Consider the following 144,179-nt stretch of genomic DNA (forward strand, 5'->3'; position numbering starts at 1 on the left):
AAACAAAACCTAAAACTGCTACCTGTCTCCAGGATGGCATGTAAATATCTGCCCGTCTGTCTGTCCTCTCTCACACAGAGATTATGTGTTTGGATTTGTGTGTGCAAGTGTCTATATGTCTGTCCGTGTGTGTGTCTTTGTGTGTGAATCACTTGCACCTGAAATACTGTAATTAAATTTCAATTAACTTTTGACATTACTCAATAATTTATTTTGATGACGATGAGGATGTCTGTCGGAGAAAGGAAAAGTGATTAGAGAGAGGCGAATGGAATGCAATTCTCTCAAGAGAGTTGTTAATGAGAGAGGGTAGCGGAGATAGAAGGCCAAAAGAAGTCAACTTGACAAAAGGAAAACATTTCAATTACATGGCAGTATTTGTCATAGATAAATTATCTACATTATCTCAAAATAAAAGATAATTTATCTACACTTTCCAAATGTCATAGATAATGTATCTATATACCAAAAATGTTTTAATTGGCATATCTAGATGCCCTTAATATCATAGATAATATTTCTACAAACTACAAATATTATAGATAATTTATCTACATCAATTAAATGCTATAGATAATTTATCTACATTATCTAAATGTTATAGATAATGTATCTACATCACCTAAATGCTATAGATAATGTATCTAGATTCTCTAAATGCTATAGATAATGTATCTACATCATGTAAATGATATACATAATGTATCTACATTATCTAAATGCTATAGATAATTTATCTACATCAATTAAATGCTATAGATAATGAATCTACATTATCTAAATGTTATAGATAATGTATCCACATTATCTAAATGCTATAGATAATGTCTCCACATTATCTAAATGTCATAGATAATGTATCTACATTATCTAAAGTTCATACATAAAAATATATACATTATCTAAATGCTATAGATAATGTATCTACATTATCTAAATGCTATAGATAATGCATCTACATTATCTAAATGCTATGGATAATGTATCTACATTATCTAAATGCAATAGATAATGTCTCAGTTGCACAGATAATGTATCTAGATTATAAAAATGACATAAACAAAGTATCTACATTATCTAAACACATAGATAATCCTTCAGATAATGTATCTATGGTACCCGAACGAATCATATAATGTATCTACGATACCCGAATGAGTCAGATACTTTATCTGCGGTATCCAAATCACTCGAATAATATATCTATGGCACCCGAACGAATCAGATAATGTATCTACATTATTCGAATGGCCCAGATCATGTATCTACGATTTAGATTATGTATCTACAATAACCGAATGACTCAAATAATGTATCTGCATTATCTCAATGGCTCAGACAATGTATCTACATTATCCGAATGGCTCAGATAATGTATCTAAATTATTCAAATGGCTCAGATAATGTATCTGCGCCACAGATAATATATCTACATTACCGAAGTGGCTTAGGCAATGTATCTACTACTCAGATAATGTACTCAAATGACTCAAATGTGATATCTGCATTACCCAAATGTGTCAAATAATGTAACTACGACTCAGATAATGTATCTACATTACCCCCAATGACTCAAAAAATTTATCTACATAACCCAAGTGATTCAGGCAATGTATCAATATTATTTAAATAACTCAGATAATGTATCTACATTACCCAAATGTCTCAGATAATGTATCTACGACTCAGATTATCTAGCTACATTACCCAAATGACTTAGATGATGTATCTGCACTACCCAAATGCCTCAAATAATGTATCTACGACTCAGGTAATGTATCTACATTATCCAATTGACTCAGATAATGTATCTAAATGACGCAAATAATGTATCTACGACTCAAATAATGTATCTCCATTACCCAAATGACTCAGATGATGTATCTACATTACCGAAACGACTCAGAAAATTTATCTACAACTCAAATAATGTATCTACATTATCCAAATGACACGGATAACGTACCAACGACTCAGATAATGTATCTACAAGACCGAAGTGACTCAGACAATGTATCTACGACTCAGATAATGTATCTATATTATTTCAATAACTCAGATAATGTATCTTTATTGCCCAAATAACTGAGAAAATGTATCTACGACTCAGATAATGTATCTACAGTACCCCAATGACTCAAAAAATGTATCTACATTACCCAAATGACTCAGAAAATGTATCTACATTATCCAAATGACACGGATAGTGTAGCTACGACTCAGATAATGTATCTACATTACCCAAATTACTCAGACAATGTATCTACGACTCAGATAATGTATTTATATTATTTTAATAACTCAGATAAAGTATCTATATTACCGAAATGACTCAGGCAATATACCTACGACTCAGATTATGTAGCTACATTACCCAAATGACTTAGATGATGTATCTTCACTACCCAAATGTTTCAAATGATGTATCTACGACTCATGTAATGTATCTACATTACTTGAATGATTCAGATGATGTATCTACGACTCAGATAATGTATTTACATTATTTGAACAACTCAGATAATGTATCTACATTACCCAAATGACTCAAATAATTTATCTACGACTCAGATAATGTATCTACATTACTTGAATAACTCAGATGATGTATCTACGACTCAGATAATGTATTTATATTATTTGAATAACTCAGATAATGTATCTACATTACCCAAAAGCCTCAAATAATGTATCTATGAGTCAGATAATCTATCTACATTACCCAATTGACTCAAATAATGTATCTACGACTCAGATAAAAATGTATTTACGACTCTGATAACGTATCTTCATTACTCAGATAAATTATCTTATTACTCAAATGACTTCTGGAATGTATCTATATTATGCAAAATGACTCAGATAATGTATCTACATTATCCAAATGACGCAAATAATGTATCTATGACTGAGATAATGTATCTACATTACTCGAATAACTCAGATAATGTATCTACAGTACTCAAATGGCTCAAATAATGTATCTGCATGTATCTACACTATATAAATGTCTCAGATAAATTATCTACATTTCCCAAATAGCTTAGATAATGTATCTACATTATCCAAATGACTCAAATAATGTATCTACGACTCAGATAATGTATCTGTAGTAATCAAATGACTCAGATAATTCGTACAAGTTCCAGAAATGTCCCTGATAAGTCATATAAATTAGTTAAATTGTATAGATAAACTATCTATATGAACTTCAAGGACATATATCATAATTTTTCAAGCTAATTTCTTTATTCTTTCAATAAACCTTGATGACCATCCAATAATTATGAAATAACGACAAGTACATTTCAATACATTTTCTCACTAATTCCATAGTTGTTTGACGGCCCATTTAAGCCGCATTAAAAATTCTTTGGAAATAATAAATTTCAAAAAAAAAATTTTGCTCTTCGCCCTCATCATCCAATTTATGAGATGTGTTATTTTATGACTCTCTCTCTAACAGCCTGGCTGCCTACCTATCGGCGGTGGGTTAAGAGGTCTATTCACCGAATACGTGTTAAAGGTGATTTCCACGAAAATTATAATGTATTAATATTTTTCGGGTAGTTGTTGTTGTTGCGGGTTGGCTAGGTCGTTCAAGAGAGTGTTATAATTTGTTGTGGTGTTGTTCATTTTTTGTTCTAATAAAATAACACCGCATCTTGTCTTTGTTCTTTGTTGATGATGTTATTGTTTTTGTTGTATATTTATTATCTTTTGTTGTTTAGCCAGTTAATAAGAAAATGATTAGTGCTGAGATAAATGACCTTGTAATTTAGAAAGGGCATTTTGTGGGTGATATCTTCCAGTGGCTAGCTAAACTGCAACCGAACAACAACCAACCATCATCAAAATGTGACAAGTGATAATTTTCATGGGTAAAAACGAATATTATGGGGGTGAAGAGAGAGAAAGGGAGGGAGGATGTGAGGGAATATGAGTATAGTGGTTGTAGTGATAACTGATGAAAGTTATTGGGAATTTTAGGGGATTTTTGATGATTGGGTGATAAAAAAAAATAAAATTATTAATAATTTAAAAAAATTTTATTTTTCAACAAAAAAATTCCCAGAAAAAAATAAATTTTAAATCCCTCTGTTTTGGCTTCATAATAATCTCTTTATGTCAAAATCTCTCTTTAAAACTCCCTGTGTATCTCATCATTAAATCCTGGCTAACTTTGTTGACTACTTTTTCTATTTTCGATTTGAGGATTTATTTCATAATTCACAATTTAACATGCTCTCAGAGACAATGGCAGGCCGATTAACGGGAGTCAAGTGTTTTAATCTGGCCCAAAAACAAACAAAAAATCGTTAACACCACCATGTGTCGCATAATTTTCTATTGTGGGGAAAATGAAATGAAATTTTGTCAGGTAGTACGGCGACAAGTTGGAAATCCTTGCTTGGGAAGGACGTATGTGTGTGCGTGTACCTGTAGAAGATTAAAGTAATTTGTTTCACCAGGATCGGAGAATTTTAAAGTTCACCCGAAGAGGAGGGTTCGTTTTTCTTAAAAAAAATTCGAAGTGAAGTCCGTTGAAATTTAAAAATCTCCGGTTAGAGGTCTTCTAGTTTGAGGAAAATTAAAAAAACAACGCTTGCGGGATATTTTATTCCTTCAAAAAATGTTGGAAACCATCCAAGCTTAGATGTCCTTGGATCCTTCAAAATAAAAATTTTAAATTCGTTTCTTTGGTCCTTTGAAAAAAAAATTAAAAAAAAAATCACTCTTTAAGGTCTTTGATTCCTTGGAAAAAAATTAAAAAAATATCCTGGCTTAGATGTCCTTAAGACATCAAAAAAATCATCTTTTGGACCATACTTAAAAAATCCGTCCTTAAAGCCATTCGAAAACAATTTAAAAATTTCCTGGATTTTATTTCCTTTTAAAAATCTCTCTTCAAAGGTCTTCGAGTCCTTGGAAAAAAATCCTGGCTTAGATGTCCTTAAGTCGTCAAAAAATCATGTTTTGAACCATACTTAAAAAATCTATCCTTAAGGCCCTTCCAAATTAAAAACTTCCTGGATTTTATTTACTTTGATCCTGCAATAATCTGTTGGTCCTTGGGAAAAATACTTTAAAAAATTCAGGTGTCCTCGGGTCCTTCAAATCTACAGAAGTCTTTAAATAGTCCTTCATTTGGTCCTTCGAAAAAAAACTTTAAAAAATCACTCTTGGAAATCTTTGAGTCCTTCGAAAAAAATTAAAAAAAAATATCTTGGCTTAGCTGTCCTTATGTCGTCAAAAAAACCCTTAAAAATACCTTTTTTTGGTCCTTTGAAAAAAAATTCTTCGAAAATCCATCCTTTGAGCCCTTCATAAAAAATTCAAAAAATATCCTGACTTAGATGTCCTTGGGCCCTCAGACATTTGTGAAAAACACTTTTAAAATCTGTTCGTCCTTTAAAAAATTTAAAAAAAAAACCTTTTTTTGGGGTATTTTTTTCCTTTTGTGTGTCCTTCGAAAGAATTTAAATATCATTCATGAAGTCCTTTTTTGTCCATAAAAAATAAAAAAAAATCATTCTTGGAGTTCTTTGGCATTTCTTATGAAAATTATCGATGTAGGCCTCTTAAAAAAAACTTAAAAAAATGACACTCTAGTTCTTTAGGACCTTCGAACAAATTCTTTAAAAAAAATCCCCTCTTGGAGACTTTTTGATCCTTCGAAAAAAATCACTCATTTGCGTTTTTTGGTCCTTGGAAAAAAAATCCTTGAAAAAAATTGAAGCCTTCGAAAAAATCTTGAAAAAAATCCAAGTCCTTCTATGAAAAAAAAATACTTCAAAAAAGTCTTTAAAAATTCCACTCTGAGAGACTTTTGGTCCTTCGACCACTATTTCGAGTAAATTATTTAAAAAAAATATTTTTTTGAATGCTTTTTGATAATTCGATTAAATTCGATAAATGTCAACCATTGTAGAAATTATGGTCCTTTGAAATTTTTCTAAAAGAAATCCTTCGAAAAAAAAAATCCGAAAAAAACTTAAAAACTGATCGGAGGTTTTCGGGAAAATCTTGAATAAAAATCTTAGTCCTTCGATGGAAAAAAATACTTCAAAAAAGTCTTTAAAAATTCCACTCTGAGAGACTTTTGGTCCTTCGACCACTACTTCGAGTAAATTATTTAAAAAAAATATTATTTTTGAACGGTTTTTGATTCTTCGATTAAATTCGATAAATGTCCACCATTGTAGAAATTATGGTCCTTTGAAATTTTTCTAAAAGAAATCCTTCGAAAAAAAAAACATTTAAAAAATCTTTCAAAACATCGAAAAAAATCTATTAAAATCCCAGTTAAGAGATTTTTTATCCTGCGAGTTCTTTTGGTCCTTCGGAAAATTCAATAAAAATGTATGAAAATTTAAAAAAAATCTCATAATTTTTTTGACCTCAAAAATTTTTATTTTACTCTTGGAGTTATTTTGGGTCCTTCGGAAAATTCAATAAAAAAGTAGGAAATTAAAAAAAATCTCATATTTTTTTTTTCTTTGATTATTTTCAACCTCAAAACATTGATCCTTCGAAATTTTCCGCTCTTCAAAATAAAAATATTTTTTTTAATAATTCCATTTTTCAAAATTGCATTCCATTATTTAGCGATTTTTTGTTATTGTTGTTTTATTTTCTTTACCTTTATTCTCTTTGCCACAGCCATCAATTTGTCGGCGCCACACCTTCTTCGCATATTTTAAGGAAATTATGTTTGTGGCCCGAACCTCTCATAGCTTCTTCTGACTGCTTGGCTCGATGGCTGTCTGTCTATCCGCCTGCCATTCTTTGCCAAGCAAAATGACAGATTATCATTTGACACCCTTTTATGCATATTAAGGAGACAACATTGTAGTACAAAAAATTACAACAATCATTTTGCAAAATAACATAACGACACAATTATGCATAGAAGTTACGAAGATATGGAGGATGAAATGATGCAAGGCAGAAATTTGCAAAAAAAAAAAGTGGAAAATTTTGGAGATGATGGTGGGCGATGACAAAAATTATTTCCTGACTGCATTTTTTTTTTTTTTTTTTTTGTGTTGACCAAATTATGTTCTTGGGTGTGGGAAGGCATTTTTTTATTTGTTTATTTATTTATTTTTTTTGTGGATGAAAAGGAGTACCACAAATTGTGTCGCTTAAAAATCTCAAAAAAATCATTATTTTTATTCTTTACCTCTTTATTCTATTTAAACTCATCAAACTAAATCCTCAGATCTTTTTCTCATGCGACCCACTGTCCTATTTTAATTTAATGATTGTTGTTGTTTTTGGTTTAATTTTTTGTTTTGGCATTTTGCGAAAACATTTAACTTCGACATCGAAAACCTACGAGAAGTCTGCTGATTATTTCCTTTGTCATCATATTTTTTCTTTGGTTGGTTGTTGTTGTTTTTGTGTTTGTTTTTCTAGTTACGGGGATGTTATTTCTTAAAGACAACGACGATGACAAACAGATGCATGCATGCAATTATGTTGACAACAGTCAAACACACAGACTTGCACGCACACACACACACAACAGCTACATGAATGCATGCATTTGACTCGCATCTCCCATAGCAAAACGGCAAGCAAGCATCTCATCTCATCTTGCAAGACAATTTTTGCTCACCTTCTTTTGTAACAACAACAAACAACAGCTAAATGCAAGCATGCATTTGACTCCATCTCCCATAGCAAAAAGGCAAGCATCTCATCTTGCAAGACAATTTTTGCTCACCTTCTTTTGTAACAACAACAAAGATAAACAGTACTGTTTCTTTTCTTCGTCTTACCACTATCGGTGTGACTCAGAGAAACAACGACAACAACAGCAACTCTGAGAAATAGTAATTGAATACTCCACTCCCTCGTTGTTGTTTGCACAACTATCGTGGCTGCTTGGCTTGTGTGTGTGTGTGCATGAGTGTGTACTTGCTTGGCTGCCATCACTCGGTAAAACTCGGTTAGTACCGTGTGTGTTTGTTCGTGTATCACAGGTTGTATTGTTTACCTGTTGTTTTTTTTTGTTGTTGTTGACTGTTCTTCTTGTTGTTGTTCTTGCTGTTTCTTTCTTAGTATCCAGCAACACAATATGGTTGACAACGGTTCAGGCTGTCTTCTCCTCTATGCTCTCTCCGTTGATGTTTTCATTGTTTTCTTCGTAATGATGTCGTTGTTTTGTTGTGTGTGAAATCCATACCCCAGTGGAGTAAAAAGACTAGAACCTTTTTCACTTAAACCAGGCTCGGGCAGAGAATAACCAATTTGCGTTGTGTTGTCGATGTGTGTGTGTGTGTGTCAATGGGTTTTCAGTTGTTTCAATTGAATGTGCATGAGAGTATGCTTTTATTTACTTTGGCGAGAGAGCAAGCGTGCGGGGTTTTGCCTGATGTGGACTTAAACATCTCAGGGGAATAGGAAGTTTGAAGAAAAAATGGATGAAATAATAAGAAAAGTAAAAAACATTTATTGTTGTTGTTAGTTTGTTTGTTCTTTATTTTTTAATTTATAATAGTTTGTGTGAAGAGAGGCAGAGAGTAATGTAAAGATGATGGAGCTTATGTTTTGGATGTACAAGACAGACCTATAAAACAATGTTTTTTTTTTTTGTTTTGATTCAACCATATCCATAACATGGAAATGTAATGGGTAAGAATAAAGGGTTTTGTTGAGTGAAAGAGGGGGAGAAGACATGATGAATCTTAGCAAGAAAATTATGAAATGCAATAATATAAACATTAATAATAGAATAGAACAAAACAAAAAAGAGCAAAGCTAAACAAAATAATAGATGTTGGGGAGTTTTAAATTACCTGGGCTGTTTTGTTCGTCATACGTCATGATGATAAAAGCACAATGGCACAGTGGTGTGAAAAGGCGAAAAATGGGATTTTAAATAAATTAAAAAAGAAAATTAAATTAAAAAAATAATACAATAAAAAAATTAAATATACAAAAAAATTATTTTAAAATATTTGGTCATAAAAATTAAAAATTTGGTCATAAAAATTAAAAAAGGTGGAAAAAAGGGATTTTAAAAATTTTTTAGTAAAAATTAAAAAAAAATACAATAAAAATATGACATATACAAAAAAATTATTTTGAAATATTTTGTCATAAAAATTAAAAATTATTAAAAAATAAAATAAAAAATAATAAAAATATTAAAAATAAAATAAAAAATACCAATTCGTACTATAAAAAAAAACTTTGTTGGCACAATGGTATGAACAAAGAAAAAAATGGAAATTTTATTATTTTTTTTTGTATACAAATAATATATAATATTTGTATATATAAAATATATATATATATAAAGATGAATTTGAAAAATAATATTAAGAAAATGTAGGGTTATAAAAAATATGAATTGATTTTTTTAATAAATCAATAATAATTAAAAAAAAAAATTATAGCATTTTTTAAGCAAAATAAATATTTTTTTAATAAATTAATAATTTAATAAAAAAATCAAAATTTTTATATCAAAATTTATTTTTAATGAATTGCTAATTATGAGGTAAAGCTCCCATGTCAAGGTACCCTCCGAATTTTCGGTATTTTGAAGATATTGATCACGTTTTTCAACCTAATTGGCTGTAAATTGATATTTTGGATTGTCATGGAGCAGCAAATCTTCCTATGAAAAAATCATCAATATCGATTCACTTTTAGGTACAGCTCCCATAGAAGGGTACCCTCCGAGTTTCGGTTTTTTTGAATTTTTTTTCGCAAGTTCCCCCACCTACCATTAATTAGCAATATCGGTCCATGTTTAGGTATTGCTCCCTTATAAAGGTACCCAACGATTTTCGTTATTTTGAGGATTTTGATTACGCTTTTCATCCTAATTGGTTGGAAATTGATATTTTGGATTGTCATGGAGCAGCAAATCTTCCTACCAAAAAATCATCAATATCGATTCACTTTTAGGTATAGCAGAGTACCCTCCGAGTTTCGGCATTTTGAGGATTTTTTCGTTTCGTTTTTTGTTTGCCATAAATTATGTTTTTTATTTTTAATTTTATATATTTAGCTTTTTAATATTTTTTTTTTATATTTTTAAATTTTATTTATTTTTTAATATTTTATCTTTAATTTTTTTTTTAAATTTTTTTCCTTCAGTTTTATTTATTTTTATATATTCTAATTCTAATTTTTTTATCAAAATGTATTTTTCATAAAATATTGTTGTTTGGAAATTGTTTGCCAAAAAATATTTTTTATATTTTTAATTTTATCTATTTTTTAATCTTTTTTTAATTTTTTTTCAAATTTTATTGATTTTTATATTTTTTATTTTTTTTTTAATAATTTCTTCTTTTAATATTTACTAATTTTTAATTATAATATTAGTTTAGTTTTCTTAAAATTTTGTTTGTAATAAATTATGTTTTTTTATTTTTAATTTGATCTATTTAGTTTTTTAATTTTTTTTACATTTTATTTATTTTTATATTTTTTTTTAATATTTTTTTCTTTCATTTTTGTTTTTATTTGTTTTTTCTTTTTTGATATTTTTTCTTTCAATTTTTTTTTATATTTTTTCCTTTATTTTTTTATTTTTATATATTTTTTAAATTTTTTTTTTTTTTTTTTAATTTATAAAATATTTTTCCCATTCAACCCACTGTGCCTCTTATATCAAAAGAAATAGTTCTAAGTTTAAGCACAACACAACACAACCCAGCAACAGGCAGGCATGCACGCAAGCAAACAAACACACACCTACACCAAAGGTAAACAGAGAGAGCGGCACACACTCACACACCCATTGAGAAGAGACCCCAAGTAGAAAAAGAAAACAACAACTGAAATGTATACACCTGGGGGCCAAACTTCAGTTTGTATCGTATCAAAGCATGCTCCCAAACACAATCATACACACACACACTAACACTCACGGAGTCTACAACTTCTCGTAACAAAACCTCGGGATTGATTGCCATGAAATCTCTCTCACACACACGAAACCTTTTTCTTTGAGTCATCTCTGATCCCCCAAAGAATAAAATAAAGAACCAAAAATAACAAGGAATTCATGTCTTATTGATGACGAGGATCGAGGTGGTGTCGGTTATCCTCTTCTATTTCTTTTTTTTTCTTTGTGATGCCAGATTTTGATGTGAAGAGATAAATCGTTTGAATGATTTTCATATTCATATAATATGAGGGAGTGTGATTGTTGTTTTGTTGTGGTTGCTTAGTCAGTCGGCCAGCCGAATTTTTGTAGTTGTTTTTTTTTCTTCTTTTGTTTCCATATCCTTTTTCATTCGACTATCCCCCAACAATTCTGTATGAATCAACCACATTGTTAACTCCAACGGTTTTTTTTTTCTTCGGGTACATGAGAGAGAGAGGGAGCGGGAGTGTGTGTCTGTGCATGATTGTTCGTATGAGTACTCGTATGTGTGTTTCCTTTGTTGCCTACAAGGTTTGCTTGTTCGGTTGCTTGTTTGTTTTTATTAATAACCAAATTATGCCTTTTGGCCAAAAAAAAGAACTCGACCAAAAAATAACGACGACATTCTTCTTACAGCTGCTGGGATTGTTGTTAATTGTTGCTGTAGCCGTTGTTGTTGATGTTTTAGTTGATGGTGAGGCCAACTTAACCTTTTGTTGTGTTGGACTTTCTTCTTGGTTTGTTATTATTTAATAACCAAGGGCCTTGGTTGAGGCTTTTTTTTAGAAATTTTAATACGGAGATTTTTCTTTGGGTGTAAGTAAGGAAAAGGGTAGGAAATTAAAAATAAAAAAATTTTAATAAATATTAATAAAAATTAATTAAAAATATTTTTCAATTCATTTTATATCAATTTAAAAAAATAATATTCAAAGCAAAAAAAAAAAAATATTTTTTTATGTATTTTTTTGTTTTGAAAAAAATTGGGTTATATAAATCGCAAATTAGAAAATTTTGCCGCCATTTTTTTTTAATATTTTTAAATAAAATTTTCGTCATTTTATATTTAAAAATGTATTTATTTTATATAAATTAAAAAAAAATATATTCAAAGCAAAAACATATTTTTTATGTATTTTTTGTTTTGAAAAAATTTGGGTTATATAAATCGAAATTAGAAAATTTTGCCTCCATTATTTATTTATTTATTTTTTTTTTGAATATTTTTAAATAAAATTTTCGTTATTTTATGTTTAATATAAATCGCAAAATAGAAAAATTTTCTAATTTTTTTAAATAAAATTTTCGGCAAATTTTAATTCCTTTTAATATTTTTTATCTTTTTTATACACGATTTATTTTCTTTTATATTATCTTCAAGCATTTAATATTTTTAAATTTAATTTTTAATTAATTAATTTTTATTTTTTTTTTTGATTTTTTTATTAAAATGTTTGGCAATTTAAAACATTTTGGTTTTTTTTAATTTTTTGTTTTATCTTTTTTATCCACAATTTATTTTCTTTATTATTATTTTTTATTTAATTTAAAATCCATAATTTCCCCCTTAAACTATTAAATATTTCCTTCCTAAATCTCTTTAGGATTTGCCCAACAAATATCCTTGGCTGTAAGCCTTGTGGCAAAAAAATCGCAAAATAGAAATTTTTAACTTTAAATTTTTATTTATTTTTTTTTAATTTTTTCCCAAATTTTTTTTCCATTTTTTTTATTAATACAATTTTCGGCAATTTTTAAGATTTTTGTTTTTTTCCACAATTTATTTTCTTTCATATTGTCTTCAAAAATTATTTTTTTTTTTAAAAATTTTTTTTTTAATAAAATTTTCGGCAATTTAAAAAATTTTTTTATTATTTTAATTTTTTTCTTTTTTATTATTTTATTTTCTTTATTATTATTTTTTAAATTTAAAATCCATTATTTTCCCCATAAAAATATTAAATATTCCCTTCCCAAAATCACTTTATAATTTACCCAAACATTTTTCCTTGGCTGTAAAGCCTTGTGGCAAAAAAAGCAAAACAAAACAGAAAATCCAACAGGTAAAACTCTGCTCGCAATCATAACAAATCCACAAACTATGAGAGGCTTATATTTATAATAATGGGGGGAGAATTGAGCAATGAGAGCAAACACATTGTTGCCTTTATGCTTGAATGGCTCCCTTGCCTATAATACACAGCCTCCCCACACACACACACACACACACATAGCCACACAGCCCCATGCATGTCCACTAGCCATGCATATAAACAACAACAAAACAAATGCTGGCTTCTTCATGCATGCAAGTGCATACACGACATACACTGGGATTCACGTACTCAGTGAGATAGGGAGTTAGTCATAGAGGGAGAGCGAGAGTGTGTGTGTGTGAGTTTGTGTTACATTGTTTACCAACAACAACTACCTGTTCACCTGAAGGGAAATAACGTGCGATGATGGGCATCTCATCTCTCAACGAAACAGAACAACAGAAAATACGAACAACCAACTACTCGTTGCTGTTAGCCGTCGTCGTCGTCACCGGCGATGACGTTGTTGTTGCTGTTATGTGTTATTGTGCTAGGCCGACAACGACCACTGATTGTGTGTGGTGTGTGTGTGTGTATGTATGTTAGTTAGCCAGTAAACCAAAAACAAAATACAATGTTGTTTTGTTACTGCTATTGTTGTTGTTGCTTTTCTGTGAGTTGTTGTTGTTAATAATGATGGTTAACGACTGATATACACGATGGATTCGTATAGATGTGTTTTGTGTGTGTTGTCGGACAGACAAAGCCAGTCATGCAGCCAGGCAAAACAATTGTTTATGCCTAGCTAGGTAGCCTAAAACCAACCGTTCGACCGACCAGGCTAAAAATCCTCTGCTGCTGCGCTCTAAACATGGACTTGTAAAGTAAAGCCTGCATGCCAACGACATCAGTATGTACATGACCGTGCAACAAACGTGACTGAGTTTCGTTCGAGTTAGTGATGGCGCGCAGACATTAAACCAGAAACAAACAAAAAATAACAACAAAACAAGAAAAAACTTGCTGCAACAGAGCCAGCAAACATACGGTTAAACACAAATGGTTGGTGTGGAGTTATTTGTGAATGAAAAATTGAAAAGAATTTGTGAAGAAAAAAAGAAAAAATCGAAACAAAAAAATTCAAAATTTTAACGGTTTTTTGTGGAATAAAAAAAAATAAATAAAAATTAATAAAGAAACAAAAAATCTATGAAATAAAAAGCGGAATAAAATTCCCCAAACCAAACCCTTGATTGTGCATCTGACCAACTGTGGTGCTGCTTACTCTCCGGTGTCATTGATCCATTGTGTTCAAGCTCTGAAAAAGGAAAACAAAAAAATGGAAGAAAAATAATGAAAAATAAAACTAAAAAAACAAAAGTGTTGTAAACTTGTTTGAAAACCTTTTTATGGCTTTATTTGAAATTTCTACATTTTTTGCATTCCCCAAACACCAGACCTGGCTGGCATGGCATGGCTGACCACCATAACAAATAATGTGGCCATAAAGAAATAAAAACGAAAAAAATGGCTTAAATGAAAACAGAGGAAAAAAATTGTCTTAGACCATTTTGGGTGAATTTGAAAATATTTTTTTTTTATTTTCATAACAAAAATATTTTTCTGTTTTCGTTTAAGTTTTTTTTTTGGGGTTTGAAAAAAATGCAATGCTATAAAAATTAATTGAGGCTTAACAAAATGAAAACATTTCAGCTGCAACAAGCAAGCGTAACGGTTTGAGAGGAATTAAAAAAAAATAAATAAAACTAAAATTTCAAATATTTTTAAAATTAAAAAAAACTTATACAAATAATAATCGAATAAAAAAATAATTTTCCAATTAAAAATAAAAAAAAATTAAATTAAAAAAATAAAAAAAATATTTTTTAATTAAAAAAAATAAAAAAAATTTTTTAAATTAAAAAAAAAAAAATTTTTAAATTAAAAATAAATATAAAAAAAATTTAAATTAAAAATAAATATAAAAAATTTAAATTAAAAATAAAAATAAATAAAAAAATATTTTTAAAATAAAAAAATAAATATAAACAATTTTTGAAATAAAAAATATTTTTAAATAAAAAATAAATAAAAAAATATTTTTAAAATAAAAATAAATAAAAAATATTTTTTAAAATAAAAATAAATAAAAAAAATTTTTAAAATAAAAATAAATAAAAAAATATTTTTAAATTAAAAATAAATCAAAAAAAATTTTAAATTAAAAAAATTAAAAAAATTTAATTAAAAATAAAAATAAAAAAAATATTTTTAAAATAAAAAAATAAATATAAACAATTTTTTAAATAAAAATAAATAAAAAATATTTTTAAATAAAAAATAAACAAAACATTTTTTTTAAATAAAAATAAATAAAAAATATTTTTTTAAAATAAAAATAAATAAAAAAACATATTTTTAAATTAAAAATAAATCAAAAATAATTTTAAATTAAAAAAATTAAATTTAATTTTCAATTAAAAAATTAATAAAAAAATAATTTTAAATTAATAAAAAATATTTTTAAATTGAAAATAAATAAAAAATATTTTTTAAATTAAAAATAAATAAAAAATTTATTAAATTAAAAATAAAAAAAAAATATTTTTTCGAACCACTGAAAATCAATATTTCTAAAAAATCCCCCTCCCTCTTTTTAATTTTTTCCCCCTTTAGAATTCAGTTAAGATTTTCAAAACAAAAAAAACCATGGTTTAACTGTAAGACAAACTGTAATATTCTACAACAAGTGCTAAAATAAAAAACCACAACAACAACAACATGTGATAGTTTTCTAAGAAACAACAACAACAAAAAATCTAAAAACACAATTAAAAAAAGAAGAAAAAATTGAAAAAAAAAAACAGAAAATTTATAACGGCACACGAGAAAAAAAACTCAATTAAACTTGGATCGGTAATTGGATTACGAAAGCGCCCGTTTGGTAGCGCAAAACCGCAACAACAGCAACAAAAATGCGTATTCTAAAGCATTGGTAAGTGTCTGGAATAACAAACAAACAACAACAACAAAACAATAAAAAACAACAATAATAGCAATAACATTAACTAACAGTTTAAATAGACCACAAACAATAATAGAAAAAGGGGGGAAAATAACGGAAAAGTCTGATCACTTTGACGTTGGGCGCCACTCTGCGAACTCTTAAAAAAATAACATAAAATATTGGATTTAAATTTTATTTGGATTTTATAAATGAATAAATTGAAGCCAAAAATATTAAATTGATTTTTTAGGCCACAATGGGACAGGAGATAAACCAAAAAAGAAAAATATTTTTTTTACGTTGGGCGCCACTTTTCAAGAACCTTGAAAAAATGCAATAAAATTCTGGGTTAAAGCTGAAATTTGCACTTTATGGAGGAATAAACTAAATTTGGGCGAAATTTTTCCAAAATCAAACTTTAACTGTGGATTTTATTAAGAAAATAAAAATGGAACCTTACGTTGGGCGCCACTTTTTCAAATCACCAACAAAATGCAGATGTTGACAACATAATTAGCCTCGCTTGATTGTCATGTTTTGCAATCGAAGTAAATTTTTCAGGTTTTCTTATAAAAAAATTTTTTTCACACGTTGGGCGCCAATTTTTTAAAGCTAAGCTAAAAAGAAAATTTATTCGGAAAAATTTCCACAAATTATTATATAGATCCCAAAAAACAAATAGGGAACAAAAAATACATAAACTAATATTGGCAAATGCCCCCATTTACGTTGGGCGCCACTTTTGGGGAAGTCTAAAAATTCCATAAAATTGTGAAACAAGACAACAAGGAGATGTTGAGTATGAAATTACCCACGTTGAATGTCATGTTTTGAAATCAAAAAATTTTTTTGATTTTTCATTAAAAAAATTGTCCCCACGTTGGGCGCCAATTTTTTAAAACAAAGCTAAAATGAAAATTTATACCGAAAATACCCCCAATTAGTTAATAGACCACAAACAATAAAAATGAGACAACAAATAAACAAAAATAATTGGAAAAATAAGCCATTTACGTTGGGCGCCACTTTTTGGGGAACTCAAAAAATTCCATAAAATTGTGAAACAAGGTTTAAATTTGCATAGTATCAATAAATGCACTCATTATTTTAAATTTTAAAAATTTGATATTAAATCGTAATTTTTGTGTGAAAAATTGACCCACATTGGGCACCACTTTTTAATAAATTATGCAAAAATCCAAATTTTGAGAACATAGTGAGCCACATTGGGCCATTTCTTGTTTAACTCAAAGCAACATTTTCAGATTTCTCATTAAAAAAAAATGTTCGCACGTTGGGCGCCAATTTTTCAAAACAAAGCTAAAACGAAATTTTATCCTGAAAAATGTCCCTAATTATTTAATAGACCACAAAAAAAAAACAATAGGAGACAAGAAATAGCCAAAATCATTGAAAAATTAACTCATTTACGTTGGGCGCCACTTTTTGGAAACTCAAAAAATTCCATAAAATTTTGAAACAAGGCCTCAATTTTCATAGTATGAATAAATCCTATCATCATAGCTGTCAAATTTTAAAAATTTAATGAAAAATCGTAATTTTTTGTGGGAAAGCGACGCACATTGGGCGCCACTTTTTTCTAAATTATGAAAAAATGAAAATTTTGAAAGCCATTTGAGTCAGGTTGTAGGCCATGTTTTGAAATCAAAATAAACACTTGCACTCCACTCTTCTTTTTAGTAAAAAAAGTACCCCATGTTGGGCGCCACTTCTTTAATTAAAGCCAAAAATGAAAAATTTAAGAAGAAAATGTCTCAGTTTTAACAGCAAACTTCTAAATAATGGTAAAATTTGAGGTTTTTTAAATTTAGAGAAATTCCTAACGTTGGGCGCCACTTCTTTAATGGAAGCCAAAAAATGAAAATTGTGAGAACAAATGTCTCAATTTTAACTTCAAACTTTTAAATAATGGTTAAATTTGAGATAATTTTTATGAAGAGAAATTTCCCACGTTGGGCGCCACTTCTCAAAAGGAAGCCAAAAATGAAAATTGTGAGAAAAAATGTCTCAATTTTAATTCCAAACTTCTAAATAATGGTAAAATTTGAGATTATTTTTATTACGAGAAATTTCCCACGTTGGGCGCCATTTCTTTTCAATAAAATGTTGGCCCCAAAATGGTGACCACAATTTTTGGACCCAAATTTTATTTAGTAAAATTTCAGATTTTTTAGAAAAAGGTCCTAAGAAATTTATAAACATGAATTTTTAGAAAAAATTACCCCAAGTTGGGCGCTATATTTTTTCCTCAAATTGTAATTCGAATTTTTTATAGTTAAAAAATATTTTATAATTGTGTATTAGAATTTCATATCTTCCGAAAAAATGTCCAAAAAAATTTTTCAAAGAAAAAAATTGAAATTTTTGGAAAAAAAATTGCTCCAGGTTGGGCGCCATATATTTTCCTCAAATTAAAATAATATTTTTCGTAGATAAAATAATTTTTTATAATTGTGTATAAAACCCTGTAAATTTCTTTATTTTTAAATTTCTTTAAATTTTTGTTATAATTATTTTTCCCATCTCTGGTATATACACCCACAGAAAAATCTCAGTTAAGCAATATTTTATTTTATTACTAATACGAGGACTTATTTTTATGAAATATTTTCATTACCTGACAGTCTCTCATTCTCCCCCTCTCTCCCTGTCTCTCTCTCTTTGTGCCTTATTTATTTTGAGCCTCCTTAAAAATAGCCTTACAAATTGCAAAGCGCTCATAAATATGGGCCAGACATTAACACCTTTATGACATGGCCATAAACCATTAACAAAAATTTTATGACACACACACACAAATTTTGTAACACACACAGACAGGCAGATCCGCCACCCGGTCATACAATAAAATTATGACCATCTTATATTACAATCCGAAGAAGAAGAAGAAAAAAAACAGTGAAGTGATTTACGAAATATTCTCTGTCTGCGATTTGTTGTTACCTGAAATTCAATGGAAATGACAACTGTGTCCCAAAATCCCGTCTTGCGAAAGATGGAATTTATTTTCAGCGTTTACTTCTGGGAGAGGAGGTCATAAATAAAATATTTATTTTTTTCATGTTTCATATTCTTTGAAATTGGTGTGCAGAAGTAGGGTGATATATGTAGATTGAGAAGGGAGGTCAGTGAAATTATGAGAAAAAAGAATAAATATTGAAAATTCATAATTTTTTTATAATGGGAGTCAATGATTTTTTTTCATTAAAATGTATATAAATTTTTTAATGAAAAAAAATAAGAATTTTTAAAATGAATTAATAATTTCCATCTCTGGGCTAATACTTTTTTGAACTATAAAATATATTTTTTATAATTTTTTTTTAAGTTACAATAATTTATTATTATTTTTTAATTTTAAAAATTTATTAATTTTAAATGTTATTATTTTTTAAGTTATAATAATTTTTTTTAAATTAAATTAACTTATTTTTTTTTTAAATTGTAATAATTTATTATTTTTTAAATTATAATATTTTTTATAATTTTTTAAATCATAATAATTTATTTTAATTTTTTAAATTATAATAACTAATTTTTTTCTTATAATTTTTTGTTTTTTATTTTATTAATTTATTTTTTATTACAATATTTTTTATTATAATTTTTATTTATTTTTTATTATACTAATTTTTTTTATTTAAATATTTTTATTTATTTTTTAATATTTTATTATATTTTTCCCATAATTCCTTTATTTTTTGTAATAATTCCCTATTCCCATCTCTGCAAATTAAATTAAACCAGTGAATCTCTACCTCTTTCTCTCTCTCTCTCGCGCCCGCCATTACTCATTCATGCATGCTGAACAAAGCTTTGCATGCATGCTTGCATGCAAAAACAAATCATGTTACTATTTTTGGTAACTACTGCAATGCACTTCTTCACACATGCAATAACAAATACAACAACAACCATAGCACCAACGACAGCATTACCCGAGGCATAGTACTCTCGTTCATCGTTATATAGAACGAAAGTCACACTCACTATCCCTTTCATTGTGTTGTGTGTGTGTGTGTGATGATGGCTGCCCTTCTCGGGTTATATCATGGTTCTTGTTGTTGTTGTTTTTTTGTTGCTTTGCTCTAGGAGATGAAGTAAATAGAAGAAGAAAAAACAAATTTGCCCATTGAGGTGAACCTTGTTTGGTTAATAATAATAATAATAAAAATACCCCAGGACCACTTAACCAGTGTAGTGTAAGTCAAGGACTCTGTTTTATTAATTGGGATGATAAAGAGAGGTAGCCGGTGAGTGGCAAGGAGGGACAGAGAGTGCTGGGAGTGAGGGAGAGAATGGTTTATAGACAATTAAACTTAAAATAAAGTCATGTTTGCACATGGGGGAATTTTCAAAGTCATTAGCAGGGAAATATTTTTAAAGAGGGCCGTTTGTTAAAGGGGGCGATGGGGGAAAAATTAACATAAAATTTGGGTTTTCAATTTTCTTTCAAAATTCTCACATTTTCCAACGGAAATATCCAAATAAATTATTTACACCTCAAATTTATCCCACCAGGCTTTGATTTTTCATTAAAACCCGTGTGTTGTTTATAAGGCCTCTCTCCCTCCCCTTCTCGCCTCTTGCTCTCTCTCTCTCCCTTTTTTATCTCATGAGAATGCAACCATATAAATAACCAGCTTATCTAATGTTTTCCGGTTGGTACTTATCATTGTCATTGTCTGTTTGTTTGTTTATCAACATGTCATTAAAAATTCATAACACACACACAGTGACAAATGTGGGAGTATCATACCCATATAGCGAGAGAGAGAGAGAGTGTGTGTGATGGGGAAGTGAGCATGAATGCAAACAAATGTTAATCACAAAGGTATGCAACAGTTGACGATTTTTGAATTGTTAATTGAATTTTGAAGAAGAAGAAGAAAAACAACAACAACAAAACAATTGAATTCCATATAAAGGACAAGAATAGAATTTCAAAAAATAGACAACAATAAAAATAATAAAAAAATGTCACTAATGGCATGCTTAGACAGGCGACGCATGCCTGCCTTGCCCAACTGATTATGTCTGACACTGACGCCAGGGTGTATGCAATTAATGCAATAGGGATAAAAAATTTAAATGATTTTGCTATTGTAAGCAGAGGAGGAGAAGGATATTGGTATAAAATTTAGCAGCAGGGATGGGAGGTGGTAATTGTTAATTAATTTTTTTTTTGAGAATATTAAGGTATTTTAAATGGAACACATTTTTGAAGGCTTTTATTGTTGTGTTTAGAAGGGGCCGAGGGACATTTTTGTTTCAAAAAATTAGCATCAGTGATGGGAGTTGTTAATTGACAAATTTAAAAAATATTTTCTTGAGTGTTTTAAGGCCTTTAAAGGGGACATATTTTTAAAGGGCCCCTGCATTTTTGTATTCTAAGGAATAGACTGATAAAAATTAGCACCAGGGATGGGAGGTATTCATTGGTAATTTTAAAAATTGTTTTAAAAATTGTAAAAAAAATCAATGGGCTTTATTTTTAGGTGTTTTTATTTATTGTCAAAAAATATTTTTCTAATAAAAAATTAGCATCAGGGATGGAAGGTCTTAATTACAGAATAAAATATTTTGGTTTTTTAAATTGAATGCATTTCAATGGGAAATATTTTTTGGTACAAAAGATTGTTTTTGTGATAAAAATAAGCACCAGGGCTGGATGTTGTGAATTGATAATATTTAATTTTTTGAGAATTTGAAGGTGTTTTTTTAAATAAAAAATGTCATTTATTGTAAAAATAAATATCAGGGATGGAACTTGTTAATTGATATACAGTGAATTTCCAGGAAAATAAATTTGTAAACCCCAAAATGTTTGCCCAAAATATTGTTCTGATCAAAATTTTTTTTTAATTTATTTATTTATTTTTTTTTGAGAAAAAATCTTTGATTTTTTTATTTTTTTTTTTTCTGAATGAAATTCACTATAAAAATAATTTCGGATTATTAACTAATAATGTTTGTGATTTTTTTTACCAAGATGGGAGGTGTTAATTATTATTTTTTTTATTTATTTTTTTTTTTCGAGAAAAAATCTTTGATTTTTTTATTTCTATTTTTTTTTTTTTTTTTTTGAATTAAAATCAATTTAAAATTAATTTCGGAATATTTCGTCAATGTGTTTTTATTTCTTTTTTTTTTCAAAATTGTTTAGTGATTTTCCGCCCATTTCTTTTGAATTTTTTGTAATATTTTCTTTTTAATTTTCAATAATCAATTATTCCATCAATCACTGGCGACACCCATTGTTCTATTTTTGTATCCCCTTGAATACAACAATTTTCCATTTAGATAAAAAATACAACTTTCTCTTCGATACATTTTTTTTTTTTTTTTTGACAGAACTATTCTTAATGGCCAAAATGTATTTAAAAATTCAATTTTTTTTAAATTAATCCCCTGGTAATTTATTTTTGATATTTTAAACCCCGCTTTTTCGGTTGCCTAATTATTCAGAAAAAACAACAATCCCCACCACGGACATTGAACTTGAAAATGCTAGACAAAATTGGCGGCTTCTTTTCGGGGCCGGCACCATGACTCAAAGGTTGCATTCCACACTAACTTCATTCCACCTCTTCCTCCTCCTCCTCTTCATTCGCCTCTATCATTATTTTTTTCATTTTTTTTCAAAATTAAGTCATTATCATGTAACCTCGGTCATGGCCCGGCAACGTGACGTCTCGTCCCTATCCCCAAAAGAAAAACCATTAGGGAGTGATAGACAGAAAAAAAATTGAAAAATAAGAAGAAGAAAATTAGAAAAAAAAAATAAACCGAAATCCCACCAACAACCAGAGGCGGAAGTTTGATGATTTAAAAAAAACCAAAGTAATTTGCCGAAGACAAGAAAAGCAAAAACAACAACAACCACCATGCCAACTAAAAAAAATATTTGTGGCCAGCCTTTTTTAAGTGGGTGTTTTGAAAAATTAGTTTTTAATGCCTTCATAATTTTTTTTTTGGGCGAGATTTTGTTTTCTTTGGATTTTTTAGACAAGAAGAAAAATAACAACAAAAAGAAAACAACGAAGAAAATAAATTAATTTTTGTGGCTGTAATGCAAGAAAGAAATGTAGAAAAGGGGTTAATGAACTTTTGACGGGAGGTTTCAGAAATAAAAAATTTAATAAATTAATTAAAAATTTAAAATTTGGAGGGAAAATTTGAAGAAAAATCAATTTAAAAAATTTTCCGATTTTTTCAAAGAGATTTATTATAGCTAACGATTTTTTGTGGTCGGTGACCCTTAGTGGAATTTTATAGAGAATAATTTTCCTTTTTACTTCACCCCGCTAAAATGAGGTTTGGAGGTAGAAATGGGTTTCGGTTCGAAGACACCCAAAAAAATATCAAGAAAAAAATTAATTTCGAATATTTACAAATTTTTCAAGGAGAATTTTTATACTTATCGATTTCTTGTGGCCGGTGACCCTTAGTGGAATTTGATGGTGATTATTTTTTTCTTTTACTTCACCCCCCAAAAGTGGACATTTCGGGGTGAAAATCGGCGCTAATTATAATACTCCCAAAAAATATGAGAAAAAATAAAATTCTAAATATTTCCCAATTTTTTAGGGAGATCTATTTTAGCTAACGATTTCTTGTGGTCGCTGACCCATAGTGGAATTTTATGGAGAATATATTTTCCTTTTACTCCATCCATCTAAAATGATATTTGACGGATACAAACGAGCTCCACTTCGAGAGCTTAGAAAAAATATCAAGATAAAATAAATTTCAAATATTTCATGATTTTTCATGAAGATATATTTGAGCTACCGATATCGTGTGGTCGATGACCCATAGTGGAATTCGTTGGAGAATATTTTACACCTTCACTTCACCCCCCAAAAATTCCATTTTGGGGTACAAATAGGCTCTAGTTCGAGGGATCAGAAAATATAAAGAAAAAATAATAAATTCCAAATATTTGCCGCTTTTTCATGGAGATCTATTATAGCTATCGATTTCTGGTGGTCGGTGACCCATAGTGAAATTTTATGGGGAATATTTTTCCCTTTTTTTTCACTCCGCTAAAATGACTTTTGGGGGGTACAAATGGGCTTCAGATCAAAGACTCACCAAAAATATAAAGAAACAAATAAATTCTAAATATTTCCTGATTTTTCAAGGTGATTGTTTATAGTTACCGATTTCTTTTGGCTGGGGACGCATAGTGAAATTTTATGGGGAATATTTTTCCCTTTTACTTCACTCCGCTAAAATGGCATTTGGGGGGTACAAATGGGCTATATATCAAAGACTCACCAAAAATATAAAGAAACGAATAAATTCTGAATATTTCCTGAGTTTTCATGCAGATCTATTTTAGCTACCGATTTCTGGTGGTCGGTGACCTATAGTGAAATTTGATGGAGAATATTTTCCCCCTTTATTCCACCACCGAAAATTTCCATTTTCGGCCCACAAATAGGATCTAATTCGAGGGATCAGAAAATATATAGAAAAAATAATAAATTCCGAATATTTCCGGATTTTTCAAGGAGATATATTATAGTTACCGATTTCTTGTGGTTGGTGACCCATAGTGAAATTTTATGGAGAATATTTCTCTCATTCACTTCACCCCTCTTCTATAACGTTTTGGGGTGCATTTGGGCGCCATTTCAAAAATACACACAAAATATCAGCTAAATTGCATATTTCCAGATAACCGATTTTTTGGCAATATTTCGTGCACATATATTATAGCTACCGATTTCTTGTGGTCGGTGACCTATAGTGGAATTCGATGGAGAATAATTTTTCTCTTTACCACCCACCCTCTAAAACTATGTTTAGTGGTTTAAAGAGACTTCAGCTCGAAGGCTCCAAAAAAACAATATCAAGAACAACTAAAGACCAAATGTTTCCCGATTTTTCAAGAAGAAATATTATAGCTATCGATTTCTTGTGGTCGGTGACCCCTAATGGAATTTGATGAGGAATATTTTCCTCCTCTACTTCACCCTTGTACAGTGACGTCCATTGCTTCTAATGGATGCCAATTCGAAACCACCATTGAAAAACAAAAATTGTCCATAACCTCAAATCTTTACACATATTTCCGTGATATATATTACAGCTACCGATTTCTTGTGGTCGGTGACCCATAGTAGAATTTTATGTAGAATGTTTCTCCCCTTCAATTCACCCCACTACAATGGTATATATGGCTTCTTATTGAGGTCAATTCAAAAATACCATTGAAAAACAAAAAATTTTCTATAACCTCAAAATTTTACCCATAATTTTTGGAGATCTGTTATAGCAATCGATTTCTTGTGTTCGGTGACCCATAGTGGAATTTGATGGAGAATATTTCTCCCCTTCACTTCATCCCTCCACAGTAATGTCTATTGCTACTAATTGAGGTCATTTCAATGTCACTATTGAAAACCAACGATTTTTTTATAACCTCAAAATTTTAACCATATTTCTTAGAGTTATGTTACAGCTACCGATTTCTTGTGGTCGGTGACCCATAGTGAAATTTTATGGAGAATATTTCTCCCCTTCACTTTACCCCTCTACAATGACATCTATGGCCTCTAATTGAGGTAATTTCAAAGTCACCATTGAAAACCAACAATTTTTTTATAACCTCAAAATTGTACCCATATTTCTTGGAGATCTATTATAGCTACCGATTTCTTGTGTTTGGTGACCCATAGTGGAATTTCATGCGGAATATTTTTCCCCTTCACTCCACCCCCGAAAATTCCATTTTGGGGTACAAATAGGCTCTAGTTCGAAGGTTCAGAAAATACAAAGAAAAAAATGATAAATTCCGAATATTTCCTAATTTTTCATGGAGATCTGTTGCAGCTACCCATTTCTTGTGGTCGGTGACCCATAGTGGAATTTTATGGGGATTATTTTTCACCTTTACAGCATCCCGCAAAAATGGTACTGGATCTAAGATTTGGGCGCCTTTTAAAATGATTATATCAAGAAATGGATATTTTCTAAGTAGCAAAGTGTTTAACCTCTATTTTCTTGATATCGATTATATATACCGATATTTCGTGGTCCGTGATCCATGGTAGAATTTTATGGAGAATATTTTTTTCTTTCGGAGTTTTCTTGTAAAATAATATCAGGTGGGTGATAATGGCCTCCGAAAAAAATGTTTCAGATTTATGTTTCCACACCCGGATTTTTTTTTCTTACGAAGAGGTATTCGATTTTTTTTCTTTTTTTTTGCAAAATTAACGCTTTATTTCATTTTTGGTTTCAAAAAAAAATCAAAACTTTCTTCTGCATACGTTGGAGGTTGCGGAAAGGGTATGCCCTCCTTCATAAATCTCACTGATTAATAAGAAGAGTTTTCATTTCAATGGTTTTTCTCTAAATTTCTTTTGAACATTGAAGAACAAAAACAACAACAACAAGAAAAACAAAATACATATTTAATTACACGCCAACACATGGCAAAGAAGAAATTGAAAGAAAAGAAACCTCCCAAGAAACAACACACATTCACCGCGTGCAGTTGCACGTCATTCAGCCGCAACCAACCAACCGACCAACCAACCATCCAACCCGCCAATCTAAACCATTCGCATGCAACCTGTGCAGGTAATTCAATACTTTTTTCTACCACTTCATGCTGGAAATTGATATGATGGGTAAAATGGAAGTAGGGGAGGGAGAGGAAGTTACGATGAAGATGGTGTTAGAAAAGCATGAAGAGATTTTTTCTTCTTCTTATTTTTTACCATAGAAAGTAAACACAACAATCAGCAAATCACATAAAAGTAGACCCGACTCTGGTGGTGGTGGTGATTGGCAGAATGGAAACCTGTCTGCCGGTCGGTCGGTTGATCGGTCTGTCATTTGAATTAACAACAACAAAAAACGGATGTTTAAACAATTCAAATATTGGTCATTGTTGTTTGAGAAGAAGAAGAAGAGGAAGATCGGAATAGCAAAGCAAACAATAACATTAGGGTAGGTCTACTTTCAAAAGGAGATGGACAGGTGACGGGGATGGACAAAGATAATTAAAAGAAAGGAAATGGTTTTGATTTTCCTACAAATTGATTTTAAGAAATAAAAGAGTAGAAATAATAAAAACAACAACAACAAAAAAATCAATTACAGGTAGTTTTCTTAGAAGCAAACAAAACCAAAAATCAACTCAATATCCTGCCAAAGAAATTAATTTCCAAAAAAGGGAACAATAAAATAAAAAAAAAAAATATTTTCACATGCCTAGAGAAAATTAAGGACAATGTGGGAAAATCAGAAAATGACAACAACAAACGTCTAGAGACAATTAAAAGTGACAAAAAAGCAACAAACACAATGGTATATGGCTTTCCAAATTGATTTAAAAAAGAGGCAATTTGAACCATTAGTCTCCGCTTTAGAGATTTACAGTAAAAGAGAAAAATATTCTCCACTGAATTCTATTAGGGGTCACCGACCACAAGAAATTGCTAGCTATAACATGGACCTGTGAAATATCACCAAAATGTGGTGGATATCAAAATCAAGCCATTTTAAAGGGAATTTTTGGGGTGTTTTTGAATCAATGCCAATTTTTACCACTAAACGTCTTTGTAGAGCGTTGAAGTAAAAGAGAAAAATATTCTCCACTAAATTCTATTAGGGGTCGTCGACCACAAGAAATCGCTAGCTATAACATGGATCTACGAAATATCTCCGATATGTGGGGGATATCAAAATTAAGCCTTTTTAATGGGAATTTTTAAGAAGGTTTTAAATCGATGCCAATTTTTACCACTAAACGTCATTGTAGAGGGTTGAATTAAAGGGGGGAAATATTCTCCATTAAATTCCACTAGGGGTTATCGACCACAAGAAATCCGTAGCTATTACATGGAGCTATAAAATATGACCGGAAACTTAGGAATGTAAAAATCCGGCCGTTTTAAGGGAATTTTCGGGGTATTTTCAACTGAGGCTCATTTGTACCACTAAATGTCATTTTAGGGGGTAAAAGTAAAAGGGAAAAATGTTCCGCACTAAATTCCACTAGGGGTCGCCGACCACAAGAAATCGCTAGCTATAACATGGGTCTATGAAATATCGACCAAAAATTGGGAAATATAAAAATCACCCCATTTTAATGGGAATTTTTAAAGTGTTTTCAATTGAGGCTCATTTTTACCAACAAAATATTATTTTAGAGGACTGAAGTGAAAGGGAAAAATATTCTCCATTAAATTTCACTATGGGTCACAGAACACAAGAAATCGGTAGCTATGACACAGATCCAGGAAATCCGGCTAAATTTGTTTGGTATTACAAACAAACGATTTTTTGTCCTATTTTCAAATTAACCTCAATTTAAGGCATTGGTTATTATTTTAGAGGGGTGGTAAAAGGGGAAATTTATTCCCCATGAAATTTCACTAGGGGTCACCGTTCACGAGAAATTGGTAGTTATAATATATAGCAACGAAATCGGATCAAAATTCGTTGGAATTATAAAAACAACCGATTTTTTCGTCCTATTTTCAAATTAACCTCAATTTAAGGCAAGGGATTTTATTTAGAGGAGCGTTTTAAAGGGGAAATTTATTCCCCATAAAATTTCACTATGGGTCACCGTTCACAAGAAATCGGTAGCTATAATATATATCAACGAAATTGGATGAAAATGTTTTGGTAAAAGAAACATAAGTTTTTCGATGATATTTTCGAATTAACCTCAATTTAAGCCATCGGATATCATTTTAGAGGGATGGTATGAACGGGAATTTTCTTCCCCATAACATTTCACTAGGTGTCATCGTTCACGATAAATCGCTAGCTATAGTATATATCAACGAAATCGGGTGAAAATTCGTTGGTATTAAAAACAAACGATTTTTTTCGTGCTATTTTCAAATTAACCTCAATTTAAGGCAATGAATATCATTTTAGAGGGTTAATATAAAGGGGTAATTTATTCCCCATAAAATTTCACTAGGGGTCACCGTTCACGAGAAATCGCTATAGCAATGAAATCTGCTTAAAAGTTTTTGTTATTTTAGAAACATACGATTTTCTGGGGATATTTTCGAATTAACAGTGAATAAGTACCTAATTGGAGCCAGTTACTAGTAGAAATACTACTACATATAAAATATATGTTGATTATTATTGTTGTAAAAATTTTAAAAAATATTTTTTTGTTTTTTTTTTTTTTTTAATTTTTTGTTACATTTTAGTTCCATTAATACATTATTAGTTCCCTTATCCAGTTGGCCACTCTAGTCACCAAAATTGATATTTTCCTTTACAATGCAACAACACAACAGGAAGAGGCAGCAGCCATAGCATTTAACCTCAACACATATGTGTGCTTAGCACTCTTCAGCATAAATTCCCTTACACTCCCTCATTCCCTATGAGATACCCTGAGTGAGAGAGAGGGAGTGTGGAAGTAGGGGGGAGACTTCAAACCACCTGAAATGATAAGGGCAATATATTGTAAACAATAATTGTTTCGTAGTTATGCCATTGTTGTTGTGTTCCAGTTCTATGAGATCTTCTAAAAAACAACAACAATAACAACATCTACTGCAACAAGTGGCCGATGAATGAACGAGTGCACCAACAAACGAACGAAGCGTGTTTGCGTTCGTGTGTAGTACCACATTTGATTATTTCTCCTCGTTAATGTTTGTTATTATTTGTTCTTGATTAAGTATGCATGACACCAAGTGGTGGGTGGGGTGAGAGTGGGTGTGTATGTGTCTCTCTCTCTCTGTTTTACATATTATGCTTGCAGGCATGCATGCATGAATGATAACAAACAAAACAAATGGTCAAACCTTATATGTATGAAAAATGCATGATTGCTTATGTTTACTAGGGCTTTGGTTTACACTAGGGAAGCAGGGAATATAAAGCTTTCGGAAATCTCTCCCTCGTTTTTTTTTTTTTTTTGTTGGAAAAAGGTTCTATGTGCGGCCAGGCATAATAAAAACATTATAAGGGTTCTTTTGTATGCAAAGGTGATTTGGAGATTCTCTCCCCTCTCTCCTATAAAAAATTAATTTTTTCTCTGTAGCTATGTTAGTGTAATAGGGAAAAGGTAGAGCATGCATGTCTGAATTTCCGTTTTAAACAAAAAAATTCGGTTTAATAACCCAACAGCGGTTTCGGGTCTTTGCTTCGATTGCAATGGCCATTTCAACCGGCTGTTGTTGTTGTTTTTGTTGTTGTAGCTCTAAAAAAGTACAGGGGTCAACAATCAAACAACTGTTGATTGTTGTTTTGCTCGACTTCCTCATTGCCGGCAAAGGAAAATTGCAACAATGACAAAGAGGGGAGGATAAAACACCTGTTGTGCATTTAATTTATACAAGGTTTACATAGGGGGAAATGTAATCTTTTGAATGACTTCTCTAAAGAAGGAATTTGTGAATTGCAAAGGGAGAAAGAGGTGGAAACTGATAAAGATCCTTTAGAAAAATACATGAAGCTACTTCCGGAATTTTGCTGAAAAAAAATTAGGGAGCAAAATTCGACTAAAATATTGACCGAAAAATACCAAAATAGTTTTAAATAAAATAATAAATAATTTTATAGTAAATATATAATAATATTATTTTTATAAAAACAACAAACTAAATATATACTATTTTGCAAAAAGAAAAAAAAAAAAATAAATTCCACTAAATAAAATTGGAGGAAATTTTCGACCAAAAATAATGACCCAATTTGTTATCATATAAAAAAACACCAAAATGATTTTTTCGAAATTTATTTGTATGGTTATTCTTTAATTGAAAAAATTCCCCTGATAAAAATTTTTTGGAGTAAAAATTCGACCAAAAAATTTAACCAATTTTTTACCAAAAAAAAAAAGTGAATTTGATTTGAAGACATTATCTCCAAGTTAACTTCATTTTAGAGGGTTGTTGTAAAAGGAAAATATATTCTCCATTAAATTTCACTATAGGTCACCGACCACAAGAAATCGATAGCTATAATATATGGCATCGAAATATGACCAAAATTGTTGGTAATTGAAAAAATCGCGATTTCTTCATGTAGTTTTCAAAATGAGGTATATTTGATACACTAAATGTCGTTTTGGAGGTTTGCTATCAAGGGAAAATTTATTCAGCATAAAATTCCACTATAGGTCATCGAACACAATAAATCGCTAGCTATAATATATATCGGAGAAAAAATCCATATAATTTTTGAGAAATGAAATTATTTATTTTTAAGGGTATTTTTTTGGGATTTTTTGATTTGGTGCCATTTTAAGCCATTCAGTGTTATTTTAGAGGGGTGCAGTAAAGGGGAAAAATATTCTCCATAAAATTCTACTATAGGTCACTGAACACAAGAAATGAGTAGTTATAGTATATGGCATCGAAATATGGTAAAAATTTTTGGTAATTGAAAAAATCGTGATTTGTTCATGTTGTTTTCAAACTGAGGTCCATTTGATGTACTAATTGTCTTTGTAGAGCTTTGGTATTAAGGCAAAATTTATTCAGCATAAAATTCTACTATAGGTCATCGAACACAATAAATCGCTAGCTATAATATATATCGGAGAAAAATCCATATTATTTTTGGTATATAAAATCAAGTATTTTTAAAGAGTATTTTTCGGGATTTTTCGAATTGAAGGCATTTTTCCCCACCAAACTTTACTTTAGAGGATCGGTATCAAAGAAAAATTTATTCAGCATAAAATTCTACTATATGTCACCAAACACTAGAAATCGGTAGCTATAAAATAAACCCGTGAAATATCAACAGAAATATTGGGCATATTAAAAACATAACTTTTTTTGTGGGTATTTTTTGTGTTTATTCGATATGGCGACCATTTGTACCACTAAACGTTATTTTAGAGGGGTGGAATGAAGGGGAAAAAGATTCTCTATCAAATTTCCCTATGGGTCACGGAACACAAGAAATCGGAATATATAATACATAGCAAGGAAATATGGGTATAAATTTAATTATTAAAAAAATTATGGTATTTTAATAGAGGCTTCAAATTTGCGTCTATTTCTTCGAATAAATGTCATTTTAGCAGGATGATGTAAAGGCAGAAAATATTCTCCACAAAATTCTACTATGGGTCACCGAATAGAAGAAATCGATGTCTATAATATATATCCAAGAAATTTAATAAAAATTTGTAGTGTACGAAAAAAATCAATTTTTTTTATCGATTTTCTTTGTATTTTTGAATCGAGGCCCATTTCTACCACCAAATGTCGCGTTGGAGTTAGTATGTTAAAGAGAAAATTATTCTCCATCGAATTTCACTATGGGCACCGACAATCAAGAATCTGTAGCTATTATATATATCATGGAATTGATCACACAATATTGGTCCTTAAAAATATATTTCCATTTTTTGTAACAAATTTCGGTTATTTCCAATGTGAGGCCAATTTCTTCCACAAATTTTCATTTTATCGAGTTCCTTGCAAAGTATAAAATATTCTCCATCAAATTTCACTGTGGGTCACCGAACATAAATAATCGGTATATATAGTTTATATTCCCGAAGTATCGGTTTTAATTTTGATTACCCAAAAATTACTTTTTTGTAGGTTATTTGATAGTCTCCCAATTGCTGGCCTATTTGTTATGGCAAATGTCATTATTGGTGAAAACTCTCAAAGAGAAAAATATTCTCCATCAAATTTCACTAGGGGTCTCCGGCCACAAGAAATCGGTATATATAGTTTATATTCGCGAAATATCGGTTTTAATTTTGGGTTACAAAAAATAATATTTTTTCAGATTTTTAATATTTCCTTAACTGCTCACCCATTTATCATGCTAAATGTCATTTTAGGCGACAACTGTCAAAGAGAAAAATATTCTCCATCAAATTTCCCTAGGGATCTCCGGCCACAAGAAATCGGTATATATAGTATATATTTCCGAAATGTCGGTTTTAATTTTGATTATCCAAAAAAATTACCTTTTTTAGATTATTTGATGTTCTCCCAATTTGCTGATCCATTTGTCATGGCAAATGTCATTTTAAATGGAAACTGTCAAAGAGAAAAATATTCTGAATCGAATTTTACTAGGGGTTTCCGGCCACAAGAAATTGGTATATATAGTTTATATTCCCGAAGTATCGGGTTTAATTTTGGGTTACAAAAAAAAATATTTTTTTAGATTTTTAATATTTCCTTAATTGCTCACCCATTTGTCATGGTAAATGTCATTTTAGGTGACATCTGTCAAAGAGAAAAATATTCTCCATCGAATTTCACTATAGGTCACCGACCACAAGAAATCACTATATATAGTATATATTCCCGAAATATCGGTTTTTGTTCTGAGTTTGGAAAATTTTACCATTTTTTAGATTATTTGATGTTCTCTCAATTGCTGGGCCATTTGTCATTTCAAATGTCATTTTAGGTGGAAACTGTCAAAGAGAAAAATATTCTCCATCGAATTTCACTATAGGTCACCGACCACAAGAAATCGCTATATATAGTATATATTCCCGAAATATCGGTTTTTATTTTGAGTTTGAAAAAAAACCTTTTTTCGGATTATTTGATATTATCCCATTGCTGAGCCATTTCTCATACCAAATGCCATTTTAGGTGGAAACTCTCAAAGAGAAAAATATTCTCCATCAAATTTCACTATGGGTCACTGAGCATCTCAAATTTCTATGAATGATATATATGTTGGTTATCGCATATCCTTTCTGAGCCATTCATATAAATTGCAAGCAATTGTCGTTGCTGGTTGAGAAGAGATTATTTTTTTAGTTGTCATGAAAACTTATCGGGTGTTTTTCTTTTTTGGAAATAGTTAACAAGAAACTTCTGCTCCGGATAGTGTGTAAATCCTGCTGAAGTACTTGTTATACTTTACTGCAAGTGTCAGCAGCAGCATTGGCATCTGATGGCATGACATTTTCCCAAAGACTTGTTAAAGTCCTTAAAGAATGTGATATGCTGTTTGCTTGGCTATCTAATGGAATTTTAAAGAGAATTTGTAGCACTCAAACCCTCTTCTCTCTCTCTCTCTCTCTCTCTCTCTTCTCATTCTCCCCTCTCTATCTCTTCATTTTATTGCTTAAATATCCTTAAAAACTTTCCGAACTTTTGGCAAAACTAAAAATTTTGCTCTCCTATAATCTGTCATGTGTTAATAAAAGTTACATTGTGTATGTGTGTGTGTGTGTGCTTTTGACCTTAATACCCCCTACCAAAAAATAGGTGGCAACCCTATTATCAATTTATTTGGCCTTTGAGGAATTTTCTTTTTCTTCAAGGAAATATTTTTTGTTCTCAAAGCAGGATTAGCAAATGGCCATTGAAACTGGTGCACATACCCTCTCTCTCCCTCTCTCTAGGTTGTACACACACATTTTCCTTAGTTGTTGTTGGTATGACAGCCATCTTTAAGACACGTCCAAACACATGTTTTTCCTGGCCATAGTTTATGGCCGAAGGCTTAGCCGCTTGCTTAGCCTTACCTTTCTTTTGGTTTCTTATTTCTATTCTTTTTGCAATTTTCAAGGGATCTTTTGCCGACATTTGACAAGTGACAGCTGCATTTATTTTATTGTTTTTTACTACCAGCCAGCCAGCCTGCCCAATCATGTAATGTGTGTTTTGCACAAAAATTTATGGCTAATTTCAAAAAAGTGACAAAAGAGATGAATTTGAAATGCTTAGTTTATGGCGGGACAGGTAGTAGCTAACAGGAGATAACTAGGGGAAATTTTCCAAGAAAATTATGCGACAGAAAAATTTATAAATATGACAAGTGAAAATGTCATATTAAATGGGGAAAGAAACGGAATGATTGGTGGAAAAATATATGCAAGTCATCAAACAAAAACTGGGGAATAAATTTCAAATCATTATTTTTATTGATAAATACTCATTGGACAAACTTCCTTTGCTCCGTGACCCTTAGTGAAATTTGATGGAGAATATTTTTCTCTTTGACAGTTTCCAGCTAAAATGACATTTACCATGACAAATGGTCGGGAAATTGGGAAATAATGACAAAAATCTTAAAAAGTATTTTTTTTGTTACCCAAAATTAAAACCGATATTTCGGGGATATATACTATATATACCGATTTCTTGTGGTCGGTGACTCATAGTGAAATTTGATGGAGAATATTTTTCTCTTTGACAGTTTCCACCTAAAATGACATTTGTCATGACAAATGGTCGGGAAATTGGGAAATAATGACAAAAAACTTAGAAAGTATTATTTTTTTTTGTAACCCAAAATTAAACCCGATATTTCTGGAATATAAACTGTATATACCGATTTCTTGTCACCGGTTACCCTTAGTAAAATTTGATGGAGAATATATTTACCCTTGACATCATCCCGCTAGAGGTGAAGTTTTAGGGAGATTTTGGCCGCGAATTAAAATTATCACAAAAATACCATAATTTCAATTCCATATTTTGAGACCCGTTTTGTTAGCCCTTTTTCTTGGATATATAGTTGATATACAGGATTTCTTGTGTTCGGTGACCCTTTGTGAAATTTGATGTAGAATATTTTTTTTCTTGAGGTCATCCTGCTAGAGTGGATGTTTTGCGGAGATATTGGCTCCAGATCAAAATTATCCAAAATTAACAATAAATTACATTTATTTTTTGAGACCCATTTTTTAATGTACTTTTTCATGGTTCTATAGTTATTATACCGATTTTTTGTGTTCGGTAACATATAGTGAAATTTTCCGACGAGCATTTTTGTCTTTAGTTCCGCTACCCTAAAATTAATTCTTCCGGAAGATTTTGGGCCTGGAACTAAAAAACTATGAATTTACAATAAAAAAATTCTTATTTTTAGGTTCATTTTGATAGCCCCATTTCTTGGATCTTTAGTTATTATACCGATTTCTTGTCTTCGGTAACATATAGTGAAATTTGCTGACGAACATTTTTCTCTTTAGTTCCGCTCCCTAAAATCAATTCTTAGGGAAGATTTTGGGTCTGGAAGTAAAAAACTATAAATTTACCATAAATCAGCATGCTTATTTTTAGGACCATTTTCATCGACCAATTTCTGGGGCATACAGCTGTTATACGGATTTCTTGTGTTCGGTAACATATGGTGAAATTTGCTGACGAACATTTTTCACTTTAGTTCCGCTACCCTAAAATCAATTCTTAGGGCAGATTTTGGGCCTGGAACTAAATAACTATAAATTTACCATAAATCAACATGCTTATTTTTAGGACCATTTTCATCGACCCATTTCTGATGTATATAGTTGTTATACGGATTTCTTATGTTCAGTGACTTATAGTAAAATTTCCTGAGGAACATTTTTCCCTTTAGTTCCGCCACCCAAAAATGAAGTGTTATGGTAGATTTTGATCGTAACTCAACAGAACTATGAAAAAAGCCTGAATTAAAAATTCTTATTTTGAGACCCGTTTTTGATACCCCCATTTCTTGGGTATATAGTAATTATACCGATTTTTTGTGTTCGGTGATTTATAGTGAAATATGCTGAGGAGCATTTTTCTCTTTAGTTCCGCCACCGTAAAATGAAGACCTCTGGCAGATTTTGGGCTTCACTCGAAAAAAACCAATTATAAAGCCTGAATTCAAAATTAATTTTAAAAGGCCCTTATTGATCTCCATATTTTTTGGATATATTGTAGATATACCGATTTCTTATGTTCGGTGACTTATAGTAAAATTTCCTGAGGAACATTTTTCCCTTTAGTTCTGCCACCCAAAAATGAAGTGTTATGGTAGATTTTGATCGTAACTCAAAAGAACTATGAAAAAGCCTAAATTAAAAATTCTTATTTTGAGATCCGTTTTTGATACCCCCATTTCTTGGGTATATAGTAATTATACCGATTTTTTGTGTTCGGTGACTTATAGTGAAATTAGCTGAGGAACATTTTTATCTTTAGTTCCGCTATCCTAAAATGAAGACTTAGGGGACATTATGGGTCTGGAACTAAAAAACTATAAATTTACCATAAATTAAACATTTTATTAATAAGCTAATTCTGATAGCCCCATTTCTTGGGTATATAGTGGTTATACCGATTTCTTGTGTTCGCTGACCTATAGTGAAATTTCCTGAGGAACTTTTTTTCCTTTAGTTCCCTTACCCTAAAATGAATTCCTTTGGCAGATTTGGCTCCTACCACAAAATACCTCAAAACAAATTGAATAATAAGGTCTATTTTTAAGAGTCCGATATTTGCAACCTCATATCGGGGTTATATGGACTATATAACGATTTCTTGTGTTCGATGACCTATAGTGAAATTTAGTGCAGAATATTTTTTCCCTCTACACTATCCCTCTAACGTGAAGTTTTGTGGGAGATATATGTAAATTTTCAAATAATAATTTTTCTTTGTTTTTTTGTTTCTTTCCAGGCCCCGGCGTCGTTCCGGTTCCAGTATTGTCGTCTTGGACAGTGAAGACCTCAAACCCTGTCTGCCCGATGTGTATAACAATTTGCCGCACATACGACAGCCAAACGAAGATACCCAGGAAATTGATCAGGAAATGTATACAACCATGTTGAAGTCCATCAATCAGGATAATGGTGAGATTTTGGAATTAATTTTTTTTTTTGAATTTTTTTAAATAAATTTTTTTGTTTTTTTTTCGCCAGGACCTCATCGCGAGATGGCTGTAGATTGTCCAGATAATTTTATAGCACGCAATAAGACACCACCACGTTATCCGCCACCCCGTCCACCACAGGTAACTTTGGTTAAAGGCAGTGTTAGCAAACACAAGCACAAGAACAAAAAATCCACCTCACCCACCACAACACACAAAAAATCATTTACACTACCCCACCGTCCATTGGAACAGCAACAGCCTTACACCACCCTATCCCATTGTAGTTATATAACCACACTAACCCAAAGTCCCCATCATCCTCAGAATTTGAATTCCACCACCATCATCACCACACACACCACCATTACCACACTAACAACCACCACAAGTGGGGCCCATACCCCCCGCCACTCCCCCTCATCTTCATCCTCATCATTGCACAAGCCATTATGTTTTGAAAATCCTGGTTTTGGGGATAACGAATCCTATCAAAATTCACCCTTGCTAGCGACTAAGTTCCATTCGAATAATACCCTGCCCAAATGTAGCGCCAAGCTAATCCAAAACAATGCCAAATTAATTTTAAATAATTATTCCCAAAAACAACAACAACAACAAAAATCATCGAAATCATCATCATCTTCGCAACAACAACCCTGCCATGACCATCTCTACACCACCTCATCGCTGGGTGAATTGAATGACACCACTGCGGAACTGCATCGGCAAAATGCCTACAATGCCCAACAACAACTGAAATTGGATCAAATCGAAAATTATGAAAATTGCCTGGAACTCCATGGAATGGAACAACAGAAGCTCAACAATGCCCTGGTTATGGGTTCGAAGGGAAAAATGTCCGTGGCCCATAATCCCAATGGGGGAACTCTGTCCTCTCCCGAAGATTTGGATTTGATGATGGTCGGTGCCCTCTATCGCAAAGGGTCCTCTTCACACTCCTCCTCCACCTCCACCTATGAGAGTGAGGTGTTGAGTAAAAAATCCTCCGAATCCTTTGATTCCATATCCTATCGCCAATTGCAGAACAACAATAACAATAACAACAATGATGCCAAACGCAATGCCTCCAACTCCAATTCCCAATCCTCCTCAAGCAACTCCTCCACCAGCTCCTCGGCGGCAAATAAACCCCCCCTAAATGGTGGAGCCTCCTCCATTCTCAACAATGCCGCCATGCTCATTAATGGCACCGACTGTCTACCCAGCATTACCAGTTCCGGATCCACACCTCCACCCGAATATGAACTCAAAGATCTTAGCTCAAAAGCCAAACATCGTGAACTGCCGGTAGATGTTCCCGACAGCTTCATAGAAATGGTTAAGACCACACCCCGCTATCCACCACCTGCCCATCTCTCATCGCTGAGCTCACAAATTTCCTCCTGTAGTTCGGCATCGACAGCAAATACCACCCTGACAAGAATAAATTCCGTAAATAATTCCAACACGGAATCGATGCAACATCACAATATGAGTCTCTCACCACAATCGTTAAAGGATATGATGATGCGGCAGCAGCAGGAGACTTCGTTAATATCCACCATGTCCTTAAATGGGTCCTTTGAAGATTTTCAGCAGCAGCAGCAGTATGGCACGCCACAAATGGCCCAGGCCCAAGTGAAAACCAGAAATGATGAGGTTTGTGTTCTAGCTACAAAAACAACAACAACAACTTCTACAAAAAATTACTTTGGGTGGAAAAACTGTGGCCTCTTTACTTCTTCTTCACCTTCTAAACTCTATACTTGCCGGGTGGAATGTTCCGTCCTCCCCAACAACAACAATCTTGTAGTTTTGTATAATTTTCCGATTTTCCAAAGTAGCGTTAACACCAATCCACTTCTTCTTCTTCTTTTTAGTAGTAAAAATTGTAGAAAGTAGAAATTTTCAGAAAAAAAAAATCCGAAGGGAATTTTTCAAAAAAAAAAAAAAAAAAAAATATTTTTTTTTTTAAAATTTTTCCGAAACAAAAAATTGTTTGCTTCTCTAGAGGTTCCCTAAGCTTCTAAATGCCAAAAAGTACCATTTAAAAAATCTAACGGAAAATTTCCCAAAAAATTCCCTTAAAGGGAAATTTTTAGATTTCCGATTTTTTCCAAATTATTGCATCTCAAGTGTCTCGAAGGGGTTTCTTAAGCTTCTAAATGCCAAAAAAGTACCATTAAACAATTCATAATCCAAATTTCCTAAAATTTCCCCTCGAAGGGAAATTTTAAAAATTTCCGATTTTTTTCAAATTTTTGCATACCAAAGCAAATTTTTGGCTTCTCAAGAGGTTCTCTTGGCTTCTAAAAGCCACAAAGTACCATTAAACCATTCAAAATCCAAGTTTCCCAAAAATTTTCCTTGAAGGGAATTTTTAAAAATTTCCGATTTTTTTCAGATTTTTGCATCCCAAACCAAATTTTTGGCTTCCTAAGAGGTTTTCTAGGCTACTAAATGCCAAAAAGTTATATTTAACCATTCAAAATCCAAAATTTGCCCTAAAGGGAAATTTTAAAAATTTCCGAGTTTTTCAGATTTTTGCATCCGAAACCAAATTTTCGGGTTCCTAAGAGGTTCTCTAAGCTTCTAAATGCCAAAAAGTACCTTTAAAAGTGCAACCATAAAATTTCCCAAAAATTTTCCTTGAAGGGAAATTTTAAAAATTTCCAAATTTTTTCAGATTATTGCATCCCAAACCAAATTTTTGGGTTCCTAAGAGGTTATCTAAGCTTCTAAATGCCAAAAAGTACCTTTAAAAGTGCAACCATAAAATTTCCCAAAAATTTCCCTTGAAGGGAAATTTGAAAAATTTCCGATTTTTTCAGATTTTTGCATCCCAAACCAAATTTTTGGCTTCCTAAGAGGTTCTCTAAGCTTCTAAATCCTAAAAAGTACCATTTAACTATTCAAAATCCAAATTTGCCCTAAAGGGAAATTTTAAAAATTTCAGATTTTTTCAGATTTTTGCATCCCAAACCAAATTTTTGGCTTCCTAAGAGGTTCTCTAAGCTTCTAAATGCCAAAAAGTACCTTTAAAAGTGCAACCATAAAATTTCCCAAAAAATTCCCTTGAAGGGAAATTTTAAAAATTTCCGATTTTTTTCAGATTTTTGCATCTTAAGCCAAATTTTTTGCTTCTCTAGAGGTTCCCTAAGCTTCTAAATGCCAGAAAGTACCATTAAAACATTCAAAATCCAAATTTCCCAAATTTTTCCTCAAAGGGAAATTTTAAAAATTTTCCGATTTTTTCAGATTTTTGCATCTCAAGGCAAATGTTTGCTTCTCAAGAGCTTCTCTAAGCATCTAAACTCCAGAAAATAATATTAAATAATTCCAAATCGGAATTTCCCCAAATTTCCCTTAAAGGGAAATTTTAAAAATGTGCGGGGTTTTCCATATTTTTGCTTTCCAAGTGTCTTCAAGAGGTTATCTTAGCTTCTAAATGTCACAAAGTACCATTAAACCATTCAAAATCTAAATTTCCCAAAAATTTTCCTCAAAGGGACATTTTAAAAATTTTTCAGATTATTTTTCCCAGGTGTCTTCAAGAGGTTACGTTAGCGTCTAAATACTTAAATTGGCCATTAAAATATTAAAAAATAATTTTCCCAAAAATTTTCCCTCGAAGGGAAATTTTAAATTTTTTTTTCAATTTTTGCTTCCCAAGTGCCTCGATGAGGTTCTCTAAGCTTCTCAATGCTTAAATGAGCCATTGAAATATTTAAATCAAAACATTTCCCTTAAATAATAATTTCCCAAAAATTCCGCTTCGAGGGAAATTTTTACAATTTCCAATTTTTTTTTAATACTTTTATCTCCAAATCACCTTTAAATGATTCCTGTGGCTCAAAAATGTTGAAATTTAACATTTTTTTGTTCATAATAGAAATTTCCCAAAAATATCCCTCGAAGGGAATTTTTTTACAATTTCCGATTTTTTCACATTTTCATCCCCGAAAGACCTCTGATGGCTTCCTGTAGTTCCACAATGCTGAAATTTCACTTAAAAACCTGAAAATGAAAATTTCCCAAAAAATTCCGCTTTGAGGGAAATTTTTACAATTTCCAATTTTTTAATTCTTTTATCTCCAAATCGCCTCTAAATGATTCCTGTGGCTCAAAAATGTTGAAAATGAACCTTTTTTTGTTCATAATAAAAATTTCCCACAAATTTCGCCTTGAAGGGAAATTTTTACAATTTCCGATTTTTTCACATTTTTTTATCTCCGAAAGACCTCTGAAGGCTGCCCGTAGCTCCACGATGCTAAAATTTTACTTAAAAGGTGAAAATTAAAAATTTCCCAAAAATATCCCACGAAGGGAAATGTTTAATATTCGAAATTATCCTATAATTTTTATATTTTTTATCCACAAAGGACCTCTGAAGGTTTCCTGTGTAGCTCCACGATGCTAAAATTTTGTTGAAAATGTGAAAAGAAAATTTACCCAAAAATATCCCTCGAAGGGATTTTTTAATTTTCAGATTTTTTTCATAGTGTTTCATACCCAAAATACCTCCAAATCATTCCTATAGCTCCAAAATGTTAAATTTTTTACTTAAAAAGCTGAAAATGAAAATTTCCCAAAAATATCCCTTGAAGGGAAATTTTTACAATTTTCCAATTTTTTTATATTTTTTCATCCTAGGAAGACCTCTGATGGCTTCCTGTAGCTCCACAATGTTGAAATTTTTGCTTAAAAATGAAAATTTCCCAAAAATATCCCTTGAAGGGAAATTTTTACAATTTTCCAATTTTTTATATTTTTCATCCCCGAAAGGCCTCTGAAGGCTTCCTGTAGCTCCAAAATGTTGAAATTTTACTTAAAAAGCTGAAAATAAAAAATTTCCCAAAAATATCCCTCGATGGGAAATTGTTATAATTTCCGATTTTTTTCACATTTTTTTACCTCGTGGAACCTTTAGAGGTATTTAAAGGTTCCACGATGCTAAAATTTTACTGAAAATGTGAAAAGAAAAATTTCCCCAAAAATATCCCTCAAAAGGGAAATTCTCAAATTTCCGATTTTTTCATTACCTTTTCAATGTAAAGTCCTTTAAGTGATTCTGGTGGCTTTAAAATTCTCAAATACCCAAATTTCCTATTAAATGTTCAAAATAAAAAATTTAGAAATTTTTGAAAAAAAAATCCCTTTAAATTTTTTTATGTTCCTTCAGGAAATTTTTTCAAAAAATTCCCTTAATTTTTTTTTTTTTTGGATTTTTTTCCGGCTCCAAATTGATATTTTCCTACATTTTCCCCTTGACATAAAAAAAATTAATTTAATTTTTTTTGTCATCTACAAAAATTATTCCTCTATCAAATCTCATTCCTGCATGTTTGTTCATGCAGCGATGACTTGGCAAAACACACATTTTTCACAAATTTTAATTAAATGCAGCAATATTCCAGCTAATTAACGTAAAGAGAGCATTCCCCATACTAACGCCGCACACACAAGCCATGAGAGCATGCATGCAGCATGCATGACTATCAGTCTTGTGTGTGTGTATATGTGTGAGTGTGTTTGAGCTTGGGTTGCAACATCGTCATCATAATCATATTTGCATAAAATGTTATCAAACATTTTTTGACACTTGGCAAAATTTATTAAATGTGTGTGACACACACTCAATATTGTCACACACATACACACAAAAGTTCCTCCTCATCTTATGTGTGTGTGTGGATGAGGGGAGGGGCAAAAATTTCTCAGCTCACTGATTCCCCAGGAAGGAAATAGGAAAAATATTGTTAATGCACTTGAGTGACAATTTTTGGAAATTGAATGGAAGAGGATCGAATGAGGGAAGATGTTGAGGAAGACTAAGTGAAAGGCCAGGGATGGAAATTTGTAATTGAAGGAAAAAAAGAGGGAATTTTTTTCTTTTCAAAATTTTTAATTTTTTCAGTTTTTTTTGTAAATGAAAAAAAAATATGTAAGGCAGGGATGGACATGTAACATTGCATTCAAAAAATTTCCAGGGATGGAAATTTTTCATTAACAAAAAAAAATATTTTTCATCAAAAGAAAGTTTTTTTTTGGATTTTTTTCTTAATTGAATTCAAAAAAATAAATAAAAAATATTTCCCTCGTATATCGGTCTCCTATTTGGTAAATCCCTTACCCAGTAACATTCGAAATTTATAGTTTTTGGGTACTATTTTTCAACCGAATCGGCTGTAATTTGGTATTTGGGGTTCTCTTGGGGTAGCAAATCCTTCTACCAAAAATTATTAATACCGGTCAACTTTTTAGGATAGCCCCCATATAACTGTACCTCGATTATTCGGGGTCTTGAGTACGTTTTTCAAACAAACTCGTTGAAAATTGGTATTTTAGGTTCTCATAGGGTAAAAAATCTCCCCTCCAAAAATTATTAATATTGTCCCAATTTTGGGTATAGCTCCCATGTAACCGATTCCTTATTATTCGGGGTCTTGGGCACGTTTCTGAACCAAATTGGCTGTAATTTGGTATTTGGGGTTCTTATGGAGTAACAAATCTCCCTACCAAAAATTATCAATATTGACCCAAGTTTAAGGGTAGTCCCCATATAACCGCACCTCTATTATTCGGGATCTTGAGCATGTTTTTCAATCAAACTCGCTGTAATTTGGTATTTGGGATTCTCATGGGGTAGCAAATCTTTCTACGAAAAATTTTTAATATTGGCTCAAGTTTGGGTATAGCCCCCATATAGCGGTACCTCTATTATTAGAGATCTTGAGCATGTTTTTCAATCAAACTCGCTGTAATTTGGTATTTGGGATTCTCATGGGGTAGCAAATCTTCCTACGAAAAATTTTCAATATTGGCTCAAGTTTGGGTATAGCCCCCATATAACGGTATCTCTATTATTCGGGGTCTTGGGTACGTTTCTCAACCAAATTTGCTGTAACTTGGTATTTGGGGTTCTCATGGGATAGGAAACCTTCCAACCAAAAATGATCAATATTGATCAACTTTTTAGGGTAGTCCCCATATAACCGAACCGCTATTATTAGGGATCTTGAGGATGTTTTTCAACCAATTTGGCTGTAATTTGGTATTTGGGGTTCTCATGGGATAAGAAATCTCCCTACCAAAAATTATCAATATTCACCCAAGTTTAAGGGTAGTCTCCATATAACCGCACCTGTATTATTCGGGATCTTGAGCATGATTTCTAACCAAATTTGCTATAATTTGGCATTTGGGGTTCTCATGGGGTAGCAAATCTCTCAACAAAAAATTATCAATATTGGTTTACTTTTTAAGGTAGCCCCCATATAACGGTACCTCTATTATTCGGGGTCTTGAGGATGTTATTCAACCTAATTGACTGTAATTTGGTATTTGGGGTTCTCATGGGATAGGAAACCTTCCAACAAAAATTTTCATTATTGGTCCAACTTTGGGTATAGCCCCCATATATCGGTACCTTTATTATTCGGGATCTTGAGCATGTTTTTCAACAAAATTCGCTGTAATTTGGTATTTGGGGTTTTATGGAGTAACAAATCTTCCTACCAAAAATTATAAATATTGGCCCATGTTTGGGTATAGCCCCCATATAGCGGTAGCTCTATTATTCGGGATCTAGAGCATGTTTCTCAACCAAATTGGTTGTAATGTGGTATTTGGGCTTCTCATGAGGTAGAAAATATTCCTACAAAAAATTATCAATATTGGCCCATGTTTGGGTATAGCCTCCATATAGCGGTACCTCTATTATTAGGGATCTTGAGCACGTTTTTCAATCAAATTGGCTGTACTTTGGTATTTCGCGTTCTTATAGGGTAGCAAATCATTCTACTAAAAATTTACAATATTGGTCAATTTTTTAGGGTAGTCCCCATATAACCGCACCTCTATTATTCGGGATCTTGAGCATGTTTTCCAACCAAATTGGTTGTAATTTGGTATTTAGGGTTCTCATGGGATATGAAATCTTCCTACCAAAAATTATCAATATTGACCCAAGTTTAAGGGTAGCTCCCATATAACGGTACTTCGAATATTCGGGATCTTGGGCACGTTTCTCAACCAAATTGGCTGGAATTTGGTATTTGGGGTTCTCACGGGATAGCAAATCTTCCTACCAAAAATTATCAATATTGATCAATTTTTTAGGGTAGTCCCCATATAACGGTACTTCGAAATATGCGGAATTTCGGGGGATTTGAGCAAATTCTTCAACCGAATTGGCCGTAATTTAGTATTTTGCATTCCCTACCGAAAATTCATTATTTTTTTTAATTTTTTGTAAATTTTTTTTTTAATTTTTTGAAAAAAAATTTTTTTTAAATAATTTTTAGGAAAAAATATAATTTTTGGGAATGGAAATTCATCATTGTTACATTTTTTTTTTAATTTTTTTTTCATTTCGAAGAAAAATTATGCCAGGGTTGGAATTTTTTTCCTTCAAAAAAATCTCAATTTTATAAATTCCTTTTTTTTCTTTGTGAATTTTAAAAGTGCCTCCCTCCTCCTTTAATTTTGTTATAAAAAGAAAATTCAAACACCAAGTTAAATAAAATATCTTCCGAACTTTTTAATTACTCTCAAGTGTAGTTAAATGGTTCTCAAAAAAAAAAAAAAAAACGAAAATCGTAAACTTGGCCAAAACAACACTCTGTTTTGGCCAGACACAGAATACTATTGCCAAAAGCAAACCGAAACTAAAGTAAATATTTGAAAAGTTTGGAAGACAACCGACCTAACTCAATAAGAAACAGGGATGGGAGAGTGAATAAAAAAATTAATTGAAAGTGGAGGAAAATCAACAATTATAATAAAAAATAACGACATGTGTAATGAAAGAGAAAAAAATTAAATAAAAAAAATTGTTTCTTTATTTTTTTATTTTAAAAAAATTTTTAATTTTTTTTAAGATTTTTTTTTTCAATTTTTATTCTTGAAAAAAAAAATAATTTTTTTTAATGTTTTCCTTTGAAAAAAATTTAAAATTGTTTTTGATATTTTTATTTATATTATTTTTTCAATTTTTTTTCATTTGAAAAAAAAATTTAATTTTTTTTTTAATTTTTTTTTTATTTTTTTTCAATTTTTTTTTTCATTTGAAGAAAATTTTAGCATTTTTCCACTATGGAAAAAAATTTTATACTTGTTAAGATTTTTTTTACAATTTTTCTTTTGAAAAAAATTGTAACGTTTAAAAAAATTTGAATTTTTTTTACGATTTTGTTTTAATTTTTTTGAAAAAAAAAAACTTAAAAAAAATTTTTTAATGTTGTCCTTTGATAAAAAATTTTAACAAATTTTTTAATATTTTTATTTATTTTTCATTGAAACAAATTTTAACATTTTTTTAACTTTTTTACTTTAGAAAAAATTTTATACTTTTAAATTTTTTCTTTAATTTTTTTCATTTGAAAAAATTAATTAATTAATTTTTTTATGAATGTTTTCTTAATTTTTTCCTTTAAAAAAATTTAAATTTTTCCATTTTTTTCTTTAATCTTTTTTTCCATTTTTTTCCTCTAAATTTTTTTTTTCATTTTTTTCCTTAATTTTTTTTACATTTTTTCCCTTTAAAAATTTATTTTTCCATTTTTTTCCTTTAAAAATTTTGTTAATTAGTTTTTTCCTTTAAATTTTTTTTTTATAAATTTTTTTACATATTTTTTAAATAATAATATTTTTAAATAATTCCAAACAAACCAAAAATCGCTACCCCGAAAACTCCCCCCTTGCTATTCTCCTGCTCACACTTCACTACACTTTCATTAATTTTCATTACGTTTTTCATTTTCCAAAAAATAAAATACTAAACCAAAAACAAACAACAACTCATGACATTCTACACTCTATTCTCTGCTCAACATCAACACCTCATTTTTATTACATTTAAAAAATAATAATTATTTTTTCTAAAATTTCCCCCCCACCCCCACAGTTAAACGGCAGCATCAAGCCCGTACACCCACCACGTGACGCGGTGCCGCCACCGCCAAAAGATGGTGGCCGCATGCGCAGCTCACCGCTGCCACCACAGCTACCCGATCGCAGAGGTATGCCCGGCAGTCAACAGCAGCCACAACAACAAATTGCCCAGATCGTTGAGCCGACAATGGAACAGTTGGATAGTATTAAAAAATATCAGGTAAGTCGAAATTTTTTCTTTTCAAAATTACTTTTTTAAATTTTTTTGTTTATTAAATAAAATATTTATTAAATAAAAACATCAAAACATTAGCTGAAATGAATGCAATGCCTAAAAGGAGGCTTTAAATTAGTGTATTGGCTTCTCTGAAAGAGAATGGGAGAAGAACAGAGTAACTATGGCGTAAAAGGGCGTTATTACATTATAAGGCAAAACAATGAGTTGCTTTGATAAGGTTGTCATTATATGTCATTTTTTCTTGTGTTTTTTTTAAATTAATTTTTGTTTAAATTTTTTGCTTAAATTTTGAATTTCCTGTCAATGGAATTTTTTTCTCTTATTTTTGGAATTTTTTTTTATTTGGTTTTTTTTAATTTTTTTTTATTTTTTAAATTTTTTTTAAATTTTTTATAATTTTTTAATAGTATTTTATTTTTTAATTATTTATTTAATTTTTTTTAATTATTTATTTAATTTATTTTTTTAATTATTGATTTAATTTTTTTAAATTATTTATTTAATTTTTTAAATTATTTATTTAATTTTTTAAATTATTTATTTAATTTTTTAAATTATTTATTTAATTTTTTAAATTATATATTTAATTTTTTTAAATTATTTATTTATTTTTTTAATTATTTATTTAATTTTTTTAATTATTTATTTAATTTTTAATTATTTTTTAAATTTTATTTATATATATTTTTTTTTTTTTAATTTTTTTCCATTTTCCTTCATATCTTCCCTTTAAATGACAACCTTACCCCAATGGTCTATTTCATTTGCCTGAAAGTATGCTTTAAATTTGTTGAATATATGCATTCAGTGTAAATAAGACTTCATTGTGCCGTTCTTACATCGCTGATGTAAAAACGTAACCGTTAATGTGATTTAATGCCGTTTTGCCTGAAAGTATGCTTTAAATTTGTTAAATACATACATTCTGTGTAATCAAGCCGTTAGCGTGCCGTTTTTACATCGTTGATGTAATAACGTAACCGTTATTGGTGATTTAATGCCGTTTTGCCTGAAAGTATGCTACAGATTTTGTGTTTATAGCCTAAAGGGCGTGTTTATAAAGGGAAATCGTTATGTTTTCGATTGAAAGTGGCATTTTAATCAAATTTCAAAGGATTTTCTGCAACAAAAAATATTTTTGTAATGAAAATATCATTTAAATATTATTAAATAAATTCCTATATAATTTTTTAAACCAAACATCATAAGAAAATTTAATGATTTGTAAAATATATACCACAAAAATCATGATATCTTGATTTCGATTGTTGTTGTTCTCAAATTAAATTTATAAATAGTTTTTTGCCATTGTGATTTTGGGGTTTTTGTTGCAGAGAAAGACAGAAATGATATTTTTGGCCATTTTTGCCCTTAACATGGCTGTTGATGTCTTTAGCATGTGGGCTAAACCACACAAAATTCTTGGAAATTGTTGCATATTTAAATGATTATACCATGCATTGAAATTATTCTATATATAGAACATTTCAATGTTGAAAGGAATTTGTTGTTTTTTTTTCTTCCTCTTTCTCTCACATTATTGCAAGGCATTTCGAAAAGGCATTTGAATGACTTTCTGGCCCTGGTAAAAATTTTTTGCTGTTGTTGTTGTTGTTTATCACAATCAAATACTTTTAGTCGGAATTTTTCTTTCTACACTCCACTTCAATACTCCTGGTCCACTATTTTTTTCATTCATCGCAAGGCTTTTGTGTGTTGAAAAAAAAAAAAGTTTTTTTTTTCTTCTCCATAATCCTGAAAGCTTTCACCATCACTCTTCCAGCTCTTTTGTAGTGAAGTGAGCAGAAGATATGCTTTGGTCATCATCATCCTTCTGCATAGTTCGTTTGTTAGTTGGACAAAAATGTTTGAATGACATGGTCATATTGAATATATATTTTTTTTTCAAATGGCAAATTGCATTGCTGGTCATTGTTGTTGTTGTCATTGCCATTATGTGAATAAAATATGACTTGACAAGTTCAGTTCATTTTAGTTTAGGGGAAGGTGTGGTGTGGGATTTCGAATAGTTGCTGTGGCCGTTGGCTAGAAATGTCAAGTGAACATTTGTCATGAAAAGGAGTTGAGGGGGAATTTTTATTTTAAAATTCAATTTGAAATAAATTCAATAATTCCAAACGATTTGTAAATGTTTAATGGAGTACGTATTTAATGGGAAAATAAATTATTGAAATTAAAAAATAAAATAATTTTATTTTTTTCATAAAAAAATATTTTTTTTTTATTAAAAAAATTATTTTTTTTTATTAAAAAAAAAATATTTTTTTATTAAAAAAATATTTTTTCTACTAAATTTTTTTTTATTAAAAAATTATTTTTTATTGAAAAAATTATTTTTTTATTAGAAAAATTATTTTTTATTAAAAAATTAAATTTTATTGTAAAAAAAATTAATTATTTTTTTATTACTAATTTTTTTTATTAATTTAATAAAAAATATTATTAAAAATTTTAATTTTTTTTCAAAAATTTTTAAAAAAATAATTTTTTAAATAATTTTTTAAATAATTTTTTTAATTAAAAATTTTAATTTTTTAATAAAAAATATGATTTTTTATTAAAAAATATTTTTTTATAAAAAATATTTAATTGGTTAAAAATAAAAATTTAATTTTTTTTAAATTTATTCTTTATTAACAAAATTTAATTATAAAAAAAATCTAATAATTTCATTTTTTTATTAAAAAATATTTTTTTATAAAAAAATTTAAAAAATTTAATTTTATTTTTTTTTATTTACAAATTTTAATTATTTTTTAATATTTTTTTCCCAAATTTAATAAAAAAATATTATTAAAAAATTTAAATTTTTAAACTTAAAAATGGCTTTTTTGTTTATTTTTTTTTAATTTAAAATATAAATTTCCTTAAAAGTTATTTTTTATTTAAATTTTTTAAAAAAATAATTTTATCTTTTTAATATTAGTATTGTTTTTATTTTTTAATTAAAAAAAGCAATTTTTTAATAATTTTTTTAACTACAAAATTGTCACTTTTTAATAAAAAAAATATGATTTTTTATTATTTTTTTTAATATTTTTTTTTATTATTTTATCTATATAAAAAATTAATTTTTTTTAAATTTATTCTTTATTAGCAAAATTTAATTTTTTTATAAAAAATATTTTTTTTACTAAATTATTTTTATTTTAATTTTTTTAATAAAATATTTAATTTTTTTTAATGAAATAAACTTTTTTATTTAATTTTCCTTCAAAGTTATTTTTTATTTTTTTATTAAAAATTTAATGTTTCCTATTGTTTCCTATTTTTTAATAAAAATAATTTTATTTATTTAATAATAGTATTGTTTTTATTTTTTAATTAAAAAAAAAATAATATTTTTTTTAATTACACTTTTATCACTTTTTAATGAAAAAATAAGATTTTTTTTATTAAAAAAAATATAAAAAAAATATTTTTTATAAATAACAATTTAATTTTTTTAATTTATTCTTTATTAACAAAATTTAATTTTTTTATAAGAAAATATTTTTCACTAAATTATTTTCATTTAATTTTTTTAATAAAATATTTAATTTTTTTTAATAAAATATTTATTTTTTAATTAAATAATTTATTTTTTTAATTATAAAATTATTTTTTTTTTATTAAAAAATTTTTCATTTAGTACAAATTTTTTTCTTTTAATTTTCTCACGCCACCGAGCCACGTACCTTACAAAAAAAATAATAAAACAAAATAAATTGCCACAGAAAATGTTTTCGATTTTTATATGTATGTTAATTTCTTTTTTTTCTCTCTCTTGCTAACAACAACAACAACAATAGTGGCATTAATTTTCTGTTTATATGAAGCCGTTTAACAGGTTTATCAGACATTTGATTTTATTTCATCTGCTGTTTGTTGTTTTTGTTGTTAAAACTAATTAACATTTTCGCTCTTTATTTTGTTGTTGTTTTAATTAGTTTAGTACAAAAACAACAATACTAAACGACAAAAAATAGAAAATAGTGAAAACCATCAAAACGATGTTGTCGTTGGTTGGTTGTTCGGCGATAAGAAGAAAACCTACAAATTTTTATTATGTGACCTGATTGACTCAAAAAAAAAAAAAAAAACATGCCGGTCCCCCAGCGAACAATGCATTTGCAACCTCAGAATACTAGGAAATAAGTATGTGTGCGCTTAAGTATTACAGGTCAAGGTTTAATTAGTAAACAGAATGTAAACATTTTTTGTCTATGCATGCAAGTGTGTCTGTGTGCGTGTGAGCGTTAAGAATTTGCATAATAAAAAAATTAAAATACCTAATGGCCTATTAGAGAGCGACGACATTATGCAAAACCAAAACCCTTTGGAAGATAATGGTTGGATAATAGGCGGGTTCGTTGAATATTAACAAATATTTTTTTTAATATAATTAAGAAAAATAATTTATTTTATTTTTTTATTTTTTTTTAATTTAATTATTTTTTAATTTTATTATTTTTCCTTTGTAAATAATTTCATTTTTTTCTTAACAAATTCCCTTAAAAATCCCTGTCAACATAACCCATCTATTTCTCCGCATTATTACATTTACATTATCGCCCCCTACTTTGTTGAAACACACACACATGCACATACACTAATAAAATGCATACAATTTTAAGGGATTTGTTTTTGTAAGCAAGCAACCAACCAACCAACCAACGAAACAAAACAAAACCAAACAAAGCTCTTAGCAAATTTACATACATTGTTATTCCTAATGCCATGTACAGACGAGCGTTGTTCGCTCTCTCATTCGTTGTTCGACCCTTAATTACGAAGTAATTACTTAGTTCCCCATACAAAATCGTCTGAGCGAACACCGACTTTTGTACGTTGTTCAATTCGAATCACTCTCTGAATAACCAATAAATTTGTCCCATCCCTAACAATTGAGAGTATTTATCGAAAATAAATTAATTTTGACAGTTTGTAAATATTTATGAAATTTTCAAACTTTTTCAGTAAAATTGAAAATCATGAATGAAAAGTAATAAATTGTATAGTTTTTATATATGCAACAGGATGTAAATTTTGTTTTCTACATAATGCAATATGCATTTCTTTTCCCTTGGTTCTAATTAGCGTACAAAACAAGAAACAAATGTGGGGCAACTCAAACAAAAAATTCTCCAAATTTGTATATGTGACAGTATGTGACATTTGAATTGAGAAAATATAAAAATGTATTAAAAACAACATTTTCAGAAAAAATGGAAAACATGAATGAAAAGTAAATAGATATGGGTTCATACTATAGTCAGGAGAAAGAGAATTATTTTTTCTATTTAGATCCCTATGTAATTCACTAAAATATGTTAAATTTTTGGTGTAAAACAAGAAACAAAAAGTTTGAAATAAAAAACTCTGATGATATGAATTATGAATAGTGTTGTATGAACGGGTTAATTCATGTACGTAATTCTGAGAGCGAACTACGTTGTTCGGATGACCGTCAGAACATGGCATAAAACAAAAGCACAGAGGAAGAAAACAGCAGCAGCAACAACAACACGAAAACAAATCTAAATATCACCGAAAAAAAATTAGCAACACTCACAAACAACAACAACAACGGAAAAATATCATGTCACACAGTTTGTGCAATGAAAGTGTATGCGTGCGTGTGTGTGTGTGATTGACTCCACCTGTGTGCATTAATTAGCATAACAACATACGAATGCAAGTAAGCGAACAGTATTAGCACATTCGGCAAATAGGAGAGAGTAATCGTACACTGCACTACACTACACTGTACTAAGAGAGCATGAGAGGCAATGATAGTAAGGCAGGGTTAGAGCAGGCTCGTTGCGTCGATGTGTGTGTGTGTCAATGCGGTTTCACAGTGATTTCAATTGAATGTGCATGAGGGTATGCTTTTATTTACTTTGGCGAGAGAGCAAGCGTGAGGGGTTTTGCCTGATGTGTGCGGTTAGAGACTTACTGAGTAAGGCAACGGTATTATTGTTGTTTTTGTTGTTGTTTGGAGAACTGTGTGCATGCATGCTTTGTGTGTGTGTTTTTTTGGGTTTTTTTTAATAGACCATTCAAATGACAGGTTATGATAAACTCCTCATGAAAAATGTCACTCTTCTCTAAGTGTTGTTATTTGCATCTGTTTAAATGTTTTTTTTTTTTGTTTTTCGTGTGGAGATAATTAGAAAGAGTAGAGTTAAATACTTCTCCCATCTCAGTTAGTATCACTAGAAGAGGAAGAAGAAGAAAATGAATTTGATATGCATTTGAACGTGAGTGCATGTCGAAAACAAAACAGTATTTGCATTAATAATGTTTTGTTGTTGTTCTTGGGAATAAATGCAGCAACAACAACAACAAAATGTAAATAAAGCACGTTTTGGGTAAATTTAGAGCAAAATTAATATAAAAACGAGCAGATTTTTTTTTTTTTTTGAGGGAAAATAAATTAAATTAAAAAATAAATAAAAGAAATTATTAATTCCACAAAAAATAGAATTAAAGATGAATTTAAATTCCAACCAAAATAAAAATGTATTTTGGCAGATTTTTTAAACAAAAATAATTAAAAAAACACAAAAATGAAAATAATTAAAAAAATTTCTAAATTCAGTCAAAATTAAAAATTTTTTATTAACTCAATACCAGTATTTAAATTTTTTCAAAAAAAAAAAAAAAAAAAATTGAAAAAAATAAATTATAATTTCAAATAAACCTGTAGTCAGATTCAAATCTTCTTCTAGGTAGACCAACAACAAAAAATAACCTGAAAAATGTAAATAGTATATGTGGTCCAGCCAGCAAAAAAACCCTTTGGCTTTGAAATGCATATTTTTTCGAAAGCAGTTTATTTTGTTTACTTTATTATAAAAACAACAACAACAAAATGGAATAACAAAAAACCTGCATTTGTTTTGTCACAACCTGATATTTGTTCATATGGTTTGTTTTTTTGGGATATTTCAAAACCATAAGGTTTGAATAATGCAAACAATATGTGAGACAGCAGAAGCGTCAGTCAGCAGCACCTGTCATGCACCACCCTCAACCCACCCTCTACAAGGTTAGGAAAAAACAGCTTTTTTTAAACATATTTATGTGGAATGAATTTCAAAACGAGGGTGATTGGGAAAAAATTATTTTGAAAATATTAAACATTTTTTTTTATAAAAAAAATTAAATTAATTAAAAAAATTATTGAAAAAAAAAATAAATTAAATATTAAAAATTATTATATCTTCCATACCCACCCTCGTCATAGCACTGGGTTTGACTGTCAATTTGTTTTGTGAACTGCACTTCATTTTCTTGGTATTTTTGTTTCCATATTTTTTGGTCCTCTCTTCATAATATCATTTTTGTTTATTTAAATTTTTGACCAGCAACAAACATAACAACAACAAAAGACCATTCTTTATTGCCATTAGTGGTAACACCACTGCCCTGGTCTATGGTTTATATGGTAACCAAGTGTTAATTACTTTTTAGAACTTGTTAAAAGTTTTCAGTGTTGTGTTTTTTTTCTCTGCGGATTTTGAGAGAAATTATTCCAAAAGAATATTTATGGGAAATAATTTTTTTTTGTAGTTGGACATTATTTTGAGTGGCCAAAGAGGATTTTTTGTTATTTGTCAAAGAAATTAGGAGGACAAATGGATGGGGCGTGGGAATTTTTCTATAAAAATATTCATTCAAAATTCAAAAATATTTCTTCATTTTACGAGGCCTTATTTAAGGTATAAATACTATATCTAGCGATTTCTTTTCGATGGGAACCTATACTGAATTTCGATGCAGAACATAATTTTCCTTAACACCATACCACTAAAAGGGTGTTTTAAGGGAGAATTTGGCAAATTTTTGAGAAAGGTGCTAAAAAGAAATTCAAATAAAAAATCTACTTTAAAGCCCCCATTTTGCCACCCATATTTTTGGGTTATATATTGCAAATATCGATTTCTTGTGTTCCGAGACCTATAGTGAAATTGGATGTAGAATATTTTTCTTCTTGGCTTTAGCCCCTTAAAATGGACCCTTCGTATGGAAATCGGCACTTATTTGAAGATGGTGTAAAGCTATCACAATTTTATTAATATCGAAAATTACAAACCAATAACTGCCGATTTCCATATGAAGGGTACATTGTAGGGGGCTGAAGTAAAGGAGAAAATTATTCTCCATCAAACTCCACTAAATTTTATGAGGGGTCGCCGACCCCAAGAAATAGGTTTAAATTATATTTAACATTAAAAAATTCAATACAAATGAGGGTATAAAAAAATAAGTCATATTTTGGTGTAATTTAATACCTTTTTCAACTTTGGGCTATTTTTACACTCAAAATGCCTATTTAGGGTCTTGACCCTAATGGAAAAAATATTTCTCATAAAATTTCACTATGGGTCACCGATCACAAGAAATAGGTATATATAATATTCCGTCTTAAAAAATTCTATACAATTGTGGGTATATAAAATAAGTCATATTTGCTAGTAATTTAATACCTGTTTCAACTTTGGGCAATTTTTACACCCAAAATGCCACTTTAGGGTCTTGACCCTAATGGAAAAAATATTCTCCACTAAATTTTACTATATAGGTCACCGACCACAAGAAATCGGTAAATATAATATTTAACATTCAAAAATTTAGTAAAAATGTGGGTGTAGAAAATAAGTCAATTTTAATAGGCAGATTAATACCTTTTTCAAATAAATGCAATTTTCTCCCCCATATGGTCACTATAGGGCCTTAGTCGTAATGAAGGAAATATTCTCCATCAAATTTCACTATGGGTCCTCGACCACAAGAAATCGGTATATATAATATTTAACCTTCAAAAATTCAGTACAAATGTGGGTATAGAAAATTAGTCAATTTTAAGGGGTAAATTAATACCTTTTCCAATTAACCACGATTTTCACCTTCAAATTGCAAGTTCAGGGTTTTTGTTCTAATGAAAAAAATATTCTCCATCAAATTTCACTATGGGCCACCGACCACAAGAAATCTCTAGCTATTATATATCCCTCAAAAACCTCTATAAAAATGTGGTGGTTATTAAAACATCGTTTTTGATTTTTTTCCAATATTTCTCTCTCTTAATTTCCGCCTCTCTTACCACTTACCATTCGGCCAACTCTTCCATTTCCCCATCAAGCCATTTGGGCTAAATCACCTGCAGCTATGCATAACATGTTAATGGCCATAACAACCCGGCTAAGGCTGACGTCAGAGTGCAAGCGAGAAGCGATGCGATACTACATGCTATAATAGTTCATGCTACTTCAATGCTATAGTATGTCAGAGTGAGTGCTATAGAGAGCAAAGCGTGTTCTTGGTTTACATCGCATTTTCTGTTGTAAACTGGTGTTTATTGACTCAAGAAGAATTCAGACGAAGAATTTTTCATATCGCAAAATATTTTCAAAGTAATTTTTAAATAAAAATTCATCAAATTAACAAATATTTCTGCATCGATTTCCCGTATTTTTTCCAAATTATTTTATTATTATTTATTTAAATTTGGGCATGAGTTCACAAAAAAATAAAATTCGATAAGATGCAAAAGAACGATGCCAAAAACCGATCAATAACGGTAAATAAAAATAATAAACAAAGAAACTCAAACAGAGCCAACGCGAGCTCTTGCTATAAACCATTGCACAACACGCTTTATCGCTTGCACTAGCTTTGTCTCGCTTGTAGCGTAGCATCCACTCTGACAGCTTTTGCGCTATGCCATAAGAAAACACACGCAGAGGTTTATAGCGTCGCCTAGCGGCATATCATAGCATCGCTTCTCGCGCGCACTCTGACGTCAGCCTAAAAAATCAAAAACAAAAAAAAAAGAGGCAGTCTATAACGAACGTGTTATCTGTACGCGTGCTCTTCTCCCTCATTAGTGGCTCTGGCTCTCTCATAACCTCCATCTCTTTTCATTCAGTTGTAGAAAATCATGCGCTCTCCGACTGATTACCGTTCTACCGTTCTTCTGGCTAAGTTTTTGTGTGGTCTCCTCTCTCTCTCTCTCTCTCTAGACCTAACTGACTGTCAATGCACAACCATATTTCCGAACGTTTTAGTTTCAAATCAGTTAACATTTGTTGTTTTGGCCAGGCGAACACCAAAAAATAAAAACACGGTTCGAAGCACGGGTTGAAATGCGCGCGGCTTTCCACCTACCACCAGCCAGCCATCCATCGATCCGTTGTCGTATCTAATGACTGTGTGGAGGAGCTTGAAATTTTGAACGCTTAACAAAGTGTATTGAAATGGAAAATTTTGAAAAAAAACAAATTGTCTAGAATTTTTTTTTCAATTATTTTTGCCATAAGTGATTTTTGAGAGTACGTATGTAAGGGTGTGTGTGTGTGTTAGTGCGTTCGAAGTTGCAGCTCAAATATGTGGGTACAATTTTCAGTCGAGTGAATGAACTGAAAATGTACAACAAGAAAAAAACCAAACCAAAACCCAAATTGAAATACAATTTTGTTTAATACCATAATCAAATAAAAATTTAGGCCATATGACCATATTTGAAATTTGGCCAAAACAAGCAATAATAACAACAACAATAATGGCAGCAGTGGAATTACCATAAACAACAACAAAAAAAGAAATTGTGAAATGAAAAGAATTAAATATTGAATTTATCTAGATAGAGCACAGGAAATATAAAATAACAACAACAAAAAATTTGAAAAATAAAACACCAACATAGAGTAATAATAAATAATGATGGATAAATAAGTAATTAACGACTTTCACTCAAAAAATCAAATAAACAAAAATAGAAAAAAATGGAATTTTGGAATAAATTTAAAAAAAAAAATGATAACAGACATAAAAAATAAATAAAAATAAAAATTTTGAATTGAATTAAAAAAATAAAAAATATTGAAAAAATCGCAAAATTTTCAACCAAATGTGAGGCATATTTCAGGCTGGCTTAAAATAAAAATTAATTAAAAAATAATTTAAATAAAATTAAAAAAAATCCATTAATAACTGCATTTGAAATTAAAAAAAATTAACTTAATTAAAAATTAAAACAAAAAATTTTAGAAAATTACGAATAAAACTAATGTAAATAAAATTAAAAATAATTAATTAATAATCGCATTTGAAATTAAAAATTAATAAAAATTATAATTTAATTTAAAATTCAAACAAAAAATTCCACAACCTTAAAAGATCTTTTCATGGTTTACCTAAATACCCTTAGATTCCAACATTTTAGACATATGATGTCTTTGGCAATTTTGCTTAGAACCCTATGGAGAATAATTTTCATGGATCTATTAACCCTCTTACGACCCCTTAGTATTCAAAAAATTCAATACAAAAGTGTTTGCAAACAATAAATGATTTTTTGATGATAATTTAAAGCCTTTTTCAACTTACCGCAATTTTCTCCGTCAAAATGTCACTTTAGGGGTTTAATGTTAATGGAAAAAATATTCCTCATCAAATTTCACTATGGGTCTACAAACACAAGAAATCGGTATATATAATATTTATCATTCGAAATGTTAATATAAATGAGGCTATTAAAAATATAAGGCATATTACGTGATTTTTTAATACCTTTTCCAACAAACCGCAATTTTCTCCACCAAAATGTCACTTTAGGGTCTTGGTCCTAATGGAAAAAATACTCTCCATCAAATTTCATTATGGGTCACCGACCACAAGAAAGCTACACCTCCTATATATACCATACAAAATTTCGATACAAATCGGATTTTATAAAAATACGGTTTTTGAGAGGGGTATTTTCATATAACATTTATTTTATACTAAAAATTCTCCGTCAAATTTCAATACACAAGGAGGCGATTTAAATAGGGTTTTATAAAAAAACAAAGGGACATAGCTTTGGTGGTAATTTTACGGTCTTGGTCCTAATGGAAATAATATTCTCCATAAAATTCTACGGTGGGTCACCGACAACAAGAAATCTCTAGCTATAATATATACCATACAAAATTTCAAAGAGATAGACTTGTATAGAAAATACTATTTTTGAGGGATAAAATCTCACTTTAGGGTCTTGGTCCTAATGGAAAAAATATTCTCCATCAAATTTCACTATGGGTCACCGAACATTAGAAATCTGTAGCTCCAATATACACCACACAAAATTTCAATAGAAATACGGTTTTATAAAAAATGCTGCTTTTGCGAGATTATTTCATACTTAATGTGTGTTTTTGGGAATTTAAACCCTTAGACTTCATTTTACAGCCTTGGCCCTAATGGAAATAATATTCTCCATAAAATTTCACTTAGGGTTACCGAATACAAGAAATCTATAGCTCCAATATATACCATACAAAATTTCAATAGAAATCGGGTTTTATAAAAATACAGCTTTTGAGAGATTATTTTATACTTTATGTGAGTTTTTCGGGATTTAACCCCCAAGACTTCACTTTACGGTCCTGACCCTAATGGAAATAATGTTCTCCACCAAATTTCACGATGGGTCACCGAACACAAAAAATCCGTAGATATGATATATACCATACAAAATTTCTATAGAAATGTGATTTTATGAAAATACAATTTTTGAGAGATTATTTCAGACTTTATGTGAGTTTTTTTGGAATTTGACCCCTAATACATCATTTTTGGGGGTTGGAGCCAATGGGAAATATATTCCCCATCAAATTTCATTATGGGTCCCTGACCACAAGAAATCTCTAGCTATGCTATATACCATTCAAAATTTAATTACAAATGTGTCGGAATAATAAATAGTGGTTTTAAAGGATTATTTCATATTCCGTTTAATTTCTGCTCTATTTCTCTCCTAAAACTTAGATTCTGCAGGATGAAGTCAAGGGGAAAGTTGTTCTCCATAAAATTTCACTATGGGTCACCGACCACAAGAAATTTGTATATATAATATTTAGCATTCAAAATTTGAATATAAATGTGGTTATTAAAAAAAAAGGGTTTTTTTTGGGAGGATTTTTAAAAACTCTTTTGGGTTTTCGGTATTTTCTCAACCAAAACTCCATTGTGGGGGTTCGGAGTCAATGGAGAAATTATTCTCCATCGAATTTCACTGGGGGTCGCTGAGCACAAGAAATTTGTATATATAATATTTAGCATTCAACATTTAAATATAAATGTCGTTATTAAAAAATACCTTTTTTGAGAGAGATTTTCATATCTATTTGGGGTTTTTTGATATTTTCTCCACCAAAACTCCATTGTGGGGGGATGGAGTCAATGAAGAAATTATTCTCCATAAAATTTCACTAAGGGTTCCCGACCACAAGAAATTTGTATATATAATATTTAATATTAAAAATGTAAATATAAATGTGTTTATTAAAAAAATAAATTTTTTCGGAGGAATTTCAAATCTCTTTTGGGTTTTTGGGTATTTTCTCCCCCAGAACTCCATTGTGGGGGATTGGAGTCAATGGAGAAATTATTCTCCATCAAATTTCACTATGGGTCACCGACCACAAGAAATTTTTATATATAATATTTAGCATTCAAAATTTGAATAGAAATGTCGATATTAAAAATACACATTTTTTGGGAGGAAAAATACGAAAACCCCATTGTTTTGGAGAAATTATTTTCCATCAAATTTCACTAGGGATCGCCGACCATAAGTAATTTGTATATATAATATTTAGCATTCAAAATTTAAATACAAATGTGGTTATAAAAAAATACCCTTTTTGAGAGGAATTTCAAATCTCTTTTGGGTTTTTGGGTATTTTCTCCCCCAAAACTCCATTGTGGGGGGTTGGAACCAATGGAAAAATTATTCTCCATCAAATTTCACAAGGGGTCTTCAACCGTAAGAAATCTCTAGCTTTACTATATAGCCCAAAAAATTGGAATGGAAATTTTGGGTTGGAAAAAATTAACTTTCCTTTTATTTATTTTTTTATTATATAATATAAAAAAAAATAAAATAAAAATGTAATATAAAAATTATATATAAAATTTTATATTAAATTAATTTGCTACAAATGTTTTTAATTTCCGTTACAATTTGTTTTTAATTATGGCCCCACAAAATACGAAAAAATAAAATCAGAACGTACGTGCCTCTTCTTCATGACTATAACATGACCCCTCTCTCTCTCTCTCTCTCTCCAGTAAATTCCCCCCATCTTCATGTGGTATAACAAGTATTTGTACTTTTTTATTACAATTTTTTTTTTAAATAAACAACTACTACAACAACAACAAAAACCGTCCAACAACCACATAGCAAACAATTAACAACCCAGGCGATAACAAATTGTTTAAATAAATAATAAATTTCACAAAAAACAAAACGAATTGTAAATGAGAGTGTGTGTGTAACATTTGTTACCAGTTTTTTCGAGATTTGTTATTTTTTTTTTTATTTTAATTTTTTCAAGACGTGCTTGAGAGTTGAAATATAAAATTTAAATATTGTAATGTTACACAGACAGGCAGACACTGGATATGGGGATTTTAGTTAGTGGAGAATTAAATGAAAATTAAGTATTTCTTTTTATAAAAAAAATTCATTACATATATAAATATATATAAAAATATTTAAAATTAAAAAAAAAAAATAAAAAAAATGTTTCTTTAATTTAATTTTTTTTAATTAAATTTTTTTATATTAAAAAAAAAAATATTTTTTTTTTTTTATATTAAATTTTTTTATTAAAAAAAATATTTTTTATTAAAAAAAATTTTGTAAAAAAAAATTAAAAAAATATTTTTTATAATTTGTTTTAAATTTTTTTTTTATTAAAAATATTTTAATATTTAAAAAAAATATATTTTATTATTTACCTATTATTCGACTTACTTGCCAATAAAAAACTTCAATATGCAAATCAGATTTTTAAGCCAGCTGAAAGCAATGACTCACATATTGTTGGTGACGGGGTTTTTCTGTATACCTCAATTATTGTTTTGAACAAATACCAAAAAAAAAAAAAATGCGTAGACTCCAATCCACAAAATTGAAAAAAAAACCAAAACATTTTTTTGCCAATCCTCCTCGCTCACGCCAACGAATAGTGACAATTAAAATCCCAAAGACATACAAAAAATATCCATTAAATACAATATTGTGCGACGTTTTGTATTACAAAAAAAATCCAACAACAACAACAAAAAATAACACAACAAATTTTTTAAAACAAAAATATTATTGACAACTTAATGCCAAACACGTACGTCGCGGAACAATGACACATAAGCCGTGGCTGATGGCCTGGCACAGGAAAAGGGCTTTAATGAAAGTTCACAAAAAAAAAAGGCCCACAACAATGTGTGGAGGAAGTGTAAAAAAAAACAACAACAACAATTTAACTGTTCTTTGTTAGAAAAGTGTGAAAAATAATAACAAAAACAAATAACAACAACAAAACATTTAAAGGCTTGTTTCAAAAAAATTACTTTTTTTACTTAAAAATCACACAGAGTTTTAAATTTGAGCTCAGTATTCCCCAAACCCTAGATTTTAGAGAGGTGCAACCAATGGTCGAAATATTCTTCATCGAATTCTATTAGGGGTCTCCAAACAAAAGAAATCGCTAGATATGATATATACCCCTAAAATATAGTTAGGAAGTTCGATACAAAAAACCACAATTTTTTGAGACAATTTTGTGTATGTTCGGTTTACGCCAAAATCTCACATAAAACTTCGTTGTAGGGGGTTGAGCTAAAGGAGGGAAATATTCTGCAGGAAATTTCATTAAGGGTCTCCAAACAAAGGAATGATGGGACAATAATAGATATCTAGAAAAAATCGATTGAAAATAAAAATTTCATATAAAAAGTGAATTTTTTGGCCCCACTTTGTGCACTTTGAAAATAGGGTCATAACTACCATTAAACTAAATTATATAGCATCTTTACCAAGGAGAGTTATGTTCTACACAAAATTTCACTATAAGTCACTGAATAAAAAAATTCGCTTCAGCGGACAGATACAACAAAAATATGAGTATCAAAATTGCCAAAAAATCGAATTTTTGGTTAAATTTTGCGTAATTCCCTTTTGATCCGAAATCTCCGACAATAAATCATTTTAGAGGGTTGGTCCAAAGGCAAAATATATTCTATATAAAATTTCACTATAGGTTCCCTAATAAATCAAATCGGTAGTATTAATATAAATCGGATTAATAGGTTTAACAAATTGGAAATTGTTAGAAAAAATGTGTTACTCTGTGCATTTTTGCGTATGTTTGAAATGTGGCCATATTTCTATCCAAACGTGATTTTAGGGCAAATGTTATAAAGTAAAAAATTTTCTACATAAAATTCTACTATGGGTCACCCAACATCTCCAATCGATATCTTCAATATATGTCCCTTGAATTTGCCCTATAAAAATATACACAAAAATCAGATTTTTTGCATTAACTTTGCGTTTCTCCATTATGTGGCCATATCGTTAAGAAAACTTGATTTTGAGTATCTGATGCTAAGGGAAAAATTATTCTACACAAAATTTCACTACAGATTTTCATATAAAGCAAGTCTATATATTTAATACATATCTGAGAAAAATCGGTTACAATTTGAAAATTCTTATCAAAAACTTCGTTTCCTTTGAATTTTGCGTATCTTCAAAATGTTGCCATATCTACGAATAAACTTTACTTTAGAGGATTCCTATGAAGGACAAAAATATTCTACACAAAATTCTACTATGGATCTGCAAATAAATTAAACCGGTTACTTGACTATATGTTCTCAGAATATGCCTAATAAAAATATGGGAAAAATAGCAATTTTTGGTCACTTTTGGGTATTTCCAAAATGTTGCCATATCTTTTTCCAAACTATATTATAGCCGTTTGCTACTAAAGGGAAATTTATTCTATACTAAATTTCACTATAGGTTTTCAAATATAGCAAGTCCATATATATAGTATGTATCGAAGAAAAATCGGTTACAAATTGAAAATTGTTATAAAAAATTAGTTTTCTTCAGAATTTGGGTATTTCCAAAATGTGGCCATATTTCGCATTGAACTTTATTTTAGTGACTTGATATCAAGGAAAAAAATATTCTCCATAAAATTCTACAGGGGATCTCAGAACAAATCAAAGCTATAGCTTGAATAGATGTTCTTAGAATATGCCTAATAAAAATGTAGGAAAAAATAGGACGTTTTTGGGTCAATTTTGCGTAATTGCAAAATGTGGCCATATCTTGGTTTAAACATTAATATTTAGGTTTGGTACTAAAGGAAAATGCATTCTACACAAAATTTCACTATAGGTGTCCGAATAAAGTAAGTCGGTATATATAATATATACCGGAGAGAAATCGGTTACAAATTGAAAATTGTTAGAAAAAATTTTGTTTTGTTTGAAATTTTGTGTATCTCCAAAAGGTGGCCACATCTTGCCCTAAAGTTCTTGTTAGTGGCTTGATATTAAGGAAGAAAATATTCTCCATAAAATTCTACTGGGCGTCTTCAAACAAATCGAACTTGTAGCTCGAATATATGATATTTTAATATGCCGAATAAAAATGTAGAAAAAAATAGGTATTTTTGGGGCATTTTTTCGTATTTCCAAAATGTGGCCATAACTTCCCTTAAACTGTATTATAGGTGTTAGGTACTAAAGGAAAATGTATTCTACACAAAATTTCACTATAGGCATCCACATAAAGCAAATCGGTATATATACTATATATCGGAGAAAAATCGGTTAAAATTTGGAAATTGTTAGAAAAAAAATTGTTTTGTTTGTATTTTGCGTATTCCCAAAAAGTGGCCATATTTCGAACTAAACTTTATTTTAGTGGTTTGGTATCAAGGAGGGAAATATTCTCCATCAAATTCTACTAGGGGTCTCCGAACAAATTTAAACTACAGCTCGAATATATGATATTAGAATATGCCGAATAAAAATGTAGAAAAAATAGGTATTTTTGGGTCAATTTTGCGTATTTGCAAAATGTGGCCATATCTGCTATAACCTCTAATTTAGAGGTTTGGAACTAAAAGAAAATGTATTCTACACAAAATTTCACTATAGTCGTCCAAATAAATCAAATCTGTATATATAATATATATCGGAGAAAAAATCGGTTACAATTTGAAAATTGTTAGAAAAAATGTAGTTTTGTTTGAATTTTGCGTATTTTCAAAAAGTGGCCACATCGTGCCCTAAAGTTCATGTTAGTGGCTTGATATTAAGGAAGAAAATATTCTCCATAAAATTCTACTAGGGGTCTCCGAACAAATCGAACCTGCAGCTCGAATATATGTTATTAGAACTTGCCTAATAAAAATGTAGAAAAAATATGACGTTTTTGGGTCAATTTTGTGTATTTGCAAAATGTGGCCACATCATGCTTTAAACTCTATTATAGGTGTGTGGTATTAAAGGAAAATAAGTTCTCTACAAAATTTCACTATTGTCTTCCACATAACGTCAGTCCGTATATATACAATATATCGGAGAAAAATCGGTTACAAATTGAAAATTGTTAGAAAAAATTTTGTTTTGTTTGAAATTTGCGTATTTCCAAAAGGTGGCCACATCTTGCCCTAAAGTTCATGTTAGTGGCTTGATATTAAGGAAGAAAATATTCTCCATAAAATTCTACTAAGGGTCGTCGAACAAATCGGAACTGTAGCTTGAACATAGGCTATTGGAATATGGGTTTAAATTAGGGAAATAGGAAAAATATGATTTTAGATAATTTCTTTTTTCAGTCCAATTTATAGTGGAATTTTTAAGGGGGGTTTTGGGGGATATGTAGTAATAATCTTTCCAATTATAAATAAGAAGATCCTGGAGTTTATAAATATGTAATTTTGTGGGATTTCCTTAAGTAAAAAATTAAATTTTTTTTGAAACAAGTGAAAAAATAAAATTATTTTTTTTCTTCAAAATAAAGGCTTTGGAAAAAATTCTAAAAAAATAATTAAATGAAAAATAAAAATCCGAACACTAATTAAATAAAAATGGTTGTATCCACACTGAACATAACCCTTGACACCTCATCGCCAACGTTGCATGGTGCTGGTCGTCCTCCAACTAATACACAATACTTGGTCCAACATGATGGGGCTCCATTGCGTGCACCATTACAGGATAATTTCAGTGTTTTAAATACGAATAATAATAATAATAACAATAATACCAAACAACAAATAAAGGATGTCATTTGTGTTGATGATGATGGTGGTGGTGATGCCAATGTCAACAAGGCTAATTGTAATGTGTCATTTGTTATGACCAAAATGGCTCCAGTGGCTTCTGGTCGGGTTATATGCAATGAAAATCTGTTCACAACAAATGACAATAATAAAAATCAGCAAGATTTTTTATTGAACAACAACAACAATAATAGCAACAACAACAACAAAAGTGCCAACAACATCTTAGACGAGTCATTAGTTATAAATCATAGTTTAGAACAACGACAGCAACAACAACAAGATTCACCTCATCTGCAATTTTCAACACCACCACCACCACCGCAACAATCGAGCTGTGATAGGAGCAGTAATGCCGGCGATACCAACAGCATTGCTAGCAGCAATGCCAGCTTTGCCACAGTTGCCCCCATGGAAAAGGGTTCCATGGAAATGCAACCATTGACTGGCTCCATGGCAGTAGCTGCTGCTGCCCCGTCATCTCCCGCCACAATTGGCGAAAATCCAGTTATGACCACCAACACGACGGCATTTGTGCGTCGCAACTCTTCGACCGCCTTAAAACGAGGTGTGCCCATAACACGTTCCCAGTATTTGCAACAGCAACAGGCAAGTTTCATCAGAAACAACAACAACTACAAAAAAAAAATAAATAAATAAAATCCCAGTCAATTGTTTATAACAAATGGAAAAAATGCATGGCATTTGAAGTGACACCTTCACAAAATTAACAAAATATGCATTCGCTGCAAGGTCTCATTGGCAGTGAAAATTTTTGTGCTGATTTGCCATGAATTTTGTGCTTTTTGATGATCTCATCGAATTGTGTTAAATTTGTTTTTTTTTTTAAATATTTGTTTTATTTATTTACGTATGTTGGTTATTTCTCTCCCTCCCTCTCTCTCTCTCTCCCTTTCAAGTATTGGTGTGAAGTAATTAAATTTAATTCTGTGTGGAATTTGTATTTTTTTCTGAGCCGTTCAATTGACTTGAATTGTCAATGCATATTCAATGAAAATAATTTGGTTTTATAACTGGTTTTAAATTCTTTATAAGAGGTATAGAAGATCGCCCTATAATGGCCAAGGAGAATAAGGAATTTTTCATATAAGATTTCAGGATCTTCGATGATGACGAAAATTGGAAAATTTGTTAGCATTTTTGTTTTAACTTTGCGCATATCCGAAAAGGGGCCATATCTCCCACTAAACCTCATTTTAGCAGGCTGATGTCAATGGAAATTATATTCTCCATCGAATTTTACTATAGGTTCCCACGAAACTCAAATCGTTATCTAAAATATTTATAGGCGAAATATCGCTAACAATTTGAAATTCATAGAAAAAATATGGTTTTTTGTTCAATTTTGCGTACTTCTAAAAAAAGGTCATATCTCCCACAAAACCTTATTTTAGCAGGTTCGAGTCAATGGAAATTATATTCTACGTCGAATTTCACTATAAGTATCCCTTAAAGACAAAAATATATTTCAAATATATATCTGAGAAATATCGCTTACAATTTGGAAATTCTTTGAAAAAAAGGTTGCATTTTTCGAATTTTGGGTATTTCCAAAAAGAGGCAATATTTCCCATTAAAACTCATTTTAGCAGGTTCGAGTCAAAGGAAATTATATTCTACATCGAATTTCACTATAGGTTCTCCTTAAAGTCAAAAATTTATCTTCAATATATGTCGGAGAAATATCCCGTTACAATTTGAGAATGCAAATGAAAAATATGTGTAATTTTTCGAATTTTGTGTATTTTCAAAAAGTGGCAATATCTCCCACTATTCCACATTTTAGCAGGTTCGAGTCAAAGAAAATTATATTCTATGTCGAATTTCACTAATAGTATCCCTTATATTCTAATCTTTTTATATAATATATAACGGCGAAATGTCGGTTACAATTTAAAAATTGGTAGGAAAAAATCTTTTTTTTTATTTTGCGTATTTCCAAAAAGTGACAATATCTCCCACAAAACCTCATTTTAGCAGGTTCGAGTCAAAGGAAATTATATTCTACATCGAATTTCACTATAAGCATTCCTTAAAGACAAAAATATATCTCTAATATATATCGGAGAAATATCGGATACAATTAATAAATGCATATAAAAATATTTGATTTTTTGCAATTTTGCGTATTTCGAAAATGTGGCAATATTTCCCACTGAACATCATTTTTGCACGTTGGGGTCAATGGAAATTGTGTTCTGCATCGAATTTCACTATAGGTTCCCCTTAAGGTCATATCGTTATCTATATAAAATATCGGAGAAATATCGCTTACAATTTGCAAATTCATAGAAAAAATTTAGTAATTTGATCAATTTTGCGTACTTTCAAAATTAGACCATATCTCCCACAAAACCTCATTTTTGCACGGTGGTGTCAATAAAAATTATATTCTACATCGAATTTCACTATAAGTATCCCTTATAGTCAAAAATATATATCTAATATATATCGAAGAAATATCGATTAAAATTTATAAATGCATATACAAAATTTTTGTAATTTTTCGAATTTTGTGTATTTCCAAAATGTGGCAATATCTCTCACTAAAACTCATTGTGTCAAGGGAAATTGTGTTCTGCATCGAATTTCACTATAGGTTCCCCTTAAAGACAAGTCGTTATATATAATATATGTCTGAACAAATTTTGTTATAATTTCGAAAATCCATTGAAAAAAATGTGTATTTTTCATCTTTTGCGTATTTCCACAGTGTTGCCATATCTCGCACTAAATTTCATTCTACAGGTTTGGTATCAAGGAAGAAAATATTCTCCATAAAATTCTACTAGGGGTCTCTGAACAAATCGAATCGATAACTGTAATATATGTACCAAGAAAATGTGCAATAAAAATTTGCTGAAAATAAGGATTTTTCAATACAACTTTGCGTATTATCACAATGTGGCCATATCTTCCACTACGCTTCATTTTAGCAGGTTGGTGTCAATGGAAATTTTATTCTACACAAAATTTCATTACAGGTTTCCATTATAGTCAAGTCGTTATCTATAATATATGTCTGAAAAATTTTTGTTGTAATTTAAAAATCCATTTAAAAAAATTGTATTTTTTGAATTTTGCGTATTTCCACAGTGTTGCCATATCTCACACTAAATGTCGTTCTAGAGGTTTGGTATCAGGGAAGAAATTACTCTCCATAAAATTCTACTAGGGATCTCTGAACAAACCGAATCGATAACTGTAATATATGTACCAAGAAAATAAAAATAAAAATTTGCTGAAAATAAGGATTTTTCAATACAACTTTGCGTATTATCACAATATGGCCATATCTTCCACTACGCTTCATTTTAGCAGTTTGGTGTCAATGAAAATTTTAATCTACGTAAAATTTCACTCTAGGTTCCCCTTATAGACAAATCGTTATAAAAAATTATATCGACAAAATATCAGTTACAATTGAAAAATTCCTTTTGAAAAATTTGTATTTTTCGAATTTCGGGTATTTTCAAAATGTGGTCATATCTCGTACTAAACTTTGTTTCAGTGGTTCGTTATTGAGGAAGAAAATAATCTCCATAAAATTCTACTAGGGGTCTCCACACAAATTTAACCGATAGCTTCAATATATGTACTGGAATCGGGGGCTATATTGAGGATAAGGAAAAGTACTGGTTCAATTTGGCGCATTATAACAATTCGGCCATATCTCCCATTAAACTTAATTTTAGCCGTTTGGTGACAATGAAAAATGTATTCTACATCGAATTTCAGTACAGGTTCCCACACAAGTCGATTCGTTATATATAATATATATCAGGGAAATATCGGGTGAATTTGAAAATCCATATAAAAAATTGGCATTTCTTCTAGTATTAAACTTTGAGTCACATTCTTGAATGCCATAACTATTAGCTTTTTTTGCTCTCATAGTTATGACGTCTTTTTCCTTACCCTAGCATTCTTGCTATTTTTTTCAATTTTCTTTATCAGCATTTTTTGTCTTTGGTTTTACTTAACGAATTCTTCGCATATCTTATCATGGGAAAATATTGATATTGCCTTTTGGTTTCTTGGCTTTCATTTTTTTTATCAGAGTTATTTTTTTTTTCTTTAAATGGTGATATAGCAAAATTGTAATATAATCAGTATTCAATTTTTTTTTGAATATTGCACAATATCAGCAAGGTGGTGTTGGGAAATACCTCTTTGGAGGAAATGAACTTGGAAACAAAAATTATGAGAAGTTTGTTGGATTTTTTGTGATATGGATTTTCAGTACAATTTATATTGGAGATTTTCTCTATTAAGTTTTTAATTTTTTTCAGTCCAATTTATATTGAAATTTTCAGTTTTTTGGAATTTTTTAATTATTTCTTTTCCTTCCTCTTCTTCCTTGGTATTTTTTTCAAATACTATAAACAACAAAATCAGCATACATATATAATAACATGGCTTAGTCAGGAGATTCTTGCCGCTAAATATCGCCGAGGTTGTGATACTTGTGTGCCCCCAAAAGAGACACCCACCCAGTCAACACCTTTTGGCTTTTTGTACTGATTGACCGTTTTTTCGTGTCGCTTGTTGTTTTTTCTGCGCCTTTTCTTCTTCTTCTCCGATCCCTAACTTATGCAAGTTGTTGATTTTAATAACACTTGACAGGTTTCTAAATTGTCAACACACAAAGCATTAGCATTTACAATAAGACCAGGCGAATAACAATGCTTTCATTCCTACACACAAAAAATATGTGGAAGCAACAAAATTCTTATGGACTGAAAATAAAAAAAAAATCCGCACTACCTTCCCAAACCAAGCCACCACCTAGGCGGTTGTGTGTTCTGGTTTTTCACAAAATGCCATTTAGGCATTAAGACGACACTATTTAACTCTCAGAGCCATTTGCCAATTTTTTACCCGCCACCTACTAACACCACCCGTCCACCTCGATTACCTCCCACCTTTAATAAGCTCCAGGTTTCCTGCACTTTCATGGCATAGCGCTGCGGCAAGAGAGGTTTGTGGTAATGTCGGTGTAATAAATGGCGAAAAAAAGTGGCCTGCACTGTTGAACCACTTATAACCTTAGGCAAGTTTTCTGTTCCCATTAAGTGTGGCGCTTAAAACCGACAGCATGAAGAAGAAGAACAAGAAAATGCGAAAACGCATTATTTTTTTTAGAATTCTGAACGAAAAGTTTTGATGCATAATTTTGAACACAAAATAAGTTATGACAAGAAAGAAAAGCTTGCGGGTAATGGATGGATGGAGGTTAAACTTGATTCAAATTTTGCGTATTTCCAAAATGTGGCCATACCTCCAACTGAAAATTATTTTAGGACATTGGTGTCAATGGGAATTGTATTCTACGTCAAATTTCACTAGGGGTTACCTTTAAATCGAAATCACTATACCTGATATATATATATCGCAGAAATATGGATTACAAATTAGAATTTCATATAATAAGACGACTTATTTTCAAATTTTGCGTATTTGCCAAAAGTGGCCATTTCTCCCACTGAACGTTATTCTAGGAGGTTGGTGTCAATGGAAATTGTATTCTACGTCAAATTTCACTACGGGTTCCCTTTAGATTCAGATCACTATATCTAATATATATAACAGAAATATCGGCTAAAATTAGAAAATTCGTAGAGCAAAATGTGTATTTTTCAAATTTTGCGTATTGTCAAAATGTTGCCATATCTCCCAATGAACGTTATTTTAGGAGGTTGATGTCAATGGAAATTGTATTCTACACAAAATTTCACTATAAGTTCTCATAAAATTCAAATCGGTATCTATAATATATATCCGCGAAATATCGGCATAAAGTTGAAAATTCATGTTAGGAAATGTGAATTTTTTTCAAATTTTGCGTATTTGCCAAAAGTGACCATTTCTCCCACTGAACTTTATTTTAAGAAGTTGGTGTCAATGGAAATTGTATTCTACATCGAATTTCATTATGGGTTCCCTTTAAATCGAAATCGCTATACCTGATATATATCGCAGAAATATCGGCTGAAAATTTGAAATTTATATAAAAAATGGGTACTTTTCAAATTTTGCGTATTTCCAAAATGTGGCCATATCTCCGATTCAACTTTATTTTAGGAGGTTGGTGTCAATGGAAATTGTATTCTACACTAAATTTCACTATGGGCTCCCATTAAATCGAAATCACCATGCCTGATATATATCGCAGAAATATCGGCTGAAAATTTGAAATTTATATAAAAAAATGTGTACTTTTCAAATTTTGCGTATTTCCAAAATGTGGCCATATCTCCCTCTGAACTTTATTTTAGGAGGTTGGTATCAATGGAAATTGTATTCTACACTAAATTTCACTATGGGCTCCCTTTAAATCGAAATCACTATACCTGATATATATCGCAGAAATATCGCCTTAAAATTGGAAATTCATATAACAAAATGTGTACTTTTAAAATTTTGCGTATTTAAAAAATGTGGCCATATCTCCCACTGAACTTTATTTTAGGAGGTTGTTGTCAATGGAAAATGTATTCTACACAAAATTTCACTAAACACAAACCTGTATCTATAATATATATCAACCTGTATCTATAATATATATCAACGAAATATCGGCCAAAATTTTAAAATTCATATAAAAAATGTGTATTTGTTCAAATTTAGCGTATTTTCAAAATGTCTCGCCTAAAACTTGGTTTTAGAGGTTTGATATCAACGAAGGAAACGTTCTCCATAAAATTCTACTGAGGGTCTTCGAACAAAGAAAATCGGAATATGCGATAGGTGTCACTGGAATATGTGTAATACTATATGAGAAAAATTATATGCTTTTAATTCAACTTTGCGTATTTCCAAAAAGTGGCCATATCTCCCCCCCAAAGCTTCATTTGAGCAATTTGGTGTCAATGAAAATTGTATTCTACACAATATTTCACTATAGGTTTCCATTATAGTCAAATCGCTACCTGTAATATATATCGGAAAAATATTGGTTACATTTTGAAAATCCATAGACAAAATTTGGTATTTTTCGAATTTTGCGTATTTCAAAAAGTGGCCATATCTTGCCCTCAACTTAGTTTTAGGCAATTGTTACCAATGGAAATTATATTCTACATCAAATTTCACCATAGGTTCTCATTATAGTCTAATCGATACCTATAATATATTTGCCCGAAGTATTGCTTACAATTTAGAAATTCAAATTAAAAAATGGGTATTTTTTAAATTTTGCGTATTTCGAAAATGTGGCAATATCTCCGACTAATTGTCGTTATAGTGGTTTGATATGAAGGAAGAAAATATTCTCCATAAAATTTTATTAGGGGTCTTCGAATAAATGAAAACGCTAGCTGTAATATAGGAGCGGGAAATGTTTCCCGATTACCGTGCATTTTCAGTACAATTTATATGGAGGTTTTTTCCTAAGAATTTTTTGGCTAAGGATTTTCCAGTTTTCTATGGAGTTTTTCTACAATTTTAGGATAATTTCCAAATTTTAATATTTTCAGTCCAATTTATATTGGGATTTTCTTTTCGAATTTCTACCAAAAATTCTCCTAAGGCTTCGAAAACTGTCTGCAAGTTCTTTAGAGGTTTTCTCTTATGGCTCCGAATTTTGCAATTCTATTTGTATTGCAATCCTCTATTTGGTTTACTTTCAGATTTTTTTATATTTTCAGTCCAATTTATATTGGGAATTTTTTTCAGTTAAAAAATTTCCGATCCATCCTAAGTTCCTCCATCGGCTTTTAGTCCGCCTTCCATCTAAAGAAAGAGAATAAGAAAAAAAAAAAATATTACAATTGTCGCCAGAACTTTTGCCGTTCATACCTTCTCTAAGAATTCCGTTCTGCATTCCGTTTTAGCTGCAACTAATTAAATTAAAGGCAATTGTTAAAGGATTAAAACCGACACAAATGAATAATTGAACAAGGAAGAATGAAAATCTGAAAGAGGCATAACAAAAGAATTTTTATGGACTTAGCCATAAAAAATCTAGAATTTCGCGATAAGTTCTGCATTTAATTTTCATTTCAGCCAATGTTTAGGGGATTATAAAAAACTTCTGCCTTTTGTCTCAAAAAAAAAAAAGAAAAAAAATTGAAATTAATTCTTCTTTTTTCTCTCCTGCAGGAACAACTGAGACGCCGACGCGAGGAAGAGGAACGTATTGCCCAGCAAAATGAATTTTTGCGTGCCAGTTTACGTGGCTCCCGGAAACTTAAAGCTTTGCAGGACAATAAACCCTCAGCCCAGCAGCAACAGCCGGTGGCTGCCGAGCGTTCGGTGATTGGTGTGGAAAATGAGGCCTATGTGGAGGATGAGGAAGCGGAAAAAGTTAATGGTAAGTGCAAAAATCCCTTCTTTTTTATATCGATTTTTAATTTCCGATCTCTTTTCTCCTTTCCAGGTTATGGTGATTTAATTGCCGCCTTGATACGCCTCCAAAACCAGCTGAGTAAAAATGGCATGAACACACTTGCCGGCCGAGTGTCCGCTGCCCACAATATCCTCTCAAATCCGGGTGTGGCCCATGCCTTGGCCGCTAGGGCCGCGGTATTGCAGCGTCGCCGCTCCAAAGCCACCACACCCGTCTGTACAAATGCCCTGGAATTGCAAAAGGATATTGTTGAGCTGCTGACCAAGTCCAATTCTGCAGCGGCAATTGAATTGGGTAACCTGCTGACCAGTCATGAAATGGAAGGTCTGCTATTGGCCCATGATCGTGTTGCCACCCACACGGATGGCACCCCCTCACCTTCGCTCAGTGGTATTGGCAGTCCTCAGCCATTGTCGCCCACAAATGCAGCGGCAGCAGCATCAGCAGTAGCACCTCCAGTCCCACCCGTTGTACCACCACCACCATTGGCCCAGCGAAGTGCAATGCCTTTACCACCCAATGTTCCAGCCCATCCGTCTACAGTTGGCGGCCCAACGGCCGGCTATGCCCACATGAAACCAACCGTTGCTGGTCATCGCCCCGAATCACCACCCATGAGCAGTGCCTGTTTCGGCATGCTGAACGATCAAAATGACAATATACGTATTATAAAAATTGAAAAATCGACTGAACCGTTGGGCGCCACAGTGCGCAATGAAGGCGAAGCCGTGGTCATTGGACGCATTGTACGAGGCGGAGCAGCCGAGAAGTCAGGTCTACTGCATGAAGGCGACGAAATTTTGGAAGTCAATGGCCAGGAACTGAGAGGCAAGACGGTCAACGATGTCTGTGCCATGTTGAGCACAATGCAGGGTACATTGACATTTTTAATAGTACCCGCTGGTAGCCCACCACCCGGTGGCGGCCATCATCGTGAAAATGCTGTACTCCATGTTAGGGCTCATTTTGATTATGACCCTGAAGATGATTTGTATATACCATGCCGGGAATTGGGTATTAGCTTTCAAAAGGGTGACGTATTGCATGTGATCTCCCGCGAAGATCCGAATTGGTGGCAGGCATATCGTGAAGGTGAAGAAGATCAAACATTGGCCGGTTTAATACCTAGTCAGTCATTCCAACATCAAAGAGAAACCATGAAATTGGCCATTGCCGAAGAGGCGGGATTGCAGGGACGCAATCGTGGCGGTAAGGATGGTGCGGCCAAGGGATCGACGCTGCTGTGTGCCCGCAAGGGACGCAAGAAGAAGAAGAAAGCCAGCTCAGAAGCGGGGTAAGTCGAATAAAATTATGATTTTGAGTTTTTAATTTTATTCGAAGCCATATTTTTTCAGTACAATTTATATTGGAGTTTCCCGATTTTGGTGTCGATTTTCATTTCCATAATTTTCAGTCAAATTTATATTGGGGGTTTCCTTTCTTCTTAGCCTAAGTTCCTTTGGGAAATTTATTCTAATAATTTTCAGTCCAATTTATATTGGAGGTTCCTTTCCTTCCGGCCTAAGTTCCTTTGGAAATTGTATTCTAATAATTTTCAGTCCAATTTCTATTGGAGGTTCTTTACCTTCTTGAAAATGGGTTTTCCAATAATTTTCCGTCCAATTTATATTGGAGTTATCCTTTCCTTCTTGTCCAATAATTTTCAGTCCCATTTCTATTGGGGGTTTCCTTGCTTTCTGGCCTAAGTTCCTTTGGAAATTGTATTTCCAATAATTTTCAGTCCAATTTATATTGGAGTTAACCTTTCCTTCTTGGCCAAGTTCCTTTGAAAATTGCATCTCCAATAATTTTCGGTTTCAGGACCTTTCACTTTCCCGAACTTTCAAAAATATTTCATTTGCGGTCATATTTCCTTCATTTTATATCAAATTGTATCAATATCTAATCTCATTTTCTCTCTCTTATTTCCAGTTATCCCCTGTACGCCACCACCGCCCCCGATGAAACCGAACCCGAGGAAATACTCACCTATGAAGAGGTTGCCCTGTATTATCCCCGAGCCACACACAAACGACCGATTGTCTTGATTGGACCGCCAAATATCGGACGCCATGAATTGCGTCAACGTTTAATGGCCGATTCGGATCGTTTCTCAGCAGCAGTGCCACGTAAGTAGAAAAATCAAATATTTTTATAAGTGTTGAGGTTCTATAATTTTTATTTTATTCGATTTCAAAATTTAGTTTTCTATTTGCTTGAGGAACATATTAAAGAGGAGAGTAGGTACCACATTCGAAATAGTTCTCTTAGCGAGAATTTTGTTTTTTAGGCTAGAAGTTTTGCTAGATGTAGTTTGAAGGTGTCTGTAGATCGAATTTTTTTATTCAAAAGTAAATTAGAAACCTCTAAGGAGGATAATAGTAACCCAGTTTAATTGCATACATGTCAAATAAATCCTCATAAAGTAGGTTCACCCGGTAAAAAGTTCTGATGTAAATGCCGTTTGAGAGTAGATTTTGAAAATTTAAGGGGTAAATTAAAAAGATTCCCGAATAGGAAACCTTAAATTTGAGTTGAAACATCTGGAAGGAGTTAATTGAATCTTACACAATTTCTGTGTAGATTTTCCGCAAGAATTCAGATCCCGTGAAATCTCAAAATAACTTTGAAAACTTTATTAGATTTTCTTCTGAGACCCCTCAGATTCCTTGGCCTTCTTTTAAATATTTTCTAAAGGTTGGCTAAGTTAACTTCTAAAACTAGAAAATCTAGAAAAAGATAATTGAACTTTCAAATTTTCTGGGTTGATCTTCCGCAAAAATTCATGGCTCTCGAATCCCGTGAAATCTCAAAAAAATTTCGAAAACTTTCTTAGATTTCCAAAATGTACTTCTTCTGAGACTCTCAGATTCCTTGGACTTCTTTTAAATATTTTCCGAAGTATGACTAAGGAAGCTTTTAGAATTTTTAAAAATATATTTTAAAGATGCGAATATCATTTAAATATTGAAGAAAAATATCTTATGCAACTCTCAGATATCCGATTTTTTTATATTTTTTTCCGAGGTTGCGCCGACCTTATTAAAAGTAGGAAAACTATTTTTAATGGCTCTCAGTATTCTTGTATTTTTTAAAAATAGCTTTGCTGATATTGTTCTCTTTTTCTTTATAAATCAAATTATTAACGATTTTTTTCTAACATTTACAGATACCTCCCGTGCCCGTCGCGATAACGAAGTTCCCGGCGTCGATTATCATTTTATTTCACGTCAAGCCTTCGAAGCGGATATATTGGCTCGGCGTTTTGTTGAGCATGGCGAATATGAGAAAGCTTACTATGGTGAGTATTTTTTTGTTAAGAGAGAAGATTGAGAGAGATAGAGTGTGTGTGAGAGAGCTTTGGCTCGTTGTGGAGTTGCATTACAAGAAAAAGAAGAGAGAGAGAAGACTTTGGTTTGATGTGAAGTTTCATTAGAAGGGAAAGAAGAGAGAGAGATTTGTTTCGATGTGGAGTTGCATTACAAGGGAAAGATGGGAGAGAGCTTTGTCTCGATGTGGAGTTGCATTGATGATAGAAAGGGAAAGAAGAGCGAAAGAGTCTTGGCTCGATTTGTAGTTACATTAGAAGGAAAAGAAAAGCGAATGTGGAGTTGCATTTGAAGGGAAAGAATAGAGGACCCTCGACGTGGAGTTGTATTAGAAGGGAAATAAGAGATAGAGAACTTTAGCTCAATGTGGAGTTGCATTGGAAGGAAAAAGGTCAAGCTTTGGATCAATGTGCATTGGAAGAAGAAGATTATAGTGCTTTGGCTCGATGTGGAGTTGCATTATCGGGAAAAGAAAGGCGAAAGAGCTTTGGTTCGTTATGGAGTTGCATTGGATGGAAAGAAGAGAGAGAGAGCTTTGGCTCGATGTGGAGTTGCATTAGAATAGAAAAAGAAGAAAGAACTTTGGCTCAATGTGGAGTTGCATTAGAAGGGGAAGAATAGAGGGAATTTTGGTTCGGTGTGGAGTTGAATTAGAAGGGAAATAAGAGATAGAGAACTTTGGCTTGTTGTGGAGATGCATTAGAAGCAAAAAGGTAGAGCTTTGGCTCGATGTGGAGTTGCATTGTAAGAAGAAGATGATAGAGCTTTGTCTCGATGTGGAGTTGCATTGGAAGAAGATGATAGAGCTATGGCTCGATGTGGAATTGCATTAGGGAAATGAAGATAGAGCTTTGGCTCAATGCGTAGTTGCATTAGAAGGAAAGAAGAGAGAGATTTTTGAGAAGAAGATGATAGAGCTTTGGGTCGATGTGGAGTTTTGTTAGAAAATGAAGGTAGAGCTTTGGCTCAATGTGGAGTTGCATTAGAAAGAAAGAAAAGAGAAAGAGCTTTGGCTCGATGTGGAGTTGCATTGAATGGGAAAAAAGATCGAGCTTTGGCTCGATATGGAGTTGCATTGCAAGAAGAAGATGATAGAGCTTTGGCTCAATGTGGAGTTGCATTAGAAGAGAAATAATAGAGGGAATTTTGGCTCGATGTTGAGTTGAATTAGAAGGCAAATAAGAGATAGAGAACTTTGGCTCGATGTGGATTTGCATTACAAGGGGAAGAAAAGCGAAAAATACTTTGCTCGTTGTGGAGCTGCATTAGAAAGGAGGATAAAAGAGGCGTAGATTAAAAAAAATAAATTTCGGTTCAAAATTCCTTAACAATGCGTGGATTTTTTAAAAATATTTTTTGGGTCCTCTACTACGGCGTGGATTTTTCAAAATATTTTTTAAGGCCCTTTAACAAGGCGTGGATTTTTTATAGGTCCTTTAACAAGTTTTTTATTCTAATTTTTTCTAATGCCTCCCAGGCTTCCCTAATTTTTTATAATCTATTTTTTTCAATTTTTATTAATTTGAACATTTTGTATTTAATTTTCCAGGCACTTCCCTCGAAGCCATACGTACAGTTGTGGCCAGTGGCAAAATCTGTGTTCTCAATCTACATCCACAAAGTTTAAAACTTCTAAGGGCATCCGATTTGAAACCATATGTGGTGCTGGTGGCGCCACCTAGTCTAGATAAATTGCGGCAGAAAAAAATCCGGAATGGTGAACCGTTTAAGGTGAGTTCAAATAAGAGAAAAAAATATTTAAAAAATATAATAAAAAATCTTAAAATATAATTTTTTTTAAATAAAAAAAAATATTTTTTTTAAATATAAAAATAAATTATTTAAAAAAAAAATATTTTTTTTAAAAAAAAAATTATTTAAAAAATTATTTTTTTTAAATAAAAAAAATATTTTTTTTATAAATAAAAAAGATTTTTTTAAATAAAAAAATATATTTTTTTATATTTGAATATTATTTTTCAAAATATTAATTTTATCCTTTTTTCATTTTTCTAGGAGGAAGAACTCAAAGATATTATTGCCACCGCCCGTGACATGGAGGCCCGCTGGGGCCATCTATTCGATATGATTATTATCAACAATGATACGGAACGGGCCTATCAACAGCTGTTGGGCGAAATTAATTCGCTGGAACGGGAACCACAATGGGTGCCGGCCAGTTGGGTGCATAACAATCGAGACGAGTCATAATTATTATTGGTTTATTATGTTTAAGATTATAAATAACAACAACAAAAAACACACACATACACAGAAACATTAGAAAAAAATTGATTATGGAAATTTTGCAAAAGGAAGAAAATTGATTTTTTTTGAAGAAGAAAAATTTGAATTTTTTGAAGAAAACATTTTTTTAAGGAAAAATTTTGAATTTTTTGAAGAAGAAAAATTGGAATTTTTTGAAAAAAAAAAAATTTTTAATGCAAAATTTTGAATTTTTTGAAGAAGAAAAATTGGAATTTTTTGAAGAAAATTTTTTTTTAATGAAAAATTTTGAATTTTTCGAAGAAAAATTTTTTGATTATTTTTGAAGAAAAAAATTTGGATTTTTTTGAATGAAAAAAAAAATTAAGAAAAAATATTTATTTTCTTTTAAATTAGGCAAAGTTTTCCTTTTTAAAAGATTTTTTTTATTAAAAAGTCTCTTATTTAAAAAACCATATTTTTTCTTTAAAAAAATTTTAATTTTTTTCAAGAAAAAAATGTTGAATTTTTTGAAGATTTTTTTAAGGAAAAATTTTGGATTTTTTTGAAGGAAAAGAAAAATTGTAATAAAAAATTTTCAGTTTTTTTTTTTTAAATTAGGCAAAGTTTTCCTATTTCCTATTTTTTTATTAAAAAATCCTTTCTTGTTAAAAAAATCATATTTTTTTTTTTAAGAATTTTTTATTTTGTTTTATGAAAAAAATTTTGAGTTTTTTTTTATGAAAAAAAAATTTTTTGAAGAAGAAAAATTTGAGTTTTTTGAAGAAGAAAAATTGGATTTTTTTTGAAAAAAAACATTTTTTTAAAGAAAATTTTTTTTAATTTTTTCGAAGAAATATTTTTGAAGAAAAAAAAAAATTGGATTTTTTTAGGAAAAAAAAAATTAAGAAAATTCGGATTATTTTTAATTAGGCAAAGTTTTCCACTTTAAAAAGATTTTTCATTAAAAAGTCTTTTCTTATCAAAAAATCATATTTTTTTTTAAAAATTTTTTTTAATTTTTTTGAAGAAAAAATTTTTATATTTTTTTGAAGAAGAAAAATTTGAATTTTTTAAAGAAATTTTTTTTAAGGAAAAATTTTGAATTTTTCCGTAGAAACATTTAAATTAAAAGAAAACAATTTTGGATTTTTTTGAAGGTAAAAGAATTTTAAGAAAATTTTTTTTTTTTTAATAAGGCAATCTTTATATTTTTTCTTATTAAAAAAATATTTTTTAAAAAAATCATATATATTAAAAAAAAAATCATATATATTTAAAAAAAATCATATATATATTTTTAAAAAAAATTCCATTTTTTTTTAAAAAAAATTTAAATTTTTTCTTAAAAATATTTAAAATTTACATTTTTTTTCTTTTTTTTTTCTCCAAAGAAATTATCTTTTTTTCTTAAATTTTTGTTTTTAATTTATTTATTTTTTCTTAAAAAAATTTACTCTTTTTTTTCTTTAAAAAAATTTTTAATTTTTTTTCTTTAAAAATTTTGAAATGTTTTTCTTTAAAAAATTTTGAAAATTTTTTCGAAAAAAAAAATTTGAAATTATTTCCTAAAAAATTTTGAAATTTTTTACTTAAAAGGAAGGAAAAAAAAAATTTTGGAATTTTTTTCATTAAAAAATTTTTATTTTTTTTTTAAATTTTTTAAATAGTTTTCTTTAAACATTTTTTTAATTTTTTTTGTTTAAAAAATTTTTGAAAAAATTTTTATTTTTTTTCTTTAAAAAATGTTTTAATTTTTTTTTTAAAAAAAATTTGAAATTTTTCTTTAAAAAAATTTGAAATTTTTCCTTAAAAAACTTTGAAATTTTTCTTTGCAAAAATTTGAAATTTTTTCCTTTACAGTTTTTTAAATATTTAAAAAAATCGTAAAAAAAAATCTTTAAACATTTTTTTAGTTTTTTTCCTTTAAAAAATTTTATTTGTTCCTTAAAAAAATTTTTAATTTTTTTCTTTAAAAAAAATTTTTTAATTTTTTTTCCTTTAAAAAAAAAATTTTTTTTTTTAAAAATTTTTGTTTTTCTTTAAAAAATTTTTTAATTTTTTTTTCATTAAAAAAATTTTTAATTTTTTTTCTTTAAAAAAATTTTGAAATTTATTTCTTAAAAAAAATTATTAAAAAATTTTTGTAAATATTAAAAAAATCTGAAATGAAGGAAAATTATCTATATATGTGTGAAAAACAGTTGTATGCAATATTTTTTTTATTAATTTTAATTTTTTTTAATTATAAAATATTATTATTTTTTAATATTAATTATTTTTTTTTGTTAAATGTAGATATTTGAAATTTTTAATTATAATTATTATTGTGTATTAACTACTTTTTGTTATATATATATATATTCTATTGTGTATAAAAAAAATATTTTTATTTTTAATTTTAAAAAAAAATATCACAAATTATTTTTTTAATTTTAATAATTTTTTCTTTTTTTTTTTTTGAAAAATACCATTTGTTTGACAAATCAGTGCACTTCCTTAAATTTCCACTTTTTATGTTGCAACCTAAAAAGCTTTTGAAATTATAAAAAAAAATATTATTTTTTATTTTATTTTTAAAACTAAACATTCCATTTATTTTTTAAAATATTTTTTTGTTTCTATGTATATGAAAAAAATCTCTATATATTGTGTTAATATTTTTCTTTAAATTTAAATTAAAGAAAAATCTTTAAGCTAAACTAAAGAAGATTTTTTTTTGAAAAAAAAAAAATAGAAACGTTAAAAAATAAAATTTTATTTAAAAAAAGAATCTTGGATGATTGAAGGTCCATTATAAAATTTTTTAGAAAAAATTTTGGAATTTTTCTAAAATATTGTTTTATTTGGTCCTTCGATCCCCCATAGTTGTTAATTTCAAGTAAAGAAAAACCTAACCTAGAATTTAAGCTAAGTAAAATAATTTAAAGAAAATTAAAAAAAAATAATGAATAACAACCACAAACCATTTACTTTATTGCAAAAAACCAACAACAACAACAAACATCATAAAATGTATGTATGTTAAGTCTATAAAAAATTAATAAAAAAAATAAATTACGAAAATTAAAAAAAAAAACAACAACCCCTTGTAATGTTTTCATACCTAGGTACCCATGGAATATCGAAAGGCAAACGAAAAAAAAATAAAATTTATATTTAAAAAAAATAAAATAAATAAAAATAAAAAAACAAACCAACAACAATCTTCCACACTTGTTAAAAAGAAAATCTACTATATATCTTGTAACCCTGCCCCCCAAAATAAAATACAAAAATTATTATTTTTGTTAACAACAAAAAATGGTTTTTAAAAAAAATAACATAACAATAATTAATTACAAAACCTGTTAAAATTCTGTTAATAAAAAAATAAAATTTTATATAAGAAAAAAATAAAAAAAAATTAAAAAAAAAAATATTTTCAAAAATTAAAAAAAATATTTAAAAAAAATTTTTTAAAAAAATTTATTTAAAAAAAAAAATTGTTTTAAAAAAAAATTATTTTTAAAAAAATTTATTTAAAAAAAAATATTTTTTTTTCATTTGAAAAAAAAAATAAAATAGCTATTTTTTGAAAGCATATATTTTTTTCAGTTGTAGTTAATGAAAATAAATTAAATTAAATTGGTTTTATAAAAAAGTAAAAAAAAAACAACAACAACAATGCAAAGAAATATACATGTTCGAGATGTACTAATAACAGTAACAACAACAACAACAAATGAAAACATATTAGAATTTAGCAATGTAACTGAGAAATGGTAACAAATTCCAAGAAACAAAAAAAAAATACCGAATATAAAAAACAAAAAAATAATTATTATTATATTTAAAAAAAAATATGTTAAATTATTTTTAGTTGTAAATCTATTACAAAAAACAACAACAACAAAACAAAGAACGAAAAATAAAAAAATGATATGATTATAAAAAAGCGAAGTGTTTCTTTTTTAATTTTTTTTAAAGATTTGAAAAAAATTGAAAATTTAAGAAAAAAATATTTTTTTTAAAGATTATATATTTTTTATATTTTTTTTAATCTTAAAAAAAATTTTTTTTTATTTTTTTTTTAAGATTAAAAAAAATATTTTTTTAAGGATTAAAAAAATTATTTTTTTCATGAAATACATTTTTTTAAAACTGAATTAAAACAATATTTTTTTTGAAAAAAAAAATTAAGATTTTAAAAAAATTCAAGATTTCAAAAAATTATTTTTTTCATGGTTTCAAAAAATATTTTGAGATCCATTTTTTTAAAATTGTATTAAACATATTTTTTTTTGAAAAAAATTGAAGATTTAAAAAATATATTTTTTTTATGATTTCAAAAAAAATATTTTTTAATGAAATTTATTTTTTAAAATTGAAATTAATTTTTTTTTTGAAAAAAAAATTTAAGATTAAAAAAAAAATTTAAAAAATATATTTAAAACAAAATTTTTAAGATTTCAAAAAAATATTTTTTAAAAAATACATTTAAAAAAAATTTTTAAAGATTTAAAAAAAATATTTTTTAACGAAATCCATTTTTTAAAATTGAAATAAAAAAAAAATATTTTTTGTTTTTGAAAAAAATTTAATTTTTTTGAAAAAAAAAATTGAGAATTTAAAAAAATATTTTTTTATGATTTCAAAAAAATATTTTTTAATGAAATTTATTTTTTTAAAATTGAAATAAAAAATTTTTTTTTTGAAAAAAAATTTTAATAACCGAACGGTAGCTATATTTTTATTTAAAAAAAATTTTTTAAGATTTCAAAAAAATATTTTTTAAAAAATACATTTCAAACAAAAAAATTACAACAATTTTTTTTTAATGAAATCCATTTTTTAAAATTGAAATAAAAAAATATTTTTTTCGAAAAAAATGAAGATTTAAAAAAAAATTTTTTTAAAGATTAAAAAAATTTTTCATGATTTCAAAAAAATATTTTTCAATGAAATCCATTTTTTAAAATTGAAATAAAAAATTTGAAAAAAAAATTAAGATTTACAAAAAATATTTTTTTAAAGATTTCAAAAAATTATTTTTTTCATAATTTAAAAAAAATATTTTTTAATGAGATCCATTTTTTTAAAACTGTATTAAACATTTTTTTTTGAAAAAAATTGAAGATTTAAAAAATATATTTTTTATGATTTCAAAAAAATTTTTTTTTAATGAAATTTATTTTTTAAAATTGAAATTAATATTTTTTTTATAAAAAAAATTTAAGATTTAAAAAAAAAATAAGATTTCAAAAAAATATTTTTTAAAAAATACATTAAAAAAAAATATAAAGATTTCAAAAAAATATTTTTTAACGAAATCCATTTTTTAAAACTGAAATAAAAAAAATATTTTTTGTTTTTGAAAAAAAAAATTAATTTTTTTGAAAAAAAATTGAGGATTTAAAAAACAAAAATATTTTTTTAACGAAATCCATTTTTTAAAATTGAAATAAACAAATATTTTTTTCGAAAAAAAAATTAAAGATTAAAAAAATATTTTTTTAAAGATTAAAAAACAAATTTCATGATTTCAAGAAAAATATTTTTCAATGAAATCCATTTTTTAAAATTGAAATAAAAAATTTGTTTTTTTTTTTTTTTTTTTTTTGAAAAAAATGAAGATTTATAAAAAACATTTTTTTAAAGATTTCAAAAAAGTTCGTCTCGATAGCGCTTCCTGACAACCTTGGCATAAGACGGCGGCTTCTTACCATCTGTTGCTGCCATCTTCCTCTTTCGCAACTTCCGGTTGGTCCTTTTGGGATTCCCGGTCTTTGCGGAAGATTCCGACTCAGCACTCGTCTTCCTGATATCAGAGCCAGCATCGTCTGATCTCGTCAATGGATTCTCGTGACAGTCTCCTTTGACGCTGGTTTGACTCAACTTTCTCTTATTATGGGTCGACGGGAAGCTCTTTTTATTTTGGCAGTCGCCTGTCCGAGACCTTATCCTCTTTTAGTTCATCCGGTTCATTCTGGCCAACTTCCGCCTTTGTGCCCCAGACAACTGCTTCTTCCTGGTTGTGAGTTTGGCGATATTTTTACTCTTGTCTTGTCAGCCTCATCTCTCTTCCGGCTCTCCAAATCAGACTCAGAGTTCGAAGTTGAGTCACCTCCTGTGTCTGAAGGTTGGGTCGAGATTCCCCTGTGGTTCCTCAACTTTAAGTTGGTGTTGCCCGAAGGCTAGTCGCTGAGTTATTTCCATTTGAATTCGACGATGTTCCAAAATACACCTACTGTTCGGTACTGGGCGCCTATTACCTGAAAATGAAAAAACAAAGTCCCACAACAAGAAAGAATAATAATTAATGTCTAAAAGAATGACACTGGGTGACACATAGAAATGAAAAAACTGCAAGCCACAAACTGGGTGTTCATGCGTGTGTTATTTATGTGAAACAATTGGTGCCTGTCTTGAATAAGACAAATTTTCCATAACATGGTGATTCAAAGAAAATAGAAAAATAAATTCTTGGGCGAGTATATAAAAAATTCTTAAATTTTGGGGAATTTAAAAATATTCGAAAGTTTTAAAAGAAATATTTTGAAAAGATTTAAAGGAATGTTTTTAGTGTGGTGGGTATTTCGGAAAATTTAGCAAACCTCATTTTTTTTTAAATTATGAAAAATATACTCCTATATAGATTGAAAGTCCCCAAATAAGGTTCTAGAATTTTAAAGTTCAAAAATATGCAATATTTATTATAATTTTCGACAAAAAAAAAACTGCGTCTGCTTCGAGAAAAAGTGAAATATGGACATGTTTCTATTAGAAATGTTTAACAAAATAGTTGTTTTCAGTTTAATTCGCCTCAGAAATTATTTCTAATGCAAAATCACAGTTTTTTAAGGTGTGGTGAGTTTTTTTCGAGAAATTCACCACACCTCAAAAATTGTTGGAAATCAACAGAAATGAATACCAAAATATATTTTTAAACACTAAATGACTTTCTAATGGCCATAGGACCAGAAATATCCAATATCTAATTTAAATTCCAAAATAAACTCTTATATTGCTTCGGTAATAGATGAAATATCGATATTATACTATTAGAAGTGTTATAAATCAATTTTATTTCATTAGTAATCATATCAGAAATCATTTTTATTGCGTATCCATAAATTTTTAAGGTGTGGTGAGTTTTTCGAGAAATTCACCACACTCTAAAAATTATGGCAAATGAAGCGAAATTAAACCCAAAACCTATTTCAAAGCTCAAAATAATTTTCTAATGCCTATAGGACCAGAAATAACCAATATTTCTTTCAATGTGCTAAAGAAACTGTTATATTGCTTCTGTAAATGATGAAATATCGATATTATGCTATTAGAAGTGTTGAATATCAATTTTGTTTCATTTGTAATTGGTTCACAAATGGTTTTTTATTGAATTTCAGCAATTTTTCAAAGTGTGGTGAATTTTTCGAGAAATTCACCACAGGCTAAAAATGATGGCAAATTAGGCAAAATTAAATTTCAAGACTTGAAATATTTTTCTAATGCCTGTAGGACCAGAAATATCCAATATTTGTTGTCAATTGCTAACGAAACTGTTATATAATATAGCTTCGATAGTGTATGAAATATCTATATTTTTGTTAGAAATGTTAAATATCGATTTTATTTCATTTGTAGTTGCTTCAGAAATGATTTTTAATGCAAATCCACAATTTTTCAAGGTGTGGTGAGTTTTTCGAGAAATTCACCACACTCTAAAAATTGTTGAAAATAAAGCGAAATTAAACCCAAAACCTTTTACAAAACTCAAAATAATTTTCTAATACCTATAGGACCAGAAATATCCAATATATCTTTCAATTTGCTAAAGAAACTGTTATATTGTTTCGGAAAAGGATGGAATCTCGACATTTTTCTATTAGAAAATATTATATATGACTTTTATTTCATTTGCGATCGTCTCAGAAATGATTTTTAATGCAAATCCACAATTTCTCAAAGTGTGGTAAGTTTTTCGAGAAATTCACCACACGCTAAAAATGATGGAAAATTAACAAGAATTAAACCCAAGACCTTTTACAAGACTCAAAATAATTTTGTAATATCTACAGGACCAGAAATATCCAATATTTCTTTCAATTTGCTAAAGAAACTGTCATATTACTTCGGTAATGTATTTTTTCCATTAAAAAAATATAAATATAAAATAAAAAAATAAAATATAAATTTTATTTCCTTTATAGTCGTCTCAAAAATGATTTCTAATGCATATCCATAATTTTTCAAGGTGTGGTGAGTTTTTTGAGAAAATTCACCTCACGCTAAAAATTATGGAAAATAAATAGGAATTAAACTCAAAACCTATTTCACGACGCTAAATAATTTTTTAATAGTTCTAAGTCTAAAGATATCCATTATTTCCGTCAATTTTTTAAAGAAACTGTTATACTGCTTCGCTTGTGGATGAAATATGGACATTTTACTAGTATAAATTGTTAAATATAAATGTTATTGCACTTGTAATCGTCTCAGAAATGATTTTTATTGAAAATCCGCAATTTTTCAAGGTGTGGTGAGTTTTTCGAGAAATTCACCACACTCTAAAAATGATAGCAAATAAAGCGGAATTAAATCCAAAACCTATTTTAAGACTTAAAATAATTTTTGAATAGTTCTAAGTCTGAAGATATCCATTATTTCCGTCAATTTTTTAAAGAAACTGTTATACTGCTTTGGTAATGGATGAAATATCGATATTTTTCTATTAGAAAATGTTAAATACTAATTTTATTTCAGTTGTAATCGTCTAAGAAAAGATTTTTAATGCAAACCCAGAATTTTTCAAGGTGTGGGGAGTTTTTCGAGAAATTCACCACACCTCAAAATATGTGGCAAATCATCCGAAAATACAAGAGCAATCAATTTGAGGACTCAAAATATTTTTTTCAGCCACTGTAAACCTTAAAAACGAACAAATCTTTTTTTGTTTTCCTAAAAAACAATTTTTTTTATTTTGTCTTTCATTTTCTTTTCGTACATAGCTATGATTTTTTTAACATTTATATAAATATACATACATATCAATTATACAAAAAAAAAAAATTACAATTTTTTTAAATATATATTTATATAACACATACAAACTACACATATACAAGAATCTTAACAAGAAAATAGTCTTATAACGGACCTTAACAGTAATTTCAAAAAGCATTTGCCAAAACTATTTTTTTCTCCAAAAAAAATCTAATTTTTTTTGTTTTTCTAAAAAACAATAATTTTTTCTCAAAACTTAAAAACAAAATACTCAAAAGTCAAAATATTAAAAAAAATAATAATTAAAACAAACTGATAACACAAATTGATTACAAATATAAATGCAGGAGGTTTCTATAAAAACGAATTAAAAATTAAAATAAAAAAAATAGTTTTGAGAAAAAAATTACCCTTCCCTATTTGTTTGTCTTCCTCTTCTTCTTTTTGACAACACTTACGACCTAAAAAATATCTTAAGACTAGTTAACTACATTTTTAATATTACAAATATAATTATAGTTATAACTGTGATATCAACACTGTAACTGTAATTCTCGAAGCCCCCACCCGGATATTGGCTGGTCTTCGTCGTCCTTATTAACTGGAATATTTTTCCTTCAATACTTTACGTAAAATTTTTCCCGTAGGATTTTTAGGAACTTCACTGGCAAAGACAATGCCACCCTCCAATTTCTTATAGGATGCCACACGTTCGGCCACATAATTGTAGATCTCCTCTTCGGTGGCTTCCATATTGGGTCGCAACACCACCAAGGCCTTTGGTGCCTCACCATTAACCGGATGCGGTATACCAAAGACAGCTGCCTCTACAATCTTGGGATGATCTCTCAAAATAGCCTCCAATTCGGCGGGAGGTACTTGGAATCCCTTGACTTTAATCAGCTCCTTCATACGATCGGTAATATAGTAATAACCATCCTCATCATAATAGGCCACATCACCGGTACGCAACCAGCCGCCAGGATAGAAGGTTTCACGGGTGGCTTCTTCATTTTTCAAATAGCCAGCCATAACTTGAGGACCTCGGACACACAATTCACCGGGTTGATTGGGACCCAAGCCTGTGTGGTTATCAGCATCAAGCGAAACGATTTTAGCCTCGGTGTTGGCAGTCAAAACACCAATCGAAGAGTAACGGGTATTGCCGAGTGGTGTTAAATGTACCACGGGAGAGGATTCAGTCATGCCATAGCCTTGCAGGAAATTGGTATTGGGGAATCTGTAAACGAAAGGTTTTAGTTATGTTACGGAAAAGGGGGTGGGGTGTATTCTCTCACTCACTTCTTCAAGAAACGTTCCACATCGGCTGCACTAATTGGGGCCGCACCACTCATAACAACATTCAATTCGGGACAAGTTTCGGGGGTTACCTTGGGATGGTGGGTCATGAAGAGAGCTGGAAATAAAAAAATAATTCAAAATAATAAATATTACAAATTTTCTTCTTAAATATGCTTCATAAAAGTTTTACTTCGATTTTATTAGACATAGAAATCATTTTTACGTCATTTCCACCAATTTTCAAGGTGTGGTGAGTTTTTTGTGAAATTCACCACACCGCAAAAATTGTGGGAAATTAACAGAAATTAAATTTTATATCAATTCTATGACTCAAAAATGTTTCTTTTATTTGAAAACATAGAAATATTCAATATTTTTACAAATTTTCGGAAAATCTTTGACTTTGCTTCGAAAAATATGAAATATTAACATTTTCCAGCTAAAAAATAATTAGTAAAATTTTTATTTTAAATTTATTCGATTTGGAAATTATTTTTAATGCAAATCCAGCAATTTTCAAGGTGTGGTGAGTTTTTTGTGAAATTCACCACACCTGAAAAATGACGGAAAATCAACCGTAATAAACTCTTAAATAAATTTCAAGGCTCGAAATTATTGTCCGTTGTTTAAAAACTAAGAAATATTTAATAATTTTACTAATTTTCTGATATTTTCAGATTTCTTCTTTGGAAATATAGGAAATAATGGAATTTTCCTTTCAAAAATATACAATAAAATTTTTATTTTAATTTTATGAAACTCAGAATTCATTTCTAATGCAAATCCATCAATTTTTAAGGTGTGGTGAGTTTTTCGAAAAATTCACCACACCTCAAAAATGATGGAAAATCAGCCGAAATTAACTCTGAAATGAAATTCAAGGCTCGAAATAATTTTCTAATATTTAAAAACTGAGAAATATCTAATAATTTTCTAATTTTTCGAAAAGCTCTGCCTTTTCTTTGGAAAAATAGGAAATATTGAAATTTTCCTTTGAAAATTTTGTAATAACATTTTTATTTTAATTTAGTTTAACTTCGAATTAATTTCTAATGCAATTCCAGCAATTTTTAGGGTGTGGTGAGTTTTTCAGAAAATTCACCACACCACAAAAATTACGGAAAATCAAGCGAAATAAATTCTAAAATCAATTTCAAGGCTCAAAAAAATTGTATCACATAGGAAAAGCTAAGAATATTCAATATTCTTAGAAAAAAACTGTTATACTGGTTCGGGATCGGCAATTTTTTGAAAATTTCTCGTTTAGAGAAATGTAAAATTCATTTAATTCTATTTTAATTACTTACTAATTGATTTGTAATGCCAAAAACATAATTTTCAAGGTGTGGTGAGTTTCCCCAAAAAGTCACCACACCTCAAAAATTGATGGAAACTAAAAAAAAATCCATAACTTACCAATTGGTGGCACCAAATTCAACATGGTGGCACGATATTCATGCAACGCCTTCATCAAATCCTCCGGTTTAAATTGTGGCAGTGTCACCATTTTGGCACCTTGACCGATTTTCGACAACATAATCACTGACAGGCCATAAATGTGGAAGAAGGGCAGTACACATGGCAGTACCTCCTGTTTCTGAGTACAATCAATATGTATCGCCTGTTGAACTTGTTCACAATTCATTGCAATATTGTTGTGGGATAACATTACACCTTTCGGCAGACCGGTGGTACCCGATGAAAATGGTAACATAACCAAATCATTGGGTGAAATATCATATTGTTTCAATTGATTGAAATCGACGTTGTCGGAATATTTAAATAATTCGAAAAAGTCGATGGCACCATCGGGCAACGTTTCATTGGGAAACATGCGGATGCAGGCAATGGGCAAGTCTTTCTTGGCCAGCTTACAGGCTTCCTTGAGGGTATCATAGCCCTTGGCAATGCCAAATATAAATTTGGCTTCACTGAAGGTCAATTGGCGGGCAATTTCCTCTGTAATGAGAAAGAGAGGGGGAGAGAGAGATTAGTTAATGTTTAGAATTTGTAAGTTATAAATTGTAATAGAAAATTTAATGATATAGATTATATCTATCGATTTCTTGTGTTCAGAGACCTATAGTGAAATTTGATGAGGAAAGTTTTTGTCATTACGATCAACCCCCTAAAATGACCCCTTGCGGGTCTAAATGGCATTGTAATGGGAAAAGTATGATATTAACCCCTCAAAATATGCTTTATTTTGATATCCGATTTCTGACTGATTTTTGAAGGGTCTAAATTACAACTACCGATTTCTTGTGTTCCGAGACCTATTGTGAAATTTGATGAGTAATAATTTTTTCATTATGCCCAACTTCGAAAAATGACCTCTTAGAGGTGAAAATTGCATTTTGATGGGACAAGTACATGATTAGCTCCTCAAAATATGCTTTATTTTGATATCCGAATTCGTATTGATTTTTGATGGGTCTAAATTACAGCTGGCGATTTCTTGTGTTCAGAGACCTATAGTGAAATTTGATGAGGAATATTTTTGTCATTACGATCAACCCTCTAAAATGACTCCTTGCGGTTGAAAATGGTGCAAAATTAACCCTTCAAAATATGCTTTATTTTGATATAAGATTTGTGACTGATTTTTGTTGGATATATATTATAGCTACCGATTTTTTGTGTTCAGAGTCTTATAGTAGAATTTTATGAGGAACAGTTTTTCCATTATCGTCAACCCCCTAGAATGACCCCTTGCGGGACAAAATGACATTGTAATGGAAGAAAACGAAATTAATCCCTCAAAATAGCCATTATTTTGATTTCCGATTTCCGACTGATTTTTTATGGGTCCTAATTACAGCTACCGATTTCTTGTGTTCGGAGACCTGTAGTAGAATTTTATGAGGAACAATTTTTCCATCATGATCAACCTCGAAAAATGACTCCTTGGTGGTCAAAATGACATTGTAATGGAAAAAGTACGAAATTAACCCCTCAAAATATGCTTTATTTTGATATCCACTTTCAGACGTATATTTTATGAATATATTTTACAGCTACCGATTTCTTGTGTTCGGAGACCTATAGTAGAATTTTATGAGGAACAATTTCTCCTTCATGATCAACCTCGAAAAATGACCTCTTTGTATCCAAAAATGGGTTGGAATGGAAAAAGGTTCGAAATTAACCCCTCAAAATATGCTTTATTTTGATATCCGATTTCTGACTGATATTTGATTGGTATTTATTACAGCTACCGATTTCTTGTGTTCAGAGACCTATAGTGAAATTTTATGGGGAATAATTTTTCCATTATGATCAACCTCGAAAAATGATCCCTTGAAGGTGAAAATGACGTTGTAATGGGAAAAGTACGAAATTGACCTTCAAAAGAGACTTTGTGTTTAATACCCAAATTGTGGCCGATATTTTTGGGATATATATTATAGCTAGCGATTTCTTGTGTTCGGTGACCTATAATGAAATTTGATGGAGAATATTTCATTCCTTGACATCCGCCCACTAGATCCAACTTGAGCAACCAAAATCGTAACATTTCGTAAATGTTAAAAAAAATTCGACCAAAAAATGTGTATTATTTTTCTACCTAAATTTCGTTGGTCAACTTCGGGGCTATATATTGCACCTAGAGATTTCTTGTGTTCTGAGACCTATAATGAAATTTTCTGGAGAATATTTCGTACTTTAATACCCTGCCACGAAAGTGAGTTCTGAAGGGATATTTCAAGCTCAATTTAATATTATTTCAAAAAATCCTCCTAAAAATGTGTATTATTTTTCTACCAATATTTCTTTGGTCAATTTCGGGGGTACATATTACCCCAAGAGATTTCTTGTGTTCCGAGACCTATAATGAAATTTTCTGTAGAATATTTCGTACTTTAATACCCTGCCACGAAAATGAGTTCTGGAGGGTTATTTCGAGCTTACTTGAAAATGTTTTACAAAAAATTCCCCCAAAATTATATATTTCGTATATACCCATATTGTAACCGTTATTGCATTGCTATATATAATTCCTATATTTTTTTGTATTCTCAGACCCCTAGTGAAATTCGATAAGGAATATTTTCCCCTGCATCTCAACCCGCTAACGTGAATGGTTGTGTCATGTAAATGCCTTCTTTCTTATGAATGATTCACATTTGTGTTTATCAAAAAAATTGTGGTTAGTTTTTTTCTTTTTTTTTCATTTCCTTTTTGTATTCATTTCTTCTTCCATCCATTATTAATGATTGTAATTAAATAATTAACATGGACCCCATCGCACCCCCCTCCCTCCCTCTTCTTTTATTACATTTCGATATCGTTAATAATATGAATGAAAGTCACTACTTGCCAAGGTCAGGTTGCCTCCTCGGTTTCACTTATCAATAATTGGAAATGTGATATTAGGCAAAGGGGCGAAAGGGAAGGGATAGGAGGGAGAGGGGCTGAGAATATAATATGGAACTCCTTCGAGTCTAATTTCCATTGTCCATAAAAAAATTAGCTTTTAGTTTTTTGCAATTTGTTTATCCCTCGCATAAAAAAATACGTAATGAATGTGAATTTGTTTTTGTTGTTTGTTTTTTGACTTTTATTGTTGTTGTTGTTGTAAATAAAATTCTGAATGCAATTTATTGCACTTAATTATTTTGTTGTTTCACAAGCTTATAATGAAGATGATATCTTATCGCTTGGAATGAGAAAAGGCAGGACAAAAGCGGATTGCAGCGACTTTGTAAGGTGTTTGTATAACACAGAGAACTTAGGTAGCTACTGCAGGTTGGAACCGGCTCAAAACAGGCCTAGTTGCATTTATAGATATCGGCGAAACTAGATATGGTATGCCGTTATCTAATTATTTTGCTTTAAATGGGAATTTCCTGGGAAAAAACAATTACAAAGCTGCAGCAGGGTGGTGGTGCAACTTGTCTTTAGGCCGGTTGGCAGAGGTTGACAACATTTCAGGAATGTGGGCTACACATTTACACAGTGGAACAAAAGCAAAAAAAAAAAAAAAAAAATAGAATTCTACCAAAAAATATCTAAAGAAAGAGGAGAGGGGTTTGAAGCTTTACTCTGGGCAAAAAATATTAAAAATTTGGTCCATTTTTAAAATATCAATTTTTTTCGGATCCCGATGACACCTTAGCTCTAAGAAATGTGAGGCAATATTGCTACTAGCACTCCAAAGAATATTTTTGTAAAATATATTCAGGCCGTAGCTGCTCTCTTTATGGGCTTTTTTGATAGCTCTCCTCCAAAGAAAATCTATATTTTTGGGAAAATAATTTGAATTTTGAAAACTTATTATTTTTATTCGAAATCCCAATACTATAGGTCCTCGGTGTGAGAGGCAATATTATTGTCTACTACCTAACGAATATTTTTGTAAAATATATTAATCCTCTAGACTAGACTCTATAAGTTATTTTCAGGGTCCAACATGGGGCTTTGCAAAGGATAATGTACGAACTAGGTTTCTATAAGCAATTTGTTGCCGTTTGTTTATCAGTTATTTCGTAGAGCTATGGATTTTTTGTATTCACAGACCTATAGTGAAATTTTATGAGGAATAATTTTCCATTGTGATCAACCTCCAAAAATTATCTCTTATAGGTCAAATTGACTTCGCAATGGGATAAGTACGAAATTAAGCCCACAAAATATGCTTTGTTTTTATATCCGACTTCTGACAGATTTTTTATGGGTCTAAATTAGAGCTACCGATTTCTTGTGTTAAGAGTCCTATAGTGAAATTTTATGAGGAATAATTTTTCAATTATGATTAACCTCCAAAAATTAGCCATTGGGGTTCGAAATTGGAAATAATGAAAAATGTATGATTTTAACCCCACCAACTATATATTATTTTTCTATCCGTTTTCTGCCTGAGTGTTGATGAGTCTATATTCCACAAACCGATTTCTTGTGTTCAGAGACTTATAGTGAAATTTTATGCGGAATAATTTTTCCATTTTGACCAAAGCTCTAAAATGTCCTCTTCGGGGTCAAAATAGCTTTGTAAAGGGAGAAATACGAAATTAGCCCCTCAAAATATGTTTTGTTTTGATATCCTATTTCCGACTGACTTTTGATGGGTCTAAATTATAGCTACAGATTTCTTGTGTTCAGAGACCTATAGTGAAATTTTATGAGGAATAATTTTTCCATTATGATCAACCTCGAAAAATTACCTCTTGAGGGTGAAAATGACATTGTAATGGGAGAAATACGAAATTAGCCCCTCAAACTATGTTTTGTTTTGATATCCGATTTCTGACTGAATTTTGATCGGTCTAAATTACAGTTACCGATTTCTGGTGTTCAGAGACCTATAGTGAATTTTTATGAGGAATAATTTTTCCATTATGATCAACTTTCAAAAATGACCTCTTGGGGGTCAAATTTGCTTCGCAATGGGAAAAGTACAAAATTAACCCCATAAAATATGCTTTATTTTATATACAAATTCTCATCGATATTTAATGGGAATATATTGCAGCTATCGATTTCTTGTGTGCAGATATTTATAGTGAAATTTTATGAGGAATAATTTTTCCATTTCGACCAAAGCCCTAAAATGCCCTCTTGCGGGTCAAAAAGGCTTTGTAGTGGGAGAAATACGCAATTAACCCCTCAAAATATGTTTTAGTTTGATATCCGATTTCTGACTGACTTTTGATGGGTCTATATTACAGCTACAGATTTCTTGTGTTCAGAGACCTATAGTGAAATTTTATGAGGAATAATTTTTCCATTATGATCAACTTTCAAAAATAACCTTTTCGGGGTCAAATTTGCTTGGCAATGGGAAAAGTACAAAATTAACCCCACAAAATATGCTTTATTTTATATACAAATTCTAATCGATATTTAATGGGAATATATTGCAGCTATCGATTTCTTGTGTGCAGATATTTATAGTGAAATTTTATGAGGAATAATTTTTCCATTTCGACCAAAGCCCTAAAATGCCGTTTTCGGTGTCAAAATAGCTTTGTAATGGGAGAAATACGAAATTAGCCCCTCAAAATATGTTTTAGTTTGATATATCCGATTTCTGTCTGAATTTTGATGGGTCTAAATTGCAGCTACCGATTTCTGGTGTTCAGAGACCCATAGTGAAATTTTATGAGGAAACCTCCAAAATGGCCTCTTATAGGTCAAATTGGCTTCACTATGGGAAAAGTACGTAATAAATCCCACAAAATAGGCTTAATTTTTATATCCAATTTCTCACCGATATTTGATGGGATTATATTGCAGCTATCGATTTCTTGTGTTCGGATATTTATAGTGAAATTTTATGAGGAATAATTTTTCCATTTCGACCAAAGCCCTAAAATGCCCTCTTGCGGGTCAAAAAGGCTTTGTAGTGGGAGAAATACGAAATTAACCCCTCCAAATATGTTTTAGTTTGATATCCGATTTCTGACTGACTTTTGACGGGTCTAAATTACAGCTACCGATTTTTGGTGTTCAGAGACCCATAGTGAAATTTTATGAGGAATAATTTTTCCATTGTGATCAACCTCCAAAAATGGCCTCTTATAGGTCAAATTGGCTTCACAATGGGAAAAGTACGTAATAAATCCCACAAAATAGGCTTCATTTTTATATCCAATTTCTCACCGATATTTGATGGGAATATATTGCAGCTATCGATTTCTTGTGTTCAGATATTTATAGTGAAATTTTATGAGGAATAAGTTTTCTATTTCGACCAAAGCCCTAAAATGTCGTCTTGGGGGTAAAAAAAGGCTTTGTAGTGGGAGAAATACGAAATTAACCCCTCAAAATATGTTTTAGTTTGATATCCGATTTCTGACTGACTTTTGATGGGTCTAAATTACAGCTATCGATTTCTGGTGTTCAGACACCTATAGTGATATTTTATGGAGAATATTTTTTTCCTTATGACCAGCCTCCAAAAATATCCTCTTGGGTGTAAAAAAGGCTTAGTACTGAGAAAGCTACCAATTTAACCTCACAAAATATGTTTTATTTTTATATCTCACTTCGAACCAAAATTTTATGGGTATACATAACCGCAACCGATTTCTTATGTTCAGAGACCTATAGTGAAATTTTATGAGGAATAATTTTTTCATTTTGATCAACCTCCAAAAATTACCTCTTGGAGGTGATACAAGCGTCGCAATGGTAAAAGTACAAAATTAACACCACAAAATATGCTTTATTTTTACATCCGACTTCGAACAAATATTTTTTGGGGTATATATTACCGCTATCGAATTCTGGTGTTCAGAGACCTATAGTGATATTTTATGGGAAATAATTTTTTCCTTATGACCAACCTCCAAAAATGACCTCTTGGCTGTCAAAAAGGATTTGTATTGAGAGAGCTACCACTTTAACTCCACAAATTATGTTTTATTTTTATATCTCACTTCGAAGCAAAATTTTATGCGTATATATTACCGCTACCGATTTCTTGTGTTCAGACACCTATAGTGAAATTTTATGAAGAATAATTTTTTCATTATGATCAACTTTCAAAAATTACCTCTTCGGGGTGAAAATAGCTTCGGAATGATAAAAGTACAAAATTAACCCCACAAAATGTGCTTAATTTTTATATCGGACTTCGAACCAATATTTTATGGGTATATATTACCGCTATCGCTTTCTTGTGTTCAGGGACTTATAATGAAATTTTATGGGAAATAATTTTCTCATTACAATCAACCTCCAAAAATTACATCTTGGAGGTCAAAATAGCTTTGTAATGGAAAAAGTGCGAAATAAACACCTTTAGACTTTATTTTTTCAACCGATTTTTTCATCTGATATTTCATGGCTATATATCATACCTACCGATTTCATGTGTTCAGAGTCCTATAGCGATTTCTTGTGTTCCGGAACTTATAATGAAATTTTGTGGGAAATAATTTTCTCATTACAATCAACCTCCAAAAATTACATCTTGAAGGTCAAAATAGCTTTGTAATGGAAAAAGTGCGAATAAACGCCTTTAGGCTTTATTTTTTCTAACCGATTTTTTTATCTGATATTTCATGGCTATACATCACACCTACCGATTTCTGGTGTTCAGAGACCTATAGTGAAATTTTATGAGGAATAATTTTCCGATTATGATTATCCTCCGAAAATAACTTATTGTGGGTCAAAATGGCATTACAATGAGAAAATCACAGAATTTCCATTGTTTGTTTGTACACTCATTTTGTGGTCGATATTTGCCTGATATATATTATAGCTAGCCAATTTGTATATTCAGTGACCTATGGTGAAATTTTATGAGGAATCATTTTTCCATTACAACCATCCATCTCAAAAAATATTTTGACCGTCAAAATGCCTCTGTAATGGAATATGATGGACTTTTATCCTCGAAATCAGTTTTTTATATTATTCCGAATTTGTATCGAATGTTTGCATGGTATATAGTACAGCTACCGATTTCCCGTGTTTGGGAACCTATAATGGAATTTGATGAGGAATATTTCTTTCATTGCTACTATATCCCGAAATTGGCATATGGAGGACAAAATGCCACTTTAATGGGAAAGAGTACCAAATTTGCATTTGAAATTTGTATTCTTATTGGATATCCAAATTCTTGTTGGTATTTGAAGGGTTATATATAAAAGGTACCGATTTATTGTGTTCAGAGACCTATAGTGAAATTTTATGAGGAATAAATTTTCCATTACCATCAACCCTCTAAAATCAAAACTTTTGCTATAAATGGGCTCTAAACCAAAAATAACAAAAAAATATGAAACTTTCAAAGAATATCCTGATTAGAGCCCTTCCCTTAGCCGTTGGAGGTTTGAAATATTCTACAAAAATATTCCCCTTAGGGTGATGACTAACACTGCCGAACACACCTTATGTCTACAATTGAGTCATCTTCATTAAAAATCGAATCATATATGATTGGGCTGCACTTGTTTTTGTTTTATCAAATTGCTTTATGACCACAACCTAACCTATAGCACAAATATAATATCATTTAAAATATTAAAAAAAAACAACAACAAATAAATATATTTTAAAATGCAATCAAAAATTTGTTATAGGTCAACATTAAATGTTCATATTTATTAACTTCGATTAATTTAAATATATGAAGTTGGCAGACAAGATGACAGCAGCCAACCGGGCAATCAGTCATCTTTCTTCGATTTCTTTTTGTGGTTTATTTCTACATTTGCCGGTTAATATGTTTGTTTTCATTTTCAATTTTATTTTTTTTGTTTATCAGAGGAACCCTCCCCCTCTATTTCAAACTTTCATTTAATGTATGCCATCACTAATGACAGTCGGACAATTTGGACTTTGGTCAAGGTAAAAAATATTTTGAATTAAAAAAAGAAAACAAAAAAGACAAACTACAACAACAACTGATGTTAATTAACAACACACCAAGCCAGGGGGCTGGCTTTTGAATTAAAAAAAAAAAACTACAAAAGCAACAGAAAAACTTGAAAAACTTTTTATCGAAACACCCCTTTCCACAAGCCCCGAAACCACAAAGAAATCCATTTGAGCGATTAATATATCTTAAGGTTTAGAAAAGAAATAAAAATAAAAAAATTTGGTAACCGGTCGTAACCGGTTTTTTGTGGATTCGAAGCTAACTAAAAAATTCAATTTTGTTTGTAACAAAATAAATAAAATATTTTTTAATGATATTAGTATTAGAAGATTTTTAGGGGAAATTTTTTCCAGAAGGAGACTTATGGAAGACCTCACCGATCTTCGATAGACTTATAGGAAACCTATATATGGCAGAGTAGAAGATCTTCTTCTATACTACTTATAAAGTACCCTATTTAGAAATATTAAGGCTCGACATAGCCTTCAAATAGAAAAATTTCGAAAATATCCTCAAAAAATATTTTTTGTCTTAATAGACCCCACAGCTTGTAACTGATTTTTCATGGGCCTACATTATAGTTACGGACTTCTTGTGTTGGGTGGCTTTTAGTAAAATTTAGTGTAGAATATTTTTCCCCTGAACTTCATCCCTCTGAAACAACACTTGGAGGGTCAGATCGGCCTTACAATGGCAAAAGGTTGGGAAAATAAGCGCCCAAAGGATGAGTTTTGATATAGTCATATTGTAACCGTTATATTTTTATTATATATTATAGCTACCGATTTCTGGTGTTCGGAGACTTAAAACGAAATTTAGTGTAGAATATTTTCTCCATTACCACCAAGCCCCCAAAATGACATATTGGGGGACAAAATGGCCTTTAAATAGAGCAAGTCCGAAAATAGATCATATAAAGGGAGAATTGCTACATCTATATTGTCGATATAGATCATAACTATCGATTTCTGGTGTTCGGAGACCCATAGTGAAATTTAGTGTAGAATAAATTCTCCATTACCACCAATCCCCTAAAATACCATAATACGGGTCAAAATGGCCTTGAAATGGACCATAACTCCAAAAAGAGAGAATTTCGATATAAACAAATTGCTACAGCTATATTGTTGACATATATTATAGCTGCAGATTTATGGTGCTCTGAGACCCATAGTAGAATTTAGTGTAGAATATTTTCTCCATTAAAAACAACCCCCTACAACGGCTTATTGGGGGTCAAAAAGGCCTTGAAATGGAACATTTCCGAAAATAGCTTCTAAAATGTGAGAATTTTCTTTTTTCAAATTGTTACAGCTATATTGTCGATATCGATCATAGCTACCGATTTTTTGGTGTTCGGAGACTTATAGTGAAATTTAGTGTGAAATGAGGTCTCCATTACAATCAACCCTTTAAAATAGCATTCTGGGGTTCAAAATGGCCTTGAAATGTAGCAAGCCCGAAAATAGCTCCTAAAAGGGAGAACTTTGATATAATCAAATTGCCATAGCTATATTGTCGATATAGATCGTAGCTACCGATTTCTTATGTTTGGAGACCCATAGTGGAATTTTGTGTAAAATATTTTTTCCATGACCACCAACCCTCTACAATGGTATATTGGGAGTCAAAATGGCCTTTAAATTGGACAAGTCCGAAAATAGCTCCTAAAAGGGAGAATTTTGATATAATAAAATTGCTGAAGCTATATTGTCGATATATATCATAGCTACCAATTTCTGGTATTCGGAGACTTATAGTGAAATTTAGTGTAGAATATTTTCTCCATTACCATCAATCCCCTAAAATGCCATTATGGGGGTCGAATAGGCAGTAAAATGAAAAAAGTAGGAAAATAATTGTCAAAAGCGTAATTTCTATGTAGTCGTATTGTAACCGTTATTTTTAGGTCATGTATTATAGCTACCGATTTCGTATGTTTGGAGACCCATAGTGAAATTTAGTGTAGAATATGTTCTCCATTACCATAAATTTCCTAAAATGTCATTATAGCAGTCAAATCGGCAGAACGATGAAAAAAGTAGGAAAAATAATAGCTCAAAGGGGAATTTCTTCATAGTCATATTGTAACCGTTATTTGTAGGTTATGTATTATAGCTACCGATTTTTGGTGTTCTGAGACCCATAGTGAAATTTAGTGTAGAATATTATCTTCATTACCACCAACCCCCAAAAATACCATTATACGGGTCAAAGCGTCAGTACAACGCAAAATCCCACAAAATAACCTCAAAAAATAAATAATTTATATACATCTATTTGTAACCGTTATATTTAGGTTATGTGTTATAGCTACCGATTTCTGGTTTTCGAAGACCTATAGTGAAATTTAGTGTAGAATATGTTCTCCATTACCACAAAACCCCTACAATGACATATAAAGGGTCAAAACGACCTTGAAATGGAAGAAGTAAGAACAATATCCCAAAAATAAGGCAATTTTTATATAGTCAATTAGTAACCGTTATATATTTGATATATATCACAGCTATCGATTTTTGATGTTCCGTGACTTAGGGTGAAATATTGTGTAGAATATGTTCTCCATTACCATCAACCCCCTAAAATGTCATTAAAGGGGTCAAATCGGCATTAAAATGAAAAATTCAGGTATATAAACCCAAAAAGAAAAAAATAACAATTTATTTACATAGATTTATAACCGTTATATATAGGTTATGTATTATAGCTAGCGATTTTTTGTGCAGAGTGACTTATGGTGAAATCTTGTGTAGAATATTTTCTTCATTGACATTATGACCCAATTACGGCGTTTTGCCCGAGAAAATGGCCATGAAATGAAAAATGTAAACAAACGGCTCTTCAAATGCCCTTTAAGGGATTTTTTACCCACAAAGGACCCATATGACCGCTATTTGAATTCCGGTGAACCCCACAGATGAACCCTCTTTATGAAGTAGATCATGAAATATTTTCTATTACGTTCTTTGTCGGTCCTTAACGATATTAATTTCCTTAGACTTTGTACTTTAATCTGATGATTTATGATCTGAGTCTATTTTTTAGTTGGATTTTTATCTGATTTATATTTTTTTAGAGGGAACAAAGTTTAGTCCGTATACTTTTTATCTGATTTAAATTTTTTTTTAATAATATATAGTGAGTTAACTATCATATCATAAAATTTTAGACCTTGGCAGGTGTGCCGCCGCCGCCATACGAAGTCCATCGACATTACACCTGTGTTTCTCTACAAACATGTGTAAATTATCATTTTGGATGGCAAAGAAAAACATAACCAAAAAATAAAAACTATATCAGATTGTCTTATCTAATAAAAAAGTTTATAAATTTTTTTAGACATTTCAGACTTTGCATATCATGTGAGTTAACAAAAAAATCTGTCTGCTATTTGGATTTTTTTTATCACTCAAATTAGGTTAACTTTATTTTGTGCAAAAATAAATTTTATCTAATCCCCTTAATGAGGGGGGTGGGTCTATATATATCAAAAACAATAAAAATTCTGCAATAAAAATTTTATTGTTTTTATCAAAAATTCTTTAATAAACATTTAAAATTTTTATCAAACTTCAAAAAAAACAAGAAAAATGCCAAATCATTTCTTATCAAAAACTGTCTACAATCAGGGTATATTTATTTGAAAAAAAAAATATTAGTTTTTTTTCTAGAAATGTGATAACATGTCTACCTACACCTTGAGACATAACGAGATTAGAAATGAAGTTTGGTGGGGGGTCTGCACAGAGTATATTGAACACATGTTATCACATAATTAAACGTGTGACCTAAATTGAAGGAGAACAGACGCAATCGATCGGGTTAATATTGATTATATGGCGAATTTCACAATATTTTATTAGGTGGCCAATTCAGGTGGGGAGGCTAATGGCAGTTAAGGAGGGGGAGGAGGGTAGTGTCAAGGGAAATAATGTTCTACATCGAATTTCATTATAGGTCACCGAACAAAAGAAATCGGTAGCTATATTACATTCATACGAAATATCGACTGAATCATTGGTGTTTGGGCTTTGGGGTCAATTTCCGACATTTCCAATAGGAGACCAATTTTGGGCCTTTAACGTTATTTTATGGGGATGGAGCCAATGGAAAATATATTTTACATTAAATTTTGCTATAGGTCTCAGAACAAAAGAAATCGGTAGCTATCATATAGATGTCGAAAATATTGGGTACATTTTGGGTTTTTGGCCCAAATTCTGACCAATTTTCATTAAATGACCAATTTTAATCCTCAAATACCATTAAAGAGGGGTGGTGTCAAGGGAAACTATATTCTACATCAAATTTCACTAAAAGTCTCCAAACATTGGAAATCTCTACCTATAATATAAACCTACGAAATATACGTTCAAACTTTGGTACTAAGGGTTTTGTGTCAAATTCTGACCAATTTCAACCCCCCAAATACCACTTTAGGGTGGAGGTGTCAAGGGAAACTATATTCTGTATAAAATTTCACTATAAGACTAGGAGCAAAAGATCTTGGTAGCTAGAATATAATTCTACGAAATATAAGCTGAAACTTTGGTTTTTTGGGTCAATTTCTGACTTTTCCATTAGGAGATCAATTTTGGGCTCTTATCGATATTTTAGGGACTTGAATCCAATGGAACATATATTCTAAATCAAATTCCACTATATGTCTCGGAACAAATGATATCGGTAGCTATAATATTTGTATAAGAAATATCGATTACATTTTGGGTATTTGGGTTTTTGGCCCAAATTCTGACCAATTTTCATTAAATGACCAATATTAACCCTCAAATGCCATTTTTGGGGGAGGTCTCAAGGGAAACTATATTCTACATCAAATTTCACTAAAAGTCTCCAAACATCGGTAATCTCTAGCTATAATATAAACCTACGATATGTAGGTTCAAACTTTGGTACCAAGGGTTTTTGGGTCAAATTCTGACAAATTTTCATTAAATGACCAATTTTACCACCCAAATACCATTTCAGCGGGTAGATGACAAGGTAAACTATATTCTATATAAAATTTCACTATAAGACTCGGAACAAAAGAAATTGCTACCTATAATATAAACTTACGAAATATAGGCTGAAACTTTGGTTTTTGGGTCAATTTCTGACTTTTCCATTTGGAGACCAATTTTGGGCTCTTAACGATATTTTAGGGTCTTGGATCCAATGGAACATATATTCTACATCGATATTCACTGTAAGTTTCGGGACAAAAGAAATCGGTAGCTATAATATTTGTGTAAGAAGATTCGATTACATTTTGGGTATTTTGGGTTTTTGGCCCAAATTCTGACCAATTTTCATTAAATGACCAATTTTAACCCCCAAATGCCATTATAGGGGGGAGGTGTAAAGGAGAACAATATTCTACACCAAATTTTACTATAGGTGTCCGAACTAAAGAAATCGGTAACTTATATATAAACCAACAAAATATTGGCGAAAACTTTCGTGTTTTGGTTTTTGGGTCAATTTGGTATATTATCGATTGGGAGATCAATTGTTATTCTTTAACGGTATTTTAGGAACTTGGATCCAATGGTACATATATTCTACATCAAATTTCACTATATGTCTCGGAACAAAAGAAATCGGTAGCTATACTATTTGTGTAGGAAAATTCGATTACAATTTGGGTATTTTGAGGTTTTGGCCCAAATTCTGACCAATTTTCATTAAATGACCAATTTTACCCCCTAAATACCATTTTAGGGGGGAGGTGTCAAGGGAAACTATATTCTACATCAAATTTCACTATAAATCTCCAAACATCGGTAATCTCTACCTATAATATAAACCTACGATATGTAGGGTCAAACTTTGGTACCAAGGGTTTTTGGTTCAAATTCTGACCAATTTTAATAAAATGACCAATTTTACCACCAAAATACCACTTTAGGGTGGAGGTGTCAAGGGAAACTATATTCTGTATAAATTTTCACTATAAGACTCGGAACAAAAGAAATCGCTACCTGTAATATAAACCTACGAAATATAGGTTCTGACTTTGGTTTTTGGGGTCAATTTCTGACTTTACCATTAGGAGGCCAATTTTGGGCTCTTTACGTTATCTTAAGGTCTTGGATCCAATGGAACATATATTCTACATCAAATTTTACTATAAGTCTCCGAACAAATGAAATCGGTAGCTATAATATTTGTGTAAGAAAATTCGATTACATTTTGGGTATTTTGAGGTTTTTGGCCCAAATTCTGACCAATTTTCATTAAATGACCACTTTTAGCCCCCAAATACCATTTTAGAGGGTAGATGCCAAGAAAAACTATATTCTATATTAAAATTCACTATAAGTCTCCGAACAAAAGATCATGGTATCTATAATATTTGTATAAGAAATGTCGATTACATTTTGGATATTTGGGGTTTTGGCCCAAATTCTGACCAATTTTCATTAAATGACAAATTTTAACCCCCAAGTGCCGTTGTAGGGGGGAGGTGTCAAGGGAAACTAAGTTCTGCATCAAATTTCACTGTAAGTCTCGAAACCAAAGAAATCTGTAGCTATAGTATTTTTATAAGAAATATCGCATACAACTTGGGTATTTTGGATTTTTGGACGAAATTGGTAACCTTTCCATAAAAAAATCCAATTTCACCCTCTGCATGAAATTTTATGGGGGTAGCCGTAAGGAAAAAAATATTCTTCATAAAATTCCACTATAAGTCTCTTAACATCGGAAATCGCTAGCTATAATACATATCTGGGAAATATCGCTTACAATTTGGGTATTTTGGTCTTTTGGACCAAATTGGTATATTTCCCTTAAAAACCCGATTTCACCCCCTGTATGACATTTTCCGGGGTTGATCGCAAGGAAAAAATATTTCTCATAAAATTCTACTATAAGTCTCCGCAAATCGGAAATCTGTAACTATAGAATATATCTAGAAAATGTCGCTTAAAATTTGGGTATTTTGGGGTTTTGGGCCAAATTGCACCTTTTATGGAAAAGTTATCAACCTTTTCCATAAAAGGTGGAATTTCACCCCTTGCATGACATTTCCCGAGGGTGTTCGCAAGGAAAAAAATATTCCTCATAAAATGCTACTATAAATCTGCGAACATCGGAAATCGCTAGCTATAATACATTTCAAAGAAATATCGGTTAAAATGTGGGTTTTTTGTTTTTTGGGCCAAATTGTTAACTTTTCCATAAAAGGCCAATTTGTCGCCCCTGTTTGCAATTTCCCGAGGGTGTTCGCAAGGAAAAAAATATTCCTCATAAAATTCTACTTAAAGTATGCGAACATCGGAAATCGCTAGCTATAATACATATTTGGGAAATATCGCTTGCAATTTGTGTATTTTGGGCTTTTGGGCCAAATTTGCATATTTCCCTTAAGAAACCCGATTTCACACCCTGCATGACATTTTCCGGGGGTGGTCGCAAGGAAAAACATATTTCTCATAAAATTCTACTATAAGTCTCCGCACATCGGAAATCTGTAACTATAATATATATCTCTAGAAAATATCGCTTAAAATTTGGGTATTTTGGGGTTTTGAGCTAAATTGGTATATTTCCCTTAAGAGAACCGATTTCACCCCCTAAATGAAAATTTCCGAGGTTAGTTGCAAGGAAAAAAATATTCCTCATAAAATTGTACTATAAGTCTGAGAACATCGGAAATCACTAACTATAATACATATCTAAGATATATCGTTTACAATTTACGTATGTTGCGGTTTTGGGCCAATTTAGTACCCTTTCCATAAAAAAGCCAATTTCACCCCCTGCATAAATTTTTTTTGGGGGTAGTGACAAGGGAAAAACTATTCCTCATAAAATTCCACTATAAGTCTGTGAACATCGGAAATCGCTAACTATAATATATACCCAGAGAATATCTGTTACAATATGGATATTCAAATTCTTTTGTCCACTTTTTCCATAAAACGCCCCCCTGCATGACATTTCCCGTGGGTGTTCGCAAGGAAAAAAATATTCCTCATAAAATTCTACTATAAGTCTCCGCACATCGGAAATCTGTAACTATAATATATATCTAGGAAATATCGCTTAAAATTTGGGTATTTTGGGGTTTTGGGCCAAATTGGTATATTTCCCCTAAGAGAACCGATTTCACCCCCTAAATGAAAATTTCCGAGGTTGGTTGCAAGGAAAAAAATATTCCTCATAAAATTCTACTATAAGTTGTCAAACATAGAAAATCGGTAGCATTAATATATATCTAGGAAATATGGGTCAAATGTGGATAATTTGTATTTTGGGCCAAACTGGTAGCATTTCCATAAAAACCCAATTTTACCCCTTGCCTGCCACTTTTTCGTAGGTGGTGTCAAGGAAAAAACTATTCCTCATAAAATTTTATGATATGTTTCCGAACATCGGAAATCGCTAACTATAATATATACCCAGGAAATATCTGTTACAATATGGATATTAAAATTTTTGGGTTTTTTGGTCCATTTTGGTAACTTTTCCATAAATGGCCAATTTTACCACCCTGCATTAAAGTTTTTCTGGGGTGTTTATAAAGAAAAAAATATTCCTCATAAAATTCCACTATAAGTCTCCAAGCATCGGAAATCTCTTACTATAATATATACCCTTGAAATATCCATTACAATTTGGATATTCAAATTTTTGGGCCTTTAGAAGGCCATTTAAGGATTTTTGGTCGTTTTTTGGTATGTTTTTTGTTCATTTTTTTCAACTCACCTGGAGTATAGATGGGATTTACTGTGGTCACTGTCAAACCCGCCTCAATGGCACCCAATACAACACCGGGATATTCGGGTAAATTTGGCATACAAACGGCAACAACATCTCCCTGCTGCAGCTTAAATTTCATCTGTAGACGAACGGCCAAGGCGGCACTGTTATCACGCAGTTCAGCATAGGTATATTGGCGGCCGGTAATGACATCGACCTTGAAAGGGAAGAAAATAAGAAGAAAAACATTATTTAGAAATAAGATTTTTATAACAAAATTTTTTTTAAATAAAATTTTTACAAAAAAAAATTTTTTACATTTTTATAAAAAAAATATTAATAAAATTTTTATAAATTTTTTTTAAATAAAATTTTTATAAATTTTTTTAAATAAAATTTTTATAATTTTTTTTTTAAATAAAATTTTTATAATTTTTTTTTTTTAAATAAAATTTTTATAAATAAAATTTTTTTCAAAAAAATATGTTTCATAAAAAAAAAATAAAAATCCAATTAATTCTGTAAATATCCAATATTTTCAGTTAAATTTTTGAGATCCCTAGGTCCATATTTTTTAATGGGTGGAATCGATATTTTAAATGCGCAATTTCAAAACCGCACACATTTTTCTAAATTATTCTAGTGACCTATATTTTTGTGCTTTGCAAAAAAAGTTCTGTTTACTAATTCTATACACGCCAAAGAGAGAAAGGGAGAGAGGGGGAGAGAGTGTCGGCTTGGGGGGAAATTTATCATCACACAAATAAATATATATAACAAATTTAGCATCATATTTTCTCATCTTGTTTAATTTTCAAATCTAAATTTATTTAAAAGAATAATTTTCATGTTTTTTTTCATTCGAATTTTTTTTTTTTGTTATTTTTGGTTCAGAGGGGAACTTTGAGACCTCTCATTTACCGCTGTGTGTCTGTTTTTTTGTTTGTTTGTTTGATACAATCAGTCAGTTGTACGTGCGACGAACGTATAGACAAAGTCCAAAGTTCGTCATGGCAATGTTCAAAGTCTAAACCAAAAAAATATAAAATTAATTCCCTCTCCTTGGTGGTTTGTTTGCACTGCTGCTCTCAGCTGTTTTTTAGGCTCTCAGTCAAAATTAAAACAACAACAAAAACAATAAAAATTAAAAAACGACGGGCCCCACTACTGTAAACAATGTTTGGAACCTGTTGCAAAACAACAACAACAACCTGGCAATTATACGGTTGGTTTGTTGTTTGGCTGCTTGGTCGAGCCCACTGTACAGTTCAATGAGTTAGGAGGGAAGAGAGAGCAAGAAAAAGAGCGAGTGTGTGTGTTTGTGTTTGGGGTATAGATAAAACAAAAACAAAACTATTTTGTGTTAGACAATACAATGCATAATTTTACAACAGGATCGGGCAGAGAATAACCAATTTGTGTTGCGTTGTCGATGTGTGTGTGTGTGTGTGTCAATGGGGTTTCACAGTTGTTTCAATTGAATGTGCATTAGAGGAGTATGCTTTTATTTACTTTGGCAAGAGAGCACGCGTGCGGAGTTTTGCCTGATGTGGTTTTACAATGCATGATGATTTCTGTTTTATTCCCTTACCGGTAACCGTGAGATATTAGAAAACAGAAAATAAAACATACAACAACAATTGTTAAGCGTGTAACAAACACAAATATATTGTTTGATAATCGACCTGTGTCTATGATACAGTGGTCAGCGTAAGTCTATGGCACGCTTATGCAGATTTGTTTTTTTTTTAATTTAAATTATTCAGAGTTTTAATTGGTGTACGATTTTTTGTTTTTTTTTTTGTATTTTTTTTCTTGTAGCAAACTTGACATTGACAGTTTAATGATGACGTGCGCATAACGGAAATCATAATGAAATGTGATCATTAAATTGAAATTGACGTAGGAAACTTAAAGAAGAAGAAACGCAAAGAAAAAAAATAAAAATTAATTGCCAAAGTCATCCATTCAGTGTTCAAAGTTCACAAGTTGCGGAACTATGACAAATAAAAAAAAAAAAAATACAAAAAATGATAATTAGGTTTTTTCAAAAAAAAAAAAAAAAAAAAAAACCTTAAAATAAATACATAATAATTAAAATAAAAAAAAAAACACACACACAAAAGCTTTTGGTTGCTTCGAAGGCAAGAGTAAAAAATTAAAAAATATTTTAATAAAAAAATATAAATTTGATCCCCAAATTATGGCTACAGAATGCCTGAGGCTTTACAAATTCAAAAATTGTCCAGGAAAAAATGTCCCCAAATTTTTGTTATGGAATGTCAGAACACCTTAAAACTTGAAAAAAATCACAGAACTGTAAAAAAATCCTAAAAAACAACCACAGAATTTTTATTGGGATTAAAAAAATTGCCCGGAGTTGTGAAAATGTCCCCTAATTTTGCTTCTAAAATCACTAAAAACCACAACATTAAAATAAAATCCACAATTTTGCAAAAATTCAATTTTCGGAGGTTTTTGAAAATCCCCGGGATTTTTTGGGATTTTTAAAACATTGCGCGGAATTGTGAAAATGGCCCCGGATCTGGTTATAGAGTGCCAAAAATCATAAAATTTAAAAAAAAATCCACAAATTTGCAAAAAATCAATTCCTGGACATTTTTAAAAATCCCCGGAATTTTCTGGGATTAAAAAAAAATTCCCGGCTTTATGAAAATGTCCCCAAATTCTGTTTCTAGAATGTCAAAAATAATAAAATTTTAAAAGAAAATCCAGAAATTTACCAAAAACCAACTCCTGAAGATTTTTGGAAAAAACCGGGATTTTTGAAAAATCCTCGGGTTTATAAAAATGTCCCCAAATTCTGTTTCTAGAATGCCAAAAATAATAAAATTTTAAAAGAAAATCCAAAAATTTGCAAAAAATCAATTCCTGGAGATTTTTGAAAATCCCCAGGATTTTTTTGGGATTTTTGGAAAATCGCTTGGGATTGTGAAAACATCCCCGGATTCTAGTTATAGAATGCCAAAAATCATTAAATTATACAAAACTCCACAAAATTTGAAAAAAAACAATTCCTGGAGATTTTTGAAAATCCCCGGAACGTTTCTGGGATTGTTTAAAACTCGCTGGGGATGGTGAAAATATCCCCCATATTATGATTATATGGTTTCAAAAGCCTTATAAAATAATTTAATTTAAAAAAATGAAAAAAATATTATTCTCTGAAAATTTTAAAAAATCCCAGATTTTTTTTTGAGATTTTCAAATGTGGATTGTGAGAAAATTTACCCAAATTCTTTAAAAAAAAAAATGCCAAAAAAAATCAATTCCTAGAGACTTTTGAAAATCCCTGGAATGTTTCTGGGATTTTTAAAAATCGCTTAAAATTGTGATTATAGGATTTCAAAAGCCTAACAAAATAATTAAATTTATAAAAATTGTAAAAAAAAATCCTCGGAATTGTGAAAATGCCCCCAAATTCTATTTCTAAAATGCCAAAAAATCATAAAATTGTAAAAAAAAACACAAATTTTCAAAAAAAAAAAAAAAAATCAATTCCTGGATTTTTTTGAAAATCCCCAGATTTTGTTACGGATTTAAAAAAAACGCTCGGTTATGAAAATGTCCCCAGTTTTTGATTACAGGGTTTCAAAAGCCTTATAAAATAATTAAATTCATAAAAATTGCAAAAAAAAATAATTCCTGGAGATTTTTGAAAATTCCCGCAATTTTTCTGTGGATTTTCAAAAATCGCTATGGATTATGAAAATGTCCCAGATTCTGTTTCTAGAATGCCAAATATCCAAAAAGTTGTATAAAATCCAAAAATTTTGCAAAAAATCAATTCCTAGAGATTTTTGAAAATTCCCAGAATTTTTCTGGGATTTTTGAAAATCGCTTGGGATTGTGAAAATGTCCCCAAATTGTGATTATAGGGTTTCAAAAGCCTGGGATTTTTGGGATTTTTTGAAAATCGCTCGGGATTGTTTGATTTCTAAACCCTCAAAAAAATAATTAAATTTCAAAAAAATGTAAAAAATATTTAAAATCCACAAAATTTGGAAAAAATTAAATCCCGGAGTTTTTAAAAAAAAAATCCCCGAAATTTTTCTAGGATTTTTAAAATTCGAACGGGAGTGTAAAAATATGACCAGTTTTTGGTTATAGAATGTAAAACAATCCCTAAAATTCACAATAATTCTAAAAAAAATCCGGAATATTTAAAAATGAATGAATTCCCCGAAATTTTCCGTGATTTTTAAAAAAATCTAGCGGAATTGTGAAAATGTCACCAGATTCTAGTATTAGACACAATTCTATAGAAACTATAAAATTTTCAAAAAAAAAAAAAAAAAAAATTCCTGTAGATTGTGAAAATGTCCCCAGATTATGTTTATTGAATGCCAATTATTTAAAAAATGTTATAAAATTACAAAAAATCAATTCCTGGATATTTTAAAAATTTCCCCAATTTTTCTGGGATTTTCATATATTGTTCGGGATTGTTAAAATATCCCCAGATTATGGTTGTAGAATGTAAATAACTCTAAAAATTATATAAAATTGCCAAAAATTAAATCCTGGAAATTTTAAAAAAAATTTTGGGAGATTCAAAAAAATACCAAATTTTTCTGGGATTTTAAAATTTTTAAATTCCCCGAAAATTTTCTGGGATTTTCAAATATCGCCCGGGATTGTGAAAAAGTCCCCAGATTGGGTTTACTCTGTTTATCGAATGTCAATTACTTAAAAAATGATATAAAATTTAAAAAAAAAAACAATTCATGGAGATTTAAAAAATTCCCCGAACATTTTCTGGGATTTTCAAATATTGCCCGGGATTGTGATAATGTCCCCAGATTTTGGTTATGGAATACCAAATACTTAAAAAATGATATAAAATTACAAAAAATCATTTCCTGGAGATTTAAAAAATTCCCCGAAAATTTTCTGGGATTTTCAAATATTGCCCGGGATTGTGGAAATGTCCCCAGGTTCTGTCTATAGAATGAGAATTGCTTTAAAAATTACATAAAAATGTAAAAAATCAATTCCTGGAGATTTAAAAAATCCCCCAAAAATTTTCTGGGATTTTCAAATACCGCCCGGGATTGTGAAAATGTCCCCAGATTCTGTTTATCGAATGCCAAGTACTCAAAAAATTATATAAAATTGTAAAAAATCAATTCCAGGAGATTTAAAAAATTCCCCAAAAAATTTCTGGGATTTTTAAATATTGCCCGGGATTGTAAAAATATACCCAGATTCGGGTTATAGAATGTCAATTGCTTTAAAAATAATAAAAAATTATAAAAAATCAATTCCTGGAGATTTAAAAAATTCCCCGAAAATTTTCTGGGATTAGCAAATATTGCCCGGGATTGTGAAAATGTCCCCAGATTTTGGTTATCGAATGCCAATTACTTAAAAAATTGTATAAAATTACAAAAAATCAATTCCTGGAGATTTAAAAAATTCCCCGAAAATTTTCTGGGATTTTCAAATATTGCTCGGGATTGTGAAAATGTCCCAAGATTCTGTCTATAGAATGAGAATTGCTTTAAAAATTACATAAAATTTCAAGAAAACAATTCCAGGAGATTTAAAAAATTCCCCGAAAATTTTCTGGGATTATAAAATATCACCCGGGATTGTGAAAATGTCCCCAGATTCTGTTTATCGAATGCCAAGTACTCAAAAAATTATATAAAATTGTAAAAAATCAATTCCTGGAGATTAAAAAAATTCCCCGAAAATTTTCTGGGATTTTAAAATATTGCCCGGGATTGTGAAAATGTCCCCAGATTCGGGTTGTAGAATGCCAATTGCTTTAAAAATAATACAAAATTACAAAAAATCAAATCAAAATGATATAAAATTGCAAAAAATGAATTCCTGGAGATTTAAAAAAATTCCCCGAAAATTTTCTGGGATTTTCAAATACCGCTCGGGATTGTGAAAATGTCCCCAGATTTTGGTTAGGGAATGACAAAACATCCTAAAAATGTTAAAAAATGCACAAAATTGAAATAAAAAATATTTGGGAGATTTAAAAAAAATCCCAATTTTTTCTTGGATTTAAAAAAAAATCCGGAATTACGAAAATTTCTAAAAATTTTGTTATTACAAGTTTAATGAACTTAAAATATTAGATACAAATTTGGGAAATATGAAAAAAACATTCTGGAATTTTTTTAAAAAAATCCCGGAAATTTTTTTTTAAAAATTCCCAATTTCCACTGTTTTGGACATTTTTATATTTTTTTGCGGTCATTTTTATTGCCTTTGTTTGTAAACAAATTTTTAATTTTTTTCGTTGTTTGTGGAATTCTAGCACCACATAAACAGCTACGTCCGTTTGTTTAACTGAATGTGGGGCAAAGTTTGATTTTTTTTAAAAGGGGGTTATGCGGCAACGTGTCGGCAAATTACTCTTATGTATATACAACCATCTGCAGATCTGATAGACAATTTACTCATAACGCCCACTATGTGGACTTTGCATCAATTTATTTTATTATTGTTTTTTTTTTGTTTTTTTGGACAACATTGTAGAAATTGAAAAATTATCTCAATAAAAAATTCTGGAAATTTTTTTTTCTAAATTTAGATTTTTTACACACACACAATATTTATAAAATTTTTAAATTTTAAATTAATTAAAAAAATTAATTTTAATAAATTAATTAATTTTAAATTAATTAAAATTAATTTAAATTTTTTTATTTAACTTAAATATATATTTTTTCTCAACAAGTCCATTCCACTTTTCAAAAAAAAAAAAAAAATCTAAGCCAATTTTTTTATGACAATGAAGTGAAGCAAAACCAAGCATGTATGCAATCACAAAAGGCTATAATTAAATTCAGCACACGTAATAATTAAATTGTAATTATAACAAGGGCGTAGCTAGAATGCTTTGGGGAGTGGGGGAAACACAATCAAGATATTTTAAGGAATTGAATATTAGAAATATTTTAAAGTCGGATTTTCAGCATCATTAATAGTTTAATAACAAAATTTGAGGAAATTTTCACAATCCCGTGAATTTTTGAAAATCCCAGAAAAATTTTGGTATTTTTTTTAAATCCCCATGAATTAATTTTAATGATTTTTTATAATTTTTTAAGTTTTTTTTTTTGCATTTTTAACCAAATTGGGGAGAATTTCCAAATCCCAGAAATTTTTTTGGGGATTTTTGAAAATCTCCAGGAATTTATTTTCATGATTTTATAAAATTTTTTAAGTTTTTTCATTTTTTAACCAAATTGTTTTTTAAAAAATTTTCACAATCTCGTTGGATTTTCGAAAATCCCAGAAAAATTTTGGGGATTTTTTTTAATCTCTAGGAATTTATTTTCATGATTTTATATAGTTTTTAATTTTTTTTTCATTTTTTAAACCAAATTGGGGAAAATTTTCACAATCCCGGAGAATTTCAAAAATCCCAGAAATTTTTTTGGGGATTTTTGAAAATCTCCAAGAATTTATTTTCACGATTTTATGTAATTTTTTAAGATTTTTGCATTTTTAACCAAATCGGGAAAAATATTCAAAATCCCGTAGACTTTCAAAAATCCCAGAAATTTTTTTGGGGATTTTTGAAAATCTCCAGAAATTTATTTTCACGATTTTATATAATTTTTTAATTTTTTTTTTCATTTTTTTAAACCAAATCGGGGAAAATTTTCACCAGAAAATTTTTTGGGGATTTTTGAAAATCTCCAAAAATTTATTTTCATGAGTTTATATAATTTTTTAATTTTTTTGCTATTTTTAACCAAATCGGGGAAAATGTTCACAATCCCGTAGATTTTCGAAAATTCCAGAAAATTTTTTTGGGGATTTTTGAAAATCTCCAGGAATTTATTTTCACGGTTTTGTATAGTTTTAAAGTTTTTTGCTTTATTTGAACAAAATTTGGGTAATTTTTTACAATCCCGGAGATTTTCGAAAATCCCAGAAAATTTCCGGGGAAAATTATTCAAATCTCCAAGAATTTAATTTCGTAATTTTATGGGGTTTATATAATAATAATCATTCTAAAATCAGTTTCTTGGGACATTTTCACAATCCCGGTGGATTTTTGAAAATCCCAGAAATTTTTTTGGAGATTTTTGAAAATCTCCAGGAATTTATTTTCATGATTTTGTATAGTTTTTAAGTTGTTTGCTTTAATTTAACAAAATCGGGTTAAATTTTTAAAATCCCGGGAATTTTTGAAAATCCCAGAAATTTTCCGGGGAATTTTTTTCAAATCTCCAAGAATTTAATTTCGTAATTTTGTGGGTTTTATATAATAATTATCATTCTATGAACAGTATCTTGGGGCATTTGCAAAATTTTTCTGGGATTTTTGAAAATCCCAGAAAATTTCCGGGGAATTTTTTTTTAAATCTCCAGGAATTTAAATTTTGCAAAATTGTGAGTTTTATATAATAAAATCCATCCAACAGTCATTTTCTTGGGGCATTTGCACAATCCCGGAGACTTTCAAAAATCCCAGAAAATTTTTTGGGGATTTTTGAAAAAGTTTTTAAGTTTTTTGCTTTATTTCAACAAAATCGGGGGGAAATTTTTACAATCCCGGGGATTTTTGAAAATGCCAGAAAATTTCCGGGGAAAATTTTCAAATCTCCATGAATTTAATTTTGTAATTTTGTGAGTTTTATATAATAATAATCATTCTATGAACAGTATCTTGGGGCATTTGCACAATCCCGGGGATTTTCGAAAATCCCAGAAAATTTCCGGGGAAATTTTTTAAAATCCCCAGGAATTTAATTTCTAGAAATTTTGTGTGATATATGTAATAATAATCATTCTATAACGAAAATTTGCGGAATTTTTTACAATCCCGTTGGATTTTCGAAAATCCCAGAATTTTTGAAAATCTCCAGGATTGATTTTTTTTTAGCAATTTTAGTATTTAATATTAATTTCTTAAACTTTTTGGCATTCTGTAATCAAGATCTGAGAACATTTATATAATCCCGGTATATTTTTGATAATCCCAGAAAAAATCGGGGGAATTTTTGAAAATCCCCAAGAGTTTATTTTTTTGCATTTTTTGGATTTAACATAATTTTTGAGGTTTTTGGCATTCTATAACCAAGATCTGAGGACATTTTCAACATCACGGTCAATTTTTGAAAATCCCAGAAAAATTCTGGGGAATTTTTTTACATCTCCAGGATTTAATTTTTTTCGCAATTCCGGTGGAATTTTATCATTTTTAAGGTTTTTGGCATTCGGTAACCAAAACCTGGGGAAATTTCCACAATCCCGTTGGATTTTTTTTTTTTAGCCAGGATTCAATTTTTTGCAAATTTCGATGAATTTTGATTATTTATAAGGTGATTGGCATTCTGTAACCATATTCTGGGAACATTTTCACAATCCCGGCCACTTTTTGAAAATCCCAGAAAAAGGGAAATTTTTTTTTAAGTTTTCAGGATTGAATTTCTAGCAATTTTAGTCTTCATTTTCTTCGATTATATATTTTTATAGGGGTTTTTTGGTATTCTACAAACATAATCTGGGTAAATTTTCAATATCCCGTTGAATTTTCGAAAATCCCAGAAAAAATCAGGGGATTTTTTAAAATCTCCAGGATTTAATTTCTAGCAATTATAGTTTTCAATATTAGTTAGTTTTTAATGTTTTTGGAATTCTGTAACCAAAATCTGGGAACATTTTCACAATTCCGGGTGATATTTGTCAATCCCAGAAAAATTCCGGGGAAATTGTTTAAATCTCCAGGAATTATTTATTTTGAGTATTCTTTGAATTTAAGTTCATTTGATGTTTTTTTGACATTCTATAAACATAATTTGGGGAAATTTTGAGCTTCCCGGTTGATTTTTGAAAATCCCAGAAAAATTCTGGGGATTTTTTAAAATCTCCAGGATTACAATTTTTAACAATTATGTGGTTTTTGGAATCATTTTTAGGTGTTTTGGTATTCTGTAAACGAAATTTGTTGAAATTTTCATCATCCCGGTCGATTTTCGATAATCCCATAAAATTTCTGGGGAATTTTTAAAATATCCAGGATTTATTTTTTTTTTGGTAATTTTGTGAGTTTTATATAATTTATTTATTATTTTATACAATTTCTTAAGATTTTTGGCATTCAGAATCAGAATATGTGGTAATTTTTCACAATCCCGGTGGATTTTTGAAAATCCCAGAAAATTTCTGGGGAATTTTTTTAAATCTACAGGAATTAATTTTTTCATGGATTTCACTTAGTTTTGACGTTTCTAGACATTCTTTAACCATAATTTAGGGAAATTTTCACCATCCCGGTCGATTTTTGAAAATCCCAGAAATTTTCTGGGGAATTTTTAAAATCTACAGGATTTAAATTTTTTGGCAATTTGGTGAATTTTATACAATTTATTTATATTTTTTATATATTTTACTATGCATTTTGGCATTCTGTAACACGAAACTGAGGACATTTTCACAATCCCCTTCGATTTTTGAAAATCCCAGAAAAATTCTGGGGAATTTTTTAAAATCTCCAGAATTAAAATTTTTAACAATTATGTGGATTTTATATAATTTTCAAGGTTTCTTGGCATTCTTTAACCATAATTTAGGGAAATTTTCACAATCCCGGGCAATATTTGAAAATCCCAGAAAAAATCCGGGGAAATTTTTTAAAAATCTCCAGAATATATGTTTTTAGCAATTTTGCGTTTTTTATGAAATTTGTATGACGTTGAATAATCCAATACCACAATGTTGGGTCATTTCACAATCCCGGGTGATTTTTTGAAAATCCCCCAAAAAAATCTGGGGAATTTTTTTAAAATCTCCAGAATATACTTTTTTGCAATTTTGTGGATTTCTATATCGTTTTAAGGTATTATGACATTCTACATATCAAATCTGGGGAAATTTTCAGAATCCCGGTCGTTTTCGAAAATCCCAGAAAAAAAGTCTGGGGAAATTTTTGAAAAATCTCCAAGACTTGACTTTTTTCCAATTTCGTAGATTTTACAGAACTTTTTTTTACTTTTAGGAATTCTATAAACAGAATCTGGTGACATTTTCACAATCCCGCGTGATTTTTGAAAATCCCAGAAAAAATCTGGGGAATTTTTTAAAAATCTCCAGGATACATTTTTTTTTTTTGCAATTTTGTGGATTTTATATCGTTTTAAGGGTTTATGACATTCTACATATCAAATCTGGGGAAATTTTCAGAATCCCGGTCGTTTTCGAAAATCCCAGAAAAAAATCTGGTGAAATTTTTGAAAAATCCCCAAGACTTGATTTTTTCCAATTTTGTAGATTTTACAGAAATTTTTTTTTTACTTTTAGGAATTCTATAACCAGAATCTGGTGACATTTTCACAATCCCGCGTAATTTTTGAAAATCCCAGAAAAAATCTGGGGAATTTTTTAAAAATCTGGGATTTTTAAAAAATCTCCAGGATAAAATTTTTTTGCAATTTTGTGGATTTTATATCGTTTTAAGGTATTATGACATTCTATATATCAAATCTGGGGAAATTTGCACAATCCCGGTAAATCTTTGAAAATCTCAGAAATATCCCGGGATTTTTTTTCAATATCCAGAATTTAATTTTTTAGCAATTTTATATAATTTTTAAAGATTGTAACATTGTATTTGCAACATTTGGGGAAATTTTCACAATCCCGGTAGATTTTTGAGTATCCCAGAAAAAATTTGAGGGAATTTTTTAAAATCTCCAGGAATTGATTTTTGTTTGTAATTTTTTGGATTTTATATAATGTTTAAGGATTTTCACATTCTATAAAAAAAAACTTTTGGGATAATTTTTAAAAATTCGGTGGATTTTAGAAAATCCCAGAAAAATTCGGGGATTTTTTTTTCGATTATTCAAAAATTGATTTTTTTAGAAAGTTTGCCTGTTTACAGAATCTCCGAGAATAGCAATTTTTTTTTTGCCAAAAATTCTATACATTGTAGTAAATTTTTCTTTGCATTTTTTTTTTGTAAAATTTTATCCCCAATTGATGTTGTCATTTATTTACTTGTGTATATAAATAGAATTGCATGGGCAATACAAACATACATCCTACACACATATGTATGTATGTATGTATGTACCAATCTCTCAAATGAAATCACTTTGCAGAGTCAACATTTCAATTTAGAAGCACTTAATACAGATTGAATACAATAACAATTTAAATACAATTTTTTGTGTAATATTTTTATTGTTTTTTTTTATCCCAATTTTTTATTGAAAAAAATAGAAGGGGGCATTTTTTTTTTGGTTCATTATCATGTTCAACAGGCAAGCGATAACCCGCCTTTACCTTCTGTCCGGCCATGGACGTCATTCCAATTTATTTCTTTTTTTTTTTGACTGACTTATCGCACAAGATTAATAGTTGTGTAGAGACCAGTTCAATCATGTTGTAGATTACAATGCTCGATCGATGTTGCTTATCAATAATTTTTTCCCCAAAAATCCTCAAATATTTACTCACACACTAACAGGTGTTAAGAATATTTATGTTTTCTTAGAAAAGAAAATAAAACTATCAAAACCTGATAAGATTTGGTTTAATCAAAAATTTGTATTGAAAAAGAAAGTTTGAGCAATAGCAGATAATTTAAATAAAAAAAATCCCTAAAATTGTTGAAAAAATAATCCCGGATATTTAAAAAAAATCCCCAACATTTTTCGGGGATTTTTCAAAATTGAAGGGGTTTGTGAAATTTTCATAAAATTTTTTTATTAGACAAACCCAATGCCATAAAGATTCGATAAAAACCACAAAATTTGCAAAAAAGGGAATTCCTGGAGATTTAAAAAATTCCCCAGATTAATTCCTAGAGATTTAAAAAATTCCCCAGATATTTCTGGGATTTTAAAAAATCAACCCGGATTGTAAAAATGTGCCCAAATTCTGCTTATGAAATTCCAAAATCCATAAAATTATAAAAAAAATCCACAAAATTTTGCCAATAATTTGTGGATTTTCAAAAATCAAGCGGGATTGTGAAAATTGGGAAATAATCCCCAAATTTTGGACATATAATGTCAAGAACCTTAGAAATTATTTACAATACCTAAAATTACAAAAATATCAATTACAAAAAATTCCCCAATTCGGGATTGTGAAAATGTCCCCATTTTTTCAAAAAAGTCATTTCCTGGAGATTTTTAAAAATTCCCCGGCATTTTCTGGGATTTTCAAATATTGCCCCCGATTGTGAAAATATAACCAGTTTCTGGTATTAGATTACCCAACACTATCAAAATCGATAAAAAAATACAAAAATGAAAAAAAATAATTCCTGGAGATTTTTTTAAAAATCACCAGGATTTTTTGGGATTTTCAAAAATCGCCCGAGTTTGTGAAAATGTCCCAAAAATCTTAAAATATTATATATTTTCGACAAAATATCAAATAATCTATTCCTGGAGATTTTAAAAAATTCCCCAGTTTTTTCTGGGATTTTCAAATATCGTGCGGGATTGTGAAAATATCCCCAGATTAGGGTTATACAGTGTCATAAACTTTAAAAATTATAAAAAAATCCACATAATTTGCAAAAAAAAAAAAAAAATCCTGGAGATTTATAAAAATTCCCCACTTTTTATTGGGATTTTCAAAAATCAACCGGGATTGTAAAAAATGTCCTCAGATTAGGGCTATACAGTGTCAAAATGATATAAAATCCACCAAATTTGCAAAAAAATCAATTCCTGGAGATTTCTAAAAATCCCCAGATTTTTTTTCGGGATTTTCCAAAATTTACAGGGATTGTGAACATGTCGCCAGATTTTCGTTATAGAAGGCCAAAAACATTAAAAATTATAAAAAATCCACAAATTTTACAAAAAAATAAATTCCTGGAGATTTTAAAAAATTCCCCGAAAATTTTCTGGGATTTTGAAATATATGCGGGATTGTAAAAATGTCGCCAGATTCTGGTTATAGAAGACCAAAAACCTTTAAAATTATACATTTTCGAAAAAATTTCAAAAAATTAATTCCTAGAGATTTTCAAAAATTCCCCGACATTTTTCTGGGATTTTCAAATATCGCACGGGATTGTAAAAATATCACCAGATTCTAGTACTAGACTACCCAACACTACTTAAATCGATACAAAATTTACGGGAATTATAAAAAATTAATCCCTGGAGATTTTTTTAGAAATCCCCACAATTTTTGGGGATTTTCGAAAATCGAGTGGGATTGTAAAAATGTCACCAGATTATGGTTATAGAAGGCAAAAAAAAAAAAAATATATAAAATTATAAATTTTCTACAAAATTTCAAAAAATCAATTCCTGGAGATTTTAAAAAATTCCCCGACATTTTTCTGGGATTTTCAAATATCGCACGGGATTGTAAAAATATCACCAGATTCTAGTATTAGACTACCCAAACACTACTAAAATCGATACAAAATTTACGGGAATTAAAAAAAATTAATCCATGAAGATTTTTTTAGAAATCTCCACAATTTTTGGGGATTTTCAAAAATCGAGTGGGATTGTGAAAATGTCCCCAGATTCTGTTTAGAGAACGCCAAAACCTTAAAAAAGTATATATTTTAGACCAAATTAAAAAAAAAAAATCAATTCCTGGAGATTTTAAAAATTCCCCGAAAATTTTCTGGGATTTTCAAATATCGCACGGGATTGTAAAAATATCACCAGATTCTAGTATTAGACTATCCAACACTACTTAAATCGATACAAAACTTACGGGAATTATAAAAAATTAATCCCTGGAGATTTTTTTAGAAATCCCCACAATTTTTGGGGATTTTCAAAAATCGAGTGGGATTGTAAAAATATTCCCTAAGTATGGTTTTATACAGTATTAAAAACTTTAAAAATTATATAAAATCCACAAAATTTACAAAAAAATTAATTCCTGGAGATTTTAAAATTCCCCGAAAATTTTCTGGGATTTTCCAAAATTGACAGGGATTGTGAAAATGTCCCCGGATTCTGGTTATAGAAGGCCAAAAAACATAAAAATGATAAGTAATCCACAAAATTTGCAAAAAAGTAAATTCCTGGAGATTTCTAAAAATCCCCCAGAATTTTTTGGGATTTTCAAATATTGCCGCAATTGTAAAAATATCCCCAGATTCTGTTTAGAGAAGGCCAAAAACATTAAAAAATTGTATTTTTTTAAACCAAATTTAAAAAAAAAAAAAATAATTCCTGGAGATTTTGAAAAAAAATTCAAATATTGCCGGGATTGTAAAAATATCCCCAGATTCTTTTTAGAGAAGGCCAAAAACATTAAAAAATTATATTTTTTAAACCAAATTTAAAAAAAAAATTTCCTGGAGATTTTAAAAAAATTCTCCGAAAATTTTCTGGGATTTTCAAATATTGCACGGGATTATTAAATTGTCCCCAGATTCGGTTTATAAAAGGCCAAAAACCCTAAAAACTATATATTTTAGACAAAATTTCAAATAACAAAAATGATTTTCAAATATCGCCTGGGTTATACAATGTAAAAAACTTTAAAAATTATATAAAAGGCCAAAAAAACTTAAAAATTTCCTACAAAATTTTAAAAAATCAATTCATGGAGATTTTGAAAAAAATCCCCAGAATTTTTTGGGGATTTTCAAAAATCGAGCGGGATTGTGAAAATGTCCCCAGATTCTGGTTATAGAAGACCAAAAACCTTATAAATTCGAAATTTCCTACAAAATTTCAAAAAAATCAATTCCTGGGGATTTTAAAAATTCCCCAGAATTTTTTGGGATTTTTTGGGATTTTTAAAATTTCTCTAGATTCTTATTAAACAATACTAAAACCCTTCAAAATTATATAAAATTTACAAAATATAAATTCGTGGAGATTTAAAAAATTCCCCGAATTTTTGTGGGGGATTTGACAATTTGAGCGGGATTGTAAAAATAATAATAATATTAAAAGGTCAATGAACCTAAAAATTGAAATAATTCTATAGATTTTATTCACAGAAATCTTAATTTCTGGAGATTTTCAAAAATCCCGGGATTTAAAAAAAATCTTCAAATTTTTATATATCAAAAAATTTTCATAAATATTGAAATCTGTTCTAAATTTATATTCCAAATTGTTTTCTTCAACGATTTCTCATTTAGAATTCAGCAACAACAAATTTCTATTGTCATTCAATTTAGCTATTTGATCGAAAATTCTGACCAGACTGCTAAGTTCGAAGAACACATACACAACCACACACACATAAAAAGACGATGTTTTGTTTATCCAAAAAAAAAAAAAAAAAAAAAAAATCTTCAGACAAACTATTACTGACCTATCCCACTGGAGAAAATATTAAACCGTGTTGAATTTTTTTGGTTTTTATATTTTGAAAATAAAAAAAGGCAGAGGAGTGAAAAAAATTTAAATTTTTTTAAAATTAATTTTATAAAATTTTTCATAAGATTTTGGGAATTTTTATACAGATTTTTTTTTTATTTACAGAATTTTAAATATTGAAATGAGTTATTATCAAAAAAAAATTTTAAATTTTTAATAAAAAGTTATTTTTTTTAATTTGTTTAATCCCTTAGATTTTTTGAAATTCCTAAAAAAAATCTATGAAATTCGCCGGAATTTTGATTAAACAGATTTTTTTGTATTTACAGAATTTTAAATTTTGAATATTGAAATCAATTATTATTAGAAAAAAATTAAAATTTTTGAAAAAAATTTAAATTTTTTTAAAAAAAAAATATTTTTTTAATTTTTTTAATCCCATAGATGTTTTGAAATTCCTAAAAAAATCTCTGAAATTCCCCGGAATTTTGATTTGTTGTGATTTTTTTGGTGATTTTATGCTTCAAAAAATTATTTTATTATTATTCAATTTTATTATGTTTATTAATTTTCAAATCTCGGACAAAAAATCTTAAGAATGCCGGGGATTTTTGAAATATTCCCAGTGGCTTTTTTAACAAAATATTTTTTTTTACATTTTTTTCTAAATTCAAATATTACAAATCTTTCATTTTTAATTTAATTTGAAAAATCCTCTGAAATAATTTTTTAGATATCCAGAATTTAAAAAAAATCCAATAATTAATTTTTGAAAATTTTTTTTATATATTTTATTTTTTTTTTCAATTTCATTCCCTTTTTTATTTTTTTTTTTTCAAAACTTTTTTTTTGTAATTTATTATTTTTTGTTTAAATTTCTTTCCCAGTGTTTTTTTAATACCAATTTTTTGATAAACCTTTTCTAATTATTTTATTTTTGATTTTTTTTAAATTTTTCTTTAAATTTTTTTAACATTTTTTTATTAATTTTTGTTATTATTTTTTTCAAATTTTATTTTTTTTTTGTTTTTCTTGTTTATTTTTAAATATATTATTTTTATATTCAACTTACCGTTGCCACACTATTTTCATATTTCTTAACATCACGCCAAACATATTTGTCCAAGGGCACATTGGGTATGGCCAACGGTTCACTGGACGAGCTGCGATAATAACCCTCCTCATTGGTGTAGTGCAGGAATTTATCGTTGCTGGTGAGATTTGGTTGGACCGTGGCCGCTGTGTTCTGTTGACGGTTATTGGTGTTAATTGAACGGCTGCTGGCCGCTCTAGAGCGGATGAATTGTGAGGCCAAACGGACTGTGGGAGTGCGTATCATTTTTGTATGGAGTTTTTTTTTCACAAAGTCACAAAAAAAACAAAACGGAAACTAAAAATATTTTTTTTTTGAGATTTAGAGGTATCACTTTTTTAAAGTAGATTTTTCGTTTTTTTTTCTTTTTTTTTTATAAAAAATCACAAATTTATAACAATCCGTTCAAGAAGTTTCCCTCTTATCTGTTGTTGTACCACAAAACGCGAGCACAAACACAACACAACAAGTTAATAACAGAATAGAAAACACGTCCAATGCAAACAATAGTCTAAACGCGACTGATTAATATTTTGGTATAACGACCGGTTGTTTGGGATGGCTGGCTGGCTGCCTGCCCGGTTTTGTTTTATTTGTTGTTGTTGTTTTCCCCCCAATCTACTACTCGTTGAGTTCGTTGATCAACATCAATGATTGTTGTATTAACGAAGAGCTCCCTCACTCGTTCCTTAACGCGAGCACTCTCTCTCTCTCTCGTATATGCTCTCGGCTAATCTACTGTGAGTTTGGTTATTTGTGTGTGATGTTGTCCCCACACTCTCTCGTATAGACTCTCGGCTATTCTACTGTGTGTTTGGTTGTTTGTGTGTGTGTTTTTGTCCCCACACAGCAAAAACAATGCTGCTTGGCGTTCAGGTTGATGTCTGTGGGTGATGTTGTTATTGTTGTTCTTGTCGTTGTTTGTTTGGTTTGGTTTTGTTTTTTTTGTATTTTCTTTTCATACAACACAAGTAATGCTGTTATTATTTTAATCCACACTTAATGTTTACCTTACTGTGTTTTTGTTTTAATTTGTTGTTGTTGTTGTTTTAATATGTTGTTGTTTTTACCCAATCTACTACTCGTTGTGTTCGTTGATCAATGATTGTTGTGTGTGTGTGTGTGTTTGCAGTTGTATTAACGAAGAGCTCCCTTCTTCGTTCGTTAACGCGAGCACTCTCCCTCTCTCGCTCATATAGGCTCTCGGCTTTTCTACTGTGTGTTTAATTGTTTGTGTGTGCTTTTGTCCCCACACACCAAAAACAATGCTGCTTGGCGTTCAGGTTAATGTCTGTGGGTAATGTTGTTATTGTTGTTGTTTTTGTTCCTGTCGTTGTTTGTTTGGTTTTGTTTTTCGTTCTTTTATACTACACAAGTAATGCTGTTATTATTTTAATCCACACTTAATTTTTGTTGTTGTTTTTTTCTCAGATAATGTTCTTGTTTTGTTTTTTATCTCTTTGGTTGTGATCGTTGGGGTTTCTTCTTCTTCTTCTTCAAAATAACTTTTATTTTATGAATGATGGATGGAGAGTGGCTGTTTAAACTGTAAGGAGACGCGTTGTAAAGGGGTTTTAAATAGATAGGAGAACAGGTTCAAACAAGAAAAGATAAGATTTTAATCTTCTTAAGAGTAGGGGATTTGAAAAAAAAAAAAATAAAATAAAAATTAAAAAATTTTAAAATAAAAAAAATTAAAATAAAAAAATTTTAAAATAAAAAAAAAATGAAATTAAAAAAATATAATAAAATAAAAAAAAATATAAAAAAAAAATAAAAATTTTTAAAAAAAAAAATTGTTTTTTAATTTAAATTATTAAATTATTTTTTAAATAAAAAAAAAAAATAAAAAAAAATAGGTTTTTTTAGGCTTAAATTTTTAATATTTTTTGAGGTTCTTCTATATGAGTGGATTTTTTTTAATATTTTGTTAAGGACCTACATGGAATATTTTTCGGTATTTTAAATTTTATTTTGTTTAGCAAAATTTTTATTTTGCAATTTGTTGTTATCTGCATATTTTTATTATTCGGTTTCTGATTTTGCGGCTGGCTGGGTGGGTGACCGACATTCATAACCCACTCCCGACCGATTCTATTTACGTATATTTTTTTTTTCGATTGCGCCGCAATTTTTTTTCTTGTTTGTTTTATAAAGGTGTTTATTTTTTACGGGTTTTTTTAGAATTGTTTTTTATAATTTCTTTTGTTGTTGTTATTTTTATCATTTCATTATTTTGTTGTTCCACATTTGTTTATTAAAAAAATTATTAAAAAAACAATTGTTTGGAATTTATGGGAATTTTTGTTGTTGGTTGTTATTGGAGTTGAAGTGCAAGGGGATTATCTGGCAATCGATTTAAAAAATTTGCTCCATTGGGGTCTGTATTTGCCTATAATTTTCTGTTCTATTAAAATGAGACCAAGTGTGTCGAAAACAAATTTTAAAATCGGCAAAATATTGGACTTTGAAAAAAAAAAATCGAATAATAATTGCCACTTTGTGAGGGTCACTTAAGTCCCCTGGTGATCTGAAGGCCATCATACAGGATGGACTTGTCCATAACAAAAATAGATCTGAAATTCGAAACACTTATCTTCTGTCAATTATTTTCATGTTTTTTGCCAAAGTCAAAGTCCCACAGAAATCTGATTTTTTTTAAAAAAAAATTCTCAACACACTGACACATTTTTTTCTTGCAATTAAAAAAAACCGAAGAACAAGCAGAATATTGAAGATTATGGAAATCGAAAATTTTTATTTGCTTACGTCAATAGACAGATGAAATCTTTGATTTGTTTTTTTTTCATGCCTACAGATGATGATGATGCGGCTGATGCTGCTCCTTTACAAGTCTAGAACATCGGCAGCAGCACAAAAAAATTCAAGATTAAATGTTAACAGATGATCTAGACTTTGTTCCGCAGATTGATAAGAAATCTGAATGTTGCTATTTTTTTTTCTAAGTCAACTAAAGATTAGTTATACCACCCATATCAGGGCGGGAGAGAAGGTCGGAATTTTGAAATATAAACAAACAAATTAGTGCGTTCTATTTTTCTTTTATTGTTGGTAGAAAAATTTTAAACACAAAAATAAAAAAATAAAAATTTAGATTAAAAAAAATTTTTTTAAGGTTCTACTAAAGGCGTGGATTTTTTTTTTTATAAAAAATTTATACCCTTCACCACCCTGTGGTACAGGGTATTATGTCTTTGTGCAATATGTTTGTAACAGACACAAGGAAACGAGATAGACCCATGGTTCCTTTTGAGAATATGCCTAGAATCACTTTCGAAATCGATTTATGCAAGTCCGTCCGTCTGTCCATCCGTCCGCCTGTCTGTCCATGTTAAATTGTAAACAAAATACAGGTCGCATTTATGATCCGAATTGGATGCAAATTGGTATAGGTCACTTATTTGACCCAAGGACGAACCCTATTGAAATTGAGAAAAATCGGTTCAGATTTAGATATAGCTCCCATATATATTTTCGTCCGAGTGGTGTATCAAAGTCCCTAAATATCTTACAATTTTCACGAAATTTGGCACAGGGTACTGAATTGAGCCTAGAATGATGTCTGCCAAGTTTCGTGAAAATCGGTTCAGATTTAGATATAGCTCTCATATATATTGTTGTCCGATTTATGGTAAATGGTATACCAAAGTCTCTGAAAATCATTCGATTTACACGAAATTTTTCATAGCGTATTGAATTAAGTCTAGAATGATGTCTGCCAACTTTCGTGAAAATCGGTTCAGATTTAGATATAGCACCCATATATATTTTCGTCTGAATCGTGCGCCAAAGTCCCTATATATCTTTCGATTTGCACGAAATTTGGCATAGCGTACTGAATTAAGTCTAGAATGATGTGTGCTAAGTTTCGTGAACATCGGTTCAGATTTGGATATAGCTCCCATATATAGTTTCGTCCGATTTAAGGTAAATGGTGCACAAAAGTCCCAAAATAACTCTCGATTTGCACGAAATTTGGCACAGCGTACTGAATTAGATCTAGAATGATGTCTGCCAAGTTTCGTGGAAATCGGTTCAAATTTAGATATAGCTCTCGTATATATTTTCATCCGATTTTAGGTAAATGGTGCACCAATGTGCCTATATATTTTTCGATTTGCAGGAAATTTGGCACAGCGTACTGAATTAGATCTAGAATGATGTGTGCCAAATTTCATGAAAATCGGTTCAGATTTGGATATAGCTCCCATATACATTTTCGTCCGATTTTAAGTAAATGGTGTACCAAAGTCCCTATATATCAGTCGATTTGCATGAAATTTGGCACAGCGTACTGAATTAGATTTAGAATGATGTCTGCCAAGTTTCGTGGAAATCGGTTCAGATTTAGATATAGCTCCCATATATATTTTCGTCCGATTTTAGGTAAATGGTGTACCAAAGTTCCTGAAAATCATTCGATTAGCACGAAATTTGGCATAGCGCAATGAATTGAGGCTGGAGTGATGTGTGCCAAATTTCATGAAAATCGGTTCAGATTTGGATATAGCTCCCATATACATTTTCGTCCGATTTTAAGTAAATGGTGTACCAAAGTCCCTATATATCAGTCGATTTGCATGAAATTTGGCACAGCGTACTGAATTAGATTTAGAATGATGTGTGCCAAGTTTCGTGAAAATCGGTTCAGATTTAGATATAGCTCCCATATATATTTTCGTCCGAATGGTGCGCCAAAGCCCCTATATATCTTTTGATTTCCACGAAATTTGGCATAGCGTACTGAATTAGATCTAGAATGATGTGTGCCAAATTTCATGAAAATCGGTTCAGATTTGGATATAGCTCCCATATACATTTTCGTCCGATTTTAAGTAAATGGTGTACCAAAGTCCCTATATATCTTCCGATTTGCACGAAATTTGGCATAGCGTAATGAATTGAGGCTGGAGTGATGTGTGCCAAATTTCATGAAAATCGGTTCAGATTTGGATATAGCTCCCATATACATTTTCGTCCGATTTTAAGTAAATGGTGTACCAAAGTCCCTATATGTATTTCGATTTGCATGAAATTTGGCATAGCGTAACGAATTGAGCCTGGAGTGATGTCTGCCAAGTTTCCTGAAAATCGGTTCAGATTTCGATACAGCTCCCATATATAGTTTCGTCCGATTTTAGGTAAATGGTGCACCAATGTGCCTATATATCTTTCGATTTGCAGGAAATTTGGCACAGCGTACTGAATTGAGGCTGGAGTGATGTGTGCCAAATTTCATGAAAATCGGTTCAGATTTAGATATAGCTCCCATATACATTTTCGTCCGATTTTAGGTAAATGGTGTACCAAAGTTCCTAAGTATTTTTCGATTTCCACGAAATTTGTCATAGCGTACTGAATTAAGTATTCCTTTTTCTTTGGAATTCGCATCTGCCTGTGAGTACCTGCTTGATTTCAAACCTAGACCACTTCATGATTTTCCTGACCTAGACTAGTTCGTCCATTCGCCAATTGAATTTTGCAGCAAAAACAACTTTTGCACAATTTTTTTTCACTTCACTTCATACTCACCAATAAAAATTAAAAAAAAACTTCAAAACAAAACCACAAATCATAAAAATGAAAAAAAGAAGTACACGAAGTGCCTCGGTAGGCAGGCGGATGACATTTCTCAATATGCTGGCTGGCTGGTTGGTTGGTCGGACTGCTCCAATCCAACAGACCATCATAGCCAAACAACCAGTTTCAGTTTCTACTCGAAATTGTTGTACACTCTAAATAGTGTGTGGATGTGTGTGTGTTTTTTTTTGCAATTTCATTTTTGGGTCCAAAGTCCAGATGCGCGCATAAAACTTAGTGGCCACGGTTTCAATGGTGTACCAGAAGTATCAACAGCAGCATAGCTGTGCAGAATATGAAACAAACAACATAGCACACGCAAATTACATACATATATGTAACCATATGTATGTATGTAATATGTTGACTACATATATGTAGCTAACGCTACATATCAATATCCTAAAGGGGGATCACATCCATTGATCAGATGCATGCCCTGAAAAAAATATTTACAAAAAATCCACCAAAATCTGAACCGATTTTTCCAAAACTTAACACGCATCCATCTAGACTCAATTCAGTACGCTATGTCCAATTTCGTGCAAATCGAAAGTTATTTTGAGGATTTTGCCTTAAATCGGACGAAAATATATATGGGAGCTATATCAAAATCTGAACCGATTTTCATGAAACTTGGCAGACATCACTGTAGACTCAATTCAGTACGCTGTGCCAAATTTCGTGCAAATCGAAATATATATAGGGACCTTGGAGCACCATTTACTAAAAATCGGACGAAAATATATATGGGAGCTATATCTAAATCTGAATCGATTTTCACGAAACTTAGCACACACCATTCTAGACTCAAATCAGTACGCTGTGCGAAATTTCGTGCAAATCGAAAAATATATAAGTACTTTGGTGCACCATTTACTTTAAATCGGACGTAAATATATATGGGAGCTATATCGAAATCTGAACCGATATTCACGAAACTTAACATATATTATTTTAGATTTAATTCAGTTTGCTATGCCAAATTTCGTCCAAATCGAAAGATATATAGGGACTTTGATGCACCATTTACCTTAAATCGGACGAAAATATATATGGGAGCTATATCTAAATTTGAATCGATTTTCACGAAACGTGGCGGACATCACTCCAGGCTCAATTCAATACGCTATGCCAAATTTCGTGCAAATCGAATGATTTTCAGAGACTTTGGTGCAACAATTACCTAAGATCGGACGAAACTATATATGGGAGCTATATGGAAATCTGAACCGATTTTCACGAAACTTGGCACACATCATTCTAGACTTAATTGAGTACGATATGCCAAATTTCGTGCAAATCGAAAGATATTTGGGGACTTTTGTGCACCATTTACTTAAAATCGGACGAAACTATATATGGGAGCTATATCTAAATTTGAATCGATTTTCACGAAACTTGGCACACATCATTCTAGGCTCAATTCAGTACGTTATGCCGAATTTCGTGCCAATCGAACGATATATAGGGACTTTAGTGTCCCATTTACCTTAAAATCGGACAAAAATATATATGGGAGCTATATCGAAATCTGAACCGATTTTGAAGAAACTTGGCACACATCATTTTAGACTTAATTCAGTACGCTATGCCTAATTTCGTGCAAATCGAAAGATATTTAGGGACTTTGGTGAACCATTTACTGAAAATCGGACGAAAATATATATGGGAGCTATATCTAATTCTGAACCGATTTTCACGAAACTTAACACACATCATTCTGCTCCTAATTCAGTACCCTATGCCAAATTTCGTGCAAATCGAAAGGTATTTAGGGACTTTGGTGCACCATTTACCATAAATCGGTCGCAAATATATATGGGAGCTATATCGAAATCTGAACCGATTTTTCCCAATTTCAATGGGGTTCGTCTTTGGCCCAAATAAGTGACCTATACCAATTTTCATCCAATTCGAATCTAAAATGCGACCTGTACTTTGTTTACAATTTAACATCAACAGACAGACAGACGGACGAACGGGCATGCATAAATCGATTTAGATAGTGATTCTATGCATATCCTCCAAAAGGAACCATGGGTCTATCCCGTTTCCTTTTGCCTGTTACAAACATATGCACAAAGACATAATACCACAGTGATTGGGTGCAGGGTATAAAAATCCACGCCTTATTGTAGGTCCTTAAAAAAATCCACGCCTATAGGGGGGCCTTAAAAATATTTAAAAAAAAATCCATGCCTATAGGGTGGGGCCTTAAGAAAATATTTTTAGAAAATCCACACGCCTCAAGAATATATTGAAAAAATATATATTTTTTTTATTAAAAAAAATATTTTTAAAAAATATGGAATTTTTTTTAATAATTTTTTTCAAAATATCCGAAACCCCCCTTTTTTTTGTTGTTGCAAAAAGAAAATGCAACCAGTTCCCAATTCATGCCTATTTTTTGTTTTTTTTTTTCGTTTTCTTTATTCTCTGCTCTAGCTCTGCCCTGCTGCATGTATTCGATATTGCATTCGATATCGACAGCAACAACAACATCAATCATCTATAAATTAATAAATAGTTTGTTGATACAATTGCGAACATTGATCTTTAATAATAGGCTTTTTTCTAGAAATAAATATTGGAGAAAAAATGCGGAGGCTTTTCAGGTTCGAGAACAGCTGGTAAGGTCTTCTGGGTTTAAACGGGCGGTAGGTATTCTTATTGGATTAGTATTACAAAAATAATTTAATTTAGCAATAAAGGAAAAATATATTCAACACAATTTTATTAAATTAAAATTTTCATTTTTTGAAATTTTTTAATTGGAAAAAAAATAAAATATTTAAAAAAAAAATTTATTCAAAAATTTTTTTTTGAAAAAAATTGAAATTGAGAGAAAAAAAATTTTTTGAAAAAAAAAATTTTTTTCTCTCAATTTTAATTGATATTGCACAATAAAAAATTTCAAAAAAAAAAAACAAATTTTTTTTGAATATATTTTTCAAATTTTATTTTCATAATTTTAAATTAATTTTTTGATATTGATGGAAACATAAAAAATTGTATTTTTTTGCATATTTTTATTTTTTTTTAATTTAAATTTTTTTTAATTAGTTTTTTTTTTTAGTTTTGATTTTTTTTATAAATTAATTTTTTGTTTTAATTTAGATAGAAATAAAGAAAACATATTCAACAAAATTTTATTAAATTAAAATTTTCATTTTAAAAATTTTTTAATTGCAAAAAAAAATAAAATTTTCAAAAAAAAAAATATTCCAAAAAAAAAATTTTTAAAAAAAATTATTCAAAAAAATTTAAAAAAAAAAATTATTCAAAAAAATTTTTTTTTCCAAAAAATATTTTTTTCATAATTTTAATTGATATTGCACAATAAAAAAATTTCAAAAAACAAAATTTTTTAAAAAAAAATATTTTTTCAAAAAATGTTGTATTTTTTTCAAAAATACCAATTAAAATTATGAAAAAAAATTTTTGTTTAAAAATATTTTTTTCATAATTTTAATTGGTAAAATTAAAAATTTCAAAAAAACAATTTTTATTTTGAAAAAAAAAAAATTTTTTTTTTTTCATAATTTTAAATTAATTTTAATTGATATTGCACAATATGGAAACATAAAAAATTTTATTTTTTGCATATTTTTATTTTTTTTTAATTTATATTTTTTTAATTAGTTTTTTTTTTGTAATGATTTTTTTTATAAATTTATTTATTTTTTTTTTTTGAATTTAGAAATAAAGAAAACATATTCAACACAATGATATTAAATTAAAATGTTAATTTTTTAAAAAATTTTAATTGGACAATAAATAAAATTTTCGAAAAAAAAATTCAAAAATTTTTTTTTCAAAAAAATATTTTTTTCATAGTTTTTATTGATATTGCGCAATAAAAAATTAAAAAAAATATTTTTTTCAATTTTTTTTTCATAATTTGAAATTAATTTTGATTGATATTGCATAATATGGAAACATAAAAAATTGTATTTTTTGCATATTTTTATTATTTTGATTTTTTTAATTAGATTTTTTTTAGTTTACATTTTTCTTATTAATTTTATTTTTTTTTTTTTTTTTAATTTAGAAATAAAGAAAACATATTCAACACAATTTTATTAAATTAAAATTTTTATTTTTTAAAATTTTTTAATTGGAAAAAAAATAAAATTTTCAAAAAAAAAATTTATTCAAAAAAAGTTTGTTTTCAAAAAAATATTTTTTTCAAAATTTTAATTGATTTTTTATTTTTTTTTAATTAGATTTTTATAGTTTAGATTTTTTTATTAATTTTATTTTGTTTGTTTTTTGTTTAATTTATAAATAAAAATATTAACACAATGATATTAAATTAAAATTTTAATTTTTTAAAAATTTTTTTTGGGAAAAAAATAAAATTTTTGTTAAAAAATTTTCAAAAAAAATATTCAAAAAATTTTTTTCCAAAAAAATTAATTTTAATTGATATTGCACAATATGGAAACATAAAAAATTTTATTTTTTGCATATTTTTATTTTTTTATTTTTGATTTTTTTTAGTTTTGATTTTTTTTAAATTTTATAATTTTTTTTTATTTAGAAATAGAGAAAACATATTCAACAAAATTTTATTAAAATTCAAATTTTCATTTTTAAAAATTTTTTAATTGGGAAAAAATAAAATTTTCAAAAAAAATTTTTTTTCAAAAAAAAAAATTTGTTTTCAAAAAAAAAATTTTTTAATTTGTATTAAAAAAAAAATTTTTTTTTTTTTAAAAAAAAAAAAATTTCATAATTTTTATTGATATTGCACAAAAAAAAAATAAAAAATTAAAAATTTCAAAAAAACAATTTTTTGGAAAAAAATTTTTTTTTCAATTTTTTTTTCATAATTTTAAATTAATTATAATTGATATTGTACAATATGGAAATATAAAAAATTAATTTTTACATATTTTTATATGTTTTTAATTTTGATTTTTTTTTAATTTTTTTTAGTTTTGATTTTTTTTATTATTTTGATTTTTTTTTCAATTTTTTTATTTCAAAATTTTAAGTTAATTTTAATTGAAATTTTACAATATGGAAGTATTAAAAAATTTATTTTTAGCATATTTTAACGTTTTTTTTAATTTAGATTTTTTTAATGTGATTTTTTAGTTTTGAATTTTATTTTTTTTTTTTTTTTAATTTTTTAATTTTTTTTTTTTCATTTTCATTTTTTTTTGTAGTTATTTTTATTTTTTTTTCAATTTTTTTCATTATTTACCCTCTTGAAATAATTTAATAACAAAACTATTCACAATAGAGTCATTTGTTGTCATTTGCCTTGGCATACTTTTAGGCGTCAATAAATTAATTAATTAACCCGTATGTCTTTCGGTGACTCTCTCCTTCTGTTTATCTTGTAAATATTGGGATTTTTTATATTTTGACACTCACAAAAAATTTAAAAATTGTAATTTTATTTATATAAATATTTAATTTATTTTTATTTTTTATAAAGTATAAAAAAATTAATTTTATTTTTTTATTTTCACAATTTCAATTGTTTTTTATTTTTCAGCCGAAACCTTTTAAATGGCGCACAATTCTCTAATACACTAAAACTTAGAGCTTACTAACATAATAGAACTAGAATCTTAGGCTAATGGCAAACCATCCCCCATTTTTTCAAAGCCCATCAGAAACATATCCTCCTCCTCCATCTCACCCTCCAGTAGACAAAGAAAAAAATAAATATTCCTGCCCAACTATGGGGGTTGTTGGGGTAGACATTTGAAAAACCCATACCAACATATCACCCTATACCCAACCTGACAGTATTTTCCTTTTGCGTTTCTTTGGACGAAGTGATACTAGACAAGGGAAGCAACCCTTACCCTCTTCGTAGCAATTTCATAAAAATGTCATTCACTTCATAACACCCCTCTCCCCTACCATGAAAATTCTGAAATTTCTAGGTATAGAATATTACATAGGTATGTTGGAATTCCGAACATATGTTGCCTTAGGTTGTTTATGTTTTGAGTTTTTTGGGGGTTTTTCTTCTTCTTGAGCGCCAATTGTTATGTCAAAAACATCGAATTTTTGTTTTGACATATATGACGCATGGCATTTAAGGGGGATTCTTTAAACATTTTTGGCTACTCAACACAAGAGGTCATTGCAGGAAGGCTTCAGCAAAAAAAGTATTGCCAACCTAAAATGAAAAAGGCAATGGTTCTAGAGATGTATGCAAACTAATTCCCAATTTCTCAAATTTCAGTATTTATTTTAGGTTATGTTATTGTGCAGGTCATAACTCTTAAAATTGTAATGAAATAAATGGATTTGGAAAGACTAAAAACTCCTCTAAGTATCCATTTGAAGAGAAGGTTGACCTCAAATTCTAAATGCCAGTACTTTTTGTATCTTTCAATTTAAAATAGATATGGAGATAAAATGGATTTCACAAGGCACCTAAATATTCAAATTGTTAAATGTCAGTATTTGTTTCGTTACTTTATTCCGTTGGCCATAACTTTTAAATTATAGGACATATGGAGATGAAATAAATGGATTTGGAAAGTCTAACAACTCTGCTAAGAATCTTCGAAAGCTTTCGTTAAGCTCACTCTCCCATTTGAAGAGATATGGCCATAACTTTTAAAGTTGAAGACAAAGTGAAATAAATGGATTTGGAAACCTCAAGTTCTTAAATGCTAACTATTCAATTTTAAGAGATATGGTAAAAAGTTCAAACGTCAAATTTCTAAATGTCTTATTCCGTTGGCCATAACTTTTAAATTATAGGACATATGGAGATGAAATAAATGGATTTGGAAAGACTAACAACTCAGCTAAGAATCTTCGAAAGCTTTCATTAAGCTAACTATTCAATTTCAAGAGTTATGGTAAAAAGCTTAAAGGAACATTATTTTTCTAAATATAGGTATTTTTGTGTTATCACATTCAATTGGTCATAACAATAAAAGTTGAAGACATATTGAGATAAAATAAATTGATTTGGAAAGAATAACAACTCAGCTAAGAAACTTCGAAAGCTTTCATTAAGCTAACTCTGCAATTTCAAGAGATACGGTAAAAAGTTCAAAGAGACCTCAAATATCTAAAGGTTAGTATTTTTTGCGTTAATCCATTCAATTGGTCATAACTTTTTAAGTTGAAGACATATTGAGATGAAATAAATGGATTTGGGAAGATTATAAACTCTGCTAAGAATCTTCGAAAGCTTTCAGAAAGCTAATTATTAAATTTCCAGAGATATGTTAAAAAGTTTACAGGCACCTCATTTTTCTTAATATTAGTATTTTTGTGTTATCACATTAAAATTGGCTATAACTTTAAAAGTTGAAGACATATTGAGATGAAATAAGTTAATTTGGGAAGATTACAAACTCTGCTAAGAATCTCCGAAAGCTCTCATTAAGCTAACTATGCGATTTCATGAGATGTGGTAAAAAGATCACGTGTGCCACAATTTGTTAAATATTAAAATTTTTTGGGTTATCACATTCAATTGGTTATAGCTTTTAAAGTTGAAGAGATATTTCGATGAATTAAACGGGTTTTGAAAGAGAATGAACTCCCCTGAGAATTAACAAGGGGGCTCTTTAGTCTAACTATAACAGTTCATGAGGTATGGGAAAAAGTTCAAAGACAACTCAATTCTCTAAATGTTTAAATTTATTTGGTCATCATATTCCTTTGGCCATAACTTTTGAAGTTAAAGACATATAGCCATAAAATAAATGGATTGGGAAAGATTATTAACTCTTCTAAGAATCTCTGAAAGGTACCATTTATCTAGCTATGCAAATTTCTGAGTTATATTAAAAAAATTAAAATGTACCTCAATTTTCTAAATATCTGTATTGTGGAGGATATTCTATTTTGTTGTTGGCCATAGCATTTAAAGTTGACGAGATATTTTGATGAAGTAAATGGATTTCGAAAGACTAGAATCTCCTCTAAGAATAACCCCAAGGCCTCTTCAGTCTATCTGTATCAGTTCATGAGGTATGATAAAAAGTTTATAGACACCTAACATTTTTAAATGTTCGTATTTGTTGGGTTATCCTATTTCGTGGGCCATAACTTTTGAAGTTAGATATATATTTCAATAAAATAAATAGATTTGGAATGTCTACGAACTCTGCTAAGAATCCTTCACAGCATTCTTAACTAACTGTGCAATTTCATGACATATGGTAAAAAGTTTAAAGGTACCTGAAATTTTCAAGTTTTAGATTTTGTTTCGTCATCTGACTCCGTTGGTTATAACTTTTGAAGTTTAAGAGATATTTCAATTAAATAAATGGATTTAGAAAGAATGAGATCTCCAACAAAAATTCCATACATATTTCATTGGTGTATTTCTTCAATTTCAAGAGATAGGATCAAAACTTCAACTACACCTCAATTTTCTAAATGTTAGTATTTGCTTCGTTACTTCATTCCGTTGCCCATAACTTTTTAAGTTTAAGACATATTTCAATAAAGTAAACGGATTTGGAAAGAATATAAACTTCTCTAAGAAACTCTTAAAGGCCCTTACAACCTATGTCTGCAATTTTAAGAGGTAGGGTTCGAAGTTTACACGCTCCTCAAGTTTTTAAATGCTTTAATTTAGGTCTTAATTTTTTTTGAAATACCCAACACGGGTTTGAATTTTTTAAGAATATTTTTTGAGGTGCAAAAAGTTTGTCCCGCGGGTCTCAGAATTTTTTCAATAGAAAAAACAGTGAGTCCCGCGGGTCTCAGAATTTCTTCGATAGAAAAAACAGTGAGTCCCGCGGGTCTCAGAATTTTTTCTATAGAAGAAACAGCGAGACCCCGGGGTCTCAGATTTTTTTTTTTCTATAGAAAAAAAGTGAGTCCCGCGGGTCTCAGAAATTTTCTATAGAAAAAACAGTGAGTCCCGCGGGGGTCTCAGAATTTTTTCTATAGAAAAAACAGTGAGACCCCGGGGGTCTCAGAATTTTTTCTCTAGAAAAAACAGTGAGACCCCGGGGGTCTCAGAATTTTTTCTCTAGAAAAAACAGTGAGTCCCGCGGTTCTCAGAATTTTTTCTATAGAAAAAACAGTGAGTCCCGCGGTTCTCAGAATTTTTTCTATAGAAAAAGCAGTGAGACTCCGGGGGTCTCAGAATTTTTTCTATAGAAAAAACAGTGAGTCCCGCGGGTCTCAGAATTTTTTCTATAGAAAAAACAGTGAGTCCCGCGGGTCTCAGAATTTTTTCTATAGAAAAAATGTGTGTCAGAATTTTTTTTATAGAAAAAACAGTGAGTCCCCGAGGGTCTCAGAATTTTTTCTATAGAAAAATAATAATAATTTTTTTTTTAATTTAAAAAAAATATTATTTTTTTAATTTTTATTTATTATTTTTTAATATTTTTATTCGCATTTTTATTAATTTTTCTTTATTTTTTTATTTATTTATTTCTATTTTTTTATTTTTCATTATATAATATATATTTAATTTTATATTCAATATTTTTTTTATTATTTATTTAATATATTATTTTTATTATTTTCCTTATTGTATGAGGGTTAAATATTAACTGGCCATTCACAATGGCCTCCTTTCATTTGTTTTTCTGCCTTTACTCTCTTTGTTATTAACACACTGAGAATGCATGCCATTCTCTCTCTCACAACCACTGTTGCTTCATTAAATGGTGAGACTTGCGCTCTCAACTCATACAGGCCGAGCATGCACACACAAACACCAAACAATAACATTGGGGCCGGTATGCAATGCTGCTGAGTAGCAGCAGTGCTGCTGCCGCTGCCGTTATGTTACTGTTGTTGTTGTTGTTGCTGCTGTTGCCTTGCTCAAGTCACCATCATCCATAGAGAAATGTGTAACACTTTTGTAGTCTACTTTTAGGTGCGTGTTGAGCATAACGTAAGCGCGTGAAAAAAATGAATATTCGAAATAAATGAAAGAAAAAAATAATATTACTTAGAAAAAAAATTATAAAAAAAGGAAATTAATTAATGAAAAGTGAAGTGAGGAAAAGCAACAAGAAGATAAAGGAATATAATAATTAATTGAAATAAAAATACTTCATTGGAAAAATGTGAAAGAAAAAAAATGAAATAATATATAAAAATAAAATTTGAATGAAAATTTATTAAAAAAAAATAGCAAGTAAAAATCCAATAAGAAAAAAATATATAATAAGAAAATTCTAACAAAAAGGGAATAATGAAATAAATTTAAATTTGGAAAATAAATTAATAAATAAATAATAAATTGTGTTGAATTTAAATAAAGTGTAACTTTAAATTATCATAAATAAATAAAATTCGAGGCAACCACGAAAAAATCTCTTTAATTTTATTTTAAAGTAAATATTGTGTAATGAAAGTGAAAATATAGTATTGAGAACAACAACAAAGAAAGCAAGAAAGAAAGTCGGAAAAAAACGACGTAAAGTTTGCCAGCAGCTACTACTACAACTGCTGTATGTTATAACCCTCCCCCTGCTGCTGGTTGGAAAACCCCCTCCAAAAAAAAGGAACAAAAACGTTCTCTTTTATTTTTTTTAATATCAAAAAAAAAAGTTCTCAAAAATAATAAATATGTACATAGAAAGCGACTAACATACACACACACAAACATGCCAATGCATGGCAAATTTTCATCGTTTTGTTGGGAAATGAACCCAACACATTAATAAAAAAAGAATACTACAACAACAAAAGCAACTCCTCTTTGTTAAGGAATAGAGCAAAGGACGGACAATATCCTTGCCGTCACATCACCACTAACATCATTATTTGCCGTCGTCGTTGTCGTCGTCCTAGTCATCGTCATCATCATTTACGCACAAAAGTGGTGAATTATGCCTGGCGCTACTGCGACTCCGTCTGCTACTCCCCTCCACCTCCTCCTCCGCCTTCCTGCTGTTTTTCACCAAATTTACACCATTGTCTGAACCGAGTTGCGAACGAAGGAGACCAACGACCAGAAGAAGCAACAACAACAGCAGCAGCAGGACTTTTAAAGTAAGTGAGAGTAAAAATTCAACAAAAAGCAAAACAACAAAAACAAAATTAATAAACAGGGTTGCCAGTAAGGATATTTAATTTTGAAAAATTAAAGCAAATTATTTTTTTTTTTCAAAAAAAAAAAAAATTTTTTTTTTTGAAAAATTTTTATAAAAAAGATTTTTATAATTTTTTTCAAAACTAAAAAAA

General features: G+C 29.8%; 2 protein-coding genes across 2 annotated transcripts; one reads left to right on the forward strand and one right to left on the reverse strand.

The window, feature by feature from the left end:
- The first annotated feature begins 15,902 nt into the window (after nt 1-15,902).
- Nucleotides 15,903-80,733, forward strand: LOC133330773 (protein PALS1). The gene is made up of 10 exons (XM_061539182.1): nt 15,903-15,928; nt 37,339-37,511; nt 37,581-37,672; nt 47,442-47,648; nt 74,939-75,149; nt 75,216-76,479; nt 77,118-77,314; nt 78,355-78,486; nt 80,064-80,245; nt 80,531-80,733. The coding sequence occupies exons 1-10, from the start codon at nt 15,909-15,911 to the stop codon at nt 80,723-80,725; spliced, it is 2,673 nt and encodes an 890-aa protein (XP_061395166.1). The 5' UTR covers nt 15,903-15,908; the 3' UTR covers nt 80,726-80,733.
- Nucleotides 80,734-90,304: 9,571 nt separating this feature from the next.
- LOC133330770 (probable 4-coumarate--CoA ligase 1) lies at nt 90,305-127,667 on the reverse strand. The gene is made up of 5 exons (XM_061539180.1): nt 127,401-127,667; nt 110,067-110,277; nt 92,426-92,968; nt 91,010-91,124; nt 90,305-90,947 (listed from the first exon to the last, which is right to left on the reverse strand). The coding sequence occupies exons 1-5, from the start codon at nt 127,665-127,667 to the stop codon at nt 90,305-90,307; spliced, it is 1,779 nt and encodes a 592-aa protein (XP_061395164.1).
- Nucleotides 127,668-144,179: the final 16,512 nt, after the last annotated feature.

This window comes from Musca vetustissima, unplaced genomic scaffold, assembly GCF_032173495.1.
Source record: "Musca vetustissima isolate MV318-11 ecotype Yass unplaced genomic scaffold, APGP_CSIRO_Mvet_v1 utg3081, whole genome shotgun sequence".
Taxonomy (NCBI): domain Eukaryota; kingdom Metazoa; phylum Arthropoda; class Insecta; order Diptera; family Muscidae; genus Musca; species Musca vetustissima.

What these genes read in the sequence shown, in the direction of transcription:
- LOC133330770 (XM_061539180.1), bottom strand. Translation starts at nt 127,667, where the DNA reads ATGATACGCACTCCCACAGTCCGTTTGGCCTCACAATTCATCCGCTCT. An exon ending in AAATCCCATCTATACTCCAG is followed by an intron (nt 92,969 to 110,066) that starts GTGAGTTGAAAA and finishes TTCTCATTACAG; the next exon opens with AGGAAATTGCCCGCCAATTG. An exon ending in GTGGAACGTTTCTTGAAGAA is followed by an intron (nt 90,948 to 91,009) that starts GTGAGTGAGAGA and finishes TTTCGTTTACAG; the next exon opens with ATTCCCCAATACCAATTTCC.
- LOC133330773 (XM_061539182.1), top strand. Translation starts at nt 15,909, where the DNA reads ATGCGTATTCTAAAGCATTG. An exon ending in CGCCACCCCGTCCACCACAG is followed by an intron (nt 37,673 to 47,441) that starts GTAACTTTGGTT and finishes CCACCCCCACAG; the next exon opens with TTAAACGGCAGCATCAAGCC. An exon ending in GGAATGGTGAACCGTTTAAG is followed by an intron (nt 80,246 to 80,530) that starts GTGAGTTCAAAT and finishes TCATTTTTCTAG; the next exon opens with GAGGAAGAACTCAAAGATAT.